The 139575-nt window shown below is 55.8% G+C and overlaps 2 protein-coding genes across 5 annotated transcripts; both read left to right on the top strand.

Moving 5' to 3' along the window:
• The first annotated feature begins 63509 nt into the window (after positions 1-63509).
• On the top strand, positions 63510-95016 carry SLC5A3 (solute carrier family 5 member 3). Of its 3 annotated transcripts, none has more exons than XM_045852641.1 (2): positions 63510-63644; positions 83822-95016. In XM_045852641.1, exon 2 carries the CDS (start codon positions 84160-84162, stop codon positions 86314-86316), a length of 2157 nt encoding a protein of 718 aa, XP_045708597.1. In that variant the 5' UTR covers positions 63510-63644; positions 83822-84159; the 3' UTR covers positions 86317-95016. The 3 variants fall into 3 exon arrangements, with proteins under 3 accessions (XP_045708597.1, XP_045708599.1, XP_045708598.1); XM_045852643.1 differs by lacking the exon at positions 63510-63644 and adding an exon at positions 74812-74907; XM_045852642.1 differs by lacking the exon at positions 63510-63644 and adding an exon at positions 76876-76926.
• Positions 63519-118415, top strand: MRPS6 (mitochondrial ribosomal protein S6). Of its 2 annotated transcripts, none has more exons than XM_045852644.1 (3): positions 63519-63644; positions 107455-107594; positions 117856-118415. In XM_045852644.1, the coding sequence occupies exons 1-3, from the start codon at positions 63600-63602 to the stop codon at positions 118043-118045; spliced, it is 375 nt and encodes a 124-aa protein (XP_045708600.1). In that variant the 5' UTR covers positions 63519-63599; the 3' UTR covers positions 118046-118415. The 2 variants fall into 2 exon arrangements, with proteins under 2 accessions (XP_045708600.1, XP_045708601.1); XM_045852645.1 differs by lacking the exon at positions 63519-63644 and adding an exon at positions 76891-76926.
• Positions 118416-139575: the final 21160 nt, after the last annotated feature.

Raw genomic sequence — 139575 nt, 5'->3', positions numbered from 1 at the left:
TGACGCTGTCGCTCAAACCGGAATACGCACGCGAATCACCTGATGGTCTTGTGAAAATGCAGTCGGCGGTCCACGAGCTCAGGAGGCTGGACGTGGCATTTACTCCCAACCTGCGCCGTGACGCCAGCGCTAACTGCCCGCGGCCTCGCTCCAAGTCTGGAGGGGCTGGACTGGATGGTACGTGAGGGCACGTGCGCGCGCATGCGCACGCGCTCCTGGGCTGCTCTGACCCCTGCGCGCTGGGAGGGCCTGGCGGTTTCACCGAGGTGGCCCCGCCCAGGGTCTGTCTCTGGGTGTCTCGCCAGGAAATGGGACCTTCTCCTCTGTGGCTTCCCGCATCCTATGGGCTCCCCGTGTCAGAGAAATCAGGTGTTTTCCCGCTGTTTTCCCGCTGACGTGAACCACACGGGAGCCGGCGAAGGGTTTCTGGGAAGGGTGCTTGTGTTCCCCGCGGCCGGGGCGCCCGGCTCTAGAGGGCGTTCCGCGAGCCCTCCGTGGGGGTGGGCACACGGGGAACGCCTCCTCGTACCGGAGTGCTCGCACGCAGCGGCTGAGACCTCCAGGTGACCGGGGGGCCCGCCTCCCGGTGTGCTCTGCCCAAAGCTGTAGCCTCGGCCCTGCTGCAGCCCCATCGAGCCCCCCGCCCCCCATCTCCCCCCTAGAACGACCTTTCCGCCCGCTGCCGTCTCAGCCCGAGCGTACACTCTGTTGTAAAACTTCCCTCCCCTGGCCCGAGGTCCAGGTATGCCGCGTCCGCTCCCTCTCTGCATTGAGAGGGCCGGCAGGGCGGCCGCCACACCCTCCGCTTTCCTCTGGGGTCCCCAAGGCCCGCCCCGCGCCCCGCCCCCAAGGCCATTCCTCCCTGGTCGCCCCCCGGGGTCACCGCGTTCTGCGTGCATTGGCCATGTCCGGCGCCCGGAGCTCATTCCTGCCGCGGCTGCTCCTTCTGCTCCACACGCCCTTGCCCAGACTTTGCTGGGACTGCGGCTGCTGGTGGTTCCTGCGCGGCCGCAACACCATCTCCCCTGAACGGCCTTCTCCGGTCACCCTCCCGGGTGCCGGTCCCGTCCCCACAGGAATCTGTGCCGAGTTTCCCCTTTTAACAGCGCTTCTGACTATTCGAGTGATCTCATGTATATCGATTTGTTTTCTGTCCCATCATTTCCTCCCTGCCCCCCACCCATACACACACACACACACACACACACACACACACACATACACAGCCTGGACCATAAACCCGCAACAGACTGATTGAATCACCCTGGAGCCCCTGGCAGGCAGGAGCAGGAGGCACCCAGCGATTAACCGAATGGATCCTAAATCTTCCCGGGCACTCAGATTGTTCCTTTAACAGAGTTTAAAGACCTAGTACTTCGAGGCCAAAACGTGGACACGACTTTGGGTGATCCCCAGGAAAAGTGGTTCGTGGGGCAGCATCGCCAGGACAAGGCGCACGGGAGAGGAGTAGCGGGGCGCTCCGTGGGACCCCAGCTTGCATCAGCGGGGGCCCAGGTGGTCCTGAGCTCTGCCGCGGTTGCCCATCAGGTCTGCGGAGCTCACGAAAGTGCCGGATGAGCCTTTGCTCGTATCCCTGCTCCGAATTCCTCTCTGGTGCCCGGCCAGAAGCTGGCAAGAAGCAGCCAGTGAGGGTGTGGGGCAGAGAGCGTCGCCCCTGGATCCCCACCTCGTTCCAACACCCCAACCCCCTGCGGGGAGAGAGCAGCTCTCTGCACCTGGCCCAGCCTCCCGGGGAAACCCTGGCAGAGTCTCCTGGGCTCGGGAGGCCAGCCTGCCACCCAGGGAGGGAGGGAGAGACCTGTGGTGCAGAACGCAGAGCTGCCTGGGGGCGCAGCCTGGGAGGGTGCAGGGGGCGGGGGGGGTGTTGGGAGCAGAGCTGTGTCTCCCCCGGGGCTTCCAGGTGTCCTCTGACATCACCTGCCAGGCATCTTGCCACCAACGGGTCTGCATGAGTCGACCCAATGCCGCCGGCAAGCTGGGGGGGCGAAGAGGCGCTTCCCCGGTGCCGGAGCGTCAGCGGCCTCGCGGGTGGTCCCGGGGCTCCCTCGGGAGGTCTTGGGCGGGGGAGGTCCAAGTCACAAGTCAGACCGAATCAGCGTTCAAGGTGCGTTTCCCACTAGAGATGTGCATTCCCCAGAAACAGTGCGAAGCGGGCATCGGAACGGGGCCGTGCTGAAGGCGGCTGGCGTGGAAAGACACCCGACGGAATATTCCGTGTGCTGGGAAGTGAGGGGGCGTCGAGGGTACGCCTGGGCAGCTCTGGTGCGTGGGCAGCGTCTGCGGTGTTAGCCTCGCCGAGAGGCCCCAGAGATGGAGGGATGTGGGCGGATGACTAGCAGGGGGTCAGGTGGAGGTTAAAATTCTGTGTGAGCCGATTTTAATCTCGTCCAGGGGCAGCCCTGTGTCTGCTCCGAGCCGGGCACCGCGTCGGGTGCTGGGACAGGAGCCCCATCAGCTCCGTCCTCTTCCTCACAACTTGCAAGCCAGAGTCTCAGGGTGAGGGGAGAGAGAGGGTTGGGGCTGCTTGTGTCTCAGCCGGACCCAGGGTCCAGAAAGGCCCGTCCCGAGATCCCACTCGGGCCGCTAGCCCCCAGCCTCTGGCCCCTTGACTTCGGGCCCAGCGTTTGACATCCTGAACGAAGCCTTCGTTTTCTCGGCCGAGACCGGAGGCACTACCTGCCCTGCCGCGACCCGGGCTCTAGGGAGGGGCCGGTGAAACCACTGATGGGAAGGCCCCCTCGGGCTCGTGAGGAGGCCTGGGAATTGTCACTGGGACCCCTGAGAGCCTGGTTTGGAGTTTTCGGTGACCATGTCTTGCTGCCCACTGGTCCGCTGTGACGCTGCTCGGACGGAGCTCGGCTGCAGACGTGCGGCGGCCCGTGTGGACGCCGGTGGCCCCTGCAGGAGGCCGAGTCTAAGTGGAGATGCAGAGAGCATAGACGCAGTAGAAAAAGTGTGAGATATCTCACTAACGACTTTTACATTGATTGAGTGATAATGCTTTGAAAAAATGTGCTCAAAGGATAATATTTTGGGATATTTTGGGTTAAATAAAATGTCATCAGAGTTAATTTAGTTACTTTTTTAAAAAGATTTTATTTATTTCTTAGAGAGGGAAGGGAGGGAGAAGGAGAGAGAGAGAGAAACATCAATGTGCGGTTGCTGGGGGCCGTGGCCTGCAACCCAGGCATGTGCCCTGACTGGGAATCGAACCTGCGACACTTTGGTTCGCAGCCCGAGCTCAATCCACTGAGCTACACTAGCCAGGGTAATTTAGTTACTTTTTATGTGGCTACCAGGCCACTCCGAATTGCCTGTGTGGCTCACTCTGCATTTTTACCGGAGGTGCAGCCTGGAGGCTCTGGAAGCTTCGCTCTGCGCACAGCACACGTAATTGCTCGCACGATCTCAGAGGTGCTGCCACCCCTCCCAGGCCCCGGTGTGGAACCCCAAAGGGGCTGCTTTAAACGTCGCCTTCCATTTGCATTCAGAATACGTACGACGAATGTTCCCGTGACAGCGGATCACTTTGCTGAGACCATTTCTGGTCCCGCCTTGCAGGGAATCGCCCTGGCCATCAGGAGGCCGCCTGGAAGGCCTGCCCCACTCAGGCCCGGGTGCTCTCGCGCCCAGCGGAGCAGACCTGTGCGGATGGACAGACAGCTGCGGGCTCGCAGGAGGACCCCCGTCAGTCGCCCGCACCAGGAGACTTCGCCGGGGCCGGGTGAACAAGCACCGTTCACTTCCGTCCCGAACCTTTCCCCCTTTCATGGGAAAAAGACAAACAAAAAGGCAAGACCATCCTTTCGGCCCCCTTCACACTCTTCCTCTCAGTGAACGCACCCCCAAGCCCCTGCCTCTTTGACCAGCCCCAGGGGAGGAGGCTCAGAAGGGCTCAGACACTGGTCCACGGTCACGGTCACGGTCAGGAGAAGGGAGAGACCTGGACGCACGTGCTCTCCAGGGGCTGCCAGAGGCAGGAGGCAGTGAGAAAGGGGCACCCAGGCCTGATCGGATCTCAGAATTGGGGGGGGTGACCCCGGCCCCAGACTGCCACCTGCCTCGCATCCCCTGAGCAGAAACTGTGGGGGTGACCGTGAGAGGGAGCGAGCTCCCACGGCCGGTGGCAGTGCGTTCCCCGAGGTGGCTGGAGAGCCACCTTCTCATGGCGTCCTCTTCGGCCACGCCTGCCAGCGGCTCACCAGCCGAACCCAAACCCCACGGAGACCGACTGGACACCGGTCTGCGGAGTCCGTGCAGCTTGGTGCAGAGGCGGCTCCCTGCCTCGAGGAGGAGCCGGAGAACCGGGCCGTTCCCACCTGCAGCAGGTGGGCTGGGCGGGTGGTCTGCCCCGAAGCAGGACTCTGCTGATGGGGACTCTGGTGCGGGTCCCCTCCTCCGGGCGTCTGCCGGCGGCCCGGCTCCCGAGCAGCAGCAGCAGCAGCAGCAGCAGCAGCAGCAGAGTGCAGCCCGAGTCCCACGAGTGGGACGGCCAGGGGCCACGCAAAGGGCGAACAAACAAGAAAGCCTTTCTTCCCCGAGAATGTTCCCACTGCCGCGAGGTTAGAAAGCGATCCAGGGAAGACACAAACTGGCCCTTTCATTTAGCAAAATAAAATGCCTATCCCCTTGGTCATCTGCGCAGGGGAAGTCCCAGCCAGAATCTTGTTTTTGAAGGTTTTGTTGAACTCGCCACCCCCACACCTCTCCTCCCACGGCCTGGCACCAGGCCGGACCAGGAGAAAGGGGACAGGGGCCTGCGCGGGCTGCCCCGTGGTGTGCCCCTGCCAGGCAGCTTCCGTGGCGCTGATATTCGGTAAACACGGGAAAAAGGGGACGTGTGGAGGACAGGCGGTGTCTGCGTCTCCCCGGGAGCTCCTCCAGTTTGAATGAACGTAGGCAAACACATGGGGCGTCTCACCTTTCAGAGCGGTGTTGTTTCACCAAACACCGCCGCTCTCCCCGGGAGGGGCCGAGACATTCCTGACCCGCGCGCTTTGGCTGGGCTCCGGCGCACGCCCTCCGATATCGGCTTTCGGAAACCCGCTCCAGAGTTGGCCCCGACGGCCTGGCCTTGTCCAGCGACCCCCGACTGGGGTGGGGGGAGCACCTCGGGGTCTGGGCAGGGTGCCACACTCCGAAAAAGGTGGCTGGGTCTCCCCAGGGGTCTGGTTCGGGAAGGCACGTGATTTCCTCTCTTTCAAAGGACCTTTCCTTCCTTGGGGAAGAGCGCGTGGAATGAAAGCACGCGGGGCGCTCCGGGCGTCCCCGCGAGAGTGTGACTCCAGGGCAGACGTCCAGGAGGAGCCTCCGCGCACGGAGCACGTGAGGAACGCCCCGCCCCGGCCCTCCGGTCCCTGCCCCCCATCCCCCCACCCCCGCACCCCCGCCCGCTGATCCCGCCGCGGCGCACGGGGCGGTGCTCCTGCAGTGAAACCTGAAGCTGTTTTTCGGTGAAAATGTATCGCGTGCGAGGGGCGGGGCCGTCCGGCGTTTCTCAGACCGAGGTCTGGAGAGCCCCCTCCCCGCATCAGAATCAGGGGCCTGTTTCAGGGGCACGCGTGTGGGCTCCCCATCCCCCTCCCGGGCAATCCTGCTAGGCCCCAAAGTCTGGGAGCCATCGGCTGGGGAAAATCCGTCTCGCGGCTTCAGGACGGCCCGGCCAGTGGTGGCAGCGGAGGGTCAGGCCGGCTCGTCGGCGGCCGTCCGTCCGTCCGGGTGAGCTCGTTCAGCGCTGCGTCCGCTTCAGGGGAAGCCGGGACCCCGAGCTGCAGGGGCTCCCCTAAGCCTCTGTTCTGCCGACGACGGGTGTGTGCATCTTGTCCCCCAGGGCATCGCCTGCCCCCGAACGATGCTTCTCGGGGACGTCGGTTTGCTGTGTCTTCCGGGAATAAAATTCAACCTTGAGTATAACCACAGGTGGATAGAAGCAAAAGAAAAAAAAAAAAACAATGCAACGATTTGGTTGAATTTCTCATTTTTCTGAAGCAAACGGGTTTTGAGCGATAAGCAGTTCAGCGGAACACTGTCGTCACTCTTACACACGAGAACACGCGTGACCTCGCGACCTCGCGTATTCGTGCGCTGGTACAAGCACGGGGGGTGGGGGGCGCTAGGGTCTGAGGTGCCTGCTTCTGGGAGGACACGCTCTCTGGAGTTGGGGCGCCCCGCAGGTCCGGAACGGTGTTGGTCACGGAAAGGCCACGGACGTTGGAGCAACGTGGCGAGGCGTGAAGAGAGCCTTGATCCACCCCAGACACGCTCGCGTGGCTCTGAAGGTGGCGGCTCGCTTCAGGACAAAGGGACTGTTTTAGTTTTACTCTGTCTGGTTAACTGAAGCAAAACCTGCTCCCCTGCACAGCCAGGGTGCCCTCAGAGGCAAACGGACCTTTGGCTACCTGGCCCTCAATTCCTGCAAAATCACTCACACGCAGGGGCACCCTGCGCCGCTAGTGACCAAAAAAGGACACCGAAATGAAGCCAAAGCCTCAGCACTCGTCCGAAGGACGGAAGCTTTCAGCCCCTGGAGGCCCTGTCGGCAGTCCCTCGGCGGGGTGATCCAGAGACCCCGGGATGCGCCCCTCCGCCCCGTCCCCGGACATCACAGCGACCAGGGAGCGCTGCTCCTTCCCTGGGTGACCGTGACGGCGTGTGGCCAGTCCCTCGCTACTTCTGCATGAGATGTCTTTAATACTTGCTGCGGGGGCTGTCCACCAGGAGGCCACCCGAAGCCCAGACACCCTTCTCTCTGGATCATTCTCTCGCGCCCCCCACCCCCCACCTGGCTCCACCGTCGCTGCGAGGAGGAGCCACCTGTGCCTGCCGCGCGCATGTTCCGAATGCAGACTCCACCCGTCGCGAGAGAAACGAGGAAAATGCAAAGATGCGGGAGGCTTTCCAACTGTGTGTGTGTCCTTTTCCTGATCAGGAGGAGAAGGAAGAATATCGAGTCTTAACGTTTAGTCAGGGAATCAAAATCCACGCTTAAGTATCAGAAGTGGAGGGTATTTAACACGGGGGATTGATGGGTCAAGCAGGCGAGGGAGGCAGGGACAAGCAGAACAAAGGGCGGAGAAGCATCCGTCAAAGGGAAGGGGGCGTGGCCAGAGCCCAGAGCAGGGTCCCCCCCCCCCCCAACGGTGGGCATACGGGAGTGGGGGCGATGCCGGAGAGGCAGCAGCTGCTGAGAGCCCTGGTGGGCAGAGAGGGAAGGGGAGAGACACCCTGGCTTCTCCCTGTTCTCAGGCCCCTGTCCCCTGCCGGTGCTGCCCTGTAGCCAGGCTCCCCTGGAAGCCTGGGAAACGGCGTCTGCGGGGTCGCTGCCCCTGTGCCCAGAGCAGGGGTGGAGGAGGGATGGACTCGGCCAGCGCAAAGCCCACTGGGGAGAGGGCAGGACTGACTGCTTGTGGGCAGACGTGGAATTCATGGGACTGGGGAACGCTGGCCCACCTCCGTGACCCCTGCTGGGCACTAACCTGTGAGGATGGAGATGCAGATTAGCCCGGGGCTGACCTGCATCAGAAACCGCTGTGCTTTGCCCCCTGCGTGCTGAGGCTCCCCGGGCGCTGCCGTGGCTCTGCTGGGCATTCCCCCCGGAAGTGGAATGGAAGTCCCAAGAGAGCCCCTAAGAAGGGGAACCCACCTTCCAGAAACTCCCCTCTGCAGTGGGCTGGTGAAGCGGGATGGGGACTCTGACGACGCCATGCACATTCTCTCCAAGGAGGAGCCTGGGCCCTCAGAGGGCTGCCTCGGACCCGTCCTTGAGCTAATACGGGGACCCAGCGGGGTGAAGACAGCACAGCGGTCCCTCCGTGAGCTGCTCCCTCCATGCGAAGATCATTCACGTTGAGAAGGACAAATAATAGCTTTGTTTTTCGTTTTCTCTACTGATCCGTCCTCCCCATACACACAGTAACCAATATGGAGAGTCACTCACTTAATGAAGGACCTGGCTTAGAGACAAAACACGCTTTGCCCTAGCTGGTGTGGCTCAGTGGACTGAGTGCGGGCCTGCAAACCAAAGGGTCGCGAGTTCGATTCCCAGTCAGGGCACAGGCCTGGGTTGTGGGCCAGGTCACGAGTGGGGGGGCAGCGTGTGAGAGGCAACCACACATTGATGTTTTCTTCCCTCTCTTTCTCCCTTCCTCCCCTCTCCCTAAAAATAAATGAATAAAATATTTTTAAAAACCACACTTTTACATTTTAAAATAGTGTGTTAGATTTACAGAAAAGTCGCAGATCGTAGAGAGTTTCCATACGCCCCATACCGGTCTTCCCCTACTATTAACATATCAGTACATATGTGTGGTGCATTGGTTACCCTCAATGAACCAATATGACATGCTACTGTTAATTAAGGTCCATCCTTTATTCTGATTTCCCCCGTTTTTCTGATGTCCTTCCATGTCCCTTTCCTGTTCCCGGGTCCCGCCCAGGACACCACGTCACAGGTCATCATCCTGTCCCCTTTGAGCCCACTGCCCTGTGACGGTTTGTCAGACTTTCTTGGCTTTCGAAGACTCGGACGACCCCGAGTCCTGACTGGTTAGCCGTGCTGTCCACGGCCCCACAGTTGGGGTTTGTCTGATGTTCGCTCCCCTGATGGGCCGGGGTTACGGGTTTCGGGGCGAGATGCCACCTCCACCAAGTCTCGCACATGCCCTCCCCTCCACAGGGCAATCACCAGTGCCGGCCACCTCAGCCGCCTGCCCGAGGCAGCGCCTGTCAGACTCCGCCCTGCAAAGGTGCTCCTCCCCACCTCCCCGAATCGTCCCCTGGGGACGAAGGTCGCCCTGCGCGGCCCACCCGGAAGGAGTGGGACGATGCCCACCCCCTTCGGAAGGGAATTTCTCCCTAACTCGTCTGTGGCTCCTCTGCACTGGGGATTTGTCTGTTCTTCCCTGCTTGCTTATGTATTCAGTCATTGACGTTGTCATGAACTCGTGGATATATATTTTATTATTTGGATTATAATCCGATGTTATATTTTCTTGCTCACTTCTTTCCCACTTTGGTCAATGGAGCCCTCTCGTTGGTCCTTGCGTCCCTTCGACGTGACCCCATCGCGGCCGGTCTGCTCCTTCCTTTGGGGGGGCCCTCCCTTACCTCCCCTCCCGGCAGTATGCTGTGTGCCCGGCTCCTCTCGTACGTTTGCTGCCCCGTCCCAGCACCAGCCGTTTCCGCAGGGAGCCCCGGGCCCTGCATTGGCTGGGGCGCAGTCGGGCACGCCAAGATCGGGGTGTGTGGGGTTTGGCCGCCCATTCATCTCCCAAACGTACACCTTTCCCCAGTGCCAAGTTTGGGCAAGACTCCACGGCAGGCAAAACGGATGAAGTGAAGATGATTCTGTCACTCTGGGGGTCGAGGGACGTGCTGCCCCCCCCCCCGCCCCGGGGGAGGACTAGGGCTCTGGGGTCCCTGGAAGGAGGAAGGTGACTCCAGCTGGGGCTGTAGATCGGAGGGGTCTTTATTCTTGATTCCAGGCTTTACCTCCCGTCTTCTGCTAGGGCCCTATCTTGTCCCCCCCCCCACAGAGCAGTCTGTGGCGTCAGGACCGGGTTCGAGCTCTGGCTCTGTCGCTCACTAGCCACGGGACCCGCAGCAGCAGCCGTTGCAGCTGCACTGAACCTTGGTGTCTTCGTCTGTCAGCTGGGGACGGGGACACCGCTGGGACCCACTTGAGAGGCATGTCAGGGCGCCAGGCACGGCGTCTAGCACAGCGGGGCACGGCCAAGGCCAGCGGGCACAACAGCGGTGACAGCCGGAGTCCCTCTTGGGGCAACAGCGTCTGAGCTGGGCTCTGGCCCAGGTGCGTGCCTGTAAACCCCCGTGGGACTTAGGATGACGTGCGGCCTCTGTTCCCGGCCATCTGGTCAGCCTTGGGAAACCGAGGCATGGGTAAGCGGCCGGCTCGCCCAAGGCCACGTGGCCCTGCCAGGGGGTGGAGTCAAGACTTGACCCAGCAGTCCACCTGCCTCCAGTCCCTGCTCCTGGCCACTGCTGCGCCGTGATGCGTGGCCGGTCCTTGAGGAGTGGCGAGTGAGCTCGCGGGTTTGGACCCGACTCTGCTGAACCCTGGCCGGCGCCCGGGTCCCTGGCCAGCAGCGACCGCCCCTCTGTGGTCCAGCGGGAGCTGCGGCATTTCGCTTAGAGTGCAGATGGCAAGGAGGGAGAGCTATGGCCATCTGACTTGTTTCTGTAGAAATTTCTAGAACAAGCCCTGGCTGGTGTAGCTCAGTGGATTGAGCTCGGGCTGCGAACCAAAGTGTCGCAGGTTCGATTCCCAGTCAGGGTACATGCCTGGGTTGCAGGCTGTGACCCCCAGCAACCACACATTGATGTTTCTCTTTCTCTCTCTCTCCCTCCCTTCCCTCTCTAAAAATAAATAAATAAAATCTTAGAAAAAAAGAAAGAAATTTCTAGAACATTTCAGGATTGACTCATCCTCTGCCTACATTTTTATCTCTCTTGGGACACAGCCCATTCCCCTGGGGAAACTGTAATTTTAATAACGGATGATCACATCTGTCTTCAGACACGGGAGTGGTGTGCAGCTACGTGCCAGGAGAAAACACAGCCTTCTAGCTGCAGGCAGGCTCCTTACCAAACTCACCGAAACAGCTTTCTGACTCACTCCTGCCCGTCGGTTTAACTGGACTGTTACACAAACTGTGGCTCTCCAGTGGGAGGCGAGGTTTTTCTTTCCCCTGTGAAAGTTACCTAAAAAATGGGATTTGATCTATTTATGTTTCAAAACCAGATAAAACCATTACACATTTTATGCGTACTTGGCCATCTCTCAAGACCAGGGCAGGGCTGTGCGAGAAAGGAGGTATTTTCTGCTCACTAAGGCGCATTTTCAATGTTCCGATTCAGGAGAAAGAGCCGAAGGGGCACGCCTCCCTCTGACGTGGCCATTCTGGGCTCCGGAAATGAAGGGCTGCAGCCCGGGCGGCTCCAGCAGCAGCATTTAGTGCTGAGTCCCGGGGTCTGGGGGGCCCCGGGTCAGGCGCCGGCCAGTTCTGTTCCCGGTGACGGTCGCTTTCCCACTACGGCCTCCCAGGGCCTCCCACCATCCTTGCCCTTGGGGGAAGAGATCTCGTTCTTGCTTTCTTAGAAGCCCACCAGTTCCGTCAGATTGAGATTCCATGTTTATGATGACCCCAATCAACCTTAACTGCCTCCTAAAAGCTCTGCCTCCACAGACACTCACACTGGGGCTAGGACTTTCACGTACGGGTTTGGGGAGGACCACGTGCTGTCCACGGCTCTCTGCCCTGAGCCCCGAGAACCGTGCTGTGTGCCCCAACACCTCGGAAGTTTGCCGGATGATTTGGCCAATATCGCGTCCACCGGGCTATGAGTCCCTTCTAAACAAGCTTCCATATGGCAATCCCTTGGGCTGTGTGCGTTTGCTCCAAGCCTTTGCACACTTCAGGAAGACCTGTGCGCTGCACACTTGAGGAAGAGTCGGGTGTGTTGCACAGCAGTTACTCATTTGTCCGACTGTGCCATCTGGCAGTAATAATGCCTGTTACCTTTTAACAACTGCTTAAGAGGAACCAGGTGCCGTCCTAAGCCGCGTGCCTGTCTCAGCTTTGGTCTTATCTTTTCATCTTCCTGACAGCCGGTGATGGATGAGGCAGGACTGCTGTTGCTCCTCCTTCATGGATGAGGACACTCAGCTCGGAGGAGCCGGCGGCTGCTCAAGCGCACGCAGCAGGGAACGGCTCGGGGTGGACCGGAACCTGGGGTGGACCGGAACCCAGCGTGGACCCCCAGGCCTTCTCCCTCCCGCTCTCCTTGCCCCCCGTTGGGGAGGAAGGTTGGACTCCCACAGCCTTCAGTCCCCGATCAGCCGGAACGATGGTGCTTGCACCCTTCCTGGGCGTCGCTAGCTGACAAGGAAGGCAATTCATCTCGGTCTAGTTCTTTTCTTCTCTCTCACTCGTTGGTTCTTATGAGCCACGACCGAGGCAAAGCGATACCTTTCTGAAAAGCCCCTCGAATAAAAGCCAAGTTTAAAAAGCATTCGGCTCTGATTAGAAGGTTAGAAGTTTCTGGAGAAAAGACACATCCGGGAAGAAGCAGTGGAGGACAATCACAGCGCCGTTTCCCACTCTGGAGTTTATTATAGTGGCCGTCTCGTCTCAGCCATGGCGAGTGCACCCTAAGATCATTTTATGGCTCTTTTCAAGGGACAACTTCCCCTCGCTTTTCAGAAACGCAAAGGAAAAACTATCACGGAAAATGTTTTTCTCTTCTCTCTCAGCTCTGTGTTGCAAGCACTGTGTTGTTGTCACGATTCAAGTCATTGTTTTCAAAGGAGCCCGGCCGTGGGGCCGACCTGCATCGGAAGGGTGGCGAGGAACTGCGGGATTTCCTCTTCCTTTATGGGAGCCACTGGGCGGGGAGCTAGGAGTTTACATTTTTTAGCTTTAGTTACGGTTAATAGGCTTAGTGGTGAATGCAGGTAGGAAGCGGCTGTTCCAGGAGCTGGAACTTGGGGCCAGACCTGCCCTGGCTCCAGGGGGCCCACAGGCAGTCTGGTTGCTGTGCCCCAGGAGGTCTGCCAGCAGTCGAGGTGGCATGTGCGCCATCGTGCTCCGGGGAGGGGACATCCCTGACCGGGACGCAGATAATGAATCACCACCGGTCAGCAGAGGAAGGGCCGCTAGGAAAATTGCCGGGCTGCGGCTTCTGTCTGATGAACTTTTCCCTTGAACTCCAAACCCCTTCCCTACCCCTTTCGTCTCCTTATAAAAAAGGTCACCTTGGGATGAGACGTTAAGACAGTTTCTAGTGCACAAATAAACCCACTGTCTAAGAGCCCGTAACGGTTCCATCCTTGTCTCCACTCGTTGGTTCTGGCAGTGACAGGCAGTGTGACCTCCGACCTCCCTGGTTTCACTGCGGGGGGCGGAATTTAGGCTGCAGAATTTGAACCCCTGGAATTAGGGGGTGTAGCTCTCTTTTTCCCCACTAAGCGTTTCTACCTCTAGGAGAATTTTCCAGGTTCCTGAGAAAACCCCCTTTTCCCCAATAAAGAGAAGAGTGTTTATCCTTCACAGCCTCTCGATGACACAGCAGCTCCTTTGAAAGCATCCACGCTGACTTTCGTTGTCCGGGCCGACTCTTCCTACCAACTGTTTATGAAGGAGTTACCTCTGTCCCGCTCCCACCCCCCACACGAATGGGAGGATGGGAGGGAAGCAGCAACCACGCCCCTTGGCCCGCTCAGAGGTGCTTATGCAGAAAGAAGCCGGAGGAAACAAAGCAGACGGGTATGTGAACTCCTCACCCGCATCACATGCCAGGGGGTTGGTGGGTGGCATTTGCAAGCGTTCAGGCTCCTGCCGTGGGCGTCGGCGTGGGGCCAAGTGACAAAGCACCAAACAGGGGAAAGAACTTGTGCGGGGCGAGTGGAAAACTACCAGGAACGGTCCAGCGCCGCCTGCCCCTCGGTCCCCTCCTTGGCACATGGGTGCCTGAGCTTCACGTCTCCCTGCTGCGTCCCAGGAAGCCCTGGTGGCCCTCCTGGGGCCACTGCCTGTTGCACCGGGGAGGTTTTTGTTTAACAGTGAGTTTCCTGGCCCCGCCCCCTTCTCAGTTCCTCTGGTCCAGATGGAGTGACATTGTATCGATGGAGGGTCGGACAGTGGGTAGGGGACACTAATTCTCGCCAACGGACTCCTGCCTGCAGCTCCGCCTGCAGCTCTCGTGGCCCCACGTGTGTTAATTAACCCGCCGAAACGGCTGCGGTGCAACAGCTAAAAGGGCCAGAGACCAGGCTTCCCGCTCGGAGGCTGTCCAAACGGCCCTGCTACATGTGTGTTCGGAGACAGGTAGTTCGCCTTCTGGGGAACAGCGTGAGGGCCCGGGCCAGCTGGGCAGGGCCTTCTGGAAGTTGCACCTTCGGGGTTACACGTTGGCTTTAGCATTTGGTGAAATCTTTTGAGGAGATGAGACTATGGGACCCGGGCAAGGGGCAGAGGAGATTTTAGGGCAAAAACTCAATATTCAGGGGTGGAGGAGGATGAATGCCCTCGAGTTGCTGGTCTGTGTTCTCGCAAAGCAGGATTCAGGAAGGCCGTGGGGATTTCCTGGGAAGCCCGTGGGTCCTGGGGTTGAGAGAGGGGGGGTGGATCTGGAGTGTGCTCTTACTGGGACCCCCCAAGCCAGAAACGGAATCTTCACGAGTGCCTGCTGCAGGCCCGCGAGAACACCTGCGGGCCGCACAGGGGGCGGTGGGGGAGGCAGCGCCGTGGGGAGCGCGGCATCGCCGGAAACCCCCCAGGGGTTCCTCGTGTGGCTGGGGAATGAGGTGAGCCCTGAGATGCTCACGGGAGGGGAGCGGGCGGAGGGGGAGGAGGCCAAGGAGGGAAATGCGGGAGAGGTTTCGGGGCCCCCGGGGAGACGAGGGGCGGATGGCATCTCGAGGACAGCAGGAGCGCTGCCCGGTGGGAGAGACACCAAAGTGTCGTTTTGAATCATGCCCCTCCCCCAACACGTGTCGGAGCCTGACCCCTCGATGCCGGGGACTGTGGCCTCCGTTGGAAGCTGGGTCCTGGCAGATGCAATCAGGCTAAGATGGGGCCTTAACAGACTTTAGAGTGGGCCCGGACCCCGTGACTGCGGCTCTTAAAAGAAGAGGGAAATTTGTTCACCGAGAGTCACAGGAAACCAGGCCGTGTGACGACAGGGGCAGATCGCAGTGACGTGACTCTGAGCCAGATGCCGGGGGGCCGCTGCAGCCACCGGGGGCCGCTGCAGCCACCGGAAGCTGGGAGAGGCAGGAGGGATCCTCCTGGACAACTTTGCAAGCAGCGTGGTTCTGCTGCCCCCCTTGATTTTGGACACCTGGTCTCCAGGGCTGGGAGAGAGTGAACTCCTGCGGTTCTGCGTCACCAGGACCTGTGGCAATCTGGGACAGAGCCCCAGGAACCTGAGACGGGAAGGGAACGTGTCTGCCAGATCCGGAGACAAGGAGGTCGTCAGGAACTGTGGCGAGAGGAGCTTCACGGTGGCGGGGTGGGGTCCCAGCCCGGAGCTCAGGACGCGGAAGAAGGCGAGACCACGCACAGGCTACGCTTCCAAACAGTCCGACTACGTAAGGAAAGAAGAAAAGAGTGCAGCAGCCGGAAGGAGTTTTGAGGTTTTGTTTTTAACGCGAGGACTTGATCGTATTTAAATGCTGGTGGGAAGACACATTGGAGAGGGAAACCTTTTCTGGAGATACAGGAAGAGGAAGACTTTGTCCCGGGCAAGCTCCCGTGGCTGCGGGACCCAGAGTGCGGGGCAGCAGGCCCAGGCGCAGAGGCAGACGGGCCTGCAGGGTTCGTTGCTGTCGGTGGTTTGCTGGTTATTGATAGGAAGGAGGCAAAGGGGATGGACACCGTTGAGCCTAATGGGCGCAGGAGCCTGAGCCTGCTTGCTCAGCCAGGAAGCTCCGGCTTCACGCAGCCCAGGGGCTCACAGCGTCCCCTCCCCGAGGATGAACGCCCCTCCTCTCTCACTCCAGTAGCAGATTCCTGGGGGGAACAGGCAGGGGGAAATCAGCACACGTGCACTAGAAGGCAAAACGGTGCAGAGGGAGGAGTTTAACCATGGAGGCCTGTCAGTCTAACCTGGGAAAGGGATCAATTGGCTAAGAGGTGGACCCATCCGAAGCCTGCAGAAGGAGGCCGTGTGCATGGGAGGCAACCAATCGCTGTCTCTCTGTCTCCCTCTCTCTCCCCCTCCCCCTCCGGAACGTGAGCTTGCCCGTTCCTTCGTGTGTTCTCTCCACAGCAACCATGCGGGTCTGGCAGCCACGCGGACTCCAAATGCAGGCTCCGGGTGGGAGCCCGTCGCAGCAATGCAGCCGGCGACAGGGCTCAGCTTCCCCGGGTGGGGACTGAGACCACTTAGCAGCTGCCTGCAAGCCCCAAAGGACTGAGCTTTAATACGAAGAGGGAACTCTGGACCCTGGCCTTTGTTTTGGCCTTGCTGAGGACATGGTTGGACTTTTCCCACGGCAGGACAGATGGACAAGGGACAGAGGCACGGCCTTCTGTTTACACTGGAATAAATCTTGCCACACCACCCTCTCCCACGCATGGGTCGGTGAGATGCTTTTCTCGCAGCCCCGTGAAAGAGGCCCCGTGTTCGGCTGCAGGAAGCCCAGTGAGTCTGCCGGACGGACAGATTTTTGGGGCCAGAGCACAAGGCCACCCCGAAGGTGGCAGGGCTGGGCCGCTCAGAGCTTTGAGAAACGAGACTAAGGCTGGCTGTAGCCAGCGGGCAGAACGGGAGTGCCGACCAGGGACACGGAGGGTCACCAGGTGCCAAGGAGCGGCCGGCGGAAGGGGGGTGGAGCGGAGTCTGAGACTGCCTCTCCCACACACCCCCTTTTCCTTGCCGATGGGGCCCCCATGTCAGGAGTCCACCCCTCTCTCCTCCTTCTGGGTCTTAACAAGTCTGAGTGGGGATTCGGGCAATTAACGCCAGCTGCTGCCACAAACCAGCCCACGAGTTCCGGGGCCGAACCTCACGCACATTTACATTTGCGGTTTGTTCAGTGAGTCAGGGGCTCTCCTTGAGCGCAGACTCAGGGATCTGGTTTCCTTCCCCCTCGTGATGCTGCCAGATGGATTACTTGTGGAAGAAGGAGCGGGTGGGCCATCGCTCCTGAGGCTCATCCCTGGGGTCCACAACCCAGTGGCCAGACCCCAGTCATACGCCCTCCACAGATAGCTGGGAAATGAAGTGCTTCTGTGCGCCCAGGTAGAAGAACGAATCTGGTCAGCACGTGGAGAGTCTCTGCCTCAGTGTGTGATGGCTGGAACTGTGGCAGCCATGATGCAACCATGAGGGCAATTTGTCTGACATGCTCAGGATGGAAGAGGGGAAAATGCAAAGAACCTGGGTCCTTGATGACACCCGTAAGCAGCTGATATAATCAGCTCTCAGCTGGGATTTCTCTAGAATTTTTTTTTTTAATGAGAGATAATGAACTTTTCCTATTACCAAATGTACGTGAATTGGCAAATTGGGTTCTTTGTTACTTCCAACCACAAATATCCCTGTTCAGAAACCATAAAATTAATTACACTAAGCAAATTATTACTAGTGAGATTATTGTATTTCATTTTAGGCAAAGAGGTGAAACACACAAGAGGTTCGGAAAATTCACCTTGTTAGACCTTTTTTTTTGCAGCCCGTTGGAAAAGGGGACTCAGAATAGTTTCTGTCTCGGAGTTAGAGGAGGAGAAACTCACGCTCAGTAAGACACGCTCAAGCCTACGGCCGCGCCAGTGGGCACTTTGAACAAGTCTGTCACGGAGCCGTCGCGCCGGTGTGAGCTGCTTCACACGCCTCTCTACGAGGCCCCGTTCCCTCGCCTGCCACGGTTCATGCAGAACCTGCTAGGTGCGGCGTGCTTCCGTCTTCAGCGCTTTGCGTCCACCCCAGGGACCGTATCGCTCCTATTTATTCGTCTGCTCTTGTTACCTAGCAAATAGGATTTGATGCATGGATGGCCCATAGCTATTTAAGATTCTATTTATTTTTTATTTTAGAGAGATGGGGAAGGGAGGGAGAAAGAGAGGGAGTGAAACATCAATGTGTGGTTGCCTTTAGCACACATGCGACTGGGGACCTGGTCTGCAACCCAGGCATGTGCCCTGATTGGGAATCAAACCGGTGATGCTGTGATTCATAGGCCTGCGCTCAATCCACTGAGCTACACCAGCCAGGGCGCCCATAAATATTTTGCTGAGTAACCTTTGGTCTGATTTTCCTGGTGGAGTGGACAACACCTGGGTTTCAGCTTCAGAGAGGGCTGGGATGGAACCTTGACGTTGAGCCTATGACTGGGTGCCCCTTGGGAACGGAACCTCCCCGCCCCCCAAGCCTCGGGCTCCTGCTGGCTGAGGGTAAACACCCACGGGAGAGGACAGACATGTGAGGTGCCTAGTGTGTTCCTGGCACAAAGCGGGCACATTGCACACGGGTGTTCTCTTCCTCCTCCTTCCAGCACCTTGTAGACTGAGCCCCTCCCTGCTTCCCAGGTGATGAATATTCCGGACACTCAGGTTTTACGGTAAACATAATTAAGAGGGTGACTCTGCTGCCAAAACATTACGTGAAGCACTCGCAAATTAGTTTTCCAGCAGTTGCCTTTCGTCTGAGCTCTCCCAGGGTGTCCCGCTACTGGGATGGATGCGTGAAGGCCCACAACTTTGACCGTGGCTGCTGTGTGCCCCACGCGCCTCCGAGACACGCAGCCTCAAAGGCGGGGGTCTTCTCTCCGGTTTTCAGGGGAAGGGTTTGTGTTTTCAGGGGAACCGGAGAGCCGCTTACACTCACACCTTGCGCCCTCAGGGCACGCTCTGGCCAGCTGCCCTTTTCAGTTCGACCTGGGCGGTCACAGCGGACCCGGCGACACAGTTCCCCGACGACAGGGCTGGGCGGGTGAAAGCTGGCCCCGTGGGTGCTCGCTGTGCGGGCGAAGCCGGGGCTGTGGCGGGCGCTCCTGTTGCTTGAAGTTCGCAGCGCTGCTCCCCACCTGAAGCCTGGCTCTGTCTCGGCCCTGCGACGGAGCGGCAGGTGGTGGCGGGCCTGTCGCTTCGGGTGGGCCCTGGCCTCGGCGGCCACTCCTGTCGGGTGAGGGTTTTAGACCTGAGCCTTCTGGAGGGCCCTTGAGCTCTGAGTTCTGTGCTGCTCCCTCCTCTTTTTTTCCTTTTTCTTTCGTTGAAGATTTTATTTATTTTAAGAGAGGGGAGAAGGGAAGGAGAAAGAGAGGGAGAGACACACAGACTGGGGACCTGGCTCACAACCCAGGCATGTGTCCGGACTGGGAACCGAACCCGAGACCTTTTGTTCTGGGGGACAATGCCCAACCCACTGAGCCACATCAGTCAGGGCTCCTTTTCTTGATTTTTTTTTAATATATAGTTTTTAAAGTTTTTTTTTAAAGATTTTTATTTATTTATTTTTAGAGAGGGAAGGGAGGGGGATAGAGAGAGAGAGAGAAACATCAGTGTTTGGTTGCTGGGGGCTGTGGCCCGCAACCCAGGCATGTACCCTGACTGGGAATCGAACCTGAGACACTTTGGTTTGCAGCCCGCGCTCAATCCACTGAGCTACGGCAGCCAGGGCCTATTTCTTAATTCAATATCCACTTCTTAGATAATTCGACAGAAGAACAAAGCCAATCAGTGCTCTCTTTATTTTTCCACAGGAAACACGATGAAAGAGCCTAAACGTCCAGTGAGGGAAACAAGGCCAAGTGACTTATGATACATCGATCCCCTCAGCAAAATTTTACCCAGTGACCCAAAGGGCTGTGTCGGAAGCCTCTTCCAGCAAAGCAGGAACTTGGCTTTGCGCGGCATTCACTGAAAGCTGCAGAAGACAAACGACCCCTCCGCCGTGATGACGGTCTCGAAAGCGTATGAGAACCTGTGGAAATTCTAGAAGGGAGGGGGAAGAGGGAAAACAATGGAGAAGTAAAAATATAGGGCCACTTTCGCACTTCTCCTGTTAGAAGAGAAATGTTCAGTGTCACTTGGGTTTTTCACTGGGCATCTTATCTCGTGAGTTTACCTAAGGCAGCCTGCGGTCTCCAGGTGCCGCTACGCTACGTGCTGAAGCTGCATCCCAGGCCCTCCCTCCGTGGGGCCCACGCTCCCCCCACCCCCGCCCCGGGGCTGGGCCTGGTGATAAGGGAGCAGGAACTGTGCTCCCCGGAGAGATTAGGCTTTGTTTTCCTCCCCCCGCCCTTCCCTTTTTTCCCTTTTCTTGTAGCTATTTACTCTCCCTTGACACTCCTTTTCCCCCACTGAGGGACGATTTAGATACAATTAGAGGCACGGATGTGAAGCGTGCAGCTCCAGGAGCTTTGATCAACGGATACACCCGAGAAACGGCTCCCCAGACACGCCGCAGAGCGCTGGCTGGCGGCTCCCAGCTAGTTCTCCGCCTGCTCCAGTCAGTCCCCCGGTCGCCAGGCAACCGCCGCTCCGCTGTGCATCAACGCCGGTTGGTGTTGGCTGCTCTCGACCTTCACCCAAATGCAATCATACAGGTGTTCTCCTTTACGGGTCCGGCTGCTTCCGCTCGGCTTACGGGTTTTGAGACTTACCTGCACCGTGGGTATCAGCAGCTCATTCCTTGGCATTCCCAAGTAGAACGTTCCGGTGGTAGACTGAGTGATGGCCTCAGAAATATCCGGGTTCTCGTCCCTGGAACCTGTGAATCTTATTTTGTGTTGCAAAAGGGGCTTTGCAGGTGCGATTCTGCTAAGGATCTAGAGGTGGGAGGCGGAGCTTGGATTATCCAGGTGGGTCCTAAATGTGCTCACAGGTGAGAGGGAGGAGGAGGTGGGAGGTCGGCCCATGGACAAGGGATGGACGAGGGGAAGGTCCAGGCCAGAGCGATGCACCCTGAGGAGGAACACCCATGGCCACAGACACCGGGAAAGGCAAGGGTGCTTTCTCTCCGGCAGTTTCCGAAGGAGCTGGCCCGGCCCGCACCTTGATGTCGGCCCAGGGACACTGATGCTGGACTTCTGGCCTCCGGAACCGTGAGAGAATCAGCCTGCGGTGTTTTGAGCCACCGACTCCATGGTAACTCGTGGCAGCGGCCATAGGGGGCTGGTGCCGCTCCATTGTCCGGAGAGACCACGCTTTGTTCTCCCTTCGCCTCTCGGCACCTTTGGGCTGCCGGCCGTCTGGGGCTGTTCTGAACGGATCCGCCGGGAACGCCCTTCTGCCGCACTCTTCGTGTGTGTGTGTTTCTGTGTCTCGGGTAAACGTGCCCAGGGATGGAATTGTGGGGGCATCGGGGAGGTGTGGTCGGACTTTCTAAGACACCTCGTTTTCCTGCGATTGCACCCTTTTACACCCCTGCCGCCCAAGCGTGACCCCTGAGCCTCTAAGAACACGCGACCAGCTGGAAGGCTGGGTCCCTCGCCCGAAAGGCTGAGGGGTCCCCGGAGTCAGTTCCTGGGTTCCTTCTGGTTACTCCCGCAGTCCTCGGGGTGAGCTCCGAGGCAGCTTCATGCCCGGGTGCTTTTCCCGTCTTAGGTTTTCTTGGAAGAGAAGCAACGCACCTACCTAACCGCCCCATCCTCTTCTCTCTTCTGTCTGTCGCCCGGCCCTGTGCCCCGCGAGAGCTCGGCCTCTCCTCCCTGTGTCACAGGTGAGCCGCTGCCCCGGAGGTGGGGACAGGCCAGGGGCAGACCTCAGGGGCCCCAGGGGGAGGCAGGAAACCAGCACCACGCAGCCTCTGAACGCCCCTCCCTGTGGGGGCCCGTCAACCCCGAGAGTCTCCCCTTAACGGAATTCTCTCGCTCCTCCAAGTAGGAAGACACCAGTAGCCCAGACGCCGCCCGCTACACGAGCTGATGGGACACTCAGAGGACAGGGTCGGGGACCTGTGGGCGGGTGCAGGGGCAGGGCGTAGACGGAAGGGCTGCATTGATATGTTTTGCTTTTGTTTCTTTCACCTGAAGAACACTCGCCAGGGCCGCGTCCAGCCCTGACCCCTGGATTCCAGAAGGCTCCTGAGGTTAAGCTCAGGGGCAAGGATGTGGCTGTTTTCCTCACGTGGCCCGGGCGAGCTCAGCCTTGGTGCCTGCGAGCGGGTCTGGAATTGGGGGTCCGCGGGTTGGTTCACCACGATTCTCACACTTGTTCAGGTCTTGGATTTTTAAAAAGCGGTTCATCAGCCCAAACGCTGCTTCCGTCTCTTCCCATTTCACGCACCTGCGGAGGGTGACCTCGTGGAGCACGGAACTGTGCAGCACCCGCCTGCCGGCGGGGCCTGGGGCCATTCCGGTGCCCCCTGTGGAACAGCTGCGCTCGCCTCTGTGCGGGCCCTGCTGTGCTCCCGCGGCCTGCGGGCTGATTTGGGAGGGCTGGGGACTCGCGACCCTGCTGCCCCCTGTGACCCCCGGGGCCGAGGAGAGCCTTGTATAGATAGCACTGTCGGCGAGGCTGGCCCCGCTGGATGCTGAGTCCCGGGCTCAGGATGCCCCTTGGCAGGCTGGACACCGGCCTGGGAGCCCACGTTGCCTGCGGTGGTCTGAGCCCCCTGCCCGCCGAGCAGCCACGAGCACTCTGGTGTGTGAGCGCAGCGCGGGCCTGAGCTTACGCCCAGTGGAGGCCTCCGGGCGGGGGCTGAGAGAGAGTCGGACTGCCCGGTGGGCTCACCCTGGCGTGAACGGGGCTGCCCCTCCTGGTCTAGATGAGACTGTCCCCCGGGGAACCTTCTACCTGGAACTCAAAACGACACCAGCCATTTGTTGTTCTAGCCGTGACAACACAGGTGTCCCCCACACCGTCTCTGTGCCTGCTCACCGTACCTGCAAGGTGGGCAGGAAGCAGAGGGGAGACCCCCTCCAGGGCCCACATTTCCCCGCAGTCTTCCCAGCTGGGCACCCCAAGACCCCGCACCCCGGGGCTCTGCCCCACAAGAGCAGCGTGGGGAGCCCGCACATGCCTGCCCTCTCCAGGTGGCACAGAGGCCGGCACCTCTGGGGGCCCCGGTGCTGGCGCAGCAGAGCACTGTGACCAGAACGGGCGGGGGGTGGGGGGGAGGGAGCAGGGTGCTCAGGCGTGACTAGGGTGCAGTCCTATTGGGAAGGCGTGTGCGGAAGGGCGCGGGACACGCACCAGGGTGAGGAAGGTGCGTCCGTGTCTCCCGTTCGGGGACGTGCGCAGGCAGCGTGTCGGGACGGGGAAGTGAATCAGCGGCGACACAAACGTGTCATTTTGAGCTGAGCGACTCGCAGGCGGCTGGCTGTCTCTGAGGAACAAGCGCGGCTCTTCCCAACGAGCCTTCCAGAACAATTCAGCTCTCTCTACCACTGTGATGAAAGTGATAGAAAGGAAGGCTAAATTTAAAAACTTAAACTATGAGCAAGATTTGTATTGATTGATCGGGAAACGTTGCTGTGATTTGCCCTTGAAGAAGAAAAGCAAATTTCAGAGCGACGTGAATAACGTGGTCTGAGGTTCACTCTTTTCAAACGGGAAGAAAAAACCCAGGAGCGTGTGAGCGTACTCGCGTGTGTGCGGAGCGCAGAGAACGCCGCGCCTTGGGACCACAGCGGCCGGACACGGCGCCGGGGTCGGGGGTGGGAGCGGCTGGCGGCAGAGGGGCCTGACCGCTGTGGCCGTTCTGGCCTTTGCACTGCTTGACTTGTCGTCATCCTGACTCCAGACTATTTTGTAATAAAAAATGCAAGTGGCATCTTCTAAGCCACTTGACAAGGCGATGCTACGTGTCTTTGTTTTTCTAAACACCTGGAACAATGAACACAGGGGAGACCGTTTTCTGAAAACATTTGAAAAATAGATGTTGACGCTGAGTACTTTTCCACTGCATATTCGGATACTTTGTACGGACAACACACACACACACACACCGAGCAAACCGGGCCCCCAGCGGGAAGAGGGGGCGGCCGCTGAGGGAGCCCTTCACTCTGGCGGAGCCCCCGCCGCCGCCTCCGTGGAGCGGAAGGCGCCGCTCTCGCCTCCTCCCAGCACGGGGGTGAGGCGCCCGGGAGACCTTGTGAGAACTCGCGCTGGGTCCCTGTGGAGGCCACAGACACACGGGTGATGATTGTTCTGGGCTGGGAGGAGCATTTGTGCGGGCAGCCTGAGGGGGCACGTGTCTTTGGCAGGAACGGACGCCCAGCGGGGGTCAGCAGCGGCCAGAGGGGGTGGTGCCCACGGAGGAGGTGCTGCTCAGAGGGGAAGATGATGCCCAGAGTGGGGGGGGGGGGAGGCAGGCCCCAGTGGGGCCCTGGAGACACCTGTCACCTGACTTGACCTGCAGAAGGGCCCATGGCAAAGGTCAGGTGCACTGCCAAGAGGGGGCTTGCATTTAAATAGACAGCAGCTGGCGCCAGGACCCCAGCGCTCTGCCCACCCGGGGTGTTTCAGGACACCCCTTTGTCCACAGGGGTTTTAGATGTCTGCCCAAGGAACGCAAGCTGAAGTTCAAATCAACATTGCCCAGATCTCCTCTTTCTCCTGCCTGGAAATACCTGCAATTCCTTAAAACAATGTTTCAATGTACTGCATCCGGCCAGTGTAACAGAAAACCCAGCCTCCTTTTCCTGCCTCCCACTCCCCGTGTTCTTTCTGGAGGCGACAGTTCACACACGGACTTCCCATCATGGGGAGGCCGTTCTCCCCGGCCCCTGCCCGCCTCTGCTCTGCTGCGGCCAGGAGCTGCCACCGGCCTGCTGGTGGGGACTCAGGTGGGATCACCGGACGGAAGCGGGCCAGCCGTGGGCGAGGGACTTCGTGGCCTGCCCTCACGTCCGCCCGCCGTGTTCTCGCATTAGAAGGGTCGTTCGGCCACTGGGGACTTGGAGCCGTCCCTTCTGCCAGCCAGCCCCGCCGCCCCTCCCCCGCTCCCGCCGCCGTGCCCGCATTGGCACCCGTGGGTGGGGCTGCTATTTGGCAGGTGCACCTCAGTCTCCCGACATATTGAGCTCCTTTCCCGCTGGTTGATGCCAAATCCCCATTGTCTAGCCGTTCCCCAGCTTCCCCAAGGGCCTGTGTCCGGTCTTACTGGTCAGCACCTACTGCTACATTGATTGTGAACTAATTGTCACCCCATTTGTGGGACGATTAAAATGCACCTTTAATTTGCCCTCCCCAGAGAGCCTCTATGAGTGATTTGATCAGTATCTTTCCTGACTTTTCTAGGGCCTGTGTGTGACTTTCTGCTTTAATGCTTCACTTCCGAACCAGGGTATCTGGGGCCCTCTCCTGTTCACTCATTACTGCGCAGCACACGGCGTCAGGGGCGGGCGGTGTGGGCAGCGCCCCATCCTGCTCCGCGGCCCGGGCCCTCAACTTCCCAGCTGTCAGGAAGCTGAGCAGCGCCCTCCCAGCTGAGTCTTTCCCCGGGAATTGCCCTTGGCCAAAGCGGCACCTTCTCCCCAGGGGCCGCTGTTTCAAGGGCCCAGTCGGTGTAGGGTCAAAGGTTCAGTCTTCGCTCTGAGGGGCTTTCCCGGGTCTGGAGCCTGGCACCGCTGCACAGGTGCCTGTGGGGCGCAGGACCAATGCAACGGCACTGGTCCGCTCAAGACGGCATGAAGCGTGTGAAACAAGATGGCGTCACTCGCGTCAACCAGTGGATGGCTGGCTGGCAGTCGTGACACTTTGGGTCAAGAGGGAAGCCACGTTAAGTCATGGCTAGCAGGGTCGAGTGTTTGAGATTTCTGCATGAGTGACCTGAGCAGGTACATCTGTAGAGGTGGGACACCCCAGGATGAGCCTACCGATGACATAGCAAGGGCCTCAAGACATCTGTCGAGAGAGGCAGTAGGGAGGAGCACACGACCCTCAAGGTCCTGAGAAGAGGGGACCTCAGACTGCTGCCGAGACAGCTGAGCGCCGCACACCCAGGTGCTGGCCCATCCACGCCGCACGGGCCTCCCGATGGCTGTGCCACCGAGACTCCGCCCGCTGGACAGAGAGGACTGTGTCTGCTCCGCCGCCATCCCGGCCCCAGAGACTCCGCCCTGCAGGACGCTGACGGCTCCCCCGCCCACCGTGCCGTCTCCGGGACCCGCAGGCCGAGTCTCTGGGGCTTCGGTTCCTCACCCCCAGTTTTCTCGTGTGGTGTTACTGCCGGCTGCTTCCGAGGGATGATGATGCTGGTCACGAGGATGAGGATGGTGGGGTCACTGTGGGTCTGGGGAGGATCTGCATTGATAAAGCCGAGGGAACAGCCTAGTCACCCGTGCTTTCTCCCCGTTATTCCGCGGTGCCGGCGTCACCCGCAGAGCTCGTGGTCGTTCAGGCGGACCGGCACTTTTGGTTGTTAGGGCCCAGATCAGATGACCCGAGCGGGGACCGAGGCGTGGCCGGCAGAACAGACCATAGGGTGCCACGCACGCCCCCAGCAGCGTTGTCCCCAAGGGCGTCTCCCGCACGCGAACCTCCATCCCAGGTGGCACTGCCCACGTGCCCCGGTCCGGGGTCACGCCCCACCCTCCCAGGGTCTGCAGAGCCTTCCTCAAGGCGAAACCTAACCGACCTGTTCAGTCTTGTTTCTTTAATCTTGTTTTATATTTTCTAGTAACTACCCTTTGCTGCTGTTTCTACTTTTTTAAAAAAAGATTTATTTATTTATTTTTAGAGAGGGAAGGGAGGGGGAGAGAGAGAGAGAGAAACACCAATGTGCGGTTGCTGGGGGCCGTGGCCTGCAACCCAGGCATGTACCCTGACTGGGAATTGAACCTGCGACACCTTGGTTTGCAGCCCGAGCTCAATCCACTGAGCTACGCCAGCCAGGGCTGTTTCTACTTTTTAATGGATTTTATTTTATTCTACCTGGCTCACAGTTTTCTTTCCCCCTTGTTCCTTCCAGATCGACACCGTCCAGGGCGGGCAGAGCGGGAGCCAGCCGTGTCACGGAAGCCCCCTGGCAGTCACAAAGGCACGCCTCCCTGGGGGTGCTCTGAGATTCTGATTCCCACAGACATTAAAAAATGTTCAAAACAGTGGAATTAATTGTACTAATGTTATTTAATTCAATAGAGCCAAACAAAATATTATTACTGCAACCTATATTCAAAGTAAAAGATATTAAGATACTTAAACTCTCTTTTTCACTGTATTCTTGGAGTGCCGGTATGCATTTCACATTCGCGGCCCACTTGAACTTGCAGGAACCACGGTGCAAGGGCGCAAGAGCCACCCCCGGCCAATGGCCCCTGTGTGGGCAGTGGGCTTCTCGTGGTTTGAAAGTCACCATCAACACTGTATTCCAGGACGTCAGCAAAAACGGTGGAGGGAGGGCCTCCAAACTCCCAGAGTTCCCTCTTCCGTAAAAGCAACAAGAACCCTGGCTCGAAAACGTCAGAATCAACATTCTCAGAATGCTGGACGCCAACCAAAGGCTTGCAGCGATCTGGGGAGCATTTATTCAAGGAAAACAGCCCCACGTCGGTCGGAACAATGAGCTCTGTCTTTTCCGCTTGCCCTGTTCCCGTACCCTCCTCCCCAGCACCGCAGGAGGCTTGCTATCCAGCGGCCCGGCAGCCCCCGGGGGGGGGGGGCGGGCAGAGCAGCCGGGAGCTTCTGCAAGGCCCCACTCTTGGAGAACTGGCATTATTGGATCCACCTGGTGGTTCCTCGGAAGACCCCCGCTGCAAGGCGGCCCCGTCTGATCTGACTCAGAGCAGTCTAGCACAAACAGCTGTCTCCTCAGGCCGTGCGTTGCAGATCATCAGAAGCGATGCAGTTACAGCGCAGCGCTGTTGCCTGCGGCAGCAGTTGGGACAAGCAACAGGCTAAGCGAACGTTTCAAAGGCAACGCTGGGGACTAGGTGTCCGCAGGGGGCTTTGAAAACCTCTGGCACATTTCCTGGGAAGTCAGGAGGCCCTGCAAACACACAGGGCCGGGGACCTGCCCAGGGCTCTGTGTGTGTGTGTGTGTGTGTGTGTGTGTGTGTGTGTGTGTGTGTTCAGGAAACACCCTAGAAGGCCCCAGCCCTCACCACGGATCAGGTGATGTTGTAACTGCTGAGTGAGTAGGAGGGTGTCTCTCAAGACACGCAGAGACACTTGTGGCGAAGACAGGGGCCCTCATCAGTTCCGGTCATCTCAGGAAGTCGCTGTGGAATTGCTAACTGACCCCCAAGCTGACTGACGGGGCTATCACCGCCCTCACACAACCAAGAACACACACTTGGCGGAATGAGCTCAGAAAAGCCGCTGAACAAACAAACGTTCAAATGTGTGGCAGCAACAGCAAACCCGGGATGGGATCTGACTTCCGGAGTCGCTACATTTTGTTATTTGAAATGTCCCGTCTCCAACAAGCAAGCATGAGACCTGCAAAGCATGTCCCCGGTAAATGAGAGAGAAAAGCAGTCATGGGTGTGGTTGGTCACCGAGGAGCACAGAGGCTGAAGTTTCCGTACGAAGTAACTGAGTTTTGCTAAGTTCGTTCACAAACAACGATGAGGGAAGTCTTGCATGTAGGAAATCCCAAGGAATCCACAAAGATACAAGATCAATATACAAAAATTAATCGACCTGGCTGGCGTAGCTCAGTGGATTGAGCTCGGGCTGGGAACCAAAGCGTCGCAGGTTCGATTCCCAGCCAGGGCACATGCCAGGGTTGCAGGCCACGGCCCCCAGCAACTGCACATTGATGTTTCTCTCTCCCTCTCTTTCTCCCTCCCTTCCCTCTCTAAAAATAAAATAAATAAATCTTAAAAAAAATTAATCGTATCTCTGCACACTAGCAGGGAACAATCCAAACAGGAAATTAGGGACACAGTTCCATCTACAAGAGCATCCATCACAAACTTTGGGATACATCTGACAAAAAATTTGTACACGGAAACCTCCAAGGCGTCGGAGAAAGAAACCAAAGACCTGCTCAAATGGAGAGGCGTCGGTGTTCCCGGCGTGGAAGATGGCACTGCCTCCCAGCTTGGTTTCGGGGCTCAGCCCAGCCCTGATCAAAGTTCCCGCTGCTGCTGCTGCAGAGATTGACAAACGGATTCTGAAAATTGCATGGAAATGCAAGAGCCACAATGGCCAAAATGATTTTGGGACAGAAGAGACACACTGGAGAATTCACATGTCCCGGTTTCAAACCGCCAGCTGCAGTCATTGCGATCGGGTGACACTGGCCAAAGCCGGACAGACGGACCGTGGGACAGAGCCGAGCATCCAGAAGTAAACCCGCACATTCTCGGTCAGCTGATTTTCAGGAGGACCGTGAGGACGGTTCGGTGGGGAACCAGCGGTCCGTTCGACAGAGGGTGCTGGGGCGGCTGGGCACCCACGGGGGCAGCAGACGGCAGTTGGGCACTCCGCCTCCCACCGTATGAAACATTTGACTTGAAACGGATCAAAGACTTCAGTGCATGCGCTAAAACTGTAAAACTCTTAGAAGAAAACACTGGTGTCAATCTTTATAATGTGGATCAGGCAATGGTTTCCTAGACATGACACCCAAACCACAAGCAACTAAAGAAAAAGTAAGTTGGATTCCATTAAAAGTTTAAATATTTGTGCTTCAAAATACACTATCAAGAAAGTAAGAAGACAAGCCATAGAATGGGAGAAATATTTGGAAACCATATATTTGATAAAAGTCTAGTATCCAGGATATATAAAGAACTATTACAATTCAACAATAAAAGACAAATAATCCCATTTAAAAATTGACAAAGAATTGAATAGACATTTTTCCAATGAAGATATATAAATAGCTAATATACAAATGAAAAAAATGCTTAATATTATTAGCCATCAGGGAAATGCAAATCAAAATCACAGGGAGGCCCTGGCCAGGTAGCTCTGTTGGTTAGAATATTATTATCCCAATACACCAAGGTTGCAGGTTCGATCCCCAGTCAGGGCACATACAAGAAGCAACCAATGAAAGCATCAATACGTGGAACAACAAATTGATGTCTCTCTCTCTTCCTCTCTCCCTTCCTTTCTCCTACGTCACACCCATGAGGATGGCTGTAGCCAAGGACAGTGCCGACGGGGGTGCAGAAACTGGGCTCCTCGTGCATCGCTGACGGGAATAGAAAAGTGTGCAGTCGCTCTGGGAAAATGGAACAGTTCCTCAGAAAGTCAGATGGAGAGTTTCCCAAAGACCCAGAAACCCCGCTCCCGGATACAAATGTTCCCAGAAGCCCTTGCACATAAGTGCTCATAGCAGCATTGTCCATGGTACCCAGAAACGGAACACACCCTACACGTCCATCCGCTGACGAAGAGACAGACCAGGTGCGGAACATCCGAGGAACGGAATACGATGCAGCTATTGAAATGAACGGAGCGCTTACCCGGGATACACCAGATGTGCCTTACAAACAGGCTAAATGAAAGAGGTCAGAGACCAAAGACCACAAATTGCCGATTCCTTTAACATGAAACATCCACACAGCAGGTGTGCGGTTGCTGGGGCTGAGGGCAGGAGGAGTGGGAGGTGGCTGCTAGTGGGCGTGCAGGTCCCTTCTGTAGAGATGAACTGGATGGAGGGAACGGTGCCCACCTTTGTCCCCATGCTGACACGTAACAGATCGTCCACTCTGACAGGTGGATTTCAGGGTACATAAATTATATGTCAACCTAAAAAATTAAAAAGCAGGTCTAAAAAAGACGAGAGGGGAACTTTATTCTCTGTTCTTAAATGTCCAACAAACCTATTTGAATGCCACATTTACCTATCAGCATCAAGGGTTAATTTGCATTTATGCGGCCCTTTTCCTCTGTTATCTCTACAACCTGAGAAATGGGAGGGAATTGTGTTGTCCTCACCCTTCTGTGACTTTACTGATAGATTTTGTTGTTGTGATGATGATGATGATGATGATGATGGAAATAAGAGTCATCACTTGTTCAGTGCTGAGTGCTAGGCACCTTGTTTGTCTTACATGCTTTGCCTCGTTTTTTTTTTTTTTTTTTTTTAAATAAGCTCTTAACTACCACCTCAAACTCCCTCAGTTGGTTTAGGGATTTAAAAAAAAGTTGCCTTCTATTTTAATCTTCCTTTAAACAGTTTGAAATAAAAGAAAACTGCACTGCCAGTGACTTTTGTGTTGGTTTCTGAAAGCCACTGTCCTTCTGTGGCTTCTCCTGTAACACTCCAGACGCCCGCTCACACCCCCTACTCCTGCCCCGCCCCCCCCGACACTGGTGCGCCCCAGAGCCCAGTCCTCAGGCCTCTCCTGTCCCCGCTGATCCCACACTGTCAGTGGTCCCGGTGGTCCCACGGCCCGAAACACCTCCTTTCCTAGGCGATTCTCAAATTGCCTGTCCAGTCCTGACCTCTTTCTTTTTAAAGATTTTATTTATTTATTTGTAGGGGAGGGGAGGGAGGGAGAAAGGGAGGAAGAGAAACATCAACGTGCGAGAGAAACCTCGACCGGTTGCCTTTCCCACGCCCTCAGCCCGGGACCTGGCCTGCAAGCCTGGGGATGTGCCCTGATGGAATCGAACTGGCGACCTTTCGGTTCGTGGGACGACGCCCAGCCCACGGAGCCACAGCCGCCAGGGCTGACGTCTTTTCGCATCTCCACCTGCCAACTCGACATCTCCGCTCGGGTGCCCGGTAAGCACCTCAGACTCAACACGTGTACAACCAGCCCCCCAGTTCTGCCCCAGACCGCTGTCCCCCTGGTGCTCGCCGTCCCCGTGAACGGCCCCCCGCCAGCCAGCGCCGCCCCCTCCGGTCAGAAAGCCTTCGGAATCACAGCTCGGACCCTCTCCATCGCGCACGCCCGGACTCAGTCCAGCTGCAAGTTCTGCTGGTTCTGTCTCCGGAGCCGATCCCGTGCTCCGCCCCTGACGCCGTCGTGGTGACGCGTCCCGGGCCACAGCCACGTGGCCCCTCCTCTGGGTCGTCACCACGCGCTCTCACCTGTCTCGCTTCCCCACTCTCGTCCCCCCTGCAGCCTTGCCTGCGGGGTCAGACGCAGCGGCTCCCCCCCCCCCCGTTGTTCTCCATCCCGCGGGAGTGCGATCCGGTCCTTCCCGGGGTCTGGGCGCCACAGGGGGTCCTCCTCGTGGGGCCTTGCTGCCCCCCGCCCCCACCCTCCTTGCACTCCTCCCACGGCACCAGCCACACTCGCCTCCTCTTCGTTTCTGGAGTTTCCCCGGAGCACCTCTGCCGTGGGGACACTTGTGCCCACAAGCGCCCCCCCCGCCTCACTGACCGCATTGGGGGGCCTCCGCTCGGCCTCTGCCCAGAGACCCTCACTGACCGTCCCCCCACGCGCCCTCTGTGTCCTCCCTCGTTTTCCCCCACGGCAGTCTACCTGTGCTGACTGCGCGCCCGCAGGGGTGCAGACGCGACAAGGAGGGGCGCTTCGTTTTGTTTACGCCCGCGTCCCAGCGCCAGCATGACCGCTGGTCGTGTTGTCGCCCCGTCGGAGTCCACAGAGGGGGAAGGGCCCGGTGCGCCCTGAGTCTCCAGGGCCCCAAGATCGGCTCAGCCGCCCTCCGGCAGTGGGACCGGGGGACGCGTCTGGGTCTCAGTGTCTTCGGCTGTGTCGTGGGGGTCACGGTGGTTCTCGCCCGCGGTGATCCCGGGGAAACGAACTGATACGTCACACGTAAAGCTGTTTCGAGTGGTAGTTGAAGCGGTGTCAGCCTTCAATACACGTTGGCTACTATTATTACTATTACATGCCAGGCTTTTTTCCTTGATGTCTTTATTATCATTTCTGATTATTTTTGTTTATTTATTATTTGGTTGGAGCATATGCTCAAGAAATTTTCTCAGAAAGGGCAGGAGAATGAGAAGGCTCTGTTCGCCTGCATTCTATAAGTCTCTCCCTTTGATGATCATGTTTGACCCAGGGGGAGTGATCGATGAACATTATCTATTATATTTAGTGCATACCAAAATCTTCCCTGTCTTGTTATCCTTATCCTGACCCATTTTTACTGCACTAGAGAACTTTGAGTGACTTCTCGAGTCATACGGGGTGGCATGTAATTTGCATCTTGAGGTCGGGAGCTGACCCACAGCCGACCTTTGACACGGCCAGGTCGGATGAGATGCGTCTGCACAGCAGAGGCGACTGTGGCCGGGTCTCCTGTCTGTCTCCTCCTGTGTGCCTGTCCCCGCTAGCAGTAGGGGGTGGGGTTTTGGGACACCTGTGGGTTATAACAAAAAATCTGCACGATGCCTCTGATTCTGTGCGAAATGACTTGCTGACCACAGAATAGAGGCCCCTAGCAACCCTAGTGCTGCCTGCTTCCCCCACCTGGGAAGTTAAGGACAAAACTAAACTATGGGCAGACCACCTGCCAGAACGCTGGAGGAAGCTGTTGCTAGGAATGTTTCTTAGGGAGTCACCACCTGAGAGCTTAAGATTTATTAGAGCCACTACCCCTCCCATACCCTGGACAGGAGTGTAAGGAAGCAAGGAGTTCTAGTTGGAAATAATAATCTCAGTACATGGAAACAAACACAAAACGTGGCCCCGCCCCAAGATGTATAAATCAAAAACCTAGGCAAAAGGCCAGTTACCTAACTGAGATAAATTTAACCTTAATGGATAATGGTTGATTTCTATATACCTATAAATCACCCCTTGCACCCTTTTAATTTAGACCAATCCCTATAATCTTAAAAAACACCTAGTTACTCACTGGCACCTGAAAGTTTGTGCTCGTATAGCTTCGTTGGCTATCTGATTGATGACTCTCTTGGTCACAGTAACCTTTGTTTAACATGGTTGATCTGTGGGACCTCCTGTACTTTTTGGTTATTTCTTTGTTTAACATGATTGATCTATAAAACCTTCTGAACTTTTCAAAGTTATTTCTATGGTAACTGTTTCTGTTTTAATAATCACACTATGCACTGAATGTTGTATCACCCCCCCTATAAAAATAAAGATTGACTTTTCTCGGGGAGTCAGTCGGGCCCAGAAAGCATGGCTGTCCTCCGGCACCCAGGTGACCGGGTGTCTCGCTCCAGTCGCTTCTCCTGAGCCGTGCATCCTCCGGGGACCCTGAGACCCCGCCGAGGCTGGGCCCCGGCATCTTGATGTGCTCAGACCTGCCTCCCTTCTGTGATGATCGCCCGTGATTCATTCTCCGGCTGAGAACGGAGTTCCGGAACTCCCTCGGCATTCTGCCACGGTGGTTCTGCTCTTGCAGCGTTTGAGAACTGCCGATGAGAACTTTTCTGTAGGTCGGTCCTCAGAACACAGTCTCGTTTTGTCTGGAGGTGTGTAGGGTTTTTTCTTCGTCTGTGTGACCACGTGGGTGGACCTGGAGGACAGTGTGCTGAGGGACGCATGCCAGCCACGGCGAGGCAGGCCCGTGGGAGCTCACTGATGTGTGGAACTGTGAAAAGTTGCACTCGCAGGAACACAGCGTAGCATGGTGGTTGACGGGGCGGGGGTGGGGGGCTGAGGGTAGCGCGAGTTGTCCGTCAGAGGACGCAAACTCTCAGTTATCAGATAAGCGCCTTCTGGGTCCTCACGTACTGACTGCACGGTTAATAACATTCCAACCAGCTAATAATACTGTATTGCTTCCTTGAAATTTGCTAAGAGTAGATCTTAAATGTTCTCACCCAAAACAAACAAATAAGAAAAGGTAACTAGGTGAGGTGATGGACGTGTCCATTAGCTTGGTTGTGGTATCATTCCACAATATATTCATACATCAAATCTCCACATTGTATACCTTCAATATCTATAATTTTATGTGTTAACTATACCTCAGTAAAACTGCAGACAGTAAAAGAAATGTCACCAGGGCAGATTTAGGTGGCTGTCGTCTTGAGTATTCCTGCCCAATATTTGCTGGGTCCTTTTGATGTAAAAACCCGTCTTTCTTTGGCGTAGGAAATCTTTCTTTTATTATTCATGGGACCGTGGGTTCTCGTCCAAGTGAATTGTTGTCTATTGAAACTCATTTACGTGTCTGACTCTCTTAGGTCTTTCCTCATATTTCACGTCTTAGTTTTAAAAGGTCCACTTCTTTGATTCTCATTTTTGGAGAATTTTTCTGGTTATTCATCTGTGGAGTTTCAGACGTGTTCTTTTAGCTGTTCAGCACCCCCAGTGAGGCTGTTCTGATGCGCTTTCTTTAAACTTCCCACACGTCGTCTTCATGTTCATAGTGGCTTGCTTCACGGGTGTCCCATCCTCCCAAGTATCGACGAGGACCGCTGTGGCCTGAAGGTTTCTGTCCCTCCGCCCACCGCAAATGCATCCATTGAAACCTAACCCCCAATCCAATGGCATTGGGAGGGAGGGTCTTTGGGCGGCGGCTGGTCATGAGAACGGGCCTTTGTGGATAGATGAGCATCCTCACGAGTGACGCCCAGTGGGAGCACTGGGTGGGCACTCAGCAAGGAGACAGCTTTCGCCCTGGCTGGGTCACGTGTCGCCTCCAGACGCCCAGGTCAGGGGTTTGACCCCCAGTCAGAGCACATGCAAGAATCAGCCGGTGAATGCACCGATAAGTGGAACAACCAATTGATGTTCCACTCTCTCTAATCAATGAATTAAAACAATTGAAAAAATAAAGAAGACAGCTTTCTGTGAACTGTGAGAGAGCGGGCCTCAGACACCCGGCCCGCGGGCACCTTGATCTTAGACCCCCCGCCTCCGCCATTGTGAGAGGTAACCTCCTGTTTTCAGGAGCCGCCGAGCCGTGGTGTCTTTGGTCCTCGGGCTGAGGAGACTAAGACGAGGAAGGAAGCTAGGGTTTGGGGGAAGCCCCCGCACGTTTCCCGTAGTGTTCCCGGTGTCCCTAAGTTTCTGCTTGTCCAGGGCTCTCCAGACCCGTGTTCCCATCCCCGGGCAGGAGGCCTGTGCGCGGCGTGATTGTGCAGGGGCTCCCGAAGGCGCCTCTCCAGTCCGTCCGCCTTCCGTCTCGTCCACACGTAGTCGTCAGAGTCTGTAGGAAAAGGGCGGGGCTTTTCTTAGTTCCCCTTGGGGGCTTTCTTCTCCATTTTAGTTTCCTTTTGCTTATTTCCTTCTCTCTATATTTAAAAATAAACTGTAACTTCACAGTTGAACTTTTACTGGTAAGCTTTTTAAATCCATACCTTAATTTTTATGACCATAGAGGTTACAGTGGAGACTGCTGTTTTTTTTTTAAGATTTTATTTATTTATTTTTAGAGAGGGAAGGGAGGGAGAAAGAGAGAGAGAAACATCAATGTGCGGTTGCTGGGGGTCATGGCCTGCAACCCAGGCATTTGCCCTGACTGGGAATCGAACCTGCGACACTTTGGTTTGCAGCCTGCGCTCAATCCACTGAGCTACACCAGCCAGGGTGAGACTGGTGTTTTTAAAGGGGCAATTCTTTTTTTTTTTTTATTTTTCAGGAGTTGATGCCTAAAAAGTTTCAGTTATTTTTCCTGTTCTAGGATGCGACTTTACTAGTTCATCACTAAAACTTTTTCTTAAATTCTGGTTGTGGCATTGCTGTAGTATTGAGTTCACACGGATTATAGAAATGATTAGTTATCTCTCCAATAACTAATCGTATAAATGATTAGTTACAACTGAGCCCTTCTGTATAACTCTCACCATCTGAGTGCTACGGGCAATTTGGAAATGTCTTGTGCTTACCTTCAGGACAGAGAGCTGATTAGAGGGCACAAGGCAATGAAGTGGGAAACCACACAGTGGAGGGACACAGAGATGGACCAGAGAGAGACCTGGGGAGGAACGAGAGCAGTGCAGCGTGAAGCAGGCATCGGACTCCATGCAGAGAACGTGGAGACGTGAAATCTGGCTGCATGTGGAGACAGGAAAGGAAGAGCCGTTTGTGCGACAGTGAGGACTTGGGCCTCATTCTCTGCCAAGCAGACCGAAGAGGGAGACACTCAGAGAGGAAGTCTGCTCCGGATCCCGTGGGCACCAGACGCCCGCGAGGAGAGTGCGCAGCAGCTTCACGCCAGAAGGAAAACGGGGTGTTTCTAAAAAATTCCATTCATCGACGCAGACTCACAAAAAGCACAGTACCCGAGTACGTGTCAGAGAAGTTGAGTCTGTTGGTCAAAACCTTCTCTCCAACAGTAACGCGGGTCCATGAAGTCTTCAAAAGTGAACTGGAACAAAGATGTAGAGGAGCAACAGCACCCACCTTACACAAAGGGTCCCAGAAGGTAGGTGGAGGAGGAATTCCCCCAAGCTGGTTGTGTGGGCGAGCGTGTCCTCGGTGCTGACACTTGTTATGAGAAAGGAAAATTTCAGTGACTCATCCTCTGGGGCTCACAGGCAACAATCCCCAAGAATCACTGGCCAGTCAAACCCAGCACTGTGGGAAGGGTAATACCATAATCCATTTTTTTCATTTTCAATCTTCAATTGAAAATTTGAAAAAATTTCATTTTTCAAATTTTATCATTTTCATTTTTGAAATCAATCTATCAATGGATTGATCAATCATTTTATCAGTTTCATTTTTTAATTTTTATGATTTTCAATTTTTTTCTAAAAATAATATTAGAAAGTGTGTCGATGTAATTTGCCACGTTAACAACTTAAAAAAAAAAAACATAGCTATTCCACAGTCATATCCCGGAAAAATACGTTGGTAAAGTTTATCATCCATCAAAAGTATTCTTGGAAATTGGGAGTGGAAGAGAACCTCCTGCACCTCATACAAGTTCTCTAGGAAAAACCCCCACAACGACCCTGCAGCAAACATCATACGTCTCGGTGGAATGTTCAAGGGTTTCCCTTTGAAAAGGAGAACAAAGCGCAATGTCCTCTCTCGTTCCCACTCAGCGTTGTGCTGGCGCCCTGAGTCAGTCAATGAAGAGAAGCGAGACAAGCAGATGAAAGGTACGTGGAAAGCGAAATATAAACTCGTTATTCACAGATGATCTCATAGTTGCACAAAATACTCAAAACCACCTACAAGTGTAGAAATGCACAGGGCCACGGAGAGCAAAGGAATGTTAAGAGAAATAATAAGGAATGTTAAGAAAAATACTGGACTGGGTATTGAGTTATTTTAAAACCATAGTAATGAAGATAATGTGTGTTAGGGGGTGGATAGACTAAAGTTCCAGTGGAATAAAGCAGGGAAATCTGGAACCGGATTCAGGCGTATGTGGACACTTGGTCTTTGACACGGTTCTCTGTAACAAGTGGTGTTGGGACAGTTGTGTGTTCACGTGGAAAAAAATGAAGCTGAACCCATATCTCACATTATGCATAAAGTTTCAATTCCAGATGGGTTGTAGATCTGAATGTGAAAGGTACAATAAAGCTTCTAGTTGGCAGTATGATGCTTTCCTACTTTAGGGTAAGAAAAACCTTCTTAAACAGGGCACAAAATTTATTAACCATTAAAGATTGATAAATGGTGCTTTATTGAAATTAGAAATTGTTGTTTGACAAATGATACCATTAAAAGAGTCAGAAGGCAAGCAGCTAATCAATTAAAAAAAATAACTCCTACAAACTAATATGAAAAAGATAGCCCAGTAGGAAAAAGGACAAGTGATTGAATGGGCACTTTGCAAGTGAGGTTATCCAAAAGGCCAGTAAACCTATAAATCAGAGAAGCACAAATTAAAATCACAGTGAGATTCAACAGCTCCGTAAGAATGGCTACAATTAGAAAGACCAATAACACCAAATGTCGGGGAGGATGGACAAGGGAAGGGAACTCTTGTACACAGACGGGAAGAGAAAAAACCGAGGCAGCCATTTTGGAGCATTTCCCGTGGACGTTGAAATACGGACCGGACACGAGCACCGTGACCCTACATCCCCCGCTCCTGTATCCATGCCCAGCAGAGAGAGGTGCCTGTGCAAGAAGGTGCAAGGAGAGTCCCCAACAACCTCAAACCCGAAACAGCCCCAGTGCCCATCAAGGGCAGGGCGGGTAAATAAACTGTAGGACATTCATAAAATAAAATGAGGTAAGCCATGAATATGAATGAACTTTCAGCTGTATGGAGCAAGATGGACTAACACCACAAACATAATTTTGAAGGAGAGAAATCGAATGCAAAGGAAAGCCGTCTGCAAGTTCCCATCCGGATGCCCTGAAATCCATGCCCTGGCTGGTGTGGCTGTTAGCTGGTTTCGGGAAACTCGTCTTCTGGGCTGTGGGTTTGGTCCCCGGCGGGGTGCGCACCAGAGGCAGCTGATCAATTTCTCTCCCTCTCCCCCTCCCTTCTCCCTCCCTTCTCCTGTCCCTTAAAAAAGAATAAGAAATTAAAAAAAGTGAGTAAAATTAAACTGTAGTGTTTGAGGATACACCAAGCTTTGGTGGCAAAACATTTTTTAAATCAGGGAAGTGACTTGCTTAAGAATCAGGAAGTGGCTACTTTTATCCCAGGGAGGTGCTGACTGAGAGATAAGGGAGACCCCCGGGGTGCGGGTCACGTTCCATCTCTTGAACTGTTGTACGGAAGTTCACTTCGGGATGAACCATTGAGCTATACAGTTTTGTGGGTTTTTTTTTACCCGTCCGTATTTAGGTCTCTCTCTCTCTCTCTCTCTCTCTCATACACATGCGCACGCACACACACACAGTTACAAAAGGAAAGAAGAGGAATGATTAAATCCACTGAGATACATATAACTCACGGCATGCTGAGATGCTGAAGCAGTTTTTAAAAAAGAAGTAGATTTTCCCTGACCAGTGTGGCTCAGTGGGTTGGGGGTCGTTCCGTGAAGTCAAAGGTCACCCGTTTGGTCCCAGTTGGGGCACACGCCTGGGCTGCAGGCTCAGTCCTGCCCAAGGTGCGTGCAAGAGGGAACCGATCGGTGTTTCTCTCTCACATTGATGTGTCTCATGTCCCCTCTCTCTAAAAATAAATGACATCTTTATTTAAACAGTAGATTTATACAGAGTGAGACTGGGGACATTTTGAAGACGTTATTGGCACCACTGAGTGGGCAAGCATTTGATGATAGCGTGACAATCTCGCCCTGATAACATCCCAAAACTTCACCAATGACAGGTGACAGGGAGATCGTGTTTGTAAGAACTGTGTGCATTTCTGAGTGTTTAGTCACCTTGTTACGGAAAATAACTCACACTTGGGGGAAGATGGCGAGGCACAAACTTTTATTACGCGAGGGCTGAGAGGGGTTAAGTAACCAAATTCTCTGAGCAATAGGTTTTGATCTCCCAGGGTTTAAATAGCCCCAGGCTGTTACAGAAGCCAGATGCAGAGGGGTTAGGGAGTTAGTGTCCGACCTTGAGATAACCGGCTGTTGCCTTGGAAACGGCTGCTGGTCAGCTCCTACCTAGGAATAGCTACTGCTCAGCTATGTCCTGTCACAACCTAACCTAAGACTCGTGCGTGTCCTTACGTAGTTCATCACATCTTCAAGTCTTAAACGTCTAACGATGGCAGAGTGACTCCTGGGAACTCTGGGAAACAGCAGGAGAAATACTGATGAAACATTCAAGAATGGCATAGACATAGTGATGGGAAGGGAACCCCAAGGAGACAGGCAAGGACCAGGGGAAAGAGAGAAACTCAGTCACCCCCGGAAACCAGGTGTGATAGTCACGCAAGAACTTGACCCACAAACCCAGGCAGGTTCCCGCACATCCCCTTAGGTACAGGCGTGCTTTGTGCCCAGGAGGCCGCCTTCTGGGCGCGCCCTCCAAGGGAGTGGCGGTAAATCCCAGGGGCGCTGGGCGGATCTGCTTCCGGAAACCTGGAAGCAGAAGCTCCACCTCCCCATCCAGGTCCTTCCCCACCTGCGGCTGAGTGCTCCTTTCAGGGCATGGACTGGATCAGGGGAACCCAGCCCCTGGGGCACGACCACTTGTTAGGAACCTCAGCAGGTTAGGAGCCCGGTCAGGGCCTCAAGCAAGCTTGCCTGAGCTTCGCCTCCAGGAGTCCCTGGTGCCAAAAAGGTTGGGGAACCGCTGGATTAGATCACCTGTCCCCCGGCTTCACAGCTGCCTTAGGACGATGTGTAGGAGAGGTCCCTGCTTCATGCACTTTGCCTCACGCGGTCCTCCCAGGCCCCGCCCCTGCAGCTGCCGCCAGGATGGCCGCTCACAGAGGGGGAAGCTGAGACGTGCACAGGCCTCCCCACGGGCCCCCAGCTAGTGTGCAGGGCCTTCTGCTGCACCCCACTCCCACGCTCTCCCCCTCTTCTCGTGCGTGTTCCTCGTGACATTCGTCACTCCCTGGGATTTCTATTTGCCTTCACGTTTACGGTCTGCCGTCCCCACTGGAGTACAAGTTCCACGAGGACAGGGACTTGGTCTGACCTTGCATGGCCATATATATCACCAGGGCCAAACCCATACCCAGCACACAGTAGGTGCTCAACACAAGTCTGTGCAGTAGGCACCGGACAGCTGACCTTAATGCTGCTCTCTCACAAGTTTGCTTCTTGTTTATTTTAGAGAGAATGGAAAGGAGGAAGAAAGGGGGGGGGGAGAGACACTTGTGTGAGAGAAACATGTGTTGGTGGCTTCTCAAATGTCCCCAGCTGGGGACCTGGCCCACAACCCAGGCATGTGCCCTGACGGGGAATCGAACTGGGGACCTTTCAGTCCACAGGCCAGAGCTCAATCCACTGAGCCACGCCAGCCAGGGCTGTTTGCTTATTTTTGTAGAGAATTTTTTATGAGTTTATGGGAGACAAAACCGGCGTCCTGCCAGGGAGCAAGATCTCAAATGCTCTCTCTCTCTCTCGTAAGTTTGTTTAGCATTGCACCTCAAGTGGGCAGTTACTTGCATTTATAATGAATTATATAAATAAACACTATCAATAGGATACCGACACTGAGAGTGGTGTATGTTATCTTTATACATAGTTTATCTACCAAATGCCGACTCCGTGCCGGCGTTGTTGGGTGTGGGTGATAAAAAGGACCCTTATTTTCAGGAGCTTGTAAGTGTGTGTGTGTGTGTGTGTGTGTGTGAGTGCGTGTGTGTGAGTGAGAAAGGGAACATGGGCAAGGACAGCGTGTCGCCACGCTGGGCAGTAAGTACGGGTGTGGAGGCAAACACAGGCGCTGGTGCCCAGAGGGAGGACAGGTCAGCCCGACAGGGGGTGGTGTGGGGGGCGGCAGGGGAAGCTTCTGAGAGCAGCTGGGGGTGCAGCTGAGTACGGAAGACCCTCATTATCCAAGGAAATGGGAACAGCGCCGCCCTGTCTGTCTGCCCTACTTCCCAACACACACCAACCACTGCTGGCACCGTGCCTGTCGGACGGAGGGACCTCAGTGCACCTTTGCTGAGGGAGGGAATGAAGGAATGAATGAATGAATGAATGGATTCGGAACGTCACCCTGAGACATTCTCGCTCCAAAACTCAGAGTTTTCGGGAGGGAGGGGGCTGCTCAGACTGCCATCTGCGAAGGCCCACGCGGGGGGCCTCAAGGCACCAAGGGGAGACGGACAGTGGGGCGAGCTTGCAGCCCCGCAGCGAGGTGGCAGAAGGCAGGGGTGCATCTGGGATCTGCTTGGGGGGAGGGGAGGTAGGAGGTGGGGTCAGGTCCGGGACCAGCACAGGGCCTGGGTGTCCGGTGGTGCCGCTCTGGCACAGGGGACCGCAGGAGGCGTGAGTGGCCCAGAGGGAAGAGACTGGGTTCAGATGCCCTCCCGAACTGGGGTTGCCTTCAGAACACCCTGGCAGGGGGGTGTCTGAGGCCTGCGTTGGCAGGAGATGGGGGTGCCAGCAGGGCCCAGGGGGTACGGGAGCCTGAGGGCACAAACAGAGAGCTTGGGGAGGGAGCTCTGGGCCAGTGGGGGCGGAGGGAGGGCAGTGGGGCTGTGTGTGGCGCCCCCCTGTCCCCCTGGAGGCACGGGACAGGAAGAAGCAGAGAAGTGACCCGGAGCTGGATGGCAGATGGCGGGGGACCCTGAATTGGGGCTTAGAGGAACCCATGCCACGTGCAAAAGGGCCTTGCTGTTGAACCCCAGTGCGGGGGGGGGGGAGGCCGTCCAGCAAGAGTGAACCTCGAAAGGACAACATCCAGGACGGACGAGGCGGGAGCCCCGGGCTCAGGCAGCAGCCTGGAACCCAGCGGAGAGCGGGGGCTGGAACGGCCTCTCCACGGGGCGCCCTGGGCGGGGTGCAGGCGGGGCGGCTTCCGGGAGCCACCGGGAGGGGCGGTTTCTGTCTGTCAGTGACTTTCCACGCCGCCTCCCTGGAGGCTGGGACTCGTCCGTCGCACGTGCTGGCCCTGGAGCCCTGGCCTCGCCTGCGTGTCTGCTGTGACTCCCCGCGCCCTGCCGCTGCCCGGGGCGGGGCTGCGGGGGTGGGGTGGGGTGTGGGCAGGGCCCACAGGTAACTCGCACGTGGGCGGTTACCTGTCCAGACACAGTGCACATTCTCTGGCACGGATTCCCGCCTAAACCGGGCCGTGCCAGTCACCCCTGGTTCCGCTTCCTACACCCTCCGGCCTCTCACCCCGGCCCTGGAAGATTTCATTGCGGTTTCTTGGGTCATGAGCACACGGGGTCCTTGCTGTTGGGGTCTCGGTGTCCCCTGGTTCTGACGCTAACCGGGGGCCTGCTCTGCATGGCTGGGGCCCCTTCAGGGAAACTGGCAATGGGCCCGAAGGGCCGCAGATGACTCCAGACGCTCCGTCTCGGTTGACCGACCGAAGGAGGCGCTCCGGAAGGCAGGGAATCCGATGCGTAGGGACGTCCGTCTGGGTTATTATGAGAAGGGAGGGTGAAGAACCATGAGTGGAAGGGCCCGGCATGGTGACACAGGCAGCCACACTTCCCGGGGGGGCTGGGACACAGCGGTTTTCAGTGACGGTCACGGAGAGGCGTGCAGAACACGGACATGCTGCTGGCTGGACGTCCAGGAACAGCACCACGCAATGGAGCGTGCGGTGTGGGGAGAGCCGTGTCAGTGAAGACACACGCACTCCGCCGGCCCAGGGAGAGGCCCCTCCGTGTCCGCAGCAGCTGGGTTTGGAGGGCGGGGTTTTACAGCCATTTTCCCCCCATTTCCCCGAGTTTCCTATAATGAGGTTCTATAGATCGTACCGTGGAAAATGCCTATGATAAAAATAACTTTTTAAAACCCTGAAACCTACTTTGACAGCTGCCTTCTGTTCTCAGAATCTTCCAGAAAAGCAGGCTGTCTCTGGGACCTGGGGTGTTTCTCTGGCTCTGGGGAGGCTCCCAGAAGCGGGCGGGGGGCCTTCAGGGCGGGGCCGCCCCAGGGCCGGGGCGGGCAGGGCTGTGTCCTGGGCTGCTGGCATTTAAAATGTATAAAGAGCTGTTAAACACGGGTTGTAAAGCTGAGCACAGGGCGAGCAGGGCAAGCCGCCAGAGAGCCCCTGGGGCCCGCTCCCAGCCCGCTGCTGACACTGGTCACAAAGACCCTGGGGCAGGTTCAGGGTGGGCCACCTGGCCGGGCAAGGCACACCGGGGATGGATCTCCAGGCCCTAGGGAAATGTCACTATAGACGGGGGGATGGTGGTATGGGGGTGTCCCCTTGGGGAAGCTCAGCAGTGGGGCCAGCTGGCGGATGCCTGGCCCTGGGACCCACGCCAGCGATGGCAGGGCGGCGGCCTTCCTGATGGGGTTCAGGGGCCTGTCTCCGGCTCCCGAGAGGACAGCCAACAGGAGAGGGGGCACTGAGGGAGGTGCTGGGTGCAGAGGGAAGCTGGGGCCCGGCCGCGGGAAAGGGCAGCCAGCGCGTGTCGTGCGTGGCCGTGCGGGGTGGAGCCTGGGGGGGAAAGGCCACAGCGGGGTGGCCACGGCACCATTTTGCGTGGCTGTGGACCCAGGAAAGGACATCACTATCTCCTTCTACCCCACGCAAGGATGGAGGGGCTGGCCTTGACCGGCGGGTTTGCACCGTCTTCGGATTCCCCCGAGAACGTTTACTTTCCGGGCCCTGGAGGCAGCAGTGAGGGAGGGATGGCCTAGGGCGAGGGACCTGCGTCCCAGTGGGAACCCAAGGCCCCGGGTTCGAGGCTCCTCAGGCCCCCACCTTAGGCCCCTTTTCCTCCTACCCTCTCTCCCTGGGGGCTCCACCGGGCCGGAGGCTTCGGGGGCTCCAAGCAGAGGCCCCGGGCTGACACCACAGCCCCCGCACCCCTACAAAATCTCCGCCTTCTCCCGCCAACACACACTGAGGGAGCCCCAGCCACCGTTCAAGCACCGACTCGGGCCAGGACGCAGCAGTGAGGGGCCTGTGCCCCTGCTCTGGGCCCCGCCCCCCCCTCCCGTCTTCCACGGGTGTCTCTGCGGCACCCGCCCCTCCGCGGCGCCCCGGCCCCTCCGTGCTGACGCTGCTGCCCGAGCCCAGCACTGCCCGAGCCCGGCGCTGCCTGGCGCTTTTCGTGTGCAGACATGCTTCGTCTTCACACCAGCCCTGCGACCCGGGGCTGCTGCAGGCTTCGGTTTTGGACGAGAGAACCGGTAAAGAGGTTAGGGGCCTCGCCGGCCGCTGCCCAGCCCCGGGGGCCTGGCTCCGCGAACCTCGCTCTCTGCCAGGACGCCGCCTCCCGTCCTGGCCTTCCTGTTGTTTGCGCCCCAAACAAAACTGTCGTTTTCCTCACACACGGTCTCCCCGGGGGTCCCCAGCATCCATCCTCCATCCAGGGACCCCGAGGAGAGCCCAGGCCTCACTGCTTTTACCTTCCACGCGTTTCTGGCAGAGGCAGAAAGGTGTGCATTGGGGTCACCCTTGTGCCCCCCAGCCTCCAGCCCCAACAGCGGCCACCCCAAGCAGAGTGACCCCAAGAGCCCCTTGTCCGACTGGGCCTGGAGGGGTGGGGGCCCTGACCTTTGAATGCCTCCCTTCGGTCAGGACGGAGAACGTGTGTCCGGGGGGCAAATCCCACCGAGATGCAGTCTTGTCAGACTGGGGGGGGGTGCCACCACACCAGGGTCACACGAACGTGTCACACAGACACAAACCTGCAGTGACTGCAGCGCCCCAGGTGGCGCGCAGGCTCCTGCCACCTCCCCCGCTTCCCTGTCTGTGTCCCCCATTGGAACCCATAGCTCTGGGCTATTAACCAACTTCCCGCAGGGCGGGCGGGCCTTCCCTGCCTTCCGGGCGCTCTCTCACGGATCCTCGCCACCACCCGGCGCCTTGGGTGTGCTATTGTCGCAAGTGGGGAAACCGAGTCCAGGGAATGCAGTGACTCGGTCAAGATCTCACAGCCTTGAAGCACTGGGACTGAGGTCTGGACCGGGCCGTCTGGCTTCAGCACCACGTCCTTAATCACCGCGCTTTGCTGTCCCCAAAGAGCCACCCTGGTGAGCTCTGCTGTGTCCCCGTGTCCCCAGGGCAGCGGTTCCCTGGGAAACAAGCATTTGTACTTCACGGCCGCGCTCTCTGGGGTTCGGGGTGGGCGTTCTTCCCAAGGCGGGTCTCACGTGAGAGTCCCCCTCCAGACCGGAGGTGCTGGTCAGCGTCGGCGACCCCTGGGACTCAGCATGCGTGACCTGGGGACGCCCGGGCCACGGGCTAGCATCTTCCACGGTGGGCACGGGGACGCAGGGAGCACCTGTCTCCAGAGAGGGGCGGGCGAGGAGGAGAGGCAGGGTCAGACACTTCAGATGCAGAACAGAGACGGTTACATGTCGTCCCAGAGAAACCGAAGACGTCACGACCAGCTCCTCGGGGGCCCCTGCTGCACGGCCTCTTCCCGGACGGGAGGACGGACTCTCGAGTCCTTCCACCCATCCCTGCGCTGGTGTTTTCACCGCAATAACTGCGACACGATGGTCGCCGAGATGGGCAAACATATGAAACATGCAGAGTGTGGCGGCAAAGCGACGCGCTGCATCTGCCGTGTGTACGGACGTGTGGGAGCCTGCACGTACGCACAGGGTGCGCCTACCCAGCCGGAATCTGGGGGCAGGGTGTTGAAAGAGGCTTCACGTGAAGGAGGCTAAAGGGGAAACTTGAAAGCGCCCATAAAACACAGGAGACGGTGTGATGAAACGGAGCTCCAGGGGAAAGGCGTGGGCACAGCTCTCTCTCGACATGGCAGCAGCTTCCGACTCGGACATCCCAGCCCCGGTCTCCTCCTCCGCGGCTGTGCCGGCGGAGTCGCTGCGGAAGCACGGAGCACCCACGTGCAGGTCCAGCCTTCGCTGGTCTGCCAGGAACTTGAACCTGGGACTACTTGAAGGTCCTGAATCTTCTGCCACGAGGTTCCGTTGGCCTAAGATAGCACGTCTCCAGCTCTCAGTTGCTTCAGTGACCCTGGGAACCCGGACAACACAGAGATCAGAGTAAACCAGGAGCTGAACCCGAACCAGAGCTTTGCTCTGTTTTACTGGTTTGAACACCGTGGAAACTGGGATGCATTCTACCATCACTGGCGTCGTGCGGTTATAAACGGCGGCATTTCTTCTTCCTTAGCGGTGTTAAAATAATGTTGCACCTTGTCATCCAAGACATCTGAGATCCCATGAAATGCAGCATTCCCTTTGTGGTAAGATTAGGAATGACTTCTTAATCATCATTATCATCTGGGTGTTGAAGAAAACCCAGCGGATTAGAACTCGGGCCTGTTAGACTCAATTTTCATTTGAAATGGTTGAGGATACAATGCATTCAGTTTGTAGAGAGTCTTTGAAAGTTTATTATTGGGGTAGGGTCCAACTGCAAAGTGCCGTTTTGCTCAAAGATCACAGACATTTATTTCACTCTCATGGACAGTCACGGAGGGAGCGGTCTGTGCCGCAGGCTGACCAGCTGCGCTGAGCGCAGTGTTCTGGGGCACTGGTTCCTGCTCTCCTCTGGGTCCGCTCCAGCCTAGGGAGCTGTCTCCCCAGCCTGGTCGCTGTCGGCTCAGTGCCGCTTCCAGGCAGCGTGGCGGAGAAGCGAGTCCAGGGCAAGTGTCTTCTTAAAGGACGTGAGCTGGTGGTGGCAGGCATCCTGTCTGCTCCTGTGCGGCAGCTTCGCCACGCGGCCACAGCTGCCTGGGAAACGCAGTCCGTCGTCGGATGGGCGTGGGTCCAGCCGGAACTCAGGGGTTTAAGCGAGGGGGGACACGAGGTGAGCTAACACTGGAAACCATTTGGCGGCCATCCATTGCGAATCTTACGAAGCGGCGTTCGCACCATTTATTAAATTTCAATAATTGCTTCAAGGCTTAGACATATTTCACGTGTCAGTTTTATAAGTTGGCCCTGTAAGGTGTTTACAGTGCTTTAGAGAAGCAGATATATTTTAATTTTAAATGTACTTAACATGTTTTAGGGAATTAAATGTTTATAAACAGGGTACATTCTTTAGAAAGACTTGCTGTGTTAAACTGGAGTGAATTCAACGTTAATCAGAAAAAGATGAAAGCGATTAATATTATTTTTACATAAAAATTACCACACATAAATAAGAGTAAGATCTGCGAGTTAAACATAAAGGCTTATGAAAAGTCTGGGTTTTAAAATATTAAACATTTTTGATTGCCTTCTTTCACTTAGCAACATGAATTCGCATTCCCTCCGTATCCTTCCTGACTTGATGGCTCCTTTTTATTGCCGAGTAATATTCCACCGTCTGGACGGGCTGTAGTTTCTTTTCCACTCCCCCGCCGTGGGACGTCTGGGTTGCTTCTAGCTTTCTGTGTGGTCATAAACTTTGGACTCCATTGGGTACCTAGCAAGCACCATGATTGCTGGATCATGTGGTAAGAGTGTGTTCGGTTTTGCTCTGCCTGGCACAGCTCAGTGGATTGAGCGCGGGCTGCGAACCAAAGCATCACAGCTTCGATTCCCAGCCAGGGCACATGTCTGGGTTGCAGGCCACGGCCCCTAGCAACCGCACATGGATGTTTCTCTCTCTCTCCCCTTCCCTTCCCTCTCTAAAAATAAATAAATAAAATCTTTAAAAAAAAAGAGTGTGTTCGGTTTTGTACGAAATCATCACGCCGTCTTTCTAAGGGGCTGTCTCGTTTTGCATTCCCCCCAGCACCGACTGGGGTCTCCTGCCGCTCCCTGTCCTCGCGGCGTCGGGGCCACCAGGGTTCTGGGTGTTGACTCCGCTAACGAGGGTGTGCCGGCGTCTCGTTGTTGTAATCCGTCCTCCCCTGATGATGTACGTTGGGGATCATCTTCTCACGTTTTTTTTTGCCCTGTGTATATCTTCCTTGATGAGGTATCTGTAAGGTCTTTGGCCCATGTTTTTTAACTGGGTAGTTTTTTCTTTCTGGAATTGTACCTTTGGTGTTATATCTAAGTAGGCTATGTGTTGTATTAGTCCACTTACTGACATTCTGGAAAAGGCAAAATCACGGAGTTGGTAAAAACATCGGTGATTGCTGCGGGCTAGGGAGGAGGGAAGGATACATCAGCAGAGGATTTTTGGAGAAGGGACAATTCCCTGTATGACATGGTGAGAGTGGTCGCCTCTGTTCAAGGCCACAGAATGTCCAGTCGGGGCTCTCGACTTCGGTCAACAGAAACAGACTCTCGTGTCGCAGGTAAAAGTGGAACTCAGGAGAGTGACGCGTGGGGGGATCACAGAACTGCCCCGAGATCACGGGCTGGCCAGGGCCCGAGAGGCCTCCGGACCGTGCTGAGCAAGAAGCACGGCCGAGGCCTGCAGCAGAAGGGTCTGGGGAGCGTGATGAGGACCCCCTAACTATTCCTCACGTCTCTGAGGGTTCAGAGTCACGGGAGACAGGGCGACGGTTGTGCCTGAATCGTCTTCTGTTCCCTGGCTGAACGGGGGTGGAGGCGGGGGAATCTCTCCGTGGTGACTCCGGAGGGGAGTCAGGCCCCGCCTCCGAGAGGCGCGGACACTGCGGGACAGATGTCCCGAGCTGCCTCCAACGGTGTTTCACGAGCACGCGGACCCGTGACCAGCAGCTAGGATTCAGAGCGACCTGGCCACTCCGGGGTCATCTCCTTTCCGTGTGCCCCGTGTGCCTCGTAAGGGCCCATCCACTCTCTGCCGCACGCTCGCGTGCACAGCGCACAGTCTCCCTGCCTCACCTGACCTGCTCCGGGCGAAGGGGGGACGAAGGCTGGGAGTCCCAGCTCTCTCGGCCTGGCCCTCCATGCCCTCCGCCTCGGGTCCCGCTTTTGTGGAGTTAAACCCTGTTGCTCTTTTTCAGAAACTCCTCTTTCTGTCCAAGTCGGTTCCTCGCTGTCACCTTTCTTTGACCCCACCGAAGCGTCGGTGTTTACTCTCCTGCCTGCTTCCATGTAGCCAAACGTTGTCCATTCCTCACATTCCAGCCCAGGTCCCGCAGTCTGCAGGGAGCCTCCTCGGACCGTCCCAGCCCGAGGGAAGCTCTCTTTGGGGATTTATTTTTTCCCTTTACTCTCCATTGAGCAGTTAATCACTGTCGTGTTATGTTTTGTGGAATTGGTACTTAAATCCTGTTAGGCATTTTAATTTGAAGCATATGTATATCTTCTCCGGCTAGGTTGTAACTTCTCAAAGACATGGACTACTTCTTACCGATCTTCTCATCTCCTGCAGAACTGAACAAAATTCTTTCTACGCAGACTTGTTTTTTTTTGTTTTGTTTTGCTTGCTTGACTTGGATGCCAGAGATGGGTGTGACCTTGACCTCTCACTCAGGAATTCGGGTGAAGGGAGACAGGGGTCAATGAGGGTAGGGTCCATCAGAACAACAACCTGAAATGATTTTCCTCGGAGTGTGACAATGGGGTAAATATTATTTTACAGTTTTTTGAGGTGTAATTCCTACAGGACCGATTATACCTATTTGAAGCAGACAATTTAAGTTTTGACCTATGCATGCATCCATGAAACCATTGCCCTGACCAAGATGATAAATGTGTCTGCTCTTCCCACAAATGTCATCCTGCTCCCCTGTAATCTCTCTTCCTCCCTTCCACCTGAAGCAATCACGGATTTGTTTTTCCCTGTAGTATGCATTTTCCAGAGTTTTAAATAAGTAGAGTCATACAGGATGCACTCTTCTTTTGCCTGGTTTCTGTCACTCAACATTATGGAGGTTCATCTATGTCACAGAGGGCAGGCACAAGGCCCGTGGGCCGAACCCGGCCCTCCAGCTTGTTTTATGCGGCCTGGCACCTTGTTTCTGCCCAGTGGCAGTGCCGAGCTCTCGCTTAACTGTTAAGGAGCAGTTACATTTATGCAGTCCTGAAGTTACATTCGGCCTTTGGAAGGCAACCTCAAGGCTGATGTGGACCCCCGGGGAACATGAGTTTGACACCCCTGATCTATGTTGTTGAATATATCAATAGTTCACTCCTTTATTTCTTTAAAGTATTTAAGTATATACTTAAGTATTTTTATTGATTATGCTATTACAGTTTTCCTAAGTTTTTCCCTCTTTATCCCCCCTCTGCCCTGCACCCCCAACCCTCCAGCACCCCCACCCCCAGCTTAGTTCATGTCCATGGGTTGTACATATAAGTTCTTTGAGTTCTCTGTTTCCTGTACCATTTTTTATCTCTCCCTGTCTAGTTTATGCCTGCTAATTGTGCTTCTTCTTCCCTGTACCTTCCCTGCCCCATTTCTCCCTTCCCCCTCCCCACCGAACACCCTCTGTGTGATCTCCATTTCTCTGATGCTGGTCCTGTTGTAGTTGTTTGCTTAGTTTTTGTTTTCATTGTTTTTCTTTTCTTTTAGGTTCATTTGTTGATAGTTGTGAGTTTGTTGTCATTTTACTGTTCATATTTTTTATTTTCTTTTTCTTAGATAAGTCCCTTTAACATTTCATATAATAATGGCTTGGTGATGATGAGCTCCTTTAACTTGACCTTATCTGGGAAGCACTTTATATGCCCTTCCATTCTACATGATAGCTTTGCTGGATAGAGTCATCTTGGATGTGGGTCCTTGCTTTTCATGACTTCAAATACTTCTTTCCAGCCCCTTCTTGCCTGCAAGGTTTATTTTGAGAAATCAGCTGAGTGTCTTATGGGCATTCCTTTGTGACTCTCTTTTCTCTTGCTGCTTTTAGGATTTGCTCTTTATATTTAGTCTTGGGTAACTTAATGATGATGTGCCTTGGCGTGTTCCCATTTGGGTCCAACTTCTTTGGGACTCTGGGCTTCCTGGAAGTGTATTTCCTTCACCAGATTGGGGAAGTTTTCCTTCATTATTTGTTCAGATAAATTTTCAGTTTCTTCATATTGTTCTTCTCCTTCTGGCACCCCTGTGATTCAGATATTGGAATGTTTCAGCTTGTCCCAGAGGTTCCCAAGTCTCTCCTCACTTTTTTTAATTCTTGTTTCTTCATTCTGTTCCAGTTGGATGTTTATTTTTCCCTTTTGTTCCAAAATCGTTGCTTTGAGTCCTGGTTTCCTTCCGGTCACTGTTGGTTCCCTGAATATTTTGCTTTGTTTCATTTTGGGTATCTTTCATTTGTTTTTTCATTTTTTGACCAAGCTCAATCAGTTCTGTTAGCATTTTGATGACCAGGGCTTTCAATGCTCCATCAGACAGGTTGGCTATCTCCTCATCACTTAGCTCTCTTTCTGGAATTTTGCTCTGTTCTTTCATTTGGGCCCTATTTCTTTGTCTTGGCACAGCTGATAAGTTGTAAGGGGGCGGGGCAACCCTCCTTGCTGCCTGCAGGGCAGGGGTCGGAGCGGGAACAGTGCAGCTGCCCTGCTCTTCTCTAGAGCAGCTCCCCACGGACTCAGGTGAGACGGAGTTTCTCCCCCCCCCAGCAACCGGCCCGCGGTCCACAGTCCGCTCTGAGTCTCAGTGTCACCTCCAGCCAGCCCCGCCCGCGCAGCCTGCACCGCTGCGCCTGGGTGTTTCTCAGCCACTGCCCCCCCACCCCCCGAATGTGCAGTCCACCCCCTCACCACGGGTTCTTACCGGTCTGGTTGTTCTGGCTGACTTTTTCTTTAATTCCTTGATTGTTGGAGTTCCAAGCAGTTTGATTTTCTGGCACTTCTGGTTGTTTATTGATTTTAGATTGGTCGTTATCCTCCTTTCGGTTGTGCGAGGAAGCGAAGGGTTTCTGCCGGCGCCTCCGTCTTGGCCGGAACTCCAGTGGCTCACGCTTTTAAGCTGCTGAATACGGGATCCGTGGAGTGTGGCTGGCAGGGTACCTGAATGTCTCGCGCGAGACGGACAGAAATTTGACACCACCTAAAATGTCATGCGGTGTGCTTGAGTGTGATATTGTTATGTTATAGAATTACATGCTCATGACTTTGCAATAAAAGATTTTCATGTAATAAAAAGGGGTGTTACCTGTGCCGGACCCTGTCGTGTTCCGTTGTGTGGGCACATCGCCACTCATCCGTGATGGCCATTCGGATTGGTTCCAGTTTTTGCCCTTTATGGATCAGCTGCTGTGAACATTGTGTACAAGTCTTTGTATGGACACTTGTTTTCATTTATTGTGGGTGAATACATAGGAGTGGAGTGGGGGGGTCCTATGGGAGGTCTACCTGTAACATTTTAAGAAATCGCCAGAATGATTGCACCATTTTACATTCCCTCAGCAGTGTGGGAGAGAGCCAGCTGCGTCTCCTCCCCAATATTTGGTCTTGTTTTTTTTTTAAGATTTTATTTATTTATTTTTAGAGAGGGAAGAGGGGGAGAAAGAGAGAGAGAGAAACATCCATGTGCGGTTGCTGGGGGCCGTGGCCTGCAACCCAGGCATGTACCCTGACTGGGAATCGAACCTGCGATGCTTTGGTTCACAGCCCGAGCTCAATCCACTGAGCTACACCAGCCAGGGCTTTGGTGTTGTCTTTTTAATTTTAGCCATTTCAATAAGCTGGTGGTGGCATTTTCCTAATAACTCACGATGTTGGGCATCTTTTCATGTGCTTATCCGTCATCTTTCATGAAGCGTCTGTTCACATGTTTTGCCCATTTAAAAAATAGGGTTGTTTTCTTACTATTGACCTTTGAGTCTGAAGTTTCTCTCTACATTCTGGACATAAATCCTTCATCAGGCAGGTGATTTGTGAACCTTTCTTTGGTGGCTTGTGACCTGTTTCTTAACTATGGCTTCTCCAGAGCAGACAGGGTCTCAGTTTTAATAAAGTCTAACTTATCCATGTTTCCTTTTATGAACTGTGTTTTTGGTGTTGCAACTAAGAAATCCCAATTTCACCGAGTCACAAAGATCTTTCAGAAGTTTTTCAGCGTTGTATTTTTACCTTTAGGTCTATGATTGAGTTAATTTTTGCATGGGGTGAGATACTTATGCAAGGTCAGGTTTTTTTGGGGGGGGTGGTGGTGCGTGGGGGCATTTCCACTGTGCTCATTCCCTGACTGGGAGCGACCTGAGGGGCATGTGGCCTCAGCACGAATGAGACGGAGGGTCTCGAGGGGCCGCAGCTGGGGGTCTGAGCTGCACCTCTCACGTCTGTCATGCTCGCGCAGCCAGGTGGGACTCGTGCGACAGCGGCGTCAGCGCAGGTGCTGAAGCGAATCGAGCGAGGTGCGTCTGATCCAGATTTTCGAGGTAGGGCAGGCCTTCTGCAGGGTGATGGTCCACACTGAGACCGCAGCGAAGAAGAGGAACCCGCAGATGCTCACACGCTGCTGAAGGAAGGGCAGACCGGGGCCACCGCTTCGGAAAACCGGCGTGATCCAGAAGAGCTGAAGTTTTGTTCACGCTGGGAGCTGGCACCCCCCCTCCTGGCTGCAGCCCGCAGAGCTTCGAAGCCTTTGCGCGTGTACACAAATGCACGGGCCCACGCGTGCAAGGAGGTCCCCAGCAGGGTTGTTGGTAGCAGCTGCCCACACGGGAAACAAGCCGCCCTCGTCGGCAGAACAGATAAACAGTGGTTTGGTGGGACAATGGAATTGTATCAGCTCTGAAAACAAATGAACAGCAGTTGTACTCAGTAACTTGGGTGGATCTCCTAAACACAATGTTGAGGGGGGGAACAGCAAGCCACATCCAAAAAGTGGACAGAAATAAGCTACCGCTCAGGCAATGCTACCTAGGGGATAAGACCATAAAAAAAAAAAAAAGCAAGGAAAGTGGGGAGGGGCGGGGTCGTGTCTCTGGAGAGGCACAGAAGAGGATGTGGAATTCTGGGATGCATGTTAGAGAATTCTTCTTCAAATTCTCCATGGGTTTCATGCAGTCTCTGTTGCCATGACTCGTAATTTAACAATACGGGGGTGGTTGCTAGGAGCGGGCCAGGTGAAGGAAGTGGAGTGGGCTCCAGGCAGAGGGCAGAGGGCAGAGGGCAGAGGGCAGAGGGCAGGAGGGGAGGTGTGTGCAGAGCTCAGGGACCTGCAGACGGGGTGGTGTGCCATGCTGAGGAGTCCCTAGAGGGGCGGTGGAGGCAGGGCAGGGGGGAGCAGGCTGGGGGTTGGAGGGTGCCCCTGCAGAAGGAAGGGCCTTGTTCGTAAAGCCCCGTGAGGAGTGTGGACTTGACCCTGAGGGCTATGGGGAGCCACTGAAGAGTTGAAACTGTGGAGAGACTGAATCAGATTTACATTTTCAGAAAGATCCTTCCGCCACAGGGGCGGGAGGCGAGTCCCTGGTACCCAGGTGAGCACGGTGAGGTGGTGAGAGAAAGGGTCCCTGGTTCTAGCCTCCCGTGTGTGTGCGTGTGCACATCCAACTGGGGGTCGCAGCTGGAGTCCAGGTGGACAGCTCTGCGCTCTAAGTCAGAAGCTGGTCTTCCTCGCCAACAGACAAGCCGCCTGCCACGCCGCAGCCAGGGACTCGTTGCGTCTTCATCACTGAATCATTAGTAACAGGAGGAGATTCTCCTACCTGGTGGCTCTCGAATGTCAACCGGCCATACTAGTGACTGACTGATTGTCATTCTTGGTCCCAAAGGCCGTCTTGCCTTTGGGCAGAGGGGAGAAGAAAAAGGCAAAGGATTTATGAGCATTGACCATTGCTGAAGTTAATCCTTCATGGGGATGATTGAACAACAGCACTGTCTGTAATGATTCACTGTCACAAAAAACACTTGCTCTATTCGCCATAATTGTATAGAGGAGTCCTGGCTGGTGTGGCTCAGTGGATTGAGCACTGGACTGCAAAGCAAAGGGTTGCTGGTTCGATTCCCAGTCAGGGCACAAGCCTGGGTTATGGGTCAGGTCTCCAGTAGGGGGCACACGAGAGGCAACCACGCATTGATGTTTCTCTCCCTCTCTTTCTCCCTGCCTTCCCCTCTCTCTAAAAATAAATGAAATCTTAAAAAAAAATTTATAGAGGAGCACTGGTCCACGGGGTTATTTAAAGTTTTCTTAGTGATCAGGTATTTAATACTAAGGTCAGTTGTGGACTTCTTTATTCAGGTTGGGAGCTAAATTCCCAAGGCATTCCCTGCATATTCTCCTGAGGTCTCAGTGAACCCAGGCTGAAAGTTCAAGATGGTTTACTGTGGGAGACATCACCTGATAGCTCCCAATTATCTTGTGGTTTTAATTAAATTGCATATAAAGATTTTTTTCCTTTTTTTTGCAGCATAGATAGCCACTTATTGTTGCCATTCTGTTTATTTTCAAAAGTATGGGCAACTTGGAAAAAAATAGATCCTACCTAATGGCAAAATATTGTGTCCTGATTTGATACATTCTAAAGTATAAAATCTTTCTCATTGCTGCTTTCGAGGGGTCTGGCTTCCCAGCAGATGCCGTGCCCACTGCCTGGGACCATTTATCTCCTGAATGTGTTCTCTGCCGGAACCCCCTCTGCCTCCCCCACGCTCCCACCTCCCTGGCGTCATCTTCCTCAGCGAAAGCAAAGTCCGGTGAAGTTCAGACCGGGGCCGCGGCTCTGTCTGGTCCAGGCAAACTGGCCCGGAGTCCAGGGGGCCGCATGAGGAGGGGCCTGACCTAGCGCCCGTGGCTTTGGTCCTTTCCCTCAGTGTCTGCTCCGCCCTGTCTGACGGTGAGGGAATTTCCTCCACGGGACCCACCAGAGCCCCACACCCCGGGGTGGGGTGACGCTCACACCGGACCGGGCTTTGAGACGACCCCTGGACGCCCCCCCTTGCCGGGAAGGGTTGATGCGTGGTGCAGGACACGCGCCCCCGGACACTCCCCGGGTGGCCAGACTCCGGACCTTCCCCGTCCCATCTTTCGGTTAAAGTCCCGAGCCATCTCCAGAAGATTATAATCTGGCTATAAAAATGTATGAAGATAAGACGTCTGGAGGAAAAAGCTGATATATTAGGTTATAACATAGCTTTATGGACCAGCGGCTGAGGAACTACCACCTATGGGTGTGATCAGAAAAAACAAGTTCAGTTTCTTAAGAAGAAACCCAGGCGCCACTGCTGCTGCGTGCCCCAGTGGCTGCCCCCCCACCATCCTGGGCCACATCCTGAGACTCTATCTCCCCACTCTCCTTCCTCAGCCCCTGCTTGCCCCCACCCCCGCTCTGGCCTTTGCAGTCCCCTCAGGGCTTGTCCCTGCTGGCACACCTGCCCCTTTGAGTCCCCTGGGGCCTGGTGGTGTCCCTCTCGGCCCCGCCCGGGTGTTGACCAAGCGCCTGGCCGCCGCCGGAGTGGGGCCCGGCCCTGCCACTCCCACAGACACAGTGTCGCCTCTCAGAAACCCCCTCCAGCTCGTGGCCTTTGTCCCTTTCACAAAACCTAGACTCTTGCCACGTGTGTTCTGGATTTTGCCCTTGTGGAAAAAAAAACAAACAAACAAACCCATAAAGCTGTTCAACACCTCCAACATCATTGTCACATAACATGAAAAACACTCGTGGGCCCCCATAAGCTGCTGGGGACACGTTGTAACAAAGTTGAAAGAAAAACGAGCTCCTTCAATACATGGAGGTGCAGGAAGTATTTTGTCTTTTTTAAAAGCTATAAAGTTATGAACTATATTGGGCATTCCTTTCCTAAAAATGATAGAGTGGTAAGAAGAACATCTCCTATAAACATTTTATAATTGTTTTTGTAGGGGAGGGTAGGCAGGCGCGAAGGTAAGAAATAGCCCATTTTAGGCAACGTTTGCTTTACCTTTTTTATTTTCTTGTCCGTGGAACCCAAATTTGAGCTCCTGCCCCGGAAAAACTTAACTGATCAAATCGAGAGGGATAATTTGGAAGTGGGTGGATGGGAAAGGAGGGAAATGCTTGCAGAGCTGCCCGAACACCTGGCCTGGGAACAGGTGGGGGCACCCGCAGGACTTCCTCCCGCAGGCCGGAGGCGGGCCGGCCAGAGCGGGCTAGGGAAAGGTCAGCTCAGAGAGCGGCTGGGAAGACAAAGAGAACTCAGCAAGGGCAAACCACCATGGCCGAGAGGGTCTAACACTGTGGGCGAGGGTGTGTGCAGTTTGGGAAATAACAGTGGGGTGGCTGGTGAAACATTGAAAAGCAATGTAAGTTTGAAACATTGTGCCTCGGGAACAGAGATGCACCTCGAGGGGAGTGGCCGAGTGCGGGGAGAGGAGTTGACCCGGGGGGCCCGGGAGCAGCCGGCCAGGAAACCGCCCCGGGGCTCGGTGAGGAGAGAGGCAGGAGGTGGGGCACGCGCCCCCCATCGGAGACTCACTTTCCCCGGGGGGTGACGAAAGGCTGACCGGGGGATGACTGCCAGTTTAGAATACGGCTTGGTTCCACCTGGGGATTACTTTCTCCCTGTTTGAGGGTTGTATCCAGAGACAGAAAGTTACATGGGTGGAATGATCATTTGTGTTTGTCTTACCTCTTCCCAGTGGTATCTAGAACGAACCTTTTAGAATACTGGAGCATCTGCCTCGCTGTGGGTTTACTCATTGGCAACAGTGAAGCTGGCCTTGGAGCACGCAGCACCTGGGAGAGGCAATGCACCTGGTGAACTAAGGCTTTTTCCTCTGCGTCGTGCTAGCCCAGGGGTGCACGGCCTACGGAAAATGAGTTCCCTGGTCTCCTTGTCAGATCTTACCTACGGGTTGGGAGATCACTTATTTCATGCACTTTGCACTTCCCACCTGTACTCTCAGGGTAGACTGGGATTCCGGCAGGAAGGGTCAATTCGACCAGGATCTTGGGAGCCGAAGTCCCCTGCACCTGGATGACGCAACTCGGGTGACATGAAGGTCCTGCCTGCACTCCTGCCGCTAGGGCTCTCTGCTTTGCTTCGGAGACCGGCCACGTCCAGGGACAGGAGGGGGTAACAGAGCTGGAAAAGGGGCCCAGGAGGCAAAGGAAAGGCCCAAGGGGCAGAGCCGTGGGTGTCAAAGAAGAGACCCTCAGGACTGCAGAGGGGTCCCCCCAACTGCCACGCTCGGTGCGTGAACCGGAGTGAAGACCAGAGCGAAGGCGTGGCCAAATGCAGATGGCGAAGGCCGCAGGAGCGGCCCCCGGACCGCACACTCGGAGAAGTGTGGCTGTGGAAGAAAGAAAGAAGAAACACACATTGAAAGGGCGATGGGGCTCAGCTAAGGCTTTCTGCCTAGACCAGACCCACACAAGCTGCAGGCATGAGGGAGAAGCCGCAAGTGGGAAGTTTGGAGGTCTTCGGGGGAGGGCCCGCTGACGTGGGTGCCGGGGGTGGAACTCAGTGCTCAAAGCAGAGAGTGCGCGGTGGGGCCTCGGCACGGGTTTGTCAGTGAACGGACAGCCACCCAGTGTGCGCTGGCTGGTAAACACCGAGGGGCCGCCTGGTGTCAGGGTGCCGTGAGGACGCTCTGAGTTCCGTGTGACGCGGGGCAAGTTACCGGACACCTCTCCGGTCTCCTGCCCCTCCTCTGCGAAATGGGGGCAGCACACTATTCTGGTGTGGGGCGTGAATGTTCAACGCACACGTGCAACGCACTGAGAGCGGTTCCTGGTTCATAGCGAGTGCTCACAACATCCCATTCAGCAATAAAAAACTACAGCTTTCTCTGGGAAGTAACGATCTTGCACGAGCCCAGGGCCAAGGCCCGTTCCTCAGCAATAGCAAACAAGAAGGCAAAGGTGGTTCAACGGACCCAGGGCGTACGCACGCTGAGGTTCCTTTTTGGAAAACAGACTTGAAAATGCATCAAGATTTCTGGTTAGCCAAATCTTCAACATATCCGTATTCAATGGCGTGGCGACCCTAAGTGACAGAGTAATCGTTTTTCATGGGTAACTGGAACTTTGTCCTCTGTGGCCGAGTCCCCTCTCCTCCAGCTCCTGCCAGCCGCCATTCTGTCTCTGCTTCTGTAGCTCTTTCAGATGCCTCATGTAAGTGGGTGTACACACATGTACACGTATATCATGTTATATAACACATATGTGTTCTTCTGTGGCTGCCTTATTTCACTTACATAAAGTCTCCTAGGTGTATCCTTCTGTCCAAAGGCTGAATACTATTCCATTGTACTGCATTGTAAAAATTGATTTTCTTTATTCGCCCCTGCACCTCTAGACTGCTCGCCTGTCTTGGCTATTATGAACAATGCTTCCATGGACAGGGGAGTGCAGACACCATTTCGAGATCTTGATTTCCGTTCTTTGAGATATGGGATTGCTAGATCGTAAGGTAGTTCGGCATTTATTTTTTCTTTCAGGAGCCTCCATGCCACTTTCCCCTTACAGCCTGCGCAACAGTGCATGAGGGGTCCTTCCTTCCACCTCCTCCCAACACCTACGATTCCTTGACTTTTTGATACAGCTATCCTAACAGATGTGAGAGAATGTATTATTGCGGTTTTGATTTGCATTTCCCAGATGACTTGCGACATTGAGCATCTTTATCTTCTTTGGCGAAACTGAGTTGCTTTGCCCATTTTAAAATCAGGCTATTTATTCAGCTATCAAAGTGTTTGAGTTCCTTATGCACTTTGGATATTAATCCCTTATCAGACACATGGTCTGCAAATATTTCCCCCCCATTCCGCAGGTTGCCTTTTCATTGTGTTGTTTCCATTGCTGAGCGGAAGGTTTTTAGTTTGGTGCAATCCCACGTGTCCGTGTTTGCTTTTGCTGCCTAGGCTCCTGTGTCATATCCAGAACATGGTTATCAAGGCCAATGTCAAGAAGCTTCCCCTGTTTCTCCCCCCTGGGAGTTTGATGATGCCAGGGCTTATGTGTAAGTCTTGAATCCATCTTGAGTTGACTTTTCATCTGTGCTGTGAGATAAAGGTCCGGTTCATTCTTTTGCTTGTGGATGTCATGTTCCCAACATCACACGCTAAGGGGACCCCCTCTCCCCACCACGTGCTCTCGGCAACCCTGCTGGGCGTCAGTTGGCTGTGCACGTGTGGGTTTATTTCAGGGCTCTGTGTCCTGTTCCGTTGGCCTAGATGTCTGTTTTTACGCCAGTACTCTCACACTTTGGATTACCACGGCTTTGTCACATGGTTTAAAATCGGCGGGCGTGATGCCTCCAGCTTTATTCTTCTTGCTCAGAATTGCTTTGGTTATTCAGGGTCTTTTGTGGTTCCACAGGAATTTTATGACTCCATTTGTGTAAAAAATACCATTGGGATTTTGATAGGAATTACATTGGATCTATAGGTTGCTTTGGTTAGTATGGACTTTTTAAGAATATTCTTTTAACCCAGGAACATGGGCTATCTTTCCATTTATTTGTGTCTGCTTCAATTCCTTTCATCACTGTTTGACAGTTTTCAGCGTACAGATCTTTCACTGCCTTGGTTAGCTTAGTCCTAAGTTTTGGAGTAATTTTTTAAAATTAAGACATTAGCTCCTGCTGTGATATTTTATGTTTCTAAATGATGAGTATATGCAGTATAAAGTTAAAAAGATGTTTTTGTGAAGTTTAGTAGGAAGACATTAAATGTGCAGCAGCATTTCTTTTGATTTTTAAAAAAGATTTTATTTATTTATTTTTAGAGAAGGAAGGGAGGGAGAAAGAGAGAGAGAGAGAGAGAAACATCAGTGTGCGGTTGCTGGGGGCCGTGGCCTGCAACCCAGGCATGTGCCCTGACTGGGAATCGAACCTGTGATGCTTTGGTTTGCAGCCCACACTCAATCCACTGAGCTATGCTAGCCAGGGCTCTTTTGATTTTATTACTCATTTTTAATGACCTCACCAGCATTCTGGGGCTGTGCTTTAAAAAGAAATGTTGAAAGGGGAAAATCGGGGTAGCTATCCTCTCTCCCTTTCAGAACAAATGGAATGAGCTGGCAGGTGCCCCCCAGGCAGGGATGGCTCAGGGTGCTGAAGCCTTAGTCAAATCAGGCTAATTTCCTTATTCCACTTGTCACGTTGGAGGAAGTAGAGGGAGAAGCAGGATCCTCACTCACCGCTAGGAATGAGGGAAAAACTGTGGAGTTTCCAGAGGAAGTGCTAAAAGTTGAAGTCAGCTCACTGTACTGCTGAGGTCTTAGGCTTGACATAGTACTTCCGGGTCCATATTTTCTCATTCCCCAAATGGGACATGGTTCATAACACCAGGAAGAGTTGACATAGGGACCACCCTGGAAAATCTGTAAGGGCCAGAAGTGCCTTGCTTCCTTCTGTTGCTTAACTTAGAGTAAGTAGTCTCCTCTTTTAAACTAAGGGTGAACTTAATCTATGCCAACCAGTAACTTGTATCAACTTGTAGTAAGCCAGTATGGTTTCTCTTTGGAAGAACAGGGGTTATGAAGAAGTTCAAGAATAGATAAGGTCGTGTCCAAAGCACCCTTACCCTTTGTGGGGGAGGGAAAGCAGATGAGAAGTAGCGAAGTCTCTGGACAAGGTGACCAATGGGAATCTCTTCTTGGTTTGTATGGAATATATGGTAAGTCCGCTAAATAATACCGACTCCTTAAACTGCGTGGCGGGAGAACCAGAGGCTGGACAAACTGTGGGCTGAACCTTCACCAAGCCTGAGTCACCTTTTGTTTGTTAGTTATGTCTGACCTGGAGCTAGGTACACCACCTTTTCGTGCCTCTATTTCTGAATCCCTGAAGCGGGGTTAATAATGGTGACTGCTTCACATGCTGCCAAGAATTTCTGATACATGCAGAAGTCTTAGTGTGGTGCCTGATGCACAACAAGCGCTCAGTAAGTTTTACCTATTATCATGAAGGCACTTTAAACTTGAGAGGCGTCTCACTTACAGACCCTTTTAATGGGGAGAGGCAGGGCAGGGGCAACACTTGCAAGGACCTGGATTCTAAGGAGTGGTGCTGGGGAAAAATGCATTTAGTACAACTGCAGGCAGAGTATAGCAGGGGCTGGAGGGAGGGGTAACCCTGTGTTCAGGAGACCCCCCTGCGCCCCAAGCCTCGCTCTCCAGGCGTGCTCAGATCCCCACGGTTCAGGCTTGAGAGCCCTCGGCTGGTCCCCTAAATAAATGCCGAGCATTAAAGAACACTGGTTTGAGCCAAAAGTATTAGCCTGCCCTTGGCAACAACACGTGGGTCATGTCCGGCTCACACAACAAATGCCCGCGTGGCTCCTCTGGGGGCAGGCATGGCTCTCGGAGATTTACGTACATCAGCTCACTCAAAGGCATCACTGCCCTGGGAAGTCGATGCCCTCCGTGTCCCCTTCGTGCAGGACCCTGGCAAGGTCAGGCAGCGGGCGGGGGATGGGCCCAAGCGGCCCCGCGCGGCGGCTCACAGCCTGGGCCCTAGGCCCACCGCTCCAGGGAAGAGGCCCAGGAAGCCGCGAGAGGGGCAGGTCGCCCGGGGCATCCCCGCCGGCCTTACGCGCCCAGCGCGGGCTCGCAGTGCAGAGCGGGCACGTTCGGGAGCCTCTGTGCCCCGCCGGGGACCGCAGAGCACGCGAGCCGGCCGCCAGCCCACCCGGAGGCGCAGGCCACCGAGAAGGTTCCTCCTGGCAGGGAGAGGCGAGCTGGAGGCGCGCGCACTGAGAGGCCCCGCACTGCAGCGCACGCGCACACCGGGGCGCACGCTCGCCCGCCCGCCGCCCAGGATGAGACGGAAGGCATGGAAAGTTCCAGCTGGTTCGAGAACCCTAGGTAGCCGGCGCGGCATTGGCCGCAGCGGCGGCGGCGGCGACAAGACCTGAGGGGGCGTAAGGGCTCCGTGGGCCTCCCCCGGCCGAACCCACAACGCTCTCCCGGCGCTACCGCCGCCGGCTCGGCGGTCCCGAGGGTCCTCGCGGGGAGCCGGGCTGTCGGGGGGCCGCGGCCGCCTTAAGAGGGGGGCGTGGCGTGGCGCGCGGGGGCGTGGCGCGCGGTCTGCGCAGCTGCCAGAGCGTTTAAGCCCGGGCTCGCGCGGCCGGAGCTGCTTTCGCCGCCCGGCAGCCTCTCGGCCTAGCGCCTCCGCGGGGGTCGGCGGTCCGCGCCTCTCAGCGTCTCGGGAGCCGGCGCGGGCCGGAGCGGCGCGCCGTGTGTTCGGGCATGCCCCGCTACGAGCTGGCTTTGATCCTAAAAGCCATGCAGCGGGTGAGTGACCTTCCCCGGAGAGCCCGACTTCCCGTGCGGGCGCCCCACGGCCGCTAGGCCGCCGCCCCTCGCCCTTCTCCTCCAGGCCGGGAGGGGGCCGGGGTCGCGGGCTGGCGTCCGCGCCGAGGGGCGCGCGGTTCGGCGAGGCCGCGTGCGCGCGGGTGGTGGGGGTGTGACCGCGGGAGCGCGGCGGCCGGGAGGGTGTGCCTCGCACGCGGCCGGCCGGCGGGGGGCGGGGGCAGGGCGGGCGGCGGGGGCAGTGGAAGGTCCGCGGAGGACACGCGCCAGCGTCCGACCCCTCTCCGTCGTCGCGAAGCTGCCTGGGTCCGGCCCCGCCGTCGCCGCCGCCGCCACCCGCCCCGCGGTCGCCCGCCCGCCCGCCCGGCCGGAACCGTCCGCGCTCAATAAAACCGTCCTCCAAAGCGTGCTGTGCAGTCGTGTCTGGACCACGGCCGCTTAGGGCCGGTCTCACGTTAAAAAACCTTTGACTTCTCTTTTTCTGACTCCAGCGGCAGTCCTGCGCCCAGTGCCCTTAGCCCCGTTTCATTCATCCAATCTGTGACCTTTTTTGCGCCTTCCGGAAGAAACTTTCCTCCCCTGCTTTCGGTTGAAATCGCGGTAGGGCGTTTCAGGTGTGGAGGGACGCTGAGCGCACCTGCAGCCCGTTTACAGGTAACGGTGGGGCCCAGGACGGGGCCCGCGGCCTGACGGCGGCTCCTCGTCCCCTGTGCTGGGTCAGGTACGCCGCAAGCCGGCGCTGGAGTCCCCCTTCTCCCGTGAATGCGGTAATGTAGCGTGTGCTGCTGTATGGTGTGTGCTTTTTTTTTTTTTCCAGGTATAATGAAAAAAAAATTACTACGTTTGAACTTTTGAAGCATGGCTTCCTTCAGTGCTAGAGACCTGGGCCAGTTTTCTGTGGGAATCGTGTTTTGGGTCAATTTGGAGGAGGGGCTTTTAGGAAGTTTGGCGGAACTCCAGCCCGGGTCGCCCGGTCCGGGCTCCGTGGAGACTGTCACAGGGCACTAGGCAGTGATTGCAGCCTCTGCCCCTTGGACGGCAGGAAAGGACCCCGTACCTCTCGTCCCCTGTGGCCGGTGGGGTGCGCAGGCCCGTGTGTCCCCCAGCTTGACATCCTAGGATTGGAGAGAAAAGATCGTAGTGTGGAGCCCCTGGCGTGGTCCCCCTTTCTTGGCCCTTGTCCCCCATATTGCTTAATGAGAGGAGAAACAGTGAAAAACAAAACCCACCTTATTGGAAAGGAAACCATTGTAATCCCGTGGAAACTGTTGGAGCTCTCCCTCTCACCTGGGCATTTGGGGAGCTACCGTGGAACCTGGTAGGCCGGTCATTGAACTCTCTGCGGTTTTACCATGTTCTGGGGAGGAAACAGGTGATCCCTGGAGAATCAGGGAGTCAGGAGCCTTTGAACTGAGACTTCAAATCCGACCCGGGCATAGCTGCCGAGTGCATTGGTTCCTGCTCCAGGCCAGCATGTGTGTTTTTGTGTCCTGTGGGTTTGGGTTTTTTTTTCCTTGGATGCTCCCGTATGCGGAGCATGCATTTCCCACCCTAGTTCAGATCAGCCACACGGCACAGTCTGGTTAAAACAGCAATTGAGTGCCTTGAAGTCCTGGGGTTGGGGGGGGGACCTTAAGGATGATCTTGGTGAGCAGTTCCGTCGAGGCCGGCTGCCAAGGTCATCATAGGACAGTGTTATGATGGTGAACTTGTGCTGAAGAGTTCCTTGACCTAAATAAAGTAAGATTAAAGAATAACAAAACTTATTTTTTGTTCACAGAAGTTACTTGTAAGTAGGTTGCAAATGTTTAAGAAACACACAGACTTGCTGGCTTTGAACAGTTTTCCTTTCAGTTTAGGAGAGCAGCGTTCTGAAATAGGGTCAGTGCATGGGGGGATGGATGGAAGAAGCTAACAGTGCGTGTATTTACTGCAGAGTGCCGCTGTGAGCTCCACACCTCTGGGAGGCTGGGGACCTGGGTTTTCATCTGCAGCAGTTTGTGCGCCCCCCCCCCCAAAGCCTGTTGGAGCTCCTCCATTTGAAGTCGCATATTTTTCGTATTTTTAGATCCTGAAATACATGCTTCTTACAGTACACCATTTCGAGGAGATGGCTTATTCCCTACCACATTTCCCCAGATCATTTACGTGTCCTGGAATTGGAGAAATCTGCTATTTTGGACAACTCTTAGAGCAGAAGTGGAAGTTGGGAGGCGGTAGTTTTCCAGCCTTTTCTTGGTTCCCAGAAGTGTTTCTCTGTTTCTTCTCTGGGGCCCTCTCGGCCTGAAGAGCATTCGCAGTCTCTTCTGGAGTGTCTTACCCTCTCTTCCCCATTGTTTTATTTCCTTTGACCCCTACCCGGACCCCTTACAATTGAGCACACTCACGAGTTTTTTAATTTAAAATGCAGAGGCCCTGTTGGGGCTCTCACAACACTGTAGCAAAGTCATTTGTGGGCGCACCCCCTTGAAAGGTTTCAGGGTACGGTAGTGCAGAGGGCGGGTTCCTCAGTCACGAGTTGCAGTGCTTCCCTCCGTTTGCAGCTGGGAGTCCCTGGAGTCTTGACTTTCGCTGTCCTCCCTTCCGCCTTTGTGCAGCGACGAGTGTGGAGACCAGGCCCTCCCCAGGAGAAATCGATTTGCAGGTGCCGTTTAGCTTGACTTTTATTTTAACGTGTGCCTGTAACAAAGTTGTTTCTATTTACCCCCAAGTTTTAATTTAGTAGGAGAAGAAGTGGGGTTAAATTCTGTAAGGGGTGTTGGGAAACAGGCCTGTGAAGGTGACGACCACATCCATTTGAAAAGACGGTTGCTGAGACCGACCTTAGACGGGGTGTGTAGGGGCATCTCCAGGGAGAGAAGATTCTGGCAGTGTCCGCACCGGCCCCAGTCAGGTAGCACCAGGGAGTTGTGTGCGTGTCTGGGAAACACAGCGTTCGGATGTGGAAGCGCGCAGCTGCGGAGAAGGGGGCTCCCGGCGTCTGTCCAGGGGGTCTGCACCCAGGGCGCGGAAGGTCTCTTCTGCCAGCTGACGAGGAAGCGGACGGCCCGCCCCCTGTCCTGCGGCGGCCGCAGTCAGGTAGATGGGGGGTGCCACGCGTTTCTTGGGCGACCTCTGACACTGATTTCTGAGCTCCTTTCTCTAAAGAGTGAGAAAATGGTCAGGGCCCTTTGATTTCACTTTGCAGTTAGATTTTAAAGACTGGTATTTAATTTCACTTGGGTAGAAGACTGAACTGCCAGTGCGGGAATGGGAAAGCCCCTGCCGTGCAGGGAAGCCCAGGACAGGCTGTGCAAACCGCAGGCGTTTGTTATCGGGATGGGTCCAGGAAGAGGAGTTTTGAGGTGGAAAAAAAGATCTGTGCAGAGCATTGACATTCTTCGGATATTCAGTTAGGAACACTTTGTCACGTCTTGTACAGGGTCCAGCGCAAAGAATGTCCCTTTTTTTTATTACAGAGTCATAAGCATGTCATTCTGTAACAACAGTTTCACACTCGAGCACACCATGTGACGTTTTAGGTGAAATGTTCAAATTAGAACCATGAATTATTACACCCACACGGTCACCCTGCCGACCACACTCGGGCAGGCGTTAACTTGTGCCGGACTCTGCTGGCCCGGATGGGCACATCCGGAGTCGGGAGCCCTGGGGAATGCTGCTTCCTGGGGTTTTCTCAAGTTTTCTACTGGGAGTTTTTACACGGGGAACTAAAGGTTAATAGTTTAAACAGTAACTGACTTAATTGCTAAATGAATGCATGCGTGTATAGTAAAACTGCATTTATGCACCTCTGGTGTTTGTTTTTCGAGTAGGAATAAGAGAGCAGATACCTAGCTTGGAAAGTTCTTTTTTTTAAAACACTTCACAAGCTATGTTTAATACTACTCACTTAGTTGTAATTTTATTGAAAAGCAGATTATATGTTAAATTTTAAGATAACTTATTGAAATAGTTCTTTAATTTACCACCTGGGATTTATAAGTTTAGAAATCAAAGTAGTGACGTTCCAGTTCCTAAAGTGTAGAAAGCAGTGGATTTTCTGATCGTGTGGTGAAGAGTTTTATTTCTCTTCACTCAAGCCTTTTTGATTAGGAAAGCTGGCAAAAGTTTTGTATTAGTTACAGAGTTGTATCTAAGTTAGGATCTTCTGAAAACAATAGCTACAAAGTGTTTGCACTTAACATACCTTTGGGGGAGGCATAGGGATCTCAGGAGAAAGTTAGCTGGAAACACCTGAGTTCTAGCTGTCAGACAGTGAAGTTATTTTTTTTTTCCTTCCCATGGGCGCTCCTTGAACAGCTTAGCTTGTATCTTTAATAATCACCCTTTGTGGGTTTTGTCTGCTTGAAATCGGACAACTTAAAATGGTTATCCAGTGATGAAAGACTGCAGCTCTGTGGACAATGTCATGCTTTCATCTGGTATTAAAGTGGACGAAGGAGTCCCCGTCCCGCCCCTGTGCCACCGCTGAGGTGCAAGGAGTGGCGGGCCCGAGGAGTCCTTCCCCACAGACACGGGCGCACGTGCGAAGAGCAGCGCCCGTTGGAAGTTGCCCTTCTGCACTCCCGTCTTTGTCTTGTTGCTCGTGACTCTCGTTTGATACTGACGTGCGGGGGTTTTTCAAATCTGGGTATTTACATGCAGACTGCAGTTGGGTCTTCCTGCCTTTAGACGGTACCGTCACCTTAAAGAAGACTGAGAGTGTTGGAAAGAAACGAGGGACGTGTCCTGTCAGCTGGCGCCTTTGCCGTAGTTGTGGTGCAGGGGTGATGCTTCTGTTCAAGATAAGGGGTGCCTCTCTTTAGTGGAAGGCAGTATTCTTAAGCAGCAACAGGGATCATCATCAGCATGTAATTATTTCTCAGGGACATCAAATATAAGGAATTAGTCCAATTTAAGAAAGTCACTCAAATTTAATGGAAGTCTGGTAAGTTACTGATTTAAAGAAGAAGCACCCTCAGAAGTCTGGGCAGGGCAGTCCCCCCAGCTCTCTCAGGCTTGTTGTTCTCATTTGGAGGAGGAGGTGGCGAACGGGGGGCCCCCGGCCAATCTGACCAGCTGCCTGCGTTCGTGAGGCCTGGGAGTGGAGAAAGGTTACGTGTTTAAAGAGTTGGGGGGTGGAAATCAAAATAATATTTTATGACGTGACATTTATGTGAAATTCAAATGTCAGAGTCGTAAATGCTGGTGTCTTGTTTGTATTTACGGTCCGGTCTTCTGTGGAAATCAGCTGACCCTGGTTCGGAGTGTGCAGACGCCGTTTCCCGGGCTCAGGGTTCCCCTCAGCCGCTGGCGCTGTTTCCCAGCATCCTGCTTTGATTGCTTCCTTTCCCTCCTCATTATGTGCTGTGCCTTTGACCTTCATGTGGGCGACCTTCCTTTTTTGGGAACAGGCTAAGGATTCTGGCATTTTGTACTTCACCTGTGCTGGTTACAGCCCCTGGGTGTCTCTCCTTGGCGCTGCAGACTCAGCGTGGCGCAGGTTTAAAGAGTTGTCCACCCCAAACTTACCTCATTTCCCCTCACGGGTTCTCTGTCTCCTGTCACCTGGAGCTGAACAAACTTCAGTCTGTGTGTTCCTTGATCTCCACCCCACCCGGTCTCTCCTCTGTCCTGGATGACCGCTCGTCCTTCTTGCTCGGTTCTCGCAGTGTCGTGGCCGGTCTCCCTAACATACTGCTGAGGGGTTGATGCCTGTAAATATGCTTCCTGGAGTGCAAAAATACATTGTTCTTAAGATGCTTTAAAAGAATTAAATTGAAATGCATTTTCAACAAAATAATACAAAGCCTTTTCAGTTATTTCACTGCCTTCACATACTGATTGATTGTGTCAGTATTGCTATGTTACAGCACACCCCTTTTTGCAAAGAAGACGTTCAGATGAATTGTAGCCCCCAAGGCTGCCTGCCGCAGGTCCCACAGATACCATTCTGTTACTTTCTGGGGTGCTGTGGCACACGGCATTCCTGGGAGCGCCCTCCCTTTCCACGGCGCTCCATCGCCTCTGGGAGCTCCTGCCGCAAGGCCGCTTTACCTCCCGGCACGTCGAACGGCGGTTGAAAGAAGACATGCACTGTCGCCTCGCACACGGTGATCTTCCCTCTGGGCCTGCGTGGGGTTCCGGGTCCTGCCTCGTGGACCGCCGCTCAGTGTCCAGTGAAGGGGTGGAAGTCTCTCACCTTCTTGCTCGATTACGGAGTCACAGCCTCTCAAAGCTCGAGCCTGTTTCGTTCCTGTCCCGTGCTCTGCTGTGCGCATGAGGTCCACACTCCCTTAGCTGCCTTACAGAGAACACTGCTGTCGTCTCTTCAGGACAGTCCTTGGGTGTGATAGCTCCTGGGTGTGTGCTGGCCTCTTGTGCTAGTGAGTTGCTTTCAAGTCAGTGCACCTGGCTTGCACTGGGTGAGTTGTGTGCTTGTCTGAAGTCGTGGTGGCTTGTAACACTTTCAGGGCAGGGAATCTTGTTCTTACAATAATAATTTAAATATGTCAACTGTGAAAATGAGTACAGACTTCCCCTGCACACCTCCACCCCCTGAAAACAGTTGGCTGTTTTAGAGCGATCTGATGAAGGCGAGTCACTAGCAACGACTGCGGGCTCAGATGCGGCCGCAGTAAGTGAACGTTGGAGAGGAGGAGCAGCAGTAGCCCGGGAAGACTGTGGAGACCGCCTCTCAGAGGCAGAAGGGTCTCTCAGAGCCGTCCGCTGTGAGGAGGCCGACTACGGAGCCGCACGCCCTTCCCTCCTCCGAGCGCTCCCACCCCACGTTGAGACTGGCACATGCACATACATTTATGTGTTAAACTTAAGTAAAATGTTTAAGGTATGTATGTGTGATTTTTTGATTTTCCACTTGAGCTTTAATCCCTTTTCCCCCTACTACTTCTGGATGTGAGTGCTGCTGCTTCAGTGAGAGCTCTGACTTCTGTTACTCGAACCGGACAGAAGAACGTGAGACTCTGGGTGAAGATGATGGCTCTTTTGTGTTGGCATGAACAGACCTGGCACGGGGCCCTGGGAAGCCTTAGAGACAGATCACAGCCTGGGCCGGCTGCTGGCACCTGCTCCCTGGGGACTGCGCCCGGTCTGGGCCCCCGTTTTCTCGTCTCCGGAAGGGGAGCGTGCCCCCGGGTGGAGAGCCCTGGAGGAGGAGGTGCTGACGTGACCTCGGTGACCTCGGAGGCAGTGGCTGCGCGGTGCGCCATGCCCTTGGCTGTGTGATCTCGGGCAAGTCACGGAACTTTCTTGCCCGGTTTTCCACTTCCGTCTTACTGATGAAGAGACTCCCGAAGATGCCTTATGTAAGTTATTTTATCAGAATCTGAGACTGAGTCCAGCCTGGAATGTAGTGCTTTGTCAGTAAAGAACGAACGAACGAGAGCCATTCTGCATTAATAGTTCGCACATGACGGTAATCAAACAAGGGCAGACACTTGCGTCTGTGTGATGTAGACTGTGTGAGGGATGCCATGAACTCCGCCTGCGTGGGCCGGCCTCTCTGTCAGACGTGCGTGTCGCTCCTTCCGCAGCCGCTGGCCTGGGCCGGGCCTGTGCGCGCCGGGACTCCTCCGGACCGGCTCCGCCGTGTCTGCACCTGGGCTTCGTGCTCGTCTCTGCGCCCTTCCTTCCTCAGCCAGGACTTAGTGGGGCCTGAGCGTGCGCCTCAGGTCAGGAGGTCGGGCCAAGTGGAGGACAGAGGAAGTGGGAAGAATTACGTACTGTTTATAGGTCAGCGCTAAGGCGAACAGAGGCAGGTGTGGGAGAAAAACAAAAAAAGAGGAATTTTAACTTACTCCATAAATGTGTGGTTGCCAGTTGTCCGATTGCCAAAGGTGTAAGGCTGACTACTTTCTACTAGAACCAACAGAGCAGATACAATAACCCAGATGATTTCTGCTTTACGTGGTATTTTCGGTTAATATTTTACTTTTCATTTTGATGCAGCAAAAATTTGCATCTTCTAATTTGTGATTTTAAGAGATTTGTTTCATTCCTATTGGTACAGATTTTGTTTATAATGAAATTAAAATAAAACAGTATTTTACATGATTGCACATTGCTGGAATGTATATATTTCATTAACATGCTTAATTGGTATCTTTAGTTATTGTCTTGTAAGCTGGAAGTCCCTGCGCTCCAACAAGTCAAAAATAAGACCTCCTGCAAGAGAAGATGCATGTTTTTGTTGTGTACGTAACTGCTGTTCTTTTAAACCCAGCTGTGTTTCAGGCTGCACTTTTGCACCTTCACTGGTTTCACCCTGAGGCTGCGTGATGGGGTGTCCGGTGGGGCGGGGTGTGGGGCGCTGCGGGGCGGGCCTGTGGGACGTGTGTGAGAGTGCACGGGGGGGGGGTGACGGAACGAGTGTGACCAAGAGGAATAGTGACGCCGGTTAACTTTTAGATCATTTTTATCCTTTTTTGGAGATGGCAGGGTGAAGTGTGAATGTGTTCATGGGTTAATAAAAGCTATTTAACCAAGTTGCCTAAGGAATAGATTTTAATTCTTTTTAAGTACTGTGTTTTCAACTGGTAAGTATGAATGGCTGTCATCAGCCTTAGAGGACTGTGTCACAGTTTGGAGTGTTTTAATTCAGGGTGCAAAGTGTTGGGTGGGCGTGTGGCTGGAGGGAAAGGGGTATGCGTGGGTGGGTGCGTGTGTGCGCGTGTGCCGGTGCTCACTACTCCTGTCTGCTGCTGCCGCTGCCGCTGTGGGAGTGCGGGCCTGGTTTTGCCGGCTCCTTCTCTTCTGCCCCGTTCCACCCAGAACCCAAGGTTTTGCAGGGAATCTGACTTTCCTGATATCGGCAATTAACTAAAAAAGACTTAAGCACCATGGACCAGATGAAATGTATTTGTTGGTTAGAGACAGCTACCGTCTTGTAATTTCTGATTTAGATCATTGGTTTTAGATCTTCCTTGTCTTGAGACCTCCCGAAGTGTGACTTAGTGTGAACTGTTGGGTGTCAACTTTGCCTTTTTTTTTTTTTAATGTCTGGGTGATTTACAACCTCTGAAAAGTTTGAAATGCTGCTTCCGGGCAAAGACAGCTTTGTTTAGAAAATGACTTTTTTTTTGGCTTGAGGTATATCTATCTGTGAAGTACCCATTAGCGTATATGACGCATGGTCTTGAAAAAGTGTTACCACGGAAAAAAGGTGCCCCTCCAGACAGGGAGTAGAGCAAGGAGACGACAGAGGGCTGTTTCTGACCAGGCTCCCTGTCGTCACAGAGCAGAGGCCACATTATCACCTGGACTGACTTTTTTCTCACTTTCCCGCTCACTCCCAATATGTAGCAGCAGATCGCAAATACAAGCTCAGGTCCGGTTTGCTCATCCTGCTTTTCAAGCCCGGTGCAGTCGACTTGTTGGGTCCCCTGGTCCCGCAGTTGTGTTTGCTCTGATTACACTTCCCTCCCTGCGGGGTCCCTGCTCACCCCGGGACACTTCCTGGAGGCGGGTGTGAGTGGGAGCTTGCACACGAGATCGTGAGGGACCGTGTGGACCTGACAACACAAAATCTTGACCTGGAACCTTCTGTGCCCCTAAACCGGCAGTGCCTGCTTCTGCTCGAGAATGAAGTCCTGGTTTTGTCTTTCTTTAGCCTTCGCTTAGCTGTTAGAGCATTTTCCCCCACCCCAACCTGGCTGTTTCAGTGCTTTAACTCTGTGAGGGGAAGAGTCCCAAGTGCACCTGTGACAGCCAGGTCGCTGTGGACGTGGAGTAGTCCCGTGTGAGAAAACCCTTGTGGTGAGCGTCAGCTGCACTTGGATTTCAGGCGCCGGGCACCCTCGGGCGGGAGCCTCTGCTCTGTCCGAGGGGCGGGGAGCCAGGGCGGGTCCCAGGCTCCTGGTGTTTCCAGTCTGCGTGCGGATGCCCTCTGTGGACGTGGCGAGTGTGAAACAGTCAGCCCTGGCTTAGATTCCGGCTGAAGCGTGTTTCTGCTGTTGAATGAAGTGCTGAACTTGGGGGTAGGACTTTTGCTGGGCAGATGTGACAGGAAAGGTACGTTTAAGTGTCCTGTTAGAAATCGCTTGAACCTGTTACGTAAATGTATGACCCAGGAGTAGGCTGTTCTAATTGTCACGCTTTTGCTTGTGTACTGCTTACCCTCTGCCTTGTCAGCGTTTGTACGAGGAAGCAGTTGTGTGAAGTACGCCGTCGCGACCACCTCGGACACCAAGTTTCTGCCGGGGGCGACCTGCAGTCCGGCGGACTCGGGCGGCAGCGGCAGCCTCGGGCTTGCGGTTCCCACCTGCGGACGGACACCTGGGGGCTTTTACAAACTCAGTTTAAGAAGATGAATGCGAAGAAGAGAAATTCCTCCTGATATCACTTTCTTTATTGAACATTTTATCTGATTAAGGTGGAATAATTGGAAGCTGTAATTTCAAGGTCTCCTGCCTTTGACATCCAGCACAAGCAGCTGCAACCCTGATTTGCCATATTTTCACACCGGGCTGTTGTCCTGTGTGTGAGATGCCAGGAGAAACTCCAGCTGCGTTTCGTGATCTCCATGGTGGTACCTCAGTTTCGTGCCCGTCTTCTAGGTTCATTCAGACCATAATTTTTCCCGGTCCTCCCAAATATTGTCCAATTATCCTATTAATGTGTTTTATACTTCTTGAAAATCTTATATTCCCCAAGCTTTGGAGAAAACTAGAAAGTTTTTAAATTTTCCAACCAAAAGTATATGCCTGAGGAAACATTCCAATTTTAGGATCTTTTTTTATTTATGACCCGGCCTCCTTGGAGAATTGAAGTCTGGTCTACCAGAAAGACTCTGGTGTTGATGTTTTCTGGCCTCGGTCACATGGAGAAGTTGAAACTTCCATCTCTGTTCTGGGATGGTTTTTCCAGGAATACAGACCTGGAACCGAGTGGGACGAGAACGGAAGACCTGAGGGCGGGCCGCGCGTGGCCCCGGGTGGGTGTTGCGCCTCTCTGAGCCTTCGGGTTTGCGTCACCCAATGCTCAGTGGCCGGTGTAAGCAGGGCCGCACGTGATTTCCCTTTTACGGCTGAAAGGACAGGCTGGAGGGCGCCCGGGGTCACTCAGCCGTGCACTCAGCGGCTGGGCCGGGACGCGATGGCGGTCTCTCGAGCCGGGTCCGGGCCCAGTGGCGGTGCAGCCCGAGCCCCTGCAGGCCGGACGAAGTGCTGCTGCGCGTCTCTTCCCGGCAGGAGCCGGTGTTTGGGGAGCAGAGGGACACGCTGCGGGACCAAGCACTGGCTTTGGGGTAGGTTGCATTCTAGTCAGAGACAGCAGGATAAAGGGGCAAAACGTGGCAGACTCCACCTTCGCCAGAGTGCTCAGGCCCGGTGGTGGGACGAGAGGGTGCAGTGAGGGCCCTTTGAGTCCCTTGCCGGGGACAGGAGCAGGACGGCCCTGGGTGGGGTCGGGCAGGCTTGCTCACGGGCGGCCGCAGGCCCGGCCAGAGAGGAGCAGCGAGCGGCCCTGGAGGCGGGTCAGTGCCGCGTCTTCCCACAGGGCCTCCCCATCCGGTGGCCGCTCTGGACGTTGCCGCGGGCACTGGGTACCGCACTTCGGGTGAGAATTAAGACTCGGGCCGGGCTCACCCCGAAAACTGCATAGTTCAGGGAGCCTCCTGCCACCCCGTTCCAGTAGCTCGTCAACGTTTACCAGTCTTGCTTCATCTCCAGTCCCCCCGTTTTTTTTTTTTTGCTGGACTATTTTATATATTTTTAACTTTATCTTAAAATTTTAAACCTTTAGAATTGTTGCAAGAACAGTTAATGCCTGTAAGCCTTTTGCCTGTATCACTCATTGTTAGAAGTATCCATGTTTGCCCTATTTTAAGAATCTCTGTCATTGGAAAGTTGTAGGCATCTTGACGTGGCTTTCTTAGGATCAGGGGCTTCTTCCAGCCAAAACAACCCTTGCACTGAAATTCGACCTTGATTCAGCGCTGTTCTAAATTGTCAGATTTATGTTCAAGTTTGCCGTTATTCCAGTAAATATCCTGTAGTTTTCTAATACGGCATTCAGTTAAGGATCCTGCATCTAGTTCAGCCACCTTGGTCTGGGAAGTTCTCAAACCGTTGTCATCACTGGTCTGCGGAACCCCTCACTCTGGATTTGTCTGGCGGTTCCCTCACGGGTCACAGGTCATTGGCAGGAGGGTCACGGCCAGGTGTCGGGGCACCCCGTCGGGAGGCGCTCTGGGCCGTCTCACTGGTGACGCCGGGCAGTCCGCTGAGGTAGGCGGTGTCCGTCAGCGCGCTCCATTGCAAACGTGCCTTTGTCCCTTTTGTAACTGACTTATGGAGTGACAAGCTTGAGACGGGACGTTCTTTTCTCCAGCATGTTCCCTCTGGTTTCGGCCTCTGTTGGCAATTTTGAACCAGTTATCGCTGGATCACGTGGAAGCGAATGCAGACAGGAAATTTCACCTGGAAATGTCGAGGATGTGTCTGAAAGATGAGGCCTTCTACAGAGACAACCTTAGGGCCTTTATGCAATGCTGAACCAGTCCATGGTCAGATTCCCTGAGTTGTCTCAGTTGTTTCTCCACAGCTGGCGTGCACGAACCTGAACCCAAACAAGGTCCAGATCGATGGCTCCCTAAGTCCCACGCGCCAGGTAGCGGCCGTCCTGTCAGCGACAGGCCGCGTGCGTGGCAGTGGTGTACCGCACAGCCCCGGGGGTCATGGTGCTGCCATCTAGGCGTGTAAGTAAGTGCCTCTGAGGGCCGCAGAGTGGCCAGGCTGCCTAAGGGGCCGCTTTTCAGACCCTGTCCTCGTCCTTAACTGCTGCAGGGCTGGAGTAGCTCCCCCCACCCCCCGAATTTGGTTAATTATTTCCTGGTGTCTTATTGCTCTTGGGGTCTGGGTGTTTTCTGTAAACCCGCAGGTAGAACAGTCCCAGTGGATTCAGGGTGTTTGGTTTGGCAGGAGCACGTGAGCGTGCCTGGGTGTGGCACCCACTGGGGGCACGCGCCTGCCTTGAAGAGGGGAGAGGAGTCCTTGGCCGGCGCGGTGTCGGCGGCCCCGGCAGCCTTTCCGGTGAGGGTCCCACAGCCCTCGTCTCCCCTGCCTGGGACGTGGTTGCTCGGCAGTGCAAAGGGCGGCTTTCCAGTTGCATCATCATCCCTGTATTGATTTTTCTCTGACTGGTGTTTATTTCCACTTCATGTGCAGCTCCCTGGAAAGTGTAGGAAAGGATATCCCTCACCTTCACAGAGGATGTTTCTGGATCCCGGTAGTGACCCCGTCTGATGTCCTCAGTTTTACCATCTGTGAGTTGGGGACCGTTACTGTGCCTGCCTCCTGGGGTCTTCATGAAGGTCCGATGAGTGGATGACACATGTCGTGGAGAAGTGCCGCCTGGCACAGGTGGTGGTGAGAGGTGGTTACTGCAGTGAACCGAACTGGCCTGTCTCCTGGGAACTGGAACTCTCCCCGGGCAGGGGAGAGGCGGGAGTTCCTGCTCAGCCGACCTCAGCAGGGTGCCGGGCCTGCGGAGAGGGGGTCGAGAGGAAGTGCTGTCCGCTCGCGCCCACCTGAGTTCGCTATGGCGCGGAGGTGGCTGCGGCACAGAAAGCACGCGTGTGAGGAAGGTCTGCGTCTGTCACTGCCCCCGCGAGGGGCACGTCCACAGTCGCAGTGGTCCAGTCTGGAGCACACTGGGACAGGGAGGCGGTGCCATGCAGGGCGGTGGGCAGGCCCCTCGGTGGGTGGATGGGATGAGGGGGTGGCAGCAGAGACGGACCTCTGCTCCGTCGTGGCCCAGGGAGACTTCCATGGGCAGAGGGCGTCCTCGCCGAGTTCGATGCGCCCGGGGTGGAAGACTGAGACCGCCGCTCACTTCGGGGGCTGGGGGAGCGCTCTCCTGCCTGGCCTCGCAGTCTGCCAGCTCTCGCCGTTTTAAAGAGAAAGCCACTGCTGGCGATTGTGTAGGGTGCCGGAGCTCAGCAGTGTCGATCAATCGGGGACTTGGTTACTGACACCTGACTCGTTCCTTTAGTAGCAGGCACTCGAGCACCGGCCACGTGCCCGGCAGTGCCCCAGACCCAGAGCACGTCCGCGAGCCACGCGGGCGCGGCTCTGCCCTCACGGAGTTTGCTTTCTGGCGGCGTGGAGACAAGCGCAGGGGCAGTCTGTGGTGTGTTAGAAGGTGGTGAGTGCCGTGGCAGCAGTGAAGCAGGACGAGGAGGAAGTGAGACGGTGGGGGACGTGACTCGCAAGCAGCGATGTGAATGAGCGGAGAGCACGCCTGGTGAAGGCCTGGGTGAGTGCCGTGCGTGGGAAGCGGCGTCGAGACCCTGAGGCCTGTTCTGCACAGTGCGCGTTGTGACCTGAGTGGGGACAGCTGGCCGTGTGCATTGCTGCCTTGTAGTGGGCCAAGGGCCAGAGCTTCGGGGGCAGGGTTAGAGACCAGGGCAGTTGGTTCGCTGGGTGCGGTGTGTTGATGATCCGGACCGCGGTGCCAGCAGATAAGATGAGCGGTGGTCTGGCTCGGACACGCCTGTGAGACAGAGCCAGCAGGCCGGGGGTCGGTTGTGCGTGCGGTGCGAGAGTGCGAGCGAGCTGTGCGAGGACGACGGGTACTTCGGCTTGAGCAGTGGTGAGGGTGGAGCTGCCTTTCTCGGAGAGCGGGACAGGGTTACAGGGTACGACCCAAATTATTGACACGCCCAAGCTAAAGGGTGGGTGGCCACGAACACTTAGTTCACCGTCCCGTGCATTTCCTCTCTCCGCCCGAGACGCCCGTACCTGGGACTTCTTGGTTTCGACTCTGTTTTTCCCCATACACGTACCCATTGATGGGTGATCAGACATAAACGCTGGAGTTGAACGTTGTGTTAGAGGAGTGGCTGGTCGGCGTCCTTTTCGAGAAGGAAGTGTTGTGACGCAGGGCAGCAGCTGCCGGGACAGGTGCCTGTGCCAGCGCTGCCGGGGACGCGGACACCTGCGTCCCAGGCTGGTCCCGCGCCCGCCGTGGCTCAGTTGTCTTGCCTGTGAGGCGGTCGTACTGGATACACGGTCCTGTGGTCGCCGTGAGGGTCGGTGTGGCGCGCACAGCACTGCAGGCCCAGCACCCACGGGCGTCGGCGCTCCGGCCAGCGTCGGGCTGCAGCCTCCACGCCCGGGGTCTCCGGCCGTCTTTGGTGCCCGGCCGGTAACAGGCGAGCAGTGCCCGGCCTCTTGGATTCTGCCCATTAAAAGTTAATAGATGTTTTAGTCGTGAGGAGTATATGATCCAGTATCAGCGTGCTGTTGCTCTGATATTTCATCTCTCAAAAAAAAAGGCTGTTGGGTGTGCCCCCGTCCAGGACCCACGAAGAGGCAGCCCCAGCGTTGGGCCCCTGCGCTCACAGGGTCTCCGTGCTCCGCGGCAAACAGACTTCTGATGGACAGAAGGAAGTTAACGTGGGTGTATCCTGGGGGATGTGTGTGTGAAATGAGAAATCTGGTTGTTTACGAACTTTTTAGGTGAATGAATTTTATCTGAAAAAGTGTTTTACTTGAGAGAGCACCCCCTGACCGCTCCCCCCCCCGCCCCCACTGCAGGCGGCCTGCCGGAAGCCCCGAGCCGCTGGGGGGACTCGCCGGGAGCCCCTGTGGTGGTGCCCACGGCCTGGGGCCCTCGGAGTGCAGTTGGACTGTCCGTCCCCTGGGCTGCAGAGGGGCTTCTTAGATTTCTCACGGACTCGGACCAGCGTGAGCGGAGAGGCTGTAGATGCGATAGCGGTGTTGTGTCACAGGGTGTCAGGTCACACGGTTCTGCGCGTGAGCATCCCCCGCAGCGCCGGCTGTGATTGAAGGTCGGCCGGGGCTTTATCGGTCGTGCAGGAGCGCTCGTCTTGTGCACAGACGGGCCACGGAGTGTCCACGCGCGAAGCGTTTGAGTGTGCCCCGCGTCAGCGCGAGGCCCTGGGGAGCAGCGCCATCAGTCGGCCCCACTAGTGGGGTTTGCTTCGCTGAAATGTGGGAAGTCCCGAGGTAGAAATTTGTTAGTTCGTTTTTTGGAGTTTACTTGAGTAAACTGATGTACATAGGAACTAACAGTTGATGGGGTGGTTGGGACCCTCTTCAGAGTATTTGTGAGAGAACTGTATTTAATACCTTGTTTTATCTACTTTAAAAAATCTGTAATGAGGATCCGAGGATGCTGGCATGTGGTTGACAGTTCAATTTGAAAGAAGCCGATACTGTCACTTGGGGTCTTTGTAAGTTGAAGGTAAAGTGACACTCACTGAGCCCCTGCCCGTTGTACTGGGCGGTATCACACGCTCTCTGCGTGCTAGTGATCCCTCGTTAAGCCCTCAGGGGCTGGGTGGGGGTCGGGTGTGAGGGTGAGTCAGGCGAGGCCCATGGCTTGCTCTGGGGCTGCAGTCCCGCCGTCAGGCAGGGACAGAGTCCGGACTCCCCGCGCTCCAGGGGCCCTCCGTCCACCTCCTCGGCCGTGCCACCGGCCCCTGCAGGCCGCCAGAGGGTCAGGGGGCCTGCAGCCCCTCCGGGACCAGGCGGTGCAGTGGGCTTCCTCTGGGCCCACGGTGCTGGGCCCACAGCGCCAGGCGGGGACTGTTTGGGCCGCCCTGTGCGGGTGCAGTGTTCAGGTCCACTCGCAGCCGCGGTGTCGTGTGGGCACTCTTAGGGTCTCTATTACATGGTGGACCTAGGTATTAGGAGAAAGATGTTAGATTTGGTCGTTATTACCAATTATAATTTGATTCTGTTATCTGTAGGAGTTTAGCCACTGATTTAAATTTGGTCTTACCTGTTTTCCTCTCCAGTTGTTCAGACACAGCAATACGTATATTTACCTGTTGGGATTAATTCTTTAGTTGGAATTTAATTCATCCAAGTACCTGAAAGAGCACCAAATTGTATTTAATTCTGTGGAAAATTGTCAATAAAACATTACTTTTTGAGAAGGAAGCCTCTCTCTTGGGTGTGGATGGGAGTTTGCTGGTTCAGAACACCCCTGAGTTCGAGATTTGGCGACGTCTCTTCTGTCTCTTGTCACTGGGGGACCGTGTTCTTTATACATCCTCCAGATAATTCCTCCCATTGTGGAAGCACTTGTTTTCCTGAAAGTGTGCTACGGAGGAGCCGGCCCACACACCTAGCCCTCCACCTGCGGCCTCACATTTCTCACCTGAGAGTGTTCCTTGAATTGTGAGCCAGCTCAGTCCTAGAAATAAAAACCAAACTAAACTCCATTTTAGCCAAAGACAAGACGTTTCCATGTATGTTCTTCCCCAGAGTAAAGGTCTCCGGACAGTGTTCGCTTCACAGTTGGCCCTCCGCATCCACAGGTTCACCCAGCCGCAGGGTGAGAGTATTTGGGGAAGAGACCCCAGAAAGTTCCAAAAGGCAGAACTGGAGTTGCCACCCCACGAGCACTGTGCTTGGTCCCCATGAGCAAAGTCCCATGTGGGCACATGCCCAGTAGCCTTTCTGCAAAGGTAGGTCGTCACGTGCAGATGCGCCGCACATGGTCCTGGAAGCCGTCGCCCCAGATGCCCACCGCGGACAGCGGTCGCGGAAATGTTTGCTGCTTTAAAAGGAAGAGAAGAGTATTTCAAACATGCTGTATATGTTGTTTGGAATAATTTCTAAGGAATGCACAATTCACCTCCTAAAGGTCTGAAGTTTAGAATTTGAAATATTTTATAGTATTTTATATTTTTCTGCAAGGTAAATTGACCTATTTTTGGTGTTGTTTTGTTTTTCCAGTCTTTACCAGGTGCTGGTCTCTGGATGTTTTTTGTTTAATTCGAAAAACCTTAAGCCTGCCCACACACTGGTACGGTGTCCAGACGGGACTCTCGGCAGTGGCTTTGCAGGGCTTGAGGAGGCCTAGGCGGAGAGCGTGAACTCCGCCTCTGGCTGGTGCTGCCACCCCTGCTGCTCTCCGGGGCAGGAGGCCTTTCCTCTCTCGCCCTGTTCCGGAGCAGCGAGGGAGGGTGCACCTAGTGTGGGAATTCCGTTAGTTGGAGCGCTTACCTTATCGGGGAGCGGAGCAAAGCTGATGTATCTGACCTGAACCGCCCTGGGCCATGATAATCAAGGCCACTGACACTAGCAGTGCTTCAGTGACCAGAAGAGGAAGTGCTTGCTCTGCTTCTCACAAAAAGCTGCTGCCACAACCCTCCCCTCCCCCCCCCCAATAAAAAAACACTCTGGGCGTTTGGCCCTTCTGGGGGAAGCTCACTGCCTGCCACTGCCGTTGGGAACAGTGGCACCTGAAAGGGCCCCCTGACCAGTGCGCCAGGCTCCCCTGTGTAAGCCGGACCAAGGCCACGGGGACCGCGAGGGCGTTGGGTTGCTGGAGAGAGGGCTGAGCTGAAGGCTGGGCCCCGCCGCTGCTGCCGCGGGGCTGGGCTGGGACGCGGGACCGGCCATCCAGCACTAGAAAGGCGCCCTTGACAGTCCTGTTCATTGGGCGTCTGATCAGACTTCTGTAGAAGTGTCCTAGTATTTTTTCAGAAACCAGCAAGTTTTTTTGGTGGGGGGTGGACAGAAATCTGACCACCTCTAGGACCAGGCAAGTGCGAAGTGTGATGTGAATCCCAGCTCGCAGTGTGTGGCAGCTTCCTTAATGCCTGTCGTTGACACTGGCTTTTAAGACGAGGGATTTTTATCATTTCTTGATATGGTTATTGTAGTGCTTTATGCTTAAAAAGGGCATAAAGATGGGACCGACTTTTTCTGTCGAGCAGCTTTATGAATTAGACCTATTAAGCTAATTTGGCAGGGCATTGAGCGTCAGGCTGTATTTTCAGCTCCATTCCCAGCCAGTGAAAGGTGTGTGTTTTAGTTTTTAGTACTGTGGTCTGTGTTGGACAGTTTTGAAAAGAGGTAGCTTTAGTATCATTTATAGGACTTAAATTTGCTCCTGATTTTTAAAGAAAATGCCTAGATTCATCAAAAAGCATGTGCTTTGTCAAGCATAGAAAAACACTTCACTGGAGGCTGCTTATGTGGAAGGCTGTGGTTTGAATAACAATGGTGCATGTTGATCTGTCGGCTACACTTACTATTAACTTTGAAGATTCAGAATTTGTCTCTTTTCCAGGTGAAAAACCATCAAATTCACAAACTTGTTTTTAGGTAAATTTAAATGTTTTGCAGGGTGATTTTCTTAACCCAGGCTGAAAAATACCTGATTCGCTGACTGAAGATGATTTATTATCTTATGGTTGACAAATGTCTGTTTTGTTGAGGTTTGGAAGATGTAATAAAAATCAAATTATTTTTCAGTCTTCCAGAAAGCTTCCTCTTTCTCCCTCCTCTCCCTGCTTTCTCTCCCCTTCATCAACAGGAAAGCACGAAAAGGAAAAAAATACTCCACACAATCAGACCTGCGTCGGTGCTTTTATCCTCTCAGAGCCGCTTGGAAGTAATTGCCTGATGAAAAAAGGAAGGGAAGGAGATTACCTCTTCGAACATTTGTTTTAATCATTCAATGTGTCTTCTTCTAGCTCCGAAGAGTAAAATGTTAGGGCGGTTTTGTGAGCTGTATGTTCCTACTGTGTGTGTGTGTGTGGAATGTCTTTTTTCCCTTTAGGGCAGGAGTCTCCTCACAATTTCTAGGTTCCTGTATGATGACTGGTACAGATGGACATTTTTAGTAGGAATCGAGGGAAATTTTGCAACATGAGATTTGCATCGACTAAGCAATGCTTTGTTTCCGCTCTGGGTAGATGGTAACACCTAGGAAACGCCACCTGCCTGCTCACCGGGCAGCTCACTGGCTGTCATGTCACTCTTGGGATTCGTAGTGTTTGAAGATTCATTTTGGAGTTCTTTATGAATTAGTGTTTTCCCCCTTTTAAGGTGTTTTAAGACCGCGGTGCCTGTTCCAGTCTGAGATACACGGGAAGACAAGGAAGGGCGGTGTCACGGGAGCCGTGCTCAGTTGCTAGCGAGTCAGGCCATTTAATTACGAGGTTGACGAATTTCTGTTCTTCGTTCAAAATGATAAATGTTTTCACTGACTTTACGTATCAGCTGTGATAGTACCGATTGCGCTTTCCCGTGGAAATGAAGTATATTTTAAAAGTTTTATTTCCTTTTTGTAAAGAATGTCTTGTGCCGTTTTGCTAGACTGAACGTTTCCTCGTGGAGTGGTGCGAGCTTCCTCTAATTCAATCTTTGTCTTTTGTCTTTGCTGCCTTGCAGGGTTGGTACAGTAGGCTTCACTAGACTTAGCTGCAACTCAGAGTTTCTCCTCCAGCACCTGAGTAAATGCTGATGGTCTTGTGGAGAGTGGAGTAAGAGTACGAGCTAAGTTCTCAATTCCAATTAAGAAGCGGAGGACAATTTAAACTGTCTCCTTCCAAGTTTATCGCAGCCACCACCATCAAGACAGCAAACCAAAGGACAAAGACTTTGACCTGCTCTGTTGCTCTGTGTAGTCCGGTGCACGCGTGGTTGACAGACTTGGCTGGGTTACTGATGAGTAAATAGAAAGTCGGACACTTCTGTCATTGGACGCCTTTACTCACAAAGTGACCAAAATGAGGGCTGTTCTGGAGACAGCAGACATTGCCATAGTGGCCCTGTACTTTGTCCTGGTCATGTGCATTGGCTTTTTTGCCATGTGGAAGTCTAATAGAAGCACCGTGAGCGGATACTTCCTGGCTGGGCGCTCTATGACCTGGGTAGCGATTGGTGCCTCTCTGTTTGTGAGCAACATTGGGAGTGAGCACTTCATTGGGCTGGCAGGATCTGGAGCCGCGAGTGGATTTGCAGTGGGCGCGTGGGAGTTCAATGCCTTACTGCTTTTGCAACTGCTGGGATGGGTTTTCATCCCCATTTACATCCGGTCAGGGGTGTACACCATGCCTGAATACTTGTCCAAGCGGTTTGGTGGCCATAGGATTCAGGTCTATTTTGCAGCCTTGTCTCTGATTCTCTATATCTTCACCAAGCTCTCTGTGGATCTGTACTCAGGTGCCCTCTTTATCCAGGAGTCTTTGGGTTGGAACCTTTACGTGTCTGTCATCCTGCTTATTGGCATGACTGCGTTGCTGACCGTCACCGGAGGCCTTGTGGCGGTGATCTACACAGACACTCTGCAGGCCCTGCTCATGATCGTGGGGGCGCTCACGCTCATGGTCATCAGCATGATGGAGATTGGCGGGTTTGAGGAAGTTAAGAGGAGGTACATGTTGGCCTCACCCAACGTCACTTCCATCTTGTTGACCTACAACCTTTCCAACACCAACTCCTGTAACGTCCACCCCAAGGAAGATGCGCTGAAAATGCTGCGCAACCCCACGGATGAAGACGTTCCTTGGCCCGGGTTCGTTCTCGGGCAGACGCCGGCGTCGGTGTGGTACTGGTGCGCCGACCAGGTCATCGTGCAGAGGGTGCTGGCGGCCAAGAACATCGCGCACGCCAAAGGCTCCACGCTGATGGCTGGCTTCCTGAAGCTCCTGCCAATGTTTATCATCGTGGTCCCAGGCATGATCTCCAGGATACTGTTTGCTGACGACATCGCTTGCATCAACCCCGAGCACTGCATGCACGTGTGTGGGAGCAGAGCCGGGTGCTCCAACATCGCCTACCCACGGCTGGTGATGAAGCTGGTTCCCGTGGGCCTCCGGGGCCTGATGATGGCCGTGATGATTGCGGCACTGATGAGCGACTTGGACTCGATCTTTAACAGCGCCAGCACCATATTCACCCTCGACGTGTACAAGCTCGTCCGCAAGAGCGCCAGCTCCCGGGAGCTCATGATTGTGGGGCGCATATTTGTGGCTTTCATGGTGGTGATCAGCATCGCCTGGGTGCCGATCATCGTGGAGATGCAAGGCGGCCAGATGTACCTTTACATTCAGGAGGTGGCGGACTACCTGACGCCCCCAATCGCGGCCCTGTTCCTTCTGGCAATTTTCTGGAAGCGCTGCAATGAACAGGGGGCTTTCTATGGTGGGATGGCTGGCTTTGTCCTCGGAGTGGTCCGGTTGACACTAGCCTTTGCCTACCGGGCCCCAGAGTGTGACCAGCCTGACAACCGGCCGGGCTTCATCAAAGACATCCATTACATGTATGTGGCCACAGCGCTGTTTTGGGTCACAGGACTCGTTACTGTGATTGTCAGCCTTCTCACGCCGCCCCCCACGAAGGAGCAGATTCGTACCACCACCTTTTGGTCTAAGAAGAGCCTGGTGGTGAAGGAGAGCTGCTCCCCGAAGGACGAACCGTACAAGATGCAAGAGAAGAGCATCCTGAGATGCAGCGAGAATAGTGAGGCCGCCAACCACGTCATCCCCAACGGGAAATCCGAAGACAGCATTAAGGGCCTGCAGCCCGAAGACGTGAACCTGCTCGTGACCTGCAGGGAGGAGGGCAACCCCGCGGCTTCCCTAGGCCATTCTGAGGCGGAAACGCCGGTGGACGCCTACTCCAACGGGCAAGCGGCGCTCATGGGAGAGAAGGAGAGGAAGAAAGAGACGGAGGACGGGGGCCGCTACTGGAAGTATGTGGACTGGTTCTGTGGCTTCAAAAGTAAGAGCCTCAGCAAGAGGAGCCTCAGAGACCTGATGGAGGAGGAGGCCGTCTGTTTACAGATGCTGGAGGAGCCTCCCCGTGTTAAACTAATACTGAACATTGGACTTTTTGCTGTGTGTTCACTCGGGATTTTCATGTTTGTGTATTTCTCCTTATGAATTTTTAAGGATATGATGAAACACTAACTTAAGAAAATACTGGTCTTTGAAAGAAAAAAAAAAGACTTATGTAACTGTTGCATCTCTCAGGCATTGTTTACGCTGTAGGTTTTAGCCAAATTTTACTTAGTGGAACATCATCTATTTGCAAGACTTTATTTTCCCAGAGATGGATGAAAGTAAATTTTCAACCTAAGTGAAGCAAAACTTGTTTAACAGACTGAATTGTGCAAATGTGGTTTAAAATTTTTCATACCAAAGTAAGAGCAATTATTCTCATAGAACACTTAGAGCAGAGTATATGCTGAGATGCTCGGAAAAAGTGCCCTGTCCGCACTGCCAACTCGTGGCGGATCTTCTCGACCTGGAGCGGGGGACTGGCTGGTCTCTAAGTTTTTTCCTGTCTCTGTAATCCCTACTGCCACTTAAAAAGAACTGATTTTGTAGACATTGTATAATCAATTGTGTGCTGCAAATCTAACCGATGTGCTTGCGAGGTGCTTGTTTCGGGGCAGGTAGGCCAGGTGCCAGGTTCATGCTGTCCGCACGAGCCTGCGGACTCTGACCACCGGAGGGAAGGGAGTGTCTTTGTGCAGCCGCTCGGGCCCCGCCGGTAGACGCAGTGTTGGGGAAAAGCTTGTTCCAATTCCTTCTTTCCTGCTTTTTGAAGTTTTGCTGAACCACGCTCGAATGAGCACCATGTCTGTCTTTGTAAAAGGTACACGTCATGACTGTGTTGTTAAGTGACGGGGGGAGATGAAACGGCACTGCTGGTGGTCTTTGCACGTGCCGGCCGGGTGAAGGTTTGTCACGTGGTTTGGGTGTGAGCAGCCTCTGGGCAGTGCTGGGTCACCTTGGGCTAAGCAGGGGATTGCTCGGACTCCACTCACTCTCTGGATGTGTTCTTGTCACTTGGCAACGTTCTTTGTTGGCCAGACGCCTTCCCGAGCAGACCCCGTGCAGGGGAGGGCGTTCAGACGTCTGGGGGCAGGCGACGGGGTCTGGGCTCCGAGCTGCCCTGCTTGGTTAGCTCGTGATCTGCCGAGGCTGAGTTTTTAGGGAAAATTCCATCTGAGGTCACATTGTACCCTTGGGAAAGTTATTTTCCTTGACCTGCCTTTTCAAAAGACTTGCCTTTTGCATTTTTGCCTAAAAGGTCAAGTGACTTAGAGCATGAGGGTGTTTCGGTGCAGAGCGGCTGTCGGTAACAGGAGACGCGGTGCCCCCCTTGCCCCGGGCGGGCTGACAGACAGCGTTCCCACGGAAAGGAGAGCGTGTCCAGAGGTGCCACGAGCGGGCGCTGCTGGGCGTGGGGGCGCGCCGCGTGGAGAGCAGGGCGGTGCCCGTGGGACAGGACCCTTTGTCCTGATGTGGCTTGGTCCACGGCTGCATCCTTCGTAGTGGGGGTCACTCTCCACAGGCTGATCCCTTCATGAGGAGAGGGTGCAAGGGGGGACCCGAGTGGTCTCCGCACGCACACGGTTCCGAGTGTGCACCGCACCGTCCTTTTTCCGAGCTCCAGGACAGGTGAAGGAGACTGGCTGACTGTGTATCTACTTTCTTTGACTTTTCTGTAATCTGAGACTTTTTAAATTGCATGATTTTATTCAGCTTTTGATCTTTAGGGAAAATTACTACTTTTTAGGTACTTTTGTAGATTTTGAATCAAAACTCAGTCCTAATGACTTTAAGTTTTTTTGTATTCTATAAACCAGTTTCATTAGTTAATGATGGACTCGATTAGTCCAAAGTTGATTTAGAAATGATTGGATTGCATAATGTCTTCCCATTTCCAGGAAGCTTTCTGATGGACTGAGTCTGTAGAGAAAAAAATAATTCATGTATGACTAGCATGATTTTTGAGAGCTTAGTGTGCCTTGCAGAATTTTTTTCTCAGTTTGTAAGTTGGGGGCCAAATAAATGGGACCACCCGTTTCTCGTGTGGAGGCTGAGGCTCTGACATGCCCTGGGTCACGGGGTCTACCGGGGAGACAGATGACCAGGTGTCCGACTCCGGACTCAAGGTTGGTCCATGCTTTGTCCCTTTCTTAAGGAACTGTTCCTCCTTGGAGACAGCCTTTCAGTATTTGAGGAAATAGTGGGACCTTACATTTTCAAATTGGCGTCAGGCTGTGGGAATTGAAGTTTTCTTGGAGTGCGTTGCTGTGCACCTCAGCAGTGAGGGTTAGCGTGCTGGCTGGGCAGCCTTCTCACCCTTTTTATTTACAGCATCGATGGATCGGGGATGTGTCTGTGGGCACCCCCCTTTCCATGTTCAGAGGGTCCCCCGTCTTCTCTGTGCTCTTGTCTTGGTATGATATGTAAAATGCATCATCTTGTGTCTGTCTGTGTGTATATAGCAGTAGGTCAGGTTTAGAGTAGTAATGCCTGTAAATAAGGAATGACTATTAGCATATCCATGAGGATTGTTTATTCTTAGCAGTGCAAACATCACTTCATTTAGGCTGAGGTCCCCGGAGCTCGTCCTTATTGCTTCCCGGTAGTAGGTCCCGCGCTTGAAAGTGCGTGGCTCGCTCGGCGCAGCTTCGTGTCAGGGGCCCATCCTTCGGTCTGTGTGTCCTTAGAGTGGCCACCCATGGGTGGTACCTGCACACGGCGCGCCCTAAGCCAGCCAGACATCCGGCCTAGCGGCTCTTCAGTGATGACACGGCTCTCCAGACATTGACGTGTATATTTTTATGTTGGCTCAGGCTAAGGTTCAGAATTGGCGAAGAGTAATAGTGACCAAAACAGTTAAGAGTCCAAATGAAGTGAGGACATTGGTTTTCAAAGGTGTAGAAAGTGGTGTCGTATCTGCTGTTAGTGGTGTCCCCAGTTCTGATTTTTGTCCTCTCAGGCGATTGCTGTCTCAAGACCTGATGAGAAGCCCTTATTACCCTGGTGCGCAGGAGAAACATCGGCTCCTTCACGGGACCTCTGATCTGTCTGCTTACCTGGTGTGTGTTCCGTCCTGCCACCCCGAGACAGCCAGCAGCTTCTGCAGCACTGGGGCCAGTCTCCCTTTTCCCACGGGCTCTTCTTGTGCGGGAGGTTCTTCGTCACTCTCATCTGAGCTTAGAAAAGCATCAGGCAGAGGCCACGGTGCTGTGTCCTTTGGCCTGCATTCAGCACCTCCAGTGATTCGCAGGGACCATCCCTGAGTGCAAAGGCTGTGACTCAGTTTTCGAACCTGAGGCTAAGTGGGCCGGGGGAGGCTGCAAAGTCTTGTCTGGGGCTGTTGGTGTCTTTGTCTCTGCTTTCCTCAGCCCATTGCTTCCTTCCCTCTGCTGGGCTTGTGGGTCTGCCCTCTGTCTCCGAGTGTCCTGTGACGTGGCCTGTGGGTGAGTCTCGGTCTCTGCCACCCTCTGCACTGGCACTGTTACTACCTGTTACAGGGTTAGACCTGACAGTGCCCCCCCCCCCGGCAGAATTCTGCTTCCTTTGCTTTCCTTCTGCTTCACTGGTGTCATTTCCACCCGAGATCAGACTGGAAGGGACCACGTGGGTTTCCAGCAGCGACACCTGGCCATTCCCCAGGTTTGCGCTGAGAGATGTAGAAAGACCATTCCTGTTAGATTATGGGATTACAGAGACTTGCCAGGACAATGTTTTCCTAAGGGATCAGAAAAACTGTCAGGCGAGATGCTGAGAAGCACCTGGGCGGTACAGAGTCAACAAGTGGGTAAAGCACGCATGCGCAGATGTAGAATTGCGCTCCTGAGCTCCGGAACTGGAAGAAGCGTCTTGGCTCTCAGCTGCTGTGCACCCCGCCCCAGGAGATGAGGGCACTAGTGAGTAAGATCCAGCCTGTTACACTCTGGTGTGGCATTCAGTATTGTAAAGTATGAGTTTATTAACATATTTGAGGTATTAAAATGGCTGATAATTTGAAGTGATATTTTAGTAGGAAAATGCTGTTAGGCTTCACTATTCATAAGATTTCTTATTAGCTGGGTGTTACATTGCTTAAGTCATTTCAATGTTAACATTAGCCTGAGTAGACTTTGCTAATGAGGGTGTATTTCTGTCCGCGTGCGTACCCACTACCGTTTAGAGACTGGTCTTCCCCTTCACGTCTCCCCTTCGCGGCACCCCAGGTCTTCACCCGTTCTCTCGGCGTTCACCAGACCCCTGTTCTGGTCTTCCGCCAGCCCAGTTCACGGTCAGGCTCACTGCTGTAGTGTGCGCCAGGGCTGCCAAGCCCCTGGTGAGGAACCTTGTGTCCAGATGATGATGTGTTACTTATAGACGTGTTGAACTAATACCAAAGCTCTATTAGCTTGAACTGTTACTCTCAAAAATAATTTTCTCACTTTGTGTTTACCGGCAGTAAAAGCCCTGATTCAGTATGTTTTCTCTCAGCACTCCTTTCAAAAACACTAGGGAGACGGTAGTGGAAGCTCGGGAGTCCCCCTGAAGTGATGGCACTGCAGTGCAGAGAGGAAGGGAGTCCTGATGCCAGAAAGCCTCATTCTCGTCGTGATGAAAGGGGGAAAGTCGGGCCGAACAGGCGGCATGTCGAGAAACCCTCTGTGCTGGTTGGGCGCGGAGCTGGGTCCCACAGGACGTGGCCTCTTGATCTTTACACCTGGCTAGACGTGGTCGGCACTTCAGGGCTGCAGACCCTTTTCCTGCATTAAGGCCGCTTCTGTTCATTGGGGGTGGTTTTCGTCTAGCTCTCCCCTCTGTTAGAAGGCTACATGTTCAGCTGCTTTGACTCCTAGAACACAATTTAGCTAAGGGCACAGTAATTGTGGGCGTGGCCGGGGCTGGGTCCCACACTGCTCCTCACCTAGTCCAGTCATGAAAAGATTTCCATTTAAACTGCCCCCTCCGGTGCTGGGAGTAAGCCTTCACTGATTCACCTTTAACGGGATGTCTGTCCTGAGAATTGGTGTTAAGTTTCTGTTTCCATCTCAAATCCTTTATAAAAGCTAAGTTTCAGTTTGTTTTGTTTTGGGTTAGGTACCCCATTTACATGGTAATTAACGGCCTTAACCTTTGGCATATAGTCTTTTATCCAGAAGTAAACAAAACGTTTGGTGGATCTGTATCTTTACTCATTTCGTGAACTTGACTTTCTAGGGGAGTACCATAATCTGAAGCTGTTGTCCTAAAGCATCACCCTTGCTGTATGGAATGGCTTTGTAAGTTCCGTTTGGTTACTTGGATACACAGCATGTTTGCAGAGGGGGATGCGAGAATAAATAAAGCAACTGAAGAGTAGGTCAAGACAAAGCACACTGGTCTCAGATCCCCCCTCGTGCAGCAGCTCAGAAAGCTCTGTACAGTGATTGTTGCTTGTGATCACGCCGCACCAGTTCAAGCCGCACCAGTTCAAGACGTTCGGTAGTCAGAGAGCTCTGTTACAAGGGAAATGTACGTTTCCGTGTATTTGGCAATAGCACAAGTTGACAGTGGACAGCCATAACCTCACTGGAGGCTTGCGTTTCTCTGTCTTGGTAAACTCACCTTGACCCTGGCGCTGTGGAGTGCTTCATTTTTGTTTGACTCTGGACTGACTAGTCTGGATAATTCTTCAATGTATCAGTGTAGCCTAGACATTTTAAATGGAATGTTCCCTGATAACTCACTTGTCCTGATGGTTGGAAACTTACACGAAGCTCATTGCTGTTACTGAAATCCCAGATGGCTAAGGCCAATGACCAGGGGTTCCCTCCTCAGCATCCGAAAGTCCTGTGTCTGACTAGTGCCTTCCGGTTGCCGACATTGACTCTGCTGGTTTACACCTTTCCCTTCTTGGTTGAAAATTGCTACAGGTTTTCTTTTTAAATTTTGTTACAGCTTGTGAAGGAAGTAAAGGACCTTTATATTTGCTTACTTTATATGCAGCCTGTATTTTTAGGTTCAAAGAAACCAGGTAGCTTAGTTGGTGTCGCAGCTTAAGTGTTATTTATATGTATTTGTTTAATTAAAAAATAAAGTTACTTATATTAATTCTGTGAGTATATTTTAACTGTATTGTTTTCCAGTGTAGCTTTGATAGGTGCATCTGAGAACTTGTATGTAACAAGGTTCACATTCCGCAACAGGGCAAAGGCTTGAGATCCGTAGAAAGCACAAAACCCTGCCCCCGCCCCCCCCCCCATGTGTCTCCACGTGTAGAAAGCACAAGAGCAGCAGTGTTCTCGGCGTCCCGCAAGTGCACAGCCAGTGCCGGGCGGGCAGGACAGTGAGGGGTCTCGGTGCGGTCCTAAGCGGTAGTAGTTCAGTCTAATTGTTTGGATGAGTTTGTGTTTCTCTGGTGGAGGGAGACGTGTGAGTGTCAGGAATGCTGCTGTTGGTTATATTTGGGGATCACTCGCTAACGTGGGTGGTGTGGGCTCTGCCCTACAGTCTGGAAGTAAAGAGCCCCGGACAGACTCGTAGGTTTTGCGGGGACAGTTTGAGAAACTTGTGCTGTAGATGGTTTGCTTTTTTAATCTTAAATTTTTAGGATGTTCAACCTCCCGTCAATAATGTCCTGAAAACATGGAGAAATTTCATATTTTAAGAGGGCAGGTGCTACTTGGTGTTCAATAATCTGTATTGGTTTGTAAGTAAGAGATGAAGTTATCTTCTGTGTATGCCTGACTGCATTTCACAATGATAGAGCAGGATTTGACCCCGGGTGTCCTGAGCGGCAAACTAATTCCGAGACAAATCTGCCGATTGAACTATGCTGGTTTTCACAGTGGTTCTAAGAGTCTAAGGGTGCTGTTGCCTGTCCCACCACCTGCTTCCAGACTAGATTGATCTGTGAATGAGGGAGCAGACGATGACAATGGTGTGTTTTGTTCTGCTCAGCGTTGCCCTTATCTTACCCCGAACCTTCTCCACCCGCATAGTCCCTGGTTGTCGTGAATGAAGAAATATGTCCTTGTCTTGGGTTTTGCTGGTGTGTCAAAAGATAAAACTCTCAGGATGGGAGAGAAGTAACTACCTTTGTCCCCACTCTGTCTTGTGTGTTTGTCTTCTCGGGGAAACTTGGTCAGCTCCAACCACGCGGAAGGATGGAGGGACGGCTGAGCTGGCACACACTAATGGGGCAGGTTGTGCAACAGCCAACCTGACCCGGCGGGGGGCGGGGGCTCGGGCTCCTCTCCAGCAGTGCCGGTGTGTACCTGCAGCCCGAGGTAGGAGTGGAAGACCCCAGGCTTGGGGCCGAGGGAGAGGAGTGCCAGAGACGCAGGCCGGCGGAGGGGTGTGAAGACCACCTTGGGCCTAGCACTACGTGACCAGGCAGAGCAGTCAGAACCTGCCCGTCCCGGGGCCTGTGTGTTCTGTGCCTGTACGTGTTTTAAGTCTAAACATTTGTAAGAACGTCATGCTTCTCAAGCTTCTTCTGTTAGAATGTCTTTTGTTAATAGTTCCATGGAAAATTGCTTTAATTAGTCTAGGTGAAGCAGTCCTAGCGGTGTAAATATGTATAATTAGAATTTTCTGATTTCACTGTGAGATCTCTAACTTTTGAGTGGCAAACAGATCAACAAGTCTTTGCTCATGGATTTTTCTGTGGGGTTGTTAAAATACAAAAGCTTTATTTTTTTTAATAAGGACATATTACTTTAGTGTCAGATGGTGGTATGGAATCTGTTCCCCGCTTCCCCCTCCAGTAGCGCAGCTGCAGTTTGTGGACTGCCGACAGAGCCCCGGAGCAGAGCAGGCGGCGCCGTTCTTCGCTGGGGCGTCCGTGTTCCATGGGCGGCCCCCCCAGGCTGTGGCGGGCTCCTCCCTGCTCTTCGGTTTGTTTGGCTAGGTGGGTAGCAGAACTAGTTGCTGTGCAAAAGTTAGTAGTCTTCTTCAGGAAGAAAGCCAGTTCCTTTTAAAATATCCTGTGAGATTGCTTCCTTCATTTCTTTATTTTTAAGCCAAATGTCAGCAGAGTACTGCTGCTTTTATCTAGTAATTTTGATATGTAAGTATTAATGCATTTAAAAATGTCTACATTGAAAAATGTTTTTTCAGCGTCCTGCCTGTTGTGCTTTATTTGGATTTTCTGTTAAAAGACCAGTCTGTGCACTGGGGGAGTGTCGTGTGTGTGGTGTGCGTTACCATTTCATCAGTGACACGTCGTGGATCGGGTGTGGTTGGTTGTACGTGAAGTTGCTGAGTTCCCAGTGAGTGTTCCGAGTTGTTCATTGCTTTCCGGCGTACCCTTCATTGTCTGCGGCTTTTTCATTTTTATTTCTTAAGGTGTAACTAGTTGGGTCCATCTCATACTATGTTTTAGTTGCAAGCAGAAAGTAGAACTTGCTATAAACCAGGTTGCTTCCATGTTGAAAGGAATACAATTGAAATTGTAGATTTAGGATGGTTAACCATATATGACAATTCTAACTTGACTATTCTAACCTACTGTATACAATCTGATTTTTAAAATTGTAGACATGTATGATCTTGGTTTTAATATTTCTAAAAGTGTTAATTGTTTTTAAAAATGAGAAAGAAGCAAATCTGCTAGAGAGCTGTTGGTCTCCATCACTGACGCTGTAAAATACACTGTCGTTTGTGTGTGCTGTGTGTTGTTTGCCAGCTGCTGCATCGGCCTTCAAAAGTATTTGGAAATTTAAGATGAACTGCATTTCTTGCAAAGTATATTCCTTTCTGTGGTATTTTTGTCCTGTAACTGAAGTATAGTAATTATTTTATGGAAATGTTAGCACTTATGTACCAACTTTGAATAAAATGAAAAATTTACATCTCTGTGGCTGAGTATTTTCAGTACGAACACGTTTGCCGTCATTGTACAACGTCCTGTGTCTCAGACGAAGGGGCCGTGCCTCAGCTCTTTTCCCCTGGCTCCTGAGTGGCTCCAGCGAGTGTTCCCCGCTGGCCACCGCTGTCGTCGGCCTCTGCAAACAAGGACTCACAGGGGTCAACTGAGAATGAAGTTGTATGTAACTCACCAAGTGAAAAAAATGCTCTTGTCGTAAGAACAGTATGAAAAGCCCAGAAACTGTCATCCCGGTGCACCAGTAGTGCGCATCCCGCCACATGGCTTTGTCCTTCTCTCCATCGTGCACGCTTCTCGGAACCACGGGAGTGTAAGTACGCTGCAGACATCATTCCAGTCCACCCACCGAGTGCTCGGGGGTGTGTTTCCTAAGGACGGCCACCTGTCTGGTCACGGTGTGATTAATCAGTGTCTGGGAAGGGGCAGTGACACGGTCCTCTGTATGAGGGGTGTCACACTCATTTTCCCCGGGGGCCACATCAGCCTTGGGTTGCCTTCAAAGGGCCGAATGTCATTTTAGGACTGTGTCAATGTAACTGCCCTTAACAGTTAAGCGAGAGCTCGGCACTGCCGCCAGGTAGAAACAAGGTGCCAGGCCGGATAAAACAAGGGGGAGGGCTGGATTCGGCCCGGAGGCCTTGCGCTTGCCCCCTGTGCTCTACATGTGGACGGTACATGTTTGACTCTGTACGGTACGTGGACACTCCCCACCAGAACATCTTTACTGTGAAATTGAACGTGTGCACTCAGGCCTCGGAACACTGACGTCTGCAGTGTGGAGAATGGGGGTGATGGCCATCGTCTGCGGTATGTCCCCTTGGGGAGATCGTGGTTTCGCTCCCTGTAAGCCTCTCGCTGGTCACTGTGTTTTGTCAGCTGGTCAGCGCACAGCCTTGTTGTGTGTTTCTGTTTAAAACCATCCTATATAACACACTCTTCATGGGAAACACGGAGCTCAGGCCAGTAGCACGCTAGCCCATGCCTGCACGAAGCCTGCCTCACACGTGCTGTCCCTGTAAAGCACATCACAGCCTCCTTGCAGGTAGGGACACCGGACAGCACTTGAGTACCACACTCGGGCCACGTCACACACAGCCCAGCATGTGAGAGCGTGGCACCGCGAGGGCCACGGAGAGGACCCTTGTGTAAGGTGTGGCGGGGTGGGGGGGGCACTGAGATGGGAAGGCAGAGCGCCAGCTGTTGGACCTCGGCTGAAACGAACGCAGGTGTCGGGGCCGGAATTTTCTGCAGCTTTGTGCTCACGGGCGTCTGCAGGAGGCTGCACATGCCGTGGGGGCATCGGTGGGGTTCCCAGCAAGTTTCAGCCAGCAGGCTCATTGGCAGGTATGGCCCCCACACATACAAGTAGCTCAGATTTGTGAGGCGAGCATCCATGTAACCGTCAGCCCCTCGCCCACGAGGTTCATTCCACTGGAACACAGTCCGGATTTTTGAGGGTTTTCTTATTGTCACCAAACCTGCCTCTGACTTCTCATTCCATAGTCCTGAGTTCTGCCTCTGTAGTATCTTCCATTTGTGTGTTTGAAGTTAAATATTCAGGACAAATATATAAAGCCTCAAAATTCAGCATAACTCTGTTATCTAGCATGAGCAGCAAAAGGCATAGATTTCAGACCCTTTGCCATCTGGGTCTTTTGGGGACTTTGGACAATTCTGAGGTAACTGATGTCCCCTTTTGTGCGTGGCCTCTGCATACTGTAGCACTCCAGGGTGGGCTGTGGGGATGAGAGATCAGTCAAACACAGCAAGGGCCGCCGCGCCTTCGGCCTCACTCTCCTGATTCTAGCGTGGGAGTTCATTGTCACGGCCTGTGGCAGATCCTCTTCCAAGCCCTGCTGTCTGCATGGCCCTTGCTGACTCAGTTTCCAGAGGTTTTCATAGCTTTTCCAGTCTGGGTTTCATTGTTGTAATATTCCCTGTATTCTCTAGAAGTTGAACACTGTTTTGTTTTTGTTTTTGTTTTTTTAATTATTACAGGCCAAAGCTCCTCAGAAGTATAAATGAGTCTCCACTGTATCTTTTCATTTCTACCTTTTACCTGTTTACTCCTGGCACTAATAGCATGTCTGCTTTTGACAGGCTGTGCATTAGCTTCATTCTGCATCTCCACCTGTCCCCTCATCCCTGAGTTGCTGTTCTCTTTGCAATGAAGAGCTTCTTGAATTTCATGACTTGGTTTAATCCGATATTTCCTGCCGCTGGAATTAAGTACAGTTAGCAACTTTCATGTCTCAGAGATCTTCCCATTTATTCTTTGACTTAATGTACTCATCAAACATTAGTTGAACCCACTGCGTGCCAGGTTCTTTGCATGTCTAGCCTCTAGTCAAGATGAGTAAGATTGTGCCTTGAGGAGCTTGGTTAGGGAAGGTGGTGTGCTTCTGAACAATGACACTTGCATGACGTCACGTGTAATTCAAGATGCATGTGGGATTACAGAGAGGCACACTGGTGGGAGGTAGCTGAACCTTACCAGGTTTGATTCCTCTGGTCCCTCTGCTTGTATCCCCTCCTCCTCCCTGCCCTTAAGGCGCACCATCCTCCTCCCAGCCCTTGAATTAAGTAGCGTGCAGTGGCCTGGTGGGGGGATACCCTTTTGGTCTGCATTCAACAGTGTATGCAAATCTGACTCTCCACAGCCCAAGGTTCTGGTTCTGATGGTGCATATTTTAAAAAAATTACTCTCACTCAACAAATTGACGTTTTTGCTAAACCCACGCACTGATGCTTAGAAGACTTACCAGATCTAAACAGAATTTTCTTAACAACACTTTGGTCTCTACCATCAAAGTCCTCTGCCGAGTCTTCCTCTCTCTCTCCTGGTCTCCCTGTCCTTCCAGGGTGGCCTCCCGCTCCCTGAGGAGGCTGAAATATCAGGCGCAGGCAGGGAACTGAATTGTGCATGAGGGAGAGCAGTCAGCAAGACAGGTAGCTCGCCGATGGCCACCTGACTCCTGCTCTCGCTATCCGTTTCATGAGCTTTGGCATTTCATGTACCTGCTGCCATAGTAACCAGGACTCCTGCCAATCTTTCTGTTTCCCATCTTCTTTTATTCATCTGTATGTGCATCTGGAGGGAGCTGGGAGGGTAGGAATGGAGCGCTCCCAGAAAGAGGATGGTGGATTTTGGGATGCCCTCCAAACAGGACGCTGGGCGTTGTTTCCAGCTGTGGGAGCAGCATGAAGCACAAGCAGTCAGTCCCTTGCCGGGATTGTCGTTTCTCTGTTTCACGTTTGGGGAGGGCTCCGTCATTTCTGTGAGCAAAGCGGTGTTTTTATGATCCTTGAATTAGAGGAGATCGCTGAGCACCCTTTATAACGTGCAGTTCAGCCAGCATCATGTGCCTTTGGGGTGATGAGAAGCCAGGCAGCTTCCTACCAGAATGTGGTTCTCGCCTTTGTTTGCACCTGCGGCACTTTAAGAAGTTGTAGTGCCCAGGGCTTTGGAGTCCCCAGGCCAGCTGAGCAGGAGCTCTGAGGGGAGACGCTGCCAGACGGTGCCGGGTGCTCTAGAGGAGCACCTGGTGGCCTTGACCTTCACTCACCAGGTCAGGAAAGGGTGGGCCAGGGAGCTCCCCAGCCTGACCTTAGACGACGTCCGAATGACACTGTCGTCTGAATAATACTGTTTGACTTGGGACCTCAGATACAAGTGGGTCAGTTAAGAAACAAAACTGTGTTATGAACTACACAGATTTACTGTTAACCTAGGCACCTAGTAACTGACACCTGGTGGGTTCATGCAAAGTTGTATCTCTTGTAATCCAGACTTCCTCCTTATTCTGTGGGTTAGTGCTTTAGATTTATTTGTTCATAGCTTTTCCTTACCAATGCTGGTATTGACACCTGAGCGTGTACTGGCTGGAAGGGTCCCTCGGATGCCACTGCATTTAGGGTGAAGGTGCGCCCAGGCTACGCCTTAAAGGCAGGCAGCCTGCTTTGCAGCTGAAGTTACTCCACCGCCGTCTACTGCCCTCCCAGTGGCAAGTCCAGCCACACCGCGGGTTCTGTTGGGTTGTTTGTGCTTTGTTGTTGCCATGGCGTCGCTCCGCGCTGGACTCAGCAGTCATTGGACTCTCGCTCCTCCGCCTTCTTTTCTCTTCCAGACTTCTCTGGGCTCCTCGTCTTCTTCACTGACCTTCAAGGACACGTTCCAATGTCATATTTCCCAGGTCTCAGAAATCTCCCTTGTGGGCACTTGGCCTGCTCTTGTTTTTCTCGTGGCCTTGGCTTCATCGGTCTGCCCTGACTCCAGGACCAGTGGTTTCTGGGCTCCTGACCCACAGAGTCCAGTTTTCCCCCGGCGCCCGAGAGCGCAGCAGCTGCAGCGGCCCGGGGTGCTGGAGCGCGACCGCGGGCTCCCGGGGAACCACTGGCCGGTTGCCACCGATGGGGCTGCGGAGCCGGTGGACGCGCTCCAGACGCCGAGGCAGCGCGTCGGCGCCGGGACCCCGCGGTCCCGGGCTGTGGCACCGACCGTGAGGGAGCGGCGGCACGGGCTGCGGGAAGAAGTTGTCCTTAAACTCCACTCGCCCCTAGACGCGCTCGTGTCTGAAACACCTCCCCGCGGCTCACTGCGAGATGGAGGGGAGAGCAGGACAAGGGGAGGAAGGGTGCTGCCTGGGGGGAGCTGGAACCGGTTTGCCGCGCGCTCGCGGGTGTACACGTCCTTTTTTCCCTTGGGGAAAAACCTGCAGCATGCTGATTTCCTTTTTTTTTAAGGTTTTATTTATTTTTAGAGGGGGGAAGGGAGGGAGAAAGAGGGAGAGAAACATCAGTGTGTGGTTGCCTCTTGCACGCGCCGCCGCACCAGGGACCTGGCCCGCAGCCCAGGCGTGTGCCCGGACTGGGAATCGAACCGGCGACCCTGTGGGCCACAGGCCGGCGCTCAGTCCCCTGAGGCACTGCAGCCGGGGCTGATCCTTTACCACAGTATTTTCGTGTCGGGGTGTACGGACCGGCACCCTGTTTCTGACGGCCGCCTGTACTGGTGCAGTCGGTGAAAACCGCGCACCGCACCGGCTCCGCAGCCGACCTCTGCGGGGCGCCGCGGTCTCCGGCGTGCACTCCCGGGAGGGACTGTGCGGCGAGGGCGTGCGCGTTTGAACTGGCGTTTATTGCTAAATTGCCCTCCGGAAGGCTTACCTTTTTACCGGCGTAGGTGAGTGAAGACACTGGAATCTTGACGTTCTGGTCAAAAAATGGCCTCCAGTAGAGGAAGGCAGTGGTCTCTGCCTGACAGAACACGGTGCCCACGCTGACTCCACCCCCAACAGACCTGACCTTCCGGTCCGGTCCTTCCGGGGTGCTGGAGCCCCGCCCCTCAAGGCCTGGCCCCGCCCTCTCCGTCCACCTATCGGACTGACTGGGGCCTGGCCACGCCCACGTTCTCCAAGCCGCCGTCCCACACTGCGGCTCCTCCCGAGTGCGCACGTGGCGTTGCCGTCAGTCTTGCCCTCAGCGTTGCCCGCCTTCCGACCCGCCTCTTCTTTCTGTCACTCCCGTGCGGTCCTCACAGCTGCCCCGCACGTCTGTCCCCAGCGGGGGCTTTGTGTCGCACGTCCCCGGGCTGCCCTCCTGGAGGTGGCGCTCAGGGCGAGCACCTTGGGCGTCCTGGCCTTGAGGAGGACGCTCGAGGGGCCCGTTCCCAGGTGAATGTGGGTCGGACCTTGAGAAGTGATTCCTCCAGACGGTGGTTTCCCGCGTTTCCGCCATCCCTCTGGTACGCGCGGTGTCCGGCCGCTGCGGCGGAGGCCGCTCAGTTGTCACGCCCACGCCCACGCGCGGGGGTGCACGCCTCCTCTTACTGCCCACCCGTGCCGCGGAGTCCTTTCCGGGCTGTCCCCGATCCTCTCCGAGGTCCGCACCCGGGGCCCGCAGCCCTTCCCCAGGCCCCCACCTCGTCAACGGCCCACCTAGAGCGGGTCGTGGGAAGGAGGCCCGTGAGTGGTGAGCGGTTCCGCGGGACGCACGGCTTCGGCGGCTCCCGGGGCCCCGGCCGTGAAAGGACCCCTGGGGGTCCGACGGCCACTCGGCGGTGTTTGACGTCACGCGGTCACGCTCGCGGCGCCTGTGTTCGGGGGCGCGCGCCGTGTGCACGGCTCCGCGGAGTTTGTTGCCTTGCTGCTCACTTCGTGGGTGTCGGTGCCCCTGCCCCCCGTCCTCTGCCCCGCTCTTCATGCCTTTTAAGCCTGTGCTGCAGGTACTCCGCATTTGTTACAAACGGCGATTCGTGGGCAGAGTGACGGAGCACCAAGTTCTCAAGTCTCCTCTGTCGATGACGCTTGGAAACATGTAAAAGTCACTTTCCTAGTCACCCACGACTTAAACGGCGCGTAATAGTCCGGGTCAGGAAGCAGCCATGTTCCAGCCTGTATTTATGTGCCCTTTTTAGGGTTCTACACTTGTTCTCATAAGTTTTTATCCTAATTTTTAAAATACATATGTGCTTAATACATTTTTAATCCTTAAGTGCCCGGAGGACTGCAGCTCTTGATTCAACAAATCGTGGAGGCAGAGGGGCGGCTCCTGTCATAAAAACGTGCGTTGAAGCCGTCCGGGAGGGCTTTCGAGGTGGGCTCCGCAGTGCCCCGGGCGGGGGCGGGGCCGGCGCTGGCGCGTTTTCCCCGAGTCCGCTCGTGGCGGCACTCCCTCCAGGCCTGCTGCGTCCAGTGGTGGGCGCTCAGAACCTGTTTTTAAAGTTCCTTTCTGAGTCCCCGGGTAGACTTTCCGGGGACATCCCGTAATTTTCAAGGACATTGTTGCAGGAGATGAAGTTTGGAATTGAGATTTACATCTTCAAGTCAGGAGAAGGGCCCTGGCTGGTGTGGCCCGGTGGGTTGGCGCCGTCCCACAAGCCCAGGGGCTGTGGGTTCGATTCCCGACCAGGGCCTGTGCCTGGGCTGCCAGCCCGGTCTCTGCTCAGGCCCACGTGGGAGGCAGCTGGTCAGGGTTTCTCCCCCTCTCTCTCCCTCCCTTCCCCTGTCTTGTAATAAATAAATGAAAGCTTAACAAGAGATCGACGGAGAATGGGAAAGTCATTCACGTCTTCACAGACAGTTTTCTGGCCTGGCTCTGCCCTCCTCGGATCCTGCCCGGTCCCGGGAGCCGTCCGTGCAGCTTCCCGTCAAGGGAGGCAGCGGAGGCGCCGGCGGATGCCACGCGCCAGTGAGCGTGGCTGCTCTGGGGTTTGTTTCCTGGTGGACCGTGAGGGTGTCAGAGGGATATGGGGTGAACCCAGGGGCCCCTGGCTCAGAGCCATTTCCGAGTCTAATTTCCAAGGTCATTTGGTTGATGATCTTCTGGGATAGAAATATGTTTACTTAGGTTAGGTATTAGTCACTGACCATTGGTGGTGTTTCTGGGCCTTCCATGAATCCTCGGCTTAAATAACCTCCCTGAGTGAGGGTTTTTCTGGGGGGCAAGTGGAGATAGATGGTCTTTTATTTTTCCCGTCCCTGTGCTCTCGCCTTTATTACAGAGACTTTGCCCATTAGAATCTCCAGAACTGCAGTTTTCAAACTGTGGCGTGGGAGCCGGGGCTTCCCAGGGACCCTCTCGGGGGATCGTCACCAAAGCAACCTTGAGTGAAACAGCGGTGGGCTTAGCATAAACTCAGCTGTCCTCAATGTCTTCCTCATGCCTCGCACTGTGTCGTGTCCCTGGAAAGCCAGCTTTGTTTCCCGGTGACTTTGGGGTGATGAGTGGTGCCGGCCGGCCCTGGAGCTTGTAGGACGCCTCTGGGCCCCTGCGGTGCTGGTGGTTCGGGTCGGGGCTGCCTGGGGCAGCTGCCTTGCGTCCTGGCTGCAGCTCTGAGAGAGCGGCTTCCGCTGCCCCGGAAGGCTCCGTTGGTTTCCCTGTCATTTTTACCCTTTGAGTCCATGTTAACCCTTGTAGGCAATAAAAAATATGTATTTTTTGCATGGTTACCCAGTAGATAGTAAGTTAGCTGTTGGGGTTTCCCCAAGTCTTCTTTTGTAGACTGAATACCAGTGGCTTCAGTAATTAATTGATTTTAAAATCAAAAATTGATTTTAATTGTCTCTAGGGTGAATTTTTTAAAGTATTATTTAGTATGATTTTTTTGGATAGTGTTTTATCAGCAAATAATTAGAAGTATGTAAGCTTAATGTTTATATATATTTGAACTTGATATTTTTGAAATAGATGAAATATTTAGTTTCATATTTAGATGAATTTTGGATTCTTTCCAACCACAATGTTAGTATTAACAGCATTTCGACACTGTGTGAAGTAAAGAGAAAAACACCAGTATTGCACTTTAGCTTCAGTGTTACAGCTCCACCCTGATAGAGAGCTGCATTCTGTATACTCAGTGGCTTCAGATTGCATCAGAGATTCTTGGAAACTTAGGGCTCTTCCCGAAAAAATGCAACTGTGAGTAAGCAAGAGATCCTCTTAGGGACGTACAGGTGACACCTTTATTTACCTAACAGCTGCTCCTAGCGCTGCCCCGTGGTGTGGACTGTTGAGGCTTCGGGAATGTAGTTGTGTCTGAGACCGACAGCCGTCCTTGGTCCCCTGAAGCCTGCGTTCTGGTGATGGAAGGTATCGGAAAGTTGGCACCAGCTTCGGCACATGCAGAAGTGAGAGTGGGAGTGGCCCGGAGGGCGCCCGGTGGAGGGGGCGCAGTGCGGGGTGGTGGGGATGAGGAGCGGTGTCGGCCAGACGTGCGTGGGAAGAGGGGTCTGCGCCCCCACGGTGTTCTGAGAATGGCGATGTGCACGTGGTTCCCGTGGCTATGTGCAGGCCAGAACTCACTGGAAGCCACTGGGCTGGCGCACGGGGAGACACCAGTGCAGACTGCACGCGCTGGTGGGTCTGGTGGTCCCTTCGGGGTCGTCTCACCAGCCCTGTAGTGAGGGCGCTGGGGCCGGAGCCCGGTTTTCCTGGGGCCCGTTCGCAGTCGCTCAGGGTTTCCACCCCGTGGCTTGGCAGTCCCCAGCCCGGCAGCGCCGGGCGGGGCAGAGCTGCTCTCCGGTGCCAGGCCGGGGAGGGGCCTGTCGCAGGTGGGACTGAAACCTCTTCGTCAAGTGGGACTGCAATGGCCAGGCCACTTGCTTGTCACGGCCCCTGGGTGTCATGTTGAACACCGTGTTGGGGTGAGCACACGTGTTTTTGATCTTCCATTGTCGTAGATCTCTCTGTAGTTGGCACCAAACGAGGAAGTTGAAGTTGGCCCCGGGGTTGATCAGGCCGTGAGCTCAGCAGATGGACCTGCGAGTTTGCAGAGATGCTTTGGTGACCGGGACGTCCCACCGATGTGCGTGAGCTTGCGGCCCCACGTGGCGCGGCGTGCGGAAGTCAGCCAGCAGTGGTGGTGTGGGCCCGCGGGCCGCTCGGGGTCACCTCTGTCCTTGCCGGTCTGCCTTCAGCAGGAGTCCCTGTAGCGCTGCACTGGCACAGACAAGTGGCGAGCCAGACTCGGCCCTGGGCCCGGTGTGGTTCGTGGTGATGAGGTAGTTACCTGGGACCAGCGGGTTCCCTGATGGACAGGACATCCTTCTGCCCCCCTTTGTCTTTTTCAGACTCGTGGGTAATTGGGAGGCACAGCGAAGTGAAGGCGTCTGTTCCGGCAGTCCACGCTGTGAGCCCGACCTACCGAAGTCAAACAGAATGTTCAGATATTGCCTTAAGTTACATTCTTGCTAGGTGGCTCTCCCTTTTTTTGAGCAGAAGAAAATCTTTTCTTTCACAAGCCCTTACTTTATACTATAAATGCTCGAGTAGGAATTTAAGCAAGACAAAAGAGGTGTTGAGATAGGTTCCTTTTTCATAGTGCAAACTAAAATTAAAATGTGTGATTTGGGTGGCTAATCAGAAGACTGGTAGTAATCAATCAAAGTTGGATTTTTTAAAAAAATCCTCTTACTATTTGGATAGATCGGTCGCCCACCTTATCACCAGTTGATTGACGCGCCACCAGGTAAAGAAACGGCGTTTTCAGTGGAACGAGACCCTGCCCCGCTGCCAGGGCCGAGGCGACTGCGGAGCTGCAGAGACGCCCGTGTGCGATGCGGTGCAAGGGGAGCCGCCCGCGGAAAGCTGCGTGCACGGTCACGGGTGGGCACCACAGGCCGACGCTCCCCTGGCTGGTGTCCGTGGGAGGGATTCCGGCCCGTTTTTATTGGCTTCAGGGACTTTGTTTTATCCTAAGGTTGGTTAAATGTGTAAGCAGTTTTCAGCAGGCACTTTTCCAACCCTAGTGGGCTACCATATGCAAGGAAGGCGACCAGTTTATTTCTAAGCCTTCCGCTGACATTGGGTGCATCCACGGCGCGTCAGGAGGACCCACGAGCGAGGCAGTTGGCGGGGACGGCGGGCTTTCTCCGCTCCCGGGGACACACGCGCGACAGTGTTCTGCCGTCCCCGCTCGGCCCGCGGCCAGCCGTTGGGAGGCAGCGTTTCCTTGGTTCGCTCCTGCACCTCAGGAGCTCTTTGCTCGCCTCCCTCCACTTCTGTCCCTTTCTCACCGAGGTGTCCCCTGGCGTCGCCGCCCCCCACCCCAACTTGCTCCGGGTTCCTGCCCTCGCCCGGCCCCTCTGTGCACCCGCTGCCCGGCGCTCCTCCCAGTCCTGGCGGCTCCCGGAGGCCCCGGTTCCAAGTCTGCAAACTGTCGTGTTTCGGTCACGATGACACACGCAACAGTAAACCCTGGACCATTTCTGGCGTAGAGCAGTCACCCCGTAATCACAGCTGCCGCCGTTGTCATTGTTGTTGCATGTGACATTGTATCCCCCTGGCGTGGCTCCTTTCCCTGTACCAGACGAGCGTGCTCATGTCTTCTGTTCCCTGAAACACGTCGCTCACACTGCCTCACCCCTTTGGTGCCGGCACGTTCCCCTCACTCTGTGTCTGCTGTGCAGACCTGTGTCCCACCTGCCAGCCCGCTTTGCTGAGAGCCCGCGAGGCCCCAGAGCCAGGGCTTTCCTTTCCTCACCGTCCTCCGCGTGTCCTGGTGTGGCGTCCCCCGCCTCTGCGACGAGGCAGGCCTGGCGTCCCTTGGATTCTTGCACCTTTTCTGTTTGCTTCTCTGGCTTCCAGCCCTCTCGTCAGCCCCCAGATGTGTGTGCTCCCCGAGGTTCTGCTGACCTTTTCTTCCCGCCCCACACCCTCCTCGGTGGCCTCCTGCTCTGGAGAGCGTTTCCCATAGAGGCCACCGCGTGGGCAGTGCAGCCCGCTCTGCTGGCGCGCCCGAGCCAGATGCACGTGTCCCTGTCCTCCGCCGGCTGCGTCGGGCTTCCCTGCAGCTGTGCGCCTCCTCGGCCGCCCCCACCCCCGTGCTTCGGGGCCTCCTCGGCCGCACCGCCCCCGCCTCGCAGGAGCCCCTCTGACAGTTTTCTGTGGGTGCGTCTGCGGAGGGCTGCCTGGAAAGAGATTTATCAAAACGTGTTAAGACTTTATCTCTGGGTGGTGGGACTTCATATCGTTTGAATTTTTTTATAGTGGGCATTTATTATTTGCGTCCTTGTTCCCACCCTGTGATCGTACTTCCCAGCCCTCGCTGGTCCTGAACCTCCTGCAGAGGGACTCCTGGCCATTTCCTCATTTCATCTGCTTCTTGCCTGGCTCCTCCCCTGGGCGCCTGCTCTTCGCTCTGGCAGTCTCCCGTGGTCGTTTCCCAGGGCTTCCCTTAAGCAAGCCTTCATCGGAGACCCCCCCCCCTCCGGCTCAGTGGGCCTTCACCTCCCAGGAGCCCTCGGTCCCTCGCTCCCTTCCTGTGCTCTGCCCTCTGGTCATCTTGCGTGGTGTTCCGTGTTAGCCCCTTTGTTACATTGTAAGCTCCACAGGGCAGAGACTGGGTCTTAGTCGTCCTTTTCCACTCCTGGTTACAGTCTCCCGACTTTTTGCTGGGGGAGGCGGTGGTGACCGCTTTTCCCACCGGCTGGGGTTCTGGGGGTATGGCCAGCGTCCTGCCTAAAGGGTGCTCTTCCCCTGGAGTTCCGTCCCGAGGCACGGGCCGCAAGGACTGGCAGTGACCGGCGCTGACCCCTCCTGGCTGCGGTGCTGTGAGGAAGCCGCCCATTAGTTCCCGCCTCCCAGAGCCCTGGAGCTGCTCGGACCCGAACCCTCCGGCCCTGAGCCCTCCGAGGCCCGGCTCTTCAGATTTTCCTTCGCACCTGTGAGCTATTGCACAGCTTCGCAGTAACCGTCAGTCTCTCTCTCCCGTCTCTCCCTCCCTCCCTTTTTGAAAACTGTAAGACAGCCAGAAATAGTTTCTGTTGCTTCTACCCAAAGCTTTCTAACGGTAGAGCTGTTGTGATTAGACCTGACCAGACTTAATCATTCTAGTTCTTACCTTGATTCTGATGTGCTTTCTTCTTCTTTTTTTTTTTTTCACAAACAACAAAACAACACAGCCGGAGACCGCCGCCGCCCTGAAACGGACGATCGGAGCCCTGATGGACAGAGGGGCGGTGGTGAGGGGCTTGGAAAGCCTGGGCGAACGCGCACTGCCGTACCGGATGTCGGCCCACAGCCAGCGGCACAGCCGAGGAGGGTGAGCGTCTCGGCGCGTCACCGTCACCGAGGGACGCCTTTGCTCAGCCCCGGGAGGAGTGCTCTCTGATGAATTCTCCTGAGAGACTGGCGTAACTTCACAGTCCGAGCCCTGCCGGGGGGTTCCCGGGCGCTTAGCCAGGGGACAGTAGGCCTCGGAGGCGGGAGGCGGTGGGCGGTACCGGCCCCGACCGTGGGATCCGTGCGAGCACAGGCCGTGCCAGGGGCAGCGGCGTTAGGGGCTTTCGATTGTGGGGGACTCCTTCTTGTCAACCTAAGCATGGTTTTCCCCGGGCGCTTCTGCAACATTGGCCTTGAAACCGCCTCGGTGAGGGCGCGTTGTTCGCAGACACAGCCATTCTTCGTACGTGTGCAGGTTGCAGATAACAAGCAAAATGTACAATGAGAACCTAATCCAACCTAATGTAGCCTAATCCACCTTTTTTAAAAAAAGATTTTGTTTTTAGAGAAAGGGGAAGGGAGGGAGAAAGAGAGGGAGAGAAACATCAATGTGTGGTTGCCTTTCGCGTACCCTCTACTGGGGACCTGGCCCACAACCCAGGCATGTGTCTTGACTGGGAATCGAACCAGCAACCCTTTGGTTCGCAGGCCGATGCTCAGTCCACTGAGCCACACCAGCCAGGGCAGCCTAATCTACCTTTATCTACTCAACCAGTCACAATTTTTTTGTGATGGAATTTTCTCTCACAGTAGATAGCAATTTCCTCAAATGATCCTTTATGGAAATTCTTTTGAGACCAGTTCGTTGAGTTGGCACGAAGCTTCTTGAAGCCCTGGGGGTGTCCTTTCTGTGCACCTGGCTTCTGGTCTGGGGGGAGAATCTCCTCTTGCCGGGCTTCCTGGGAGTAGGAGATGGGGGGAGGGCGGGGTCTGTAGTTCAGGTGGCGGACAGGGTCCAGGAGGCAAACTCTCTGTGGTGGCGGCAGTGTGTCCTTGAGCTCGTCACAAAGCTTCTCTGGTTCCTGCGTCCTGGGACACTGACCTCGGGTGCTGACGGTCCCGTCCACATTGGCGCGGGGGCCCCGGGAGATGCGCTCTGGAGAGGCACTCTGTGGACCCTCTGGGTGTCGCATGTGGTTGTGCAGAGCCCGTGACCTGCCCCCATGCAGGTGCGGTCCTGTGGCGGGCCCGGGTGGAGGCTCACCCTGAGACGGGGCCCACACTGCCCGTCTTCTCTGCCGATGGCCTCACCGGGTTCTGTGCCAGTGTTCTGCTCCTCCAGAACACCTCTGAGGAGAGTGCCTCCAGTGTTGCTAGGCAACATGAAACACACAGCGTCTCTTTCTCTTCCAGAGTCACAGTAACAGCAAGGGATAGAGGTTGTGTATATAACATTTTTTTTTAAAACTTAACCACGAAGGGGTTTGGCCTTAACAGCAAGGCTGTGAACCCTTTTGCCCATACGTTTAAAGAGGCGTGCACACATCGGGTCAGGAACGGCCGGTCGGCCAGGGTCCCTGAGGGAGGGCAGGGGGCGGTAGTGGGGGCGGGGGGAGTCGGGCTCCTGGCAGGAGGGCCGCGCCTGCCTGCGTGGAGCGTGGGTGTGACCAGCGCTCCCCACGCACCCTTCTCGCGGGGCCTGGGTGGCGGGGCGTGCTGCCGCTGCCGTCTGCGGGCCTCACGCTGAGACCCTCTGCGCTAACGTGTTTGGTTTTCGGGCCTCTGTGGACGAGCAGTGCAGGGTTGGGGGCTAGTGCTCTTCTGTGGGCGGAACAGGGTCAGGTTCCGGAAGTCACCTGGCGCCGGGCCGGGAGGAGGCCCGCGCTCTGGGTCCCGACACGGCGTGTGTGCCCCGTGGGCTCCGGGTCCCGACACGGCGCGTGTGCCCCGTGGGCTCCGGGTCCCGACACGGCGCGTGTGCCCCGTGGGCTCCGGGCCACTGCCCGTCAGCTCCTCTGTACGTGAGGGGTGTTTCTGCCCTCGGTTCTCTTGGACCCCCCAGCCAAGGAGAAGCCGCACTCCTAAAGCGTGTGTGCGCACGCGCTGTACGGAGACACGGGGCGGGCGGTGCCGGCCCCTGTCGGGGAGCTTCCTGTTTTCAGCTTGTTTTTCTGGGCTGAATCGGTGTCAGCGTTTATTTGGTTTGTAAGGTAATGTTTTCCGAAGTGTGGTTTGTGCCACGCTAGTCACACGGATGCGCCTTAGTGAAAACTGCGGCATCCGTGTGGCCGGTCAGGTGCGGGGTCCCTGTCCCAGCCCGCAGGAGGTGTGCGCTGTCTGTCGCTTCCACGGGGCCCTGGCCTGCACCCCGAGGCCGGGTAGTGACAGCCGGAGCACAGCTGGCTCCCGGAGCCTCGGTGCCCTCCGAGGACCCGCCGTGTGCGGCGGTGCTGTTGGTGTGTGCGTTTGCCGCTTCCACACTTGACGGGACGAGCAGTGTGGCCTGGTACTGCTCCTGGGTCTCAGGGTGGGTCTTGTGATGGCTGCGGTTGCTGATCTCAATGAGTTTTCAAGTGAACAGGGACCTGGCCAGGCAGCTCAGTTGGTTCAAACATCGTCCTGATGCGCCAAGGTTGTAGGTTCGATCCCCGGTCAGGGCACATACAAGAATCAACCAATGAATGCGTCAATGAGTGGAACAACACAACAAATCAATGTCTCTCTTTCTCCCTTGCCCCCTCTTTCCCTCACTTCCTTCTTCTTTCTGTCTGTAAAATCAATAAGTAAAAATTAAGGAAAGGGCAGGGGCCCAGCACAGTAGGGGCCACCTGGCCCAGGTGGACACCCAGGCCTCTCTGTGGCAGCGGCGTCCCATCCTGTCGGGTGGTTGTCTCTGCCCTTCCCCCACCCGCTCCTCCTCTCCCCAGACGCACCTCTGCCGCACACGCCACGGCGGCCTGGGGGGGCGGTGCGGGTAGGGGAGTGCTTGGGCAGGAGAGCTCCGGCTGTTTCAGGGTTATCTGAGGAAAAGGGGGGCTGCGCCGAGAGTGGTACCTGGTGTTTAGTACTGCATCAGGTCTACGCACGCAGCTCGTGCAAAACAAAACAAAACACAAACGGTCGTTTTAGTGCAAATCTTAATTTGGTCAGTCCCGGCTTCAGAAACAGGTGACACTGAAGTCATGTATCTGTCAGTTTGTCGTTTGCACCTGGGAGCCATTTTTGTCTCCGAACAACGTAACACGACGACGGCCAGGTTCCCGGGCGGCCCCACAGAGACGCACGCGGCTCTGCCTCCGGGCGGTGGAAGTGGTCGGGGCAGTGTCCTGTGCGCCAGAAGGTGCGGGCTCGGCTTCCAGTCGGGGCACGTGCCCAGGTTGCAGGTTTGATCCCTGGTCGGGGCACATGCGGGAGGCAGCTGCTGGGTGTGTTTTCTCTCTCTCTCCCCCTCCCCCCACTGAAACCAGTCAATAAACCCTCGGATGAGGACTTGAAAAAAGTGCTGCTCTGTCTCGCCACTGGCAGCGGAGTGGAGCCTGGGCCGGTCACCTTCACCAGGGCAGGGGTGGTGTTTCAGACCGCTGTCGCCGGTCAAGGCTGTTTTCTGGGAGACCTCCCTTGCCATGTCAGCTGTCCCCCAGGTGACATGACTTTAGGAACACAGAGTTGTTGACCAGGTGCCCCTGTTGCGTGTGGCTGGGGTGCTGAGGACACCTGGGTCTCCTGGACCCACGTTCCAGTGGAGGCTTTGGCCCTGGCCCCGCCCCCACCTGCTGTCCCCGGGCAGTGTCTGGAGAGCACTGGAGCAGGACTTGGGGCTGCGGGTTTGTCCACGGACTGGGGTTCCTTCTCAGCCCTGCGTTTGCTGTGGTCTCTTGCAGGACCCCTGGGTCTTCTGTCCGTTGTACCTCCCGTGCTCCCCCGACACCTTCGTCAGCCTGCCAAAAGGGCGAGGCGCGGTGGGGCGTGCTCACCGTGCTCCTGGGAGTGTCAGGGGTGCTGTGGCGGGTGTGGGAGGGCCGGGTGCTCACCTAGACCTGCTGGGGTCCTGGAGGCAGTCACCCTGCCGGAAGCCCCTTAGTGTCGCACCCGGGCTGCACGTGCTGGTTCGGGTCCTCTTTCCAGTAGACGGGGCTGGACTGGGGCCGAGGGGTCGCCCGTGCAGGCGAGGGATCCGGAGGGTCCGGGGCCTGCAGTCCCGCGTCGGGCCTGTGCGTGTGTGTGAGCAGGCGCTCCGGGCCGGCTGCGGCTGTGTCCCCGGGTGGGGCCCGGCCGCAGTGCGACGGGGCCGCCTGCAGGGGGGCGCCGTGGGCGCAGGTGTGAGCAGCGAAGGCCCGCCGGCCTGTGTCTCAGACGCCCCTCTGTCTGCGGGCGCGCGGAGGGGTGAGAGTAACTGGGTCTGCGGTGCATCAGTGGAATTTTACTGACTCGCTCCCCACACACGTCTGCATCTTACTCCAGGAGAGCTGGCACCCTCTCCGGGGGAGGCTGATGCTCCTCTGTAGTTTTCCCGTGGGCGAGCTCGCCTGCGGTTCTGCGCATGCCTGCCGGCACGAGGGCCGGCATGAGGGCCGGCCGGCGCCCCGGCCCCGCTCTGCGTGTGGACTCCACGATGGGCTCTCAGGGCAGCGCTGCAGTGGCCGTGAGGGCACCTGTATAGTGGCCGGGTTCGTAAGGGTTCTGCACCAGGTTTGGTGACTGGTCAGTGACTGCTCAGCTGTGTGAGTCCCAGCGGACGCCCAGAGGCACGGGGCTCTCGCACGCAGAGGGCCGTGGCGGGGGGCGGGGGGTCCTCCACAGCCTCCAAGAAGCCCAGAGCCGGCCAGGGGTAGCCGGCACAGGCCAGGACCTGGCGCCCACGTGGGTGTGTTTGCCTTCTTCCAGAAGACTCCCGGACGCTGCGGCCTCCAGCCCCTCCCCTCCCCTCCCCCCCCACCCACTGAGCCCTGAGCGCTTGCTCCAGTGGAAATTTCCACTCGCCTGCCGGGGGCAGGGGAGGCTGTGAGTGAGAGTGCGAGACTGTGACAGACAGAGACAAAGAACACAACTCGGATTCGGGCGGGCGCTTTCTCCGGGAAACTTGTCAACACGGGGCTGAGACAAGCGAAGAAAGGACCACGCACAGCCTCTGCATTTGGGGGCACTGCGGGGAGACACGTTCCCCCCTCAGCGCCCGAGGGGGCTGGCAGCCCCGGGCAGTCTGTGTGGTTTGTGTCGGACCGACCGACTGGGGGGCCCCGAGGGTCAGGGCCCCGAGGAAGGGGAGCGGAACAGAGCCACGGGCTCCCCTGCGAAACCGCCGCTGGGGTGGGGGTCCCCGCGTGCACAGGCGGCCCAGGGGGGCCCTTCCTCTGGGTCCTCTCAGGTCACTGTGTGGGCCCAGCCGCGGTGGCGGAGGGGGTGGTGGTCAGTGCGTCTAAGAGATGCGAATGCGGGTTAGGTTCCCGTTTCGGAGGCTGCGTGGGCGCATTCCACCCGTGAGACAACTCGCTGTCCATCCAGCGCGGGAGCACGGGCGTCTGTGAGGGGACACACATGTCACTGCGCTGGACCTGCGCGGGCCTCCTCCCCTTCCCGGGGCCAGTCCGCTCCTCGCCGCCACTGCCTCCGCGCTGGCGCTGCCCGGAGGCCCAGTGCTGCTGCTGCTCCGCGGGCAAGGAGGTGCTGCGTTGTGGGGCTGCGACTGGGCGGAGGGGTCGCCCAGTGAGGGCCACACTGGGGGGGAGGGGGGGACGCACCTTAAAGGGCTCCTCCCTTTTCTCGGCCCAGGGGACGGTGGGGCAGAGGGCCTCACATTCCTCTGCGGGCACTCAGCCCTGTTTGGCCCCTCGAAGGGCAGCTCATCCGAATTTCAGAATGCTTTCTCCATGGCAGCCTCCGGCAGCGTGGAGGGAGGGGTGCCGGGGGAGTGTCAAGGTCGCTTCTCCACCTGGCTCCTGTTCGGGCGGGTCTGCTAGGGCTCTGCTGTCCTGGGGGAGGACGCGGGGGAGGGCCCCTGCAGGCGTCTGCAGCTGCGAGACCTGCAGCTGCGAGGGGCGGTTTCCTGGCCCTGCTCCCCTCACGTGTGAGGACGGAGATGCGGGGCTGTGCCCCCCCCCCCCGTCTGTGGAAAGTCTCACGCTCGTCCCCAGGCCATCTGTCATTAGGGAAGCCCAGCAGCTGGGCGCTGGCTGTCCGTGGCCCCCGCGTCACTGCTGTGCGCTGTGGGGGCGGGAGACCTGGCAGGGCGTGGGCCCAGGTTTCTGCGCGCACAGCACCCTGGGAGTCCTCCCCCGGCTGCCGGACCGTGCCGGGAGGTCAAGGCCACCTGTGCCTCTGTCTGCTTGGCCTCCGGCTGGGGTTCGCCCACAGTGGGTGTTAACTGACCAGTGGGGTTTGCCCACGATGAGGAGGCGAGAACAGCATGTGCACTGGCAGCAGCCCGGGAGGGTCGAGGTCGCCCTCAACCCTGTGTGGGGAAGCCACACGGACCCCTGACCTTGACTTGGCCGGCTGAGGCAGATGGGTCTCCGCAGGCCTCCGCTTCCTCCTCTGGGGTGGGAGAGACCACTCGTGTCCCGGGAGGGGGAGGCAAGCAGTTCCGCTGGCAGCTGGGAGTGTGGCTGCAGGAGGCCGTGCGTCTCCGAGCCACGTCTCCCCCGCCGTGCGGTGGGGTCGCCCTGCTGTGGAAATTTCCGCGCTGTGATAAGGACGTGGCAGTCAGAGCTGTCTTGGCGCCCGCCAGCCCCAGGCTCAGACCAGCAGGTGATGAGCACGAGGGGACTGTCGCAGCTGTGGTGTGGGCACAGCCGCGTGGGCACAGCCGCGTGGGCATCCTGGCCCGAGCTCTGTGGGGTTTGGCTGCCAGAGGAGGGTCCCGGCTGGGGCGCGGGGAGGCAGAGGACGTTAAAGGAAGTAAACCGAGCAGGAGCTTCCAGAAGCCAGGCTTCGGACTTCCAGGCCTTCCTCTGGGACTCCCCCCTGCTCCTGAGAGGCCCGCCGAGGGCTGGCTGCTGGGTCGCAGCGGGAGCTGTGGTCGACAGCCGGGGCGTGCGGGCTGGGGCTGGCCTGTCACGCCGCGACCTGGCGCTGCCGGCTCCCTCTTGCGCGGCACGAAGGAGTGGGTGGCTTTGCCCTCAGGGCGCTCTGCGGCACAGACGTCCCGTGACCCTGTGACCCGCCGGCCCCGCCGCTGTCTGCAGCCTCATGTGTCTGGGAGTCGGGACCCGCTCTGTTGGGATCCTGGCTGTGGCCGCTTAGTAGCCGAGTGACCTTGAGCTGAGGATTTGACCTTCACACAGCCCAACAGAGGCCGCGGGCAGGAGCAGGGGGCGGAGAGCTGCCGGAGCCTGGGTGGTGCCGGGCAGAGGGGCCCACACCAGCCGGACCACCTCTCTCCCGTCCTGAGCGAGCAGCCGCGGAGTCGGCTTTCGCGTCCCGTCAGCCTCTGCCTCGGGCTGTGGACCGGCGGAAAGGCACTTTGACAGGGAGTTTTGTGTGGACACTTCCCTTGTAATTTCTCACATAAGAGGTTTCTGGTAACATTTGGCTTCCCGTTTCCACGCTTGCGTGTCGTTTCCAGCCCTGTCGCAGAGCAGCACCCGGGGCTTGGGGTGCATTTCTGGGAACGGTGCGGTGTGGGCCAGGGCTGGGGGCGCGCTCAGGAAGGCCGAGAGGGGGCTTGCGGCTGCTGAGCTGGTGGCTGGCGACCGCAGGCACACGCTCTCTTGGAGACCTGTCCGCACCCGGAGCCGCCTGCAGGAGCCGCCTCTGGGGGGCAGCGGGCCAGAAGGCGGGACGACGCGGTGCCTGCTGACCCCACACGGGGCACTGGGGAACCGGAGTCCTGGGCCGTGAGGATGGGTGGGCGGGGCGCACGGAGAAGGGGCCACTGTGGACTTCCCCCCGGGGTGGGGGGACCTGGAGCACTTGGGGCTGGCCGTGGTGACAGCCGGGTCACTGAGTGCCCAGAGTGCGGCACGCCCTTGCTCAGCGCTGCCCTCCACGGCCCCTGGGTCGTGCACGGCAGTTCTCCGGCACCCTGCCTCGGACCGCCAGCCCGGGGCTCCGTCACCGCCCGAAGGCGTGCGGCCCTCCGGGCAGGTGGGCGGCAGGTGAGGGAAGAGACTGGAGCTCGAGGGGGGGTGCATGTGCGTTCGAGGAAAAACTGCCCGCCGTGGTGGGGGGGCGGTGTGTGTGGCGGGAGGGCTGGCAGACAGCAGACGGGCCACAGCTTGTCTGTCGCGCCCCTGTCCCCAGCCTCCAGCCACCACCCATCTGCTTTCTTTCCTGATGGGCTAGTTTGTATGTTCTAGAATCTGACCCACCTCTGACCCTAGTTTCTCTCACCCAGTAAAACGGCCATGAGATTCGTCCCTCGTATTTCCCAGTGGTTTCCTTGTGTTTCTGAGGAGTGTGCCGTTTGCGGGTGTGCCGGTTTCTGTGCCGGTGGGTGTTCACGTTGCTTCCAGTTTGGGCTCATTAGAAGTAAAGCCGCCATGAACGTTCCCACGCAGGTTGTTGTGTGGACACAGGCGCCAGTTTTCTTGGGTAAACGCCTCGGACTGGAACGGCTGATCAGTGGCTGGTTGTGCGGTCCCACCGGCAGTGCGAGCCGTGCCGCTCCTCGCCATCCTCGCCGAGTGCGGCGTCGGGCGTCCGGTCGGCTCTGACCGCTCTCGCGGGCGACTCTTTGTGGCTTAGCTTCCGTCTCTCCCACGACAGATGGCATGAAACGTCTTCTCTTGTGCTTCTTCACCGTTGTGTGTCGAGTGAAGTGCTTGTGCAAGTTTCACACCCATTTACAAATATTTTTTAAATGCAAACATTTTAAGTTCTTTATATTCTAGAAACAAGTCCTTTATCAGACATGCAATTTACAGATTTAAGTCTGTGGCTTATCATTTTATTATCTTAGTAGTGTCTTTCAAAAAGCAGCTTTTAATTTTGGTGACGTTGAACTTACCATTTTTTTTCTTTTATGGGTTTGATTTTGGTGTTGTATCTAAGGAATCTGCTTAAACTAAGGCCACAGAGGGTTTTATGTGTGTTTCTGCTGATTTTATGGCTTTGTGTTTTATGTTGGGTCTGTGTTCCTTTTCGAGTTAACTCTTGTGTGTGTGCTACTACGTGTGGGTGTGGAGTAGCTGCAGCCCCGTGTGCCGAGAGGACCGTCCTTTCTCCGCTGCGCCGCCATCCCGCCCGTGTCTGTGGTCCCTCGCACGCTCGGGCCTCTCCCTCCCACCCCCCCCCCCCCGTGTCCGCAGTCCCTCGCACGCACGCGCCGGTCAGCGGCGGTGCACAGTTCCCAGGGGCAGGGCATGCACACCTCTCGCCAGACTGACCCCTGTATGTCTTCTTGAATGTCAAGGTGTGGCTATTTGTTGCTAGTATATAGAAATACAGTTGATTTTTTGGTATATTAATCTTGTATGTAATAATCTTACTAAATTTACCAGATCTAGTATCTTTTTATAAATTTCTTCAGTTTTTTAAAATAGACCCAGTCATGACGTCTGCAGATAAAGGCAGCTTTGCGTCTTCGCCGTGTCTTTTCTCTGGCCGTGGCGCACTGGCGGGAGCCCCCAGGGAAAGGTGGGGCAGCGGGAGCGGCCGTCCTCGCCTGCTCCGTCTCCGCAGGGGTTTCTGCCGAGAAACCTGCCGATGGGCTCACGGGGGGTTCCCCTGTGTGCTTTCCACATTTTCTTCTTGTCTTGAACTTTCGGCCTTTTAATTATAATGTGCCTTGGTGGGGCCGCTCTGGGTTCCCATCTGGGATTCTTGGGGCTTCTGAGTCCGGATGTGTGCTTCCTTCCGTGGGGCAGGGAGCAACTTGCCAAGCCGTCGTTTCCGTCAGTTCCGAGTGTGCAGGGGTCTTGGGCAACCCCCGGCCTGCCTCAATTTTTTTCTTGGCTTATGACGTGTAGCTGACGGTCTTGATTGTGTCTCCTTGGTGCACTGTCACTTGTAACACCGTTTGGGAGATTGGAAGACGACCTAACAGACGTTTCCACACGCAAAACATCAGCCGGTGGCTTGCCGGGGAGTTCAGTCTTGTTGGACAGCGGACTCCGTGTCCGCACCCCCACCCGAACCACGCTTTCCAGTGATTCCCGCCACACGCAGCGTCACAAGCTGCCCTTGCCGCCGTGCGCGCGTCCGGACTCAGGTTTCCTCTGCAGGCCCGTGGGGACGGCTGGGTGGGCCGCTGCACTCCCGTCTGGCTGGGCAGCTGGTCGGCCGTGCCTGTGCGCGGGCGGGCGGGCGCCATGCCTGGGAGGAGTGGGGTGAAAGCATCAACCAGAAGAGTGGCCGTGTGGTAATAGCAAGTGGCACTTGCTATTTCAGAACGCAGGAATTCACGAACGTTTCTTTTATTGCAGGTATTTCTTGGTGGATTTTTATGCACCAACAGCAAGTGTGCACAGCATAATGGATCACTTGTCTCGAGACATTGACGTGATCAGACCTAACATCATGAAGCACCCTCTGACCCAGGAAGTGAAGGAGTGTGAAGGGATTGTCCCCGTCCCGCTCGAAGAAAAACTGTATTCCACCAAGAAGAGGAAGTGAGAAGATTCACCAGATTTGGGCCTTGTGTTTAATTCACTGTCTTCAGAGCATCGTGGATTAATCACTTACAAGCTTGGCCTTTGTAATAAGTGGGCCCCAGGGGCCGTTTGAGTTTTCTAGGCACTGTTAGCTCCTGGTCCCCTTTGCTGTGGGGGGCGGGGGACGGCGGCCGGAGCCACTCTGCGACCTGCGTGGTGCCGGCAGGTGGTTCCCGCCTTCGCTAGATTCAGTGCAGTGTCTCTGTCAGTGAGGTCGCCCCGCCCTGCGACACTCACGCCATTTTAAGTGACAAAACATGAAACTGTCTCGGATCGCGAGCTGGTCATTCAGACTGTATAGCTTTGTGAAATAAAATACCACTGTAAAACCACGCTGTGTCGTATGAGTAACTTCTGATCAGAGTGATGAACTTGACTTTCAAACACCTGGGGAGGTGCTCGGGCTTCACTGGCCCCCGTGCAGAGCCCTACCCCCGGCCTCGGCGCTCCAGTCGCCCCGGATGCCGGGGTGCGGGCGGTGGGCCACGTTTCCCGGAGACCAGCCCGGGTTCAGAGACCCGGCGGAAGGGCCGGGAGGAGGCCGCCCCCGGTGACCGGGCGTGCTGTGCAATCAGCACCTTTCCTCTCGCCGCCGATGTCATGGTGGGTGCGGTCTCTGTGGAGGGGCACGTGTGTCCCGTGCAGCGGCGCTCTGGCACGCGAGTGTCCGCCACCGCCCTGGGCTCGCGGCCCGGGCGGGCCTCTCCGAGCACCCGCCCCCTTTGAGTTCTGCTCTGCCCGCTGCGCGCTCCCCGACGAGGCTGGCGCCGGCCGCTCTGGAGAGGGTGCTGCCTGGAGATCTCCCAGCGGCCGTGCCTGTGGCGTGCTGCACTCTTCGCTTAGGAGGACTTGCAGGAAGAAAAATCTTAAAAATGTTTCAAAATTTGAAACTTTTAGATCTATTTAAAAAAACATATAGAGATAAAAAGATAAGTTTTGCTTTGAGGGTTATTGCTTTGGCAGGGGAGAGGTTGGCTTTGGGGTGTCATGTGTATGAGCCTAAGCACAAACTAGTCTTGGCTTGAAATGGATGCGGCAGGGTCCCCACAGTTAGCAATAGAAATGTCGGGTGCCCTTTAAATTTCGTGTAAACAACAAATCATGTTTCCCATGAGCATCCTCCAAATGTTGCATGAAACATAATTATAGCAGAAAACCCCAATGTGTTCTTTGAAATTCAAGTTTACTGGGGTGTAACTCCCCCAAAGACATCAGCAGTGCTCAGCTGGAGGCGGGGTCTGCTCTGCTCTGCACAGCCCCCGAGAAGGAGGTGGAGTCAGCTCCCAGCAGCTCGGCCTTGCAGCTCCCTCGCCCACCCCACGAGGCCAGTCGGAGGCGCCCCGGGACTTGCAGACCGGAGCCCACTCTTTTCCCTGACCCACTGGAAGACTCCTGTAGAAGCTGACCGGTCCTCCATTCCCGGTCAGTTCCAGGCGATCTGTCCCGTGGACCCGAGTTCCTGCCATCATCTAAGAATCAGTGCGAGCCCCCCCCCCCCCGCCTTTGGAAACCGTGCTTTGGGAGGTCTCACGTGTGGCGCCGGCCCCGCCCCGGGAAGCTGGTGCCCAGGGCGCCGCAGGTGATGCTTTTTCCTGGACCGCCCCTGGCAGCCCTCCCGTCTCCTGGGAGCTGGTGAAGCGAAGGAGTGTGACCGACCTGCCCACCAGCCCGGGTGCCCTGAGCGGGTCTCGCAGCAGCCCCGCTGACAAAGCCTCTGCGTGTCAAGTGCCGGGGCGGAGCCACATTCTCAGGGGACTCCCCAGCTCTGTCACCCTGTCCGTTCAGATCTCGTGCAGGCAGGAGGGGGCCCGGGGCTGGGCCCTGCCTCTGGGTGACCTCTGCGCTGAGGCTGGAGCTCAGGGAGGGGTGAGAGTCAGACTCCCCAAGAGCCCGGGGGGCCCCAGTGGCTCCCTGGTCCCAGGCTTCCTCCCTCCCTGACGCTGCTGCTGGGCTCGGCCCTGGAGATCCGATTTGTCACTTTCTTAAGAGCCCAGACAGTCTCCAGCTCCGACTTCCCCCCGAGGCAAAAAGTTAAAAACCGCCTTTGAAGAGCCATAGTTCAGTGGAGAGGGTCATTAAGGGCCGTAGACGGGAAGTGGAAGGGATGAAGTGGAGATTATCTGGGAAACATGCGACTTCCTGTTCGAGGAGGAGTTCCCTGAAAGCGCGGGCCCCTGGCCAGGGCTCGCGGGCTCCGGGAGCGCGCCCTGCCGCCGGGAGCGCGCTCTGCTGCCGGGTGCGCGCCCGCCTCCACGCAGGGGCCCCCCTCCCCGACGCTTACCGCGCGCACGCTACGTGCCGAGGGCTGTGCTGCGCGCCTTCTGCCTGCCATGCGGCTCGGTTCTCTCTGCAGCTCTGCCAGGGGGTGTCGTCGTCCCTAGTGTCTGAATAAGGGACTGGCTCCGAGAGACTCACTGTTGGCCCACAAGGTCCCAGGGACAGCGAGGGCCGTGACCAGGAGAGCCCTGACACCGGGCGGTCTTCTCCACCCGGGAACGCGAGCTTGCCCCCGTCCTCCCCGGGGAAACGGGCGCCTGGGGATCCAGGGTGCACGATCGCCACCCGGGTAGTGACGCTCGTCCTTGTGGCCGGGCTGCGGCGCTGGCACTTTCTCCTCCCTTGCCCAGGCCGAGCACTTGCCGTCAGAGGCTCAGAGGCGCTGCTCCGGTGGCCCGCTCCTGCGGCGGACGTCACGCAGCAGGGCAAAAGGCCGTCCTGTCCTCGTGGGCTGCTGGGTGGGAAGGCAGGAGAGGGCGTGTGCCGCCGATGTGGGCGCGCTGCAGGGGGGTGGGGGGGACAGAGGATGCAGGCCGAGACCCAAGCGTGAGGACCGGGCCTGTGACAGCAGAGGCGGTGGCCTGAGGCTCCGAGCGGGACAACAGGGTGGAGGGAGTGGGGCTGTGACAGCACATCGAGAGCCCAGCTCTGGGAGACGAGGCCCCGGGGAGCTCGGGGCCTGCGGAAGCGGAGGGGTCCCGGCAGCACCAGGGGCCGGGCCTCAGGTGATGGTAGGCTCCCGTGCATTTGCCGGCTGCAGTACGGGGTCCCCCCCAGCTTCCCGAAGGCCTTGGGTGTCTGCTTGAGGGGGGTGGCGGGGGGGAGAGGGAGACGGAGGGCCCAGGACGATGGTCTCAGGTGTTTCTCGGACGCTGCTCTTCCCGGAGACACACGTCACAGGAGCACTCGGCAGCCCGCGAGTCAGGGCCGGGGGAGCCCCGCAGGGCAGTCATGGTGACGGCGGTGAGACATCTGCGGCTGCCCCCCAACACCTGGGGCGTAAACAGACTTCTTCCTCGCGGCTCCGGGAGGCCAGGGCCTGCCCATTCCACAGACAGGGGTACCTGAGGCTCCCAAAATACCAGACTTGTCCAAGGCTGCAAAGGGTTGGGGGCAGGGAGTCGGGAGCACTTTTCAGCCCACTGCACCCTTCTGGGGGTGGGCACTGCCAGTCCCCGGGGTGCAGGCCATGCTCTGGGGGCCCACCCGGGCTCCCCCGCTGTGGGAGGGGAGAGCGGATCTGGGATTGATTCCTCAGACGTGTGTTTCACCCCTGAGCTTGAGAGAGAGGTCCTGAGAACGACAGAAGCAAACGTCTGTGTGCCCTGGAGACCTGGCCTCCTTTCTGCGTGTTCTCCCTGCTCTGTAACGTCCCAGGTGCTTTTCTCTCCCCCCCTGCCCGCCCCCCAACCCCGGGGCTGCACTTCCAGAGCGCACGCGGCAGCCCTGCGCGGGCGCAGGGAGGATGGGCGGTGGCCCTGACCTCAGGCTCTCAGACAGGGAGGGCAGACATCGCTGGCCGAAAACGGGCCGTAACAACCACACTAATCACTGAGATTCGGAGCAAGAACTGGGTTTGCTAACCCTTGGATCGGGAGAGGGTGTCCCGGCAGAGGTGGCGTGTGAGCGGGCGCAGGGACAGCTGGGGTGGGTGGAGCGTGGCAGGTGGGATGTGGGAGGGGCTGAAGTGCCGGGGGGGGGGACACCTGGGAGCAGGTGTGATGGGGGAAGGAGCTGGGAGGCTGGGCTTCCGGGAGGCACCTAAGGTCACCGTCGGCTGGTGAAGAGACATTCCGTGGGCGCTGGGGATTTCTTGAACTGAGAGGGTCGTTTCAAAGGCCCGAGAACTAGTTCTGTGCGTACTAACTCGGCAGAAAACGTGCCCCCGACTGGCCAACCCCACGCTGCCCGCGGACGTGTGGGGAAGAAATGGCCACCCAGATTCCCCGTGGGGGAGGGCAAACAGGGCTGGGGCAGGCGCTCCGATGTTCGCCTGCGGTAGACGGAGGGCTGGACGGCGCCCCGTGACCCCGCCTGGACTGGGTGTGCCCCGACAGGCCTGGTGGGAGCTCCAGGGAGCAGGCATCGTTCTCCGCTCGCTGCGGTCTGGGCCTCGGCCGTGTGTGTCAGGAGGGCTCAGCGAGAGGGGGCGCCCCCGGGACCGACCTGGAGTAGCGCCTGTGCCTGCCTGCACCCGCCTCGCACCCAGGAACAGGCCCATGTGGCACTGGGAGCGGGGCGTTTCCGGGCAGTGGGTGGGAGGGTCGGCCACCTAAAACATGCAGGGACTGAGTCGGCACAGGACTTCGAGGCAGAAACCTGGGTGGCCCTGCTGGGCCACCCACCAGCACACGATCTTGGCCGGTTTGTACCACCATCTCTCAGCCTCAGGCCTCAGCATCTTCACGTGGAAGATGGTCCAGAGACCAGCAGGCCTCACTCGGCTGGGTTTGCTGACGGGCACTCCATCAGTGACCAGAGAACCTGGTAGCTGGCCGGGCAGGGGGCTGGGGAAGGTTCTACCAATCTCTGGGAGGCTCACCCTGGGCACACCCCTCTCTGCCTTCTGATCCTCAGGGCGCGCTCCGTGGCCTGCCGATGGGTGCGTGGGGCTGTGGCTCGGATTCTGAACAGCCTGGGCCCTGTGCTCGACCCCAGGGAGACAGCAAAGGGGGTCCCAGTGGCAGCACGGTCATTTGCCCGGTGCAAGTCGCCCGCATTCTTTCTGTTCCCAGGAAGGGGCTTTAAGGGACACACAGCCACAGCAGGAGAACTAGTGACGAAGAAATCCCTAGGAGGTGGCAAACCTGGTTTGGGGGAGCTGGGCCATGACCTCAAAACCCAACCCTGAAGTTTGTAGTAGGAGCAGCCGCACCTAGCTCACCTTCCACACTCCTACCCACCTGAACCTGGTGGGGAGACAAGCAAGAGCCGAAGCCAGGCCGTGCCTCCAGAGCGCTCGGGGCTGCTGCTGAACCCTGTCCCCCCAACACCAGCGCTAGGCTGCAGCTCTGGGAGAGGAAGTGCGGTTTTGCCTTGCTTTCTCGGGGAGGTTTGTGGGATGACGCCGTCGTGGCGGAGAGGACAAGGATGCCGTGTGCAGCGGGCGAGGCCTGAGCAGGGACCGTGCAAGTTGCGCTCCCGACCTCCCCGTGCCGGGGATGTGGGGCCCCGTAGCACCCTTTGCCCAAGTGGGTCCCTGGGCGCAAGCAGCTCCTCGTGGGAGACTAGAGTTGCTCTTCTGACGGATGTCACACTCAGTTACCGGGTGCCGTCCAGCCTCACGATGGGACGCTTCTGCATTTGCAAACTTGCCTCCTCGCAGAAAATGCATCTGGAGCTCACCAGATCAATACTCACGGCATTTCCACAGCCATTCGTGGCTAGAGCGGCAAAAATTCGAGTCTCTGCGTGAATCCACTCCCAGCCGAGGTTGAAGGAGGGGACGCTGCACCCTCGTCTCACTGGTCATGCTGTGAGCCAGGCCCTGTCCGTGGTCCCTGAGTACGAGAGGGGGTGGGCCTTTTGGAGGAAGTGTGGGTGTTAGACCCACTTGTTCAGGCGGAGCGTAGTGCTCTCGGCCTCGTTTGACAACATCTGCTCCATCAGGCGTCTGGAAATCCGCACCCACGGGAGGTGGACAGCGTGTGGCTGGGCTGGCCTGCGCAGCCTGGCCCCCGCGCTGGTCCTGGGAGCCGCGGCCGGCGCTCTCTGAATCAGTGCCTGCGGCAACGTCCTAGGACGTAACTCAGGAATAACGGGAGGTGACTGTGATCCACGAGGGTGGCTGTGTCCACCCCACGTCTCCCCCTCAACCTCTCCCTCAGGAAGCCCGAGTGCCTCAGTGTCTCGGGCCTCACGGGCTCCGCTCCTCCCGACTCGGGGCTCCAGGGGCCTCCTCTGCTGGCTCCTCTCGCTCCCTGACTCAGAGTGCCGGGGAGTCCTGGGTGACCTCGTCGACTCAGCGGTTTTAAACACCTGTGCACCTGCACACTTGTGCACGCACACGCACACGGAGACTCCCCGCCTTCCCTCTGCAGCGTGGCTTTTCCCCTGAGGCTCCGTGTGGCTGTGTCCACCCCACGTGTCCCCCTCAGCCCCCGCACGCCCCGCTGAGCTCCCCTCCCCGGCCCGCTCTTCCGACCATCTTCCCCGCCTCCCCCCGGCCCAGCCAGAGACCCTGAAGTGGTCCCGGGGCTGCCCGCTCTCACCCACACCCCCCTCCAGTCTCCGCTGCAAACCCTGTTTTCCCGCCCTCACAGTGCATCCGGGTCCAACCGGCTCTCGTCTCCAGCCCCGCCCCGCCCCCACCAGGGTCCCAACTGCGTAACCAAGGACCCACCCTGGGCGACTTAAAATAGTAACAGTGTGCTCTCGCCCGGCTCTGGGGCCCGGGAGACCCAAACCAAGGTGTCCTTGGGGCCGAGCTCCCTCTGGAGGCTCCGGGGGAGGGGCCTTCCTGCCTCTCCTGGCTCCTGGGGGCTCCTGACATTTCCTTTGCCCGGGGCTCCTCCCCTCCCCCAGGACACGATGTGTTGATTTAGAGCCCGCCATAGGGTCAGGATGATTTCCCCGGGAGCTCCTTAACTCATCAGTCCGCACAGACAGACCTGTTTCCCAAAGACTCCCCCGGCCCCCTGCCCCCAACCCGCCAAAGCCATCGGAATGACCACTGGGGCTGGTTGGGAAGGTAGGAGTGACAGTTTGTGTCAGACTGGGCTGTGGTGAGGCTGTGACCCAACAGGTGGGGGAGGGGAGGCAGCTCTGAGCAGGGGGAGCTTGGGGGCCCCCAGCCATCACTGGGTGAAAAAGTAGTTTAATGCCCTGGCTGTGTGGCCCAGTGGATGGAGCGCAGGCCTGAGGGCTGAAAGGTCATTGGTTCGATTCCCGGTCATGGTGTATGCCAGGGGCGCGGGGCCAGGTCCCCAGATGTGGGCATGTGACAGGCAACAGATCGATGTATATCTTGTGCATGGATGTTTCTCTTCCTTTTGCCCTCCTCCACCTCTAAAAATATATAAAGGTTTTTATTTTTTTAAGTAGCATAAGAGCAGTGCAGTCCAGTCTGATCTCTTCTTTAAGAAAATTAGGAAAAAAGACCAAAAGGCTAAGTATTAACATATGAGCCTTAGTTGTCTCTGAGAAGTGTGATGGTGGGTATTTTTTACTTCCTTTTTTTTCTTGTTAACTATAACGGATACTTTAAAAGAACAATGGCTACGTGCTGAAGAGCAAAACAGAAATACTTCCAATGACAGTAAACGAAGACCGAGCCAGCGAAACAACATGAGGAACAAGGGCGGGGGCGGGGCTCGGGCGACTCGGCTCTGCCACAGGTGCTGGCGAGGCCGGGCTTTGTTCAGAAGAGGGGCCGCCGTCGTGCCGGAGCTGGTGGCCTGTCCCTGGTGTCGTCAGCCCTGGGGACCTGCTGGTGCCCGTCCTGGCCTCGGGAGGGACCCCAGGGGGCTCGGCGAAGCCCAGCTGATGATAGAATTAAGACAACGATAACAGTTCAAATTATTTAGCCTAAAAGAAATTACGGCCTGAAAATTGTCTTAAGTGAGTAAAGAGGTTTTAGATGAAGACACTGATCAATTGTGACCGTTTTCACGGAGGAGAGGACGTGGTGGGGGGGGCGGGTGGGGGAAGGGCAGAGACATGGCCTTAAATTGACTGCGAGAGCTTCAGGAAGAGATCCTTGCCTGGGCCGACCCGGGGCGTGCTCAGTCCTGGGAGGACTACACGCAGGAGACACCACCTGTCCTAGGAAATCCAGGGAGACTTTCTAGAAGGTTCCTGACATTTCTATCCAAGGCTGTCTTTTTTTTTTTTTTTAGTATTGCTATATTTTTCTTTTTAATTTTTATTTATTTTTAGAGAGAGGGGAGGGGAGGGAGAAACAAAGGGAGAGAAACATCAGTCCACCAGAGATGCATCGGTTGGTTGCCTCTCACACGCCCCGCACTGGGGACCTGGCCCGCAACCCAGGCGTGTGTCCTGACCAGGAATTGAACCAGTGACCTTTCGCTTCGCAGGCTGACGCTCCATCCACTCAGCCCCGCCAGCCGGGGCCCGTGATGTCTTGATGAAGGTGTGAACTCGCCCGGTCTGTCCCCGAGCAACCGGTCCGCAGCGCTGCGGGGTTGTCTGCGCTCCCGGCCAGGTCTGGCCGCGGGGGCGCTGCTGGCCATCTGCGCGCTGGGCGGCCCGCCAGCGCTGCTCGGACCGCTGAGCCGCGCTGGGACACTGTCCCCGCTGATGGGCACTCTGGCCATCGAGGGCCTAATGGAGTGTGAGTGATGCACTTACGGTTTCCTCTTTCCTTTGCTGAGGTTCCAGAACAGGCTCACGCGGGGGCTGTGGGGTTCCGGGAGAGAACATGCCTGTGTCTGAGCCTGCTGGTTGCTGGTTGATGAACCCAGACACGGCCAAGGTACCTGTCACGGCGGCTTCCCGTCCTGGAGAATGATGACCACAAGGTGACAGCTGTCTTCCCTGGTTGGCCATTGAGCAGCTTCGGGTCCCGCCAGGTGACCCGGCAGTCGTTGTCACAGGCCAGTAGACGCCACAGAGGCACGCTGAACCGTCTTCCCTGTCCTCCTGGCTTGCTCCCTGATGCGCTGACTGAGCCTTGGACACGTGTTCACTCCGTGTTTGTGGGGAGACGTGGGTTCCACTTTCGGAATTAACACTTCAACAGGAAGGAGGAGAGGGGACGTCAGCCGCCAGAGGGCGGCACCCACTTCCATCTGTGCGGTGCTTGCACAGTCGTGCCCCAGGCGGAAGGAGCCCTCTGTCCTGTGCACCCCCGGTCAGCCAACCCTGGGCGACCCAGAGGTGACGGGACCTTCTCCGGCCTCAGCAGCCAGCTGGGCATGGTCTGCGTGGATGGGTGTGGGCGGGGCCAGCGGGGAAGGAAGGTCCTCTGAGTGTCAGAGGGATTAGCAATCTGAAACGAACCCTGATGGGGTTCAGATGCAACTGTCACACTGGACCATCGGATTTTGGAGGCAGAGGGACTCACAGGACATCGAGGTCGAGGCTGTGGCAGAAGGTGGCTGGAGCCGGGCCACAGGTCACCGGGGTAGAGGAGTTAAGGCAGAGAGTGGCTGGGAGGCTTCCTGATGGTGACAGGTGCTGGCGGTGGCCACGGAAGCCGTGCCCTGTGCCGCTGGGCAGAAGTGGGGTGTGGGGGGAGAGCCTGGCCTCAGGCGCCAAGGGTGACCAGAAAAGGCTTGATGAAAGCAGAATGGGGGTGGGGACACGGACGCCACAGAAGTGCAGGGAGATCGAGGGTCTAGGACAGAACTGGCGACCAGAGGAGCCAACAGTTTGGACCGTGACCCAAAGGTCCTGAGATGAGAGGTGCAAGTGGAGGTGGTCGGCCCAGCTCTCCTGACAATTGTCTGGGTGATACAGGGCCCAGTGTCTGCGCACGGTCACCGCCTGCCCCGCCCCAAGGCCCCGAGACACAGGTAAAGCTCAGCCACCAGCCTGCACAATGCTGCCATCTCATTCCACACCTCTCTGGCCTCCTTTATCTCACAGGGGTTAGATTCAGCAGGGCTTCAAATCCTCACAGTTTGATTGGTCCAAAAGGCACTGTCCTAATTGGTCAAAATAGAGCTGCCTGGATTGGTGAGGATGTTGACAGGGATATAGCTGCACAGCTCCGATTGGATGGGGAAAGCCTCAGTCCTATTGGTCAAAACAGGATTCCAGGAACGTCCTTATAAGGGCTGGCTGGGACGGCAGGAACCCGGTGCAGGCAGGCAGCTGGTGCAGACAGCTCAGGGCAGGCTTCCTGTGCAGAAATGGCTGCCAGGCTCTGCTTTTGGGTTTTTTTAATTTGAGCCCAGCTAGCCACTGGGAGCCCCTTTTAGTAGGTATCTTCTTTCTCAGGGTTCATAAAAGTATGAGAGAAAATGTGAAACTGAGGATCCTTATCACTTTGATTAAACTTAGCTTTAACCCTAGCTCTAGAAATATACATATACATACATACATATACATATATATACAGACACACATATATATGTGTGTGTGTATATATATATATATTCTCCATCCTTAAAAGGCTGAGTCTTTCCCTCAGTAATCAGCCACCCCCAGAGGCCACAGATGACAGCAGCCTGGACCTGACTGATGGTCACAAGGTCGGGACCTCTGCAGACTAAAGATAACACCTTGACCTACGTTCTGTGCCAGCTCCTGAGCCCTAATGTGGAAGGCCCCCCCACCCCTGCCACTACTCCGTGTCCACTCTCCCACGAGACCAGAGAGACATGGGGACAGACCTCAGAGCTGTCCTCAACACCTGGAGAGATGGCTCCCAGCACAGCCCCGCACCCCTAACCCCCAGTGCCTTGTGACTCTGCCCCGTGGAATCTGCCACCTACTCGTCATCGGGGAGTTGGGGCTCCCGTTCTCCCGCGGCCCCATTTATGATCAAGTAGGCAGTATGTCCCCCCTGCAGTTCTGGGGTCTGGTATGTGGCTCTGCCAGCCTCGGGTGGACAAACACCTTCTGTTCTGTAACAAATGTAAAACCCGGAATTATTTTGCTCTGTTTTGGTTTAGAATCCTAAAGCTGGCAACGCTCGAGGCTTCAGAAAGTAAACCAGTTCACGGAATCTGAATGTGGCGTTTTCTCAAAGCTCCAGAAGGCCTGTTTCCGAGGAACGCCTGTCGTCCCAACGCCCTGCCCACCTGCTAAGGCTGGCCGTCACCCACAGAGCCCCAGGCTGTCACCCCACCGAGGCGCTCCTCCCACCCCCACCCCAGGGGCTTAGAAGTTACCTGCCTTCCTGGTGTCCAAGCTGCTGGTTTTGTTTCCTCTGTGTTCAGGTGAAACAAAAGCAAGTTCAAAACCCTGGTCGCCGTGGCTCTAACTCCGGAGTAACCACACTGATCAGGTCACCACCTCAAGAGTCCTGGTGTTCCGCGTCCTTACTGAACTCGGGCAAACCTTTATTCCCGGGGTTGCCTGCTGCTGTCCTGGTGTTCCGAGTCCTTACTAAACTCGGGCAAACCTTTATTCCCGGGGTTGCCTGCTGCTGTTCAAAGGCTCACTTCGTCCGGCGCGGCAGGACTGAGCCCCAGGGAATCAGAATGTTCAGAAGGACGTGTTTCGCTCCTCTCTCTGCATTAAACGCACCCCCCTGCCTGTTCCGTCTAGAGACCCGCACGGATCTGCGACACCCAGCTCTCGGTGGCTCGGGGTCTGCAGGCCGCCACTGCTGGCGGGGCACCTTGGCCTGTCCGTCTCCAGGAGAGCTGCGGGAGCGTCCTGCAAACACTGGATGTGCTCCTTTCTGTGGTTGCTGAAAAGTTTTGCCCCGTGTACGTGGAAGCAACGCCATTGAGGGCGGCGTGGTGATTCAGGAGTCGTATTCTTTTTGGAGAGTGTCTGTTTTCGTCACGAAATGCTTCTCTCTGTCCTGCTTAAAGTGGCCGCTCCCCGGTTCTGGTCTTCGCGCTGCTGCCCGGCCCACGGTGTTCGCGCTTGCCCCGTGTTTCCCCGCCTCGTCTTCTCAAGTTTTCTGCGTGGTTTTGCTCGGCTGTTTCTCGTAAGTAGCACGTAACAACTAGTGCTTTAAAACTCAGTGGAGGAGTTTAGTCCACTTATGGAGATGTCTGACGTCTTTGGTCTTACAGTTTTATCTTATCTCTTTTCAAAAACTATTTATTAAGATTTCTTTTTGCCTCCTCTTTTTTATTATCCTCAGGGTTTTTTTTTGATTCGTCAAGTTGTGTTGTTTTTTTTTTTTTAAGTTTCTCTACCCATCTTGTCCCCATTCTCACTGGTAAGCGGAAGATCATCTGTGTGTTTTTTTTTCTGATTGGATTTTCCTTAATTCAGAGTACCCCCGAGTCTTTTCTCAAGAACAGAGCAGGGGCCGTATACTTACTTCCATCCTTGCCATTCCCAGGCGTCTCTCCCCGCCTCCCTTGCGCATGCTACTGGCCGAGCAGAGGAATCGGGGGCCGGGCGTTTCCAGCGAGGCACCCGGTGCCGGGGGGGCGCTCTTCCCTGTGTGAGTAGTTTGTTCTCATTCTCCGGGAGCTGCAGTTTGGGAATACCACCCGATTGTGCCTGGGTGTGGTTCTTTTTTTTTTTTTGCTCTCAAAATTATTATTATTAATTTTACTTGGTACTTAGAGTTTCCATTCTGACCCCCAAGTTGGCCTTTATTCATTACGGAGCATTTTCTTCTACTTGCTTTTCAAGTTTGTTTCTCTTCTCCTGGAACTCGAACATTCAATAGCCAATATTCGCCCAGGACGCACTACTCTGGAGTCTGTACTCCCCGGCTCTTGCATTTTCAGTCCTGGTTTTCATTCCACTGAGTGTCTGCCCTGTGCTTCTGAGGTCACTCTGATCGTGGACCACTCAGATCGGCTCGTCTGCCGGCACCGTGGGGGGAGCTCGGGGCTGAGCGATGGGTACGGGCTGTCAGCAGGTCGCACTGTTTGCGCTCCTTGCGGGGGGCGGGGGGTGGTTTGCACCTGGAGGCAGGGGGTTCCCAAAGCTCAGATGGGAGATCACCTGGGGAAAGGGCAGCTCCTGCCCCTGAGACTGGTCCCGGACGGCGTTTTCAGTCCGGCTGACCCCAGGGGCGAAACCGGTTTCTAGAGGAAGTAGCAGCGTTGACAGCTTTGGAGGGCGTTCTCTCTTTGGCCCTCTTGGTTGTTTTGTGGGCTCACTTCCTCTTCCCTGCATGCTCTGCGTGTGGCCCTGCGTGCTGGCCACCGGCCCACCGCACGTGCTGGGTGTCGCTACCCTCTGTCCCTGGCGCAGCCTCCCCCTGGGCTCGGAGGTGCCGTTCCCCTCCCCCACTGCATCAGACAGCTCAGGCTGGTGGGTTGCTCACGGTTCTGGAGGGGCTGGAAGTCCAAGATCAAGGCGTCATCAGGTTTGGTTTCTTGTGAGGTCACTCTGGCTGGCCTGCAGGGGGCCGCCCCTGTGTATGTGCACGTTCCTGGCGTCTCTGTGTGCGTCCAGGTTCCCTCTTCCGCCCAGGACAGGGCAGGTCAGATGGGATGGGGGCCCCTGCAGGGGCCTCATTTGACCCTGGTCACTTCTTCAAAGGCCCCCGTCGGCAAACACGGTCACAGCCCGAGGTGCCGAAAGTTGGGGCTTCGACATGTGAGTGTGGGGGACCCCGTTCGGTCCCTAGCACGCCTCTGAGGCTCAGCGCAGGCGTGGTCCATAGGCGATGCTCAGTAGCAACTAGTTGCGTGTCTGGAGGAAAGTCCCCCCAGTCCGTTCTCTTTCCCGTTCTGACTTTGAAGCAAGTTGCGTTGCGTGGCATTGCACCGAGAACTTTCTTAAGATAAATTAGACGAACTATTTGCTCTACTGTCTGTTGTATCCTTAGCCAGCCAGAGTTTGTGTACAAACCTCTGTATGGGTGTGAATACACGGTCCTTTCCTTCTTTCTCTCCCTGTTCCCCAACCCCCGCCACCGCCTTTCTCTCGCCGGTAAGGGAGCTCGCACTCTGCACCTGACGCCAGGTCACCCCTGGCCCCGGCGGCAAGCCCTCGAGACTGCTCCGGCAGCCTCCGTGACCTCGTCTCCGGGGGTCTCCCTGCCTCGGGAATCTAGTTCCTCCTTTTATTTCTTAGCACACTCGTCTGTTTCTTCCTGCTTATTTCCATGCTCTGCCCCAAACGCTGATGAATTTGGCTTTTTCAAAAAGCACAGAGAAAGGCATTATGCTGATGGGATCTTGTTACGTGTGGTTTTCCTTCTAATTCGTAATAATGAAAAGATGGAAGTCAAATTGTTCCCCTCGGCCATTTTATTCTCCTGCATTCCTAGTGTTTGCAGCTCGCTCTCGGTCTCCTGACTCAGTTTCTGATCTCTGAGACGGCAATTGAAAACAGCTCTCCCACGCAGTGCGCGCCCACCGCAGAGTTGGCTGCCGACGCACGACGCCAATGGGCTCCGTATCCAAATAGCAGGTGCCCGTGCAGCGGGGTCTGTGCAGAGGGCCGGGACGGAGGTCTGCAGCTGGGGTCTGTGGTGGCCGTCGTTGGGGTCACAGCCTCCAGCGGCCCCAGAATGTCACTGACCTTCACAACTCGCCAGCGCACGCTAACAGAGCGACATGCGTCTCTTCTGCTCACGGTCTGAAGGGCCACGGGCAATTCATGCCCTGGCCACTGGGGACCACGTGCTGCGACCCACCCTTTCTGCACCCCCGTTCTTTGCCGTCTCACAGGTGTGACTTTCCACCTTTGGAGGCACCTTGCCTCCCCAGCTCGCTGGGAAGCCGTGCCTGACCCCACGCCGGCCTGGCACGCTCCACGGGCCTGCACACATCCGAGCTGTGTGGTGTGGTCCTCTTAGCACGTGTGATGCTGATTGCACGTGGCTAATGACCTCTCTGTTCCTCCCTTTTAGCTGAGGGTCCCTTCTGTGCCATGGACCTCTCCAGAAGATGACGAGGCCCATGGTTCTTATCTTAGAATCACGATTTTAATTGCACGAAATAGAACACACTGGGTTCCGGTTCAAGGCGAGGAGGACCAGGTGCCTCCCGCTTGGTCTCCCAGTGAGTGCTGTTCTAAAAAGCAGGCAGGATGCGTAGAGGAGTGGCTTGAAGACTCAAGAAAGTACATGGTAGCTGGCAGGCTGGGGGAGAAGACAGAATCTGAAGTCCTCCTGGTGAGTGACTGGCCCTCCCCCTTCAGAACCAACCAGCCGGGACGCAGCACACCCTGAAACCCAGATGGGAACCAGCTGTCCATAGACAGAGCGCTGGAGAGGCTGTGGGGGGGGGGGGGCGGGGAGCGGAGGGAGAGCTCCTCACACTTAGGAGGAGCAGAGAAATCCCTTGGTTGGTTTTGTTTCCTCTGTCCTCCATCCTCTGCCGCCTCGGCCTCTACCCTGCCTGAGCCTAGGGGGGACCCTCCCCTCCAGTTGGAGGAGCCGGGGGCCCGAGTGTGGGGGGCCGCTCCCGGGGCCTTTCCCTCTGTGTCTGTCTCTGCGGTCCCTGGGGCGCAGGTGCAGTGTGGGAAGTCCCTGGAGGAGCAGGCTGAGCAGAGCCCCTGCTTTCTGGCCCGAGGACCAACACACTAAATCCTTGGGAACTGGCACACTCCAGAGAGAGGGAGGAGCCAGAGAAAGCAACCTTGCGAAGTTGTGTGTGAACCTCTGGGCTCACCCCTGAGAGATGCAAGAATAGACCTGGCCCCGAATAGCACGCCGTGGACTTTCAGGCCTGGACGGCGGAACAGAGCACTGCCCAGCTTTCAGACTGGCCGCTGGGTCGTGCGCCCAGGACGGGCCCGGAGTCTCGGGAAACAGAACTTACACTAGGACCACAGCCCGTAGAGAAGCGATGGTGCCTGGCTGGTGTGGGTTGGTGGACTGAGCGCCGGCCTGTGAACCAAAAGGTCACCGGTTCGATTCCTGGTCGGGGCACAAGCCTGGGTTGTGGGCCAGGTCCCCAGTAGGGGGCGAGTGAGAGGCAGCCACACACTGATGTTTCTCTCCCTCCCATCCCTCTCTAAAGTTAAATAAAATCTTTTTAAAAAGAGAGAGAGAAATCAAAGAAAACTGGATGGAACCATCAACCAGGACTTGACCTGGTAGATTCTCTGTTTAAAAAAAAGAAAATCGACATTCTCAATAAGACAAAAGTCCAGACTCTTGCAACATAGCCATCGAAATGTCCAGGATGCAGTTGGAGATGACTCAGCACCTTTGAAGGACAGTCTCAGTTCGCATCACAGGGGGCAGTCGGCAGAAGCCAGGGCTTAGGGGCCACAGCACTCACAGCATCTGTTATAAAAGCGCACCACGTGGAAGGGCAGACAGTTCTGAAATGCACGGGAGGATTAAACAGTCTGAGGAAAGACATGTGCGACCTCAAGGAGAACCCAAAGGAGACGTGGGACAACACTGCGACCGGAAGGAAGACCTCACTGGGCGGGCCCAGCGGCAGCTCAGAGCTGACGGAGGAGCCGTGGGCGTCGGCGTGGATCCACGGACACTAGAGAGTAGGAAGACACAGAGAGATGAGATTCAAGATACGAAAGAACAGAGCTGCATCAGCCTGTGGGGTGACACCAACCAAGTGTCACAGTTTTGTCCTAAGACTCCCAGAAAGAGAGGGCGGGGCTCCCACAAAATGTTTGCAGACGGCGTGGCGGGATAGTTGTCAGATTTGGAGAAAGGCATAAACTTGCAGCCTCAAGAAGTCCCGGAGATCCCGAACAAGACAAACGCGAAGAAACCCATGCCCAGACACACCTTCACCGGACTGCTGAAAGCTGAAGAAAAAAGAGTGTTAGAAGTAGGCAGAGGGACACAGCGCGTCACCTAGACAGGGGAGCAGGATGTAGCCACAAACACTTCCAGGAAGAAAGGGAACACTGTAAAGGAACTTCCAACTCCCGACACTAAATCCGCTAAAAATACCTGCAGGGACAAAGGCGAAAGGAAGACATTCTCACGTCAAAGAAAACCGGGGGCTTCCTCGCCCCCAGCTCTGCCGCCACAGGAAGTCCTCCGGGCAGACGGGGGACGGCACCCGCACGAGCGGGGACACTTCCCGGTCACTTTCCGCAGCCGCCGTTCCCCCGATGCCGAGGACAGTGACGGCCCCACGAAAGGACAGGACAGTGTCCCTCGTGAGCACAGGGGCAAAAGTCCCCACTGAGATTTCGGCCAATGTCCGGCAGTCCACGAGCACTTGGGGAGACGTTCAACATCATTGACCGTTAGAGAAATGAAAATTAAACCCCGATGAGACGGAACTCCAGACCCAGGGTGGTGACAATAAAAAACGCTGGGGACACCACGCACCCGTGACACATGCAAAGCAGTCGGGACCCTTGTTGCCTCGGGGAGGACAGGCCCCACGGCCTCCGTGGAACCCACCTGGCGGTGTCTCAGGGAGCTCGCACACTCGGCAGAGGACCCGGCAGCCCGCTCCTGGGCGGCTGCCCCCGCGGAGGGAACACTGGGGGTCACACCGGAGCCTGTCCCGGGATGCCGGCAGCAGCTCTGCTCCTGACCATCAGCAACTTGAAACAGTCCGCGTGCCCTCCAGCGGGTGGACCGGTGCATCCCGGGGGGTACGCCTCAATTCGGCAATAAAAACGGGGGAACTGTGGGCGCGCACCGCCCCCTGCATGAATCTCAAAGGTGTCGGCTGCGTGGATGAGGTCAGCCTCAAACGTTCCGCACTCTGTGTGATTCCGTTTGTACGGGGAAATGAAACAAGAGCGGCAGAGACTCGTGAGTGGTTTCCAGGGCTGAGGGGGTTGGTGAGGACAGCGCCGTGACTTTCCCCACCCGCGCTCATGAACACGAACCGCTGTGGGGGGGGGGTCTGTGGGCCGCAGGTTGAAAGCCTACCCCCTGCTGCGCACTGTGTGGCAGGGGCGTCTCTTTTGCTCATCCTCCACGCCCCGGGCCTGGGAGAGCCGCGCATTCGGCAAGTCAAAGGGTAAACCGATGAACCAAGTGTACAATGACTTGAGAACTAAAACAATGCGTCGAGAGACTCTGCAGACTTGAAGAGAAATGGACACTTTTAGTTCCACCTGGTGAACGGTCACTGCTGGCTGATCAGTAAGCACGGACTCTTCCCCACGACCCTCCCAACCGCGCCTCCGCCGCTGGGCTGCCGGGCTGCCGGCCGGGTTTCGTCTAGTGCCGGGGTGCCTGCTCCGTCTCTGAGCGGCTCGGGCTCCCGTCCTGCAGAGGGGACACGACCAGGGAGAAAGCACACAGGTCCTTTCTCCAGCAGTTACGCAGCCGTGGCCGCTACCGACGGTGTGCCCCCGAGCAGCAGGAGATGCCCGCTGGAACCGGGGGGATGGGACAGGGTGGGAGGGGCAGAGAGGACAGTGAGAGTCTGCAGGCGGGCCGAGCCCACGCTCACCCCGGGCGGGGGGGCACCCGGGCAGGCCCAGCAAGGCGCCCTGCGTGTGAGGGGGTGCCCGTGGGACGTGTGTGGAGGCCAGAGAACGCCAGTCGGTGTCCGAACCCACGAGTTCTTCTCCCGCTGGGCCGGCAGCAGGGCCGGCAGACAGTGCCGTCACCGGAGGGCTCTGGGGAAGCTGCACCAACTCACTGACCCTGTCGGCCACTGGCAGTGTCCTCTGTGGCCACCAGACGGCTATTCCACGGACCCAAATAGAAGCGCGGAAAAGGCCGACACCTTCTGCCACTATGCCAAGTCTGAGATGCCCTCGACAGAAGACCCACCATTGTTTCACACGCCAGCAAGGACAGACAAACGCCACCAGGGAACCGCAACCGGCGCTGTGGAGGCCGGTCGCAGCAGCACCGCCTGGCATTCACCTCCACCTCTCCCCAGGTGCGTGTCGGTGTGGCGCGTGTCAGCGTGGCCAGAGTCTCTGTGGCACGAGGCAGCCCAGCTTGCCCGACTTCCTGGGCGTCTTCCTTCCGAGGTTCCCAAGGCGCCCGGTTGTTCCTTTGCCAGGAAACGGGGACTGATGATCAATCCTCTGTGACAAGTGTCCTCCTGCTTGGCTCCTGAGCCCGTCTGGGTGCAAAACAGCTGGTCACTTCCACACTGCGCCTTGGCAGGAGTTTCTGGAGGACGTTTCTAGGTGGCAGTCACGTTTGCAGGTGAGACTCACGGGTGCGTCTCCTCGACTGGAGGGAGGACTGTGTGGACAGCTGCGACACCGGAGGTGACAGCAGCCATGTCAGGACCTCGGCTTGGCCCGTGGCTTTTGGGAGGAAGGCGGCACCCCTGGCAGGTGCGCCCGGGTTCGGAGCCGCGAGGCTGTCTGTGCCTGGGCCCCTGGCAGTCGGCGAGCGCGGCCCGTAGTCGGAGTCCTGAGATCTGGCGGAGGGTTCTGCGCCCGAGACGTGTTTCTCGAACGTCCTCCATTTGCCAGGCCTGCAGATGGCTCCCTGGACCCGGTGGAGCGGCGAGAACAGAGGGCCCAGGAGGAGCAAGAGGAACAGTCCATCTGTCTAAAGCGCAGCGGAGGGAGCGGACAGGGCCACGGCGCAGCCTCCCCCGCAGCGGGGGGACGGGGGGGCAGGGTGCGTGTGCATATGTGCGGTGCCCCCTCCGGTGCTGCCAGTTTCTAACTGAGGCGCCGTTTGGACTTCGGTCCCTGAGAGCCATCGACAGGCTGCAGGGCGGCCAGCTGTGTCCAGGCTTGCCCAGGCCCGAAGGGTCTCCCGGGAGGTGGGACCCTCAGGCCTGGAACAGGCCGTCCCGGGCCCACCAGCGTCGTTGGCCAAGGGACAGGGCCTCTTGCTCAGCTTCCTTTTAGTTTAACGTCTATAACACCATTTCCAGGCCCAGCGACGGTCGATACCAAACCAGCAGCCGGGACTGGTGTGTTCGCCCCGTCTCCCCTGTTTTCGTAGGGGAGGCTCGTTGGAGGGGTGTGAGGACCACGTCCTGCCTACGTTGGGCTGCAGTGGGGGTCAGGGTCGCTGCGGGGGCTGGAAGACTCGCTCACAGACGGCGAGAGGAAGACAGGACGGTGAGGCGCCTGGCCACAGCCCCCCCGGGGGCTCGGAGAAGGCGGTGCGGGCGAAGCAGCGGCGAGGGCGAGGGCGAGGGCGCAGGGGAAGCCGCTTTCTTTTTGTCGTTTTATTTTTCTCGGGTCAAAGTACGAGCCAAGGGCTCTGAAGAAGAGCGATTTTGTCTTTGAAACGCGTTAAGGGCAAAAGCAACTCTGTTCTTTCCTGCTGGTATTCATTCTAGTGAAAGACTGTGGCCTTGTTTTCTAACTGAGTGGCAAGCTGCACTCCGGATTACAAGGCATTCGCTGACTATTAGAAATAGAAACTTTTTTCTTTAAGACTGTGGGACGCATCGTTTGATACCAAACTTTCCCTTCAAGCCAGGGGCCCTCGTGTGGAGAAGGTACTGCCGTGTGTGTGTGTGTGTGTGCGTGTGTGTATGTGTGTGTATGCGAATGGGGTGACCGGGTCGTCGGGGACAGCACAGTCCTTGTTTGCAGTCACCGGCCTGCATGGAGCTTCACGTGTGAGCTCTGCCTGCGTGAGTTCAGGGTCGCTGGGCGATGGCTCACACACCTGCTGGAATGTTCTAGAACTGGGGCGAGACTCCTCTCCTTTCCCCTCTCTGCTTTGCACTGCATTTCCCTTCACACATCACGAGTGCGTGGCTCCCGCTTCCCTGACTCCTTGCCCCGAGTGCCGCGGCCAGGCTCAGAAGGGAGCAACCAGACTCCACTTGACCACTCTGGTAATTCCTCAACCTGTTCCAGAGCTCCGGCTCACACATGCCCAGGAAATAGCACATGTGTGTGTGCATGCGTGTGTACGTGCGTGTATGCACGCTTGGTGTGGCCGAAGAGGAGGAGACCCCCCAGAAAGCCTTCAAGCGAAGTAAAATTCGGAATCAGCATTTGCATCAGCTGTGCTCTATGGGCTGATGTTATTGGAAAGCCACAAAGCTGACGCCGAAAATAGACTTCCCTCTCTTTCCAAAGTGCGGCAAAAATAACCACATGCCTTTCTCGGACTCCTGACTCTCCTCCCAGAGGGTTTTCTTGTATCGGAACCAACAATTCCTTGGATGGAAACCTTGGATGGGCCAGTCATTATTTTGAGATTTAGGAGATTGCCGGTTCTTGGCAGACCCTGGTTGTTTTTCTAGAGTAGTAGTCAAGGAGCTGGACCGAAAGCAAGAAAGCTGATCCGCGGTGCTGGCTCCGGGCTCCTGGTGGACAAACAGGACGAGCTGAGTCCCGGCCCTGCTCGTCCCCGCTGTCTCTACAGAGAGGTGACGGCGGCTGCCGTCCCGGCGTGGGACCGCCCCTCCCGGGAGAGCACAGACCCTTCCCCACGTGCCCTGGCCTCGCAGCAGACCTAAGCACTGGCTGCCGGTTGCCAGCACCGCCCGCTGAGGGGGTAGAAATAGTGGGACTGCTTGTGGAGCGAGAACAATCACTCCATTGTCAGATTCTTTCTTTTCACTCTTCATCCAAAGGCTGGGTGGCTCTGGAGCACAGTTGGAGATACTGTGTTGAGCCTTTGCCCATGGCAACGTTCCCTCTGTTCGCCGTCTGCTGCCTCTTGCACTGGAAAATTCCATCCTTTAACACTGGGATTATATGTCACCCGCGCGGAGACCGTAGGCAGAGCCCACTTAATTTGCTGCAGGCAGGAGAGGTAGCCAGAGAGAATGGGAGGGGCAGAGCGTTCCCAGGATAAAGAGCGGATTGAACATGGTC

This window comes from Phyllostomus hastatus, unplaced genomic scaffold (assembly GCF_019186645.2).
Source record: "Phyllostomus hastatus isolate PE091 unplaced genomic scaffold, TTU_PhHast_1.1 phas_contig_948, whole genome shotgun sequence".
In the NCBI taxonomy this organism is placed as follows: domain Eukaryota; kingdom Metazoa; phylum Chordata; class Mammalia; order Chiroptera; family Phyllostomidae; genus Phyllostomus; species Phyllostomus hastatus.
The sequence above is the reverse complement of the archived record's forward strand: the minus strand, read 5'-3'. Positions and strand labels throughout refer to the sequence as shown.

What these genes read in the sequence shown, in the direction of transcription:
- MRPS6 (XM_045852644.1), top strand. Translation starts at nt 63,600, where the DNA reads ATGCCCCGCTACGAGCTGGCTTTGATCCTAAAAGCCATGCAGCGG. An exon ending in TCCTAAAAGCCATGCAGCGG is followed by an intron (nt 63,645 to 107,454) that starts GTGAGTGACCTT and finishes AAAACAACACAG; the next exon opens with CCGGAGACCGCCGCCGCCCT. An exon ending in CAGCGGCACAGCCGAGGAGG is followed by an intron (nt 107,595 to 117,855) that starts GTGAGCGTCTCG and finishes CTTTTATTGCAG; the next exon opens with GTATTTCTTGGTGGATTTTT.
- SLC5A3 (XM_045852641.1), top strand. Translation starts at nt 84,160, where the DNA reads ATGAGGGCTGTTCTGGAGACAGCAGACATTGCCATAGTGGCCCTGTAC.